The following is a 121,896-nucleotide window of genomic DNA, read 5'->3' on the forward strand; positions in this document are numbered from 1 at the left end:
TTCAGCCGTCCAATAAATACCTGCCAATGCGATAATGAAATAGGCATAATGTTTGTTTCATGGTACATCTACAACAGGATCCATGGTTTGGACGATTTAAAAGAAGTGGGTTATTGTGTATCATCCATTACCCTCATTCCGAGTACAATTGTTTTTCCCTTACGTGAAATTGCACCTTTGAGTCTATCCATCGCAGACTGCTTGCACACCGTTCGGAAGCTAGGTGGGGCCTGTCATGATGTTTGTCAGAAATCCATCCCGTCCATCCATTTTTCCACCATATTTTAGCTCATGAGACAAAAAATGAGTCAAATTCAAAACTCAACTAGGCCACACAATAGGCACCGTAGGGAGGGAAATGCCTATAGTTGAAATTTCTAATTTCTAATTTTGAGTGACTTCTAATTTTTCGGAGGAGATGAAAGCATCCAAACAGTATACATATAAGGAACCAGAATTATTATAGAGCTATCATTGTTTTATTCAGGTGGCATATGTGTCTACCAACCAGTTCTTAAGCTGAGTAATAACGGGGTGTTTCTTTAGTTCTTTGGATGGCACATATATATAAAAAAATTACATTTATTAGACTTTCTTATCTGTGACTGTCAAGAAGAGGGTATGGCTTGTGGAATGCACGCCAAGAAAAAGAGGTAGGCTAGCCAATGGGTTAGGCTTAAGTTAGCAAATGAAATATTTTGATTAGGCACGGCCCCAACAGTTGAAAGTCTGAGCCTATGAGAGGAGCAACCCATAATAGGAACATTGATGGGCAGTACATATGTACTGTTTATGGTGTTGTGGCCCACTTGCGTTTTAGACATGCTTCGTTTTGACTGATTTCCTCAGACGATCAGGCACAGAGATGGATGGATTGGACATTGCACTAACATTATGGACCCGACGTGCTTGGCCTCTGTGGTGAGAGTTGGCGCAGAGAAGAATCTCAGCTACACTCCAAATTAATTAAAAGAAAAGATTGCCCATGGTTGAAAGACAACACACGGAAAAAAAAAAAAAAAAACTTACTAGAGCTACCATTGAAATGCTACTCACTGTTTATTAAGGCATTCTTATTTGAGGCTCAATTGATTTATTACCAAATCAGGAGGTTCCCATCATGGTTTTAAGACTCAGCCAAGTATGATGCAACTGATTTGAATTGATTCAGACTAATGACTCATCCAGTTTGATACCGTGAGTCACCTTGGACACTTTTTTTTTTTTGGGTTAGCTTGTTGTGTACACACTCCATGTTAGCCACCCCCACTAGGGATCGATACCAAGACCTCAAGTGTTGAAACGAGGTATCTCCACTCATTCTGCCAGTTGAGCTATGGATCTGGATGTGAGTAGCATTGATTCAACCTCTACTCCACTCAGGCCAAACAAGTAGGTCTGAGTTGCCGCCGAGTCTTTTAAACATGATTCTTACAGGCTAAAATGAATGGATTTTAAATAGGAAACTATATATTTCTTTCCAAAATGATGACACAAAACATGGAAACGCATCTTACCTGTCTCAATAAAACGCATGTGGCATGGAGGACCACTACCCCATGTCAATGGAGTCGGCTTGGGTAGTGACCCCTTCACTTCAACACCGAGGTCTCGGTGGTTGGAAAAGCTCTTTAGGCCCCACCATGATGTATGCAACTTATCCATGCTGCCCATCAATTTCGCCAACTCATTTTAGGGCATGAGTGAAGCAATACAAATCTCAAGTGAACCACACCATCAAATCCTTACCATTAAAAACTTCCTAGAACCCACTAGAATGTTTATTTGCCATACAACCTGTTGATTAGGCCAGGCAAACTTAGATAAAAGTAAAACATAAATATCACCTTGATCCAAAACTTCCCTAGCCTATAAAGAGTTTTTAATGATGGGTTTTCAATCACTACTATTTTTATAGTGTAGTTAACCTAATGGCCCATTTGGGAGTGTGGATTTGGAATCCCTAGATTTGAAATCCTCTTACTATGTTTGGCACCAAGGATTCAAAATCAACTTTAATACAAAAGTAGCTATACATGGTATACTTATAGGGGTTTGAATTTTATCGCTAAATCAACATTAACATATCTAATCAGTAAACGTATGTAATGTTTGACACAATGATTGTAATAAGCTTGCTGAAATATATACTTTGCCCGAAAACGATGGAATTCTAAGTCTCAGATGGGCCACAAGCACAAGATCACGTCTGAGTAACTAACCAACAATTTTGAACTGTTGATTTACATGAACAATGTTTGGATGACGTTAATAATCATATTAAAGTAATTATGGTGATGCAATTGATAATCTTATTATTTTAGGATATCATTAGTGGGCTATGTGTCCAATAGATTAATAGTCTGGTGACACATGTTACACATGCAACTCTTGGAAAGATTTTAAATGTAACCTAAGGCTTGTTTGGGAGCATGGATTTGAAACCCTTTTGGATTTGGAACCCCCGGGATTTTAAACCCCCTAGATTTGAAATCCTCTTGTTGTGTTCGGCACCTTAGATTGAGAATCAACTTTAATCCAAAAGTAATTATTCATAGTATATTTGAAGGGGTTTGAATTTAATTACTAAATCAACTTTAATATCTCTAATTAGTGAACTTATGTAATTTTTGACACAACGGTTGTAATAAGCCTGTTGAAATATATACTTTGCCAAAAATTGATGAAATTCTAAGTCCCGGTTGGGCAACAAACACAAGATCATGTCTGAGTGACTAACCAACAATTTTTAACCGTTGATTTACATGGACAACGTTTGGATGGCGCTGATTATAGTATTAAAGTAATTATAGTGATGCAATTGATAATCTAATTATTTTAGGATATCATTAGTGGGTCATGTGTCCAATAGATTAATAGTCTAGTGATACACATGTTACACATGCAATTATGAGAATGATTTTAGATGTAATTCAAGGTCCCACCCTAGATTTGAAATCCAAGGTTACTTTATGGTGCCAAACAACAAAAGGAACTTCCATTTACTTTATCACACCAAAACAACTAAGAGATTTGAAACCTCAAAAATCTCCTCAAATCCTCACAAATCCATGGTGCAAAATGCCCCTAAGATTTAGATTTGCCTCATTTTTGGGCCTGCGCGATGCACAAAATAATCTTTTAAAAAATGGACAAAATATATAAAATAAATATGTCATTGTCTGAGTTCCGACTGAGGTTTTTCAAGAACCACGAGTACAAGTAGGGTCCTGGGTAGGTCATTATTGAAATATTCTTATTCCATGTCTATCAGGTGGTGGGTCCACTAACGTGCAAGTGGAGTATTGGATTCAGTGGTGACCCCTCCCCCACTGATACTACTCGGTGCTAGAAAAGCTCTGCGGGCTCCACCACGGTGTATGTGTTTTATCCATCCAGCCCATCCATTTTAGATCACTATCGCAGTGCATGTGCCCAAAATGAGGTAGATCCAAAACTCAGGTAGACCACACCATAGGAAAGTAGCAGTGATTGAACACCCAAAATTAAAAAGTTCTTAGGACCCACTGTAATATTTATTTACCATCCAACCTGGTGATTAGGTCACACCCACCACGAGGAATGGATAACACAAATATCATCTTGAACCAAAACTTATTTAGCACCAGGAAGTTTTTAATGGTGAGTGTTCAATCACCACTATTTTCTTATGGTGTGGTCCACCTGAGATTTAGATCTGCCTCATTTTTTAAGTAACACCCTAAAAAGGGTTCTAAAAATAAATGGACAACATGGATAAAATATATACATCATTGTGGGGCCTACAACATTTGACCAGTACTGACCCCTATTAGAGGGATCCAAAGTCATAGGTGGTGGGCTCCGCAGGGACATTTCCGTACCACTGGCTGCACGGGACAAGGGCACGGATTGGCTACTCCCCCTGACACCAGCCAATGGCTGGTGGTTGGTGCTCTGTGGGCCCCACCATGATGTATGTGTTTCATCCATGCCGTCCATCTATTTTTCTAGATCATTTTATGGTATGAGACAAAAAATGAGTATATCCCAATTTCAAGTGGACCACAGTGTATGAACCGAATGGATGAAACACATACACCATGGTGGGGTCCACAGAGCACCGACCATCAGCACCGGGCTGGTGGCAGGGGGAGTAGCCAATCCATTTCCATTTCTTTCCATTTGCAGAGCATGTCTCCAGCCAGTCAATCCAAGAAAATGCCAGGTGTGGGACCATGTAGCCCTTTATATCTCCAGCCTACCTACCGCAAATCCACTAAACAAATGATGAAAAGCAAGCGAGCAGGCCACTGTTAGACCGCAGGATATGCACATTCCACCGGGCTTCTCAGATTCCATGGTTCCATCATCCAGACGGTGCGGTGGGTCTGTTTGTCGTCGCCAGGGATGGACCACTCATTACAATAGAGTCTGCTTCTGTTGTAACCCCTCTACTACTGAGGTCTCGGTGCTCGAAAAAGCTTTATTGCCCCATCATGATGCACGTCTTGTCTACATCATCTTAAATCTAAATCTTAAGATGTAAGAACCTGTAATTTTCAATATTCAGATATTTTCATGTAATCTAATTTAAGATAAATATAAAATTAATTTATTTAAACATTCACCTTCATTTAATTCTAACTTTGACTATTGACGGTAATCCAAGACGGAGATTTAGGACGATTTGAGGGAATTTTAAATTCCTCATCAGTTTGGCATCATTAAGTAATTGGAGGTTTCAAATCCAAGTAATTTAAAAACCCCACATAAAGAGGGTTTGAAATCCAATGTAGAAGCTTAAGGTTACATCATAAAATTGTCTCATGGCTGGCATGTGTGACATGTGTATCACTAGGCTATTAATCAATTGGGCACCTGTGGCTCACTAATGATATTTGAAAACAATCTTATTAGCAACTTCAACCATAAAATTACTTCAATAAAATGATTTGTACCCTCCAAACATTAGATGGGAACCTATGCTTGTAGCCCATTCAAGACTTGGAATTTCATCATTTTCGACCATAGTATATATTCAAATGGACTTATTATAATCATTGTATCAAGCATTACATATGTACACTAATTCAGAATATCAAAGTTAAATTAATAATCAAATTTAAACCCTTATAAATGTACTATGCATGGCTACTTTGTATTACATGAAACTCAATTTAAGGCACCAAACATAATAAGAGGACTCCAAATCTAAGTATTTCAAAATCAAGGCTTTTCAAATCTATGGTGCCAACCAAGGCCCTATGGTATGGTCCACCTTAGATTTAGATCAGTTTCATTTTTGAGCTCATGTGCGAAAATGAGCTGGCACAACACATGGACAAGATGAATATACAATACATACATCGAGGTGCGTGGTACAGTTAAGCCCACACATAATCCGCACCGTCTCTTTTCAACCATTAATTTTTAGGCTTTGGATTGTAAGGCTAAAATTGTCATGCCAATGATATTTTCACCCATTTTTAAGAAAATCTCAAAAATATAAATAAATTTTCAAAGCAAACTTTATTTTTATACAGATGAAGAAAAATCACCACACGTGAGAAAAATAATTTCATATCCACTTTCAGAAATGAGGACTCGCCCAATCCAATAATGCTCTTTGGTTTCTATCACTCGGTGGAACACGCGTGAGTAAGGCGGACACGTGGAAATTACCCCCAACTTGAATAAAGTTTGGAGCGTCGCAGGAGTTCCCACAAGCGAGACGACTCTGCTAAGAACATGACAGGCTCGTAACAAACGGTGCCCATTTCTCCCTTGTGTTAGATCATCTGCAACGCAAGGTCCACCTTATGAATGGATCAGATCACATGCAAATGCACGTTCGAGCATTTGCCGCGCGTAAAAAATATACCAGGAAACACGTGAAACCGGTAGCTCGATTTGTTAAGAACCGTATAAGCAGTGCGCGCTGTGTGCACCGACTCAATTCCCTGGACTTGTGTCCCACGATGGCCATCAATCTCGCTAGCACTTCAAAATAGACTTCTTTCAAAGGCCCATTTCAAATGCGTCTTATGTGGCGGCGCGCCCAATAATAAAATGGTGAGAAACGGGCTCGCTTTGGTGGATCCCCGGATCCACTCAAGTGGGTAAGATCCCTGACCGTGGGGCCCACCATGATATGTGTGCCTTATATCCGAGCCGTCCATCCGTTTTGAAAACTCATTTTACAGAATGAATAAAAAAATGAAGCAGCTCCAAATCTCAGGTGTACCATGATACAGGAAATAGTGGTAATCGACCGTTTAAAACTTTCCGTGGACTACAAAGGTTTTACATCAAGATGATATTTGTGTGGTCTCTTCATCCAGGTCATTTTGACCTTATCAATAGTTTTGATGGAAAATAAATATTCCGGTGGCCCCCATGAAGTTTTTAATGGTGGGGATTCAACCATGGCTGTTTCCTGTGGTATGGTCCACCTAAGAGTTGGATCTATTTCATTTTTTGGATCATGCCCTAAAATGATCTTATACAATGGATGGACAGTGTGGATGTAAGAGACATGCATCACAGTGGGTCCCACATTCAGGGATCCACCTACCTCGGATCCGGGATCCACCAAAACTGCGCCCGTGAGAAACATGTGGGAATTGGAGTCGGTGCGCATTGTGCGTACATACCTTTTTCCTCGTACGCATGCCGCACCGCACTCAGGTGTAATGACACAACCATCATAAATAACCACATTAGCGCGTGCTCATTTGGGACCTTAGGATTTGTGGGGTCCCTGTGGGGAAGGTACACAGCAAGAAATAAAAATAATTAGATGATCTTAACCATCTGATTTTGCATGTTGATTAGGACGATAATCATTTCCTTTGAGCAGTCCATTTGGTGGTCACCAGTTGGATGGTTAGGACCATCTGACCATGTCGAATTTTGGGTTCTAATCCATCGACGATGGGGCCCACGATTTTAACGGTCCAGATTACATTGAATGTGAGCCACGTGCGCCTGATAACGCTCTGGACATTCATGGTATAAACCTTGCCTCATTCTACCTTTACCACAGATTAAAGGAGAAAAATCACATCAGGTCACTCGCGTGTAACTTTTCACATTCTGGCTCAGTCAATATAAACTTTCACATGTACCGATTCAGGCGGGTGGCCCACACGTGTCGTCAAGTAAGACCATCAACTGTCCGTTGATCTCAAAAGCGTGTCCCGCTCGATGAATAGACAGGTCTGATTTTCACCCTAGTTAATCTTCATGGTGTGGTCCATCTTTTGCCCGGATCCGATGTTCCATACAAGGGCCTCGCATTCGGCAGTGACCCTCCATTGCCGAGGTCTCAGTACTGGTCGGTGCTGTGGGCCTACCATCATGTGTGGTTTTATCCATGCCGTCCATTCATTTTTTCCAGCTCATTTTACGCACGAACCAAAAAGTGAGGCAGATCCAAATCTCAGAAACAGTGTTGATTGAACGCCTACACTTAAACCTTTTTAGGGTCCGTTACAACGTTTATTTACCATCTAACCCGTTGATTAGCTCACAAAGACCTGGATGAAGGACAAATACAAATATCAGCTTAAATTATGGCTCCTAAGAAGTTTTTAATAGTGGCTGTTTAATCACAAGTGTTTCATGTGATGTGGTCCACCTGAGATTTGGATACGCTTCATTTTTTTTAATTAATGCCCTAGAATGAGCCGGCAAAATGAGTGGAGGGCACAGATAAAAGTACACATTATTGTAATGCCCACAGCAGCAACCAGTACCGTCCTCCGTACTGGAGGGGTAACTGCCGAATCCAAGTGATGTGCAGGAGACGTGGACGTGCAAAAGTTGGAAACGGATTGGGTACTCCCCGTCACCAGCCCCGTGGCTGATGGTCGGTGATCTGTGGGTCCCACCATGGTGTATGTGTTTCATCAATTCTGTTAATCCATTTTTATAGATCATTTTAGGGCTTAATCCCAAAAATAAGAGGGATATAAATCTCAGGTGGACCACACCACATGAAAACAATAGTTATTGGATATCCATCATTAAAATCCTCCTAAGGCCCAATGTGCTGTTTATTTGACATCCAATCGGTTGATTATGCCATAGAGTCCCAGATGAAGGGAAAAAACAAAGATCAGCTTGATCCAAAGCTTTAATGCCCCAAAATTTTTTTAATGGTCAAGGCTCATTCAACGCTTTTTCCTATAATGTGATCAAAATGAGATTTGGATATATCTCATTTTTTATCTCATACCATAAAATGATCTGTAAATGGACAGCATGGATGAAACACATACATCATGGTAGGGCCCACAGAGCACCGACCAGCAGCCATTGGCTGGTGGCAGGGGGAGTAGCCAATCCGTTTCCGCAAAAGTTCACACACAGTTCCTGCACGAGATCATTCTTTTTTATTAAAGAATATTATTCTTAATTAAAAACAAAAAGTTACAAAACCTCATCAATGTAAATTTCACATACACCCTTTAAGGCCCGTCCACTTATTAGGTTGGCCACACCAGTTCCTCAAGTAAGTCCATCAGCTGGGTCCAGCTCCATGGTTCAGTTGTAGACAGAGACTATTTCAACACTGAGTATATTAGATCGGGCGCCCATGTGGTGTGGGTGTGGATGCGTGTTCAACTAAAAAGATAAAAAGAAAAAAGAGTAAGTCCATCAGTTGTCTGTTGATCTTATCAGTGTGCTCATCACGATGAGCGGACGAGCTTGATTTTCATCCCAGCTGATCTTCATGGCGTCACTGATCTTTTGTACGGATCCGATTTTCTATATAATGACAGATTGACCGGAAAGGGACGTGGACGTGGACGTATGCAAAAGTTCCATACAGTAACTGCACATTTTCATTTTTCAGATTAAAGAAACATTCCTTCTTAATTCAAAATAAAAAAGCTAAAAGCTCGTACATTCAAGGGGAAGTGAGAATGTGGATTGCGTGGTGTGCCATACACCACCGACCTCTGTGGTGACGTGGCAAAATGCTGTGGGCCCAACATGTTGTATGTGTTATATCCACACCGTCCATCCATTTTATAAGACCATTTGTGTTCTTGAACCCAAAAATAAGGCAGAGTCAAAGCTCAAGTGAACCACACCACAGAGAGTAGTGGGAATAATGACGCCCACCATTGAAACCTTCTTAGGGTCCACCATCTGTTCACGACGTCTCACAGACAAGGATGAAGGAAAATACAAATATCAGCTCTCTGGCCCCCAAGAAGTTTTCAATGGTAGACTTCATTGTCCCATTACTTTTTGTGGTGTGGTCCACTTGTGATATGGAATGCCTCATTTTATTTTTCATGCTTTAACATGATATAAAAAAATGGATTGACGGTGTGGATATAGCATATATATTATTGTCGGGCCCACATTAGTCTGCCACGTCAACAGCCGGTGGCGTGTGGCACACCACGCAATCCGCTTCCGCGGAAAAGCTGTAATTTCTCATTTTCATTCGCTATCTGTCTTTTAGATGGGCAGTTTTAAAATATTGATTTTGATGTAAAATTCATTTTGATAAATGAGAAATGTTCACATACAACTTGGTGCAACGCTTTGTGCAGTCTAAATCGGCATTTTTGTAGAAAATCCGACCCATGCAAAAAGTGGGCCGCACCATGACAGGAGATAAAAGGAAAAATAGGATGGTCCATTCGTTAGGTAGGCTACATCGTCAAAATCAAAGGATAACCGATGGTTTGACTCATTGTACATTTGCACCCCACTTTATTAGTGGATCAGACCCATTTTCATTCAAACTTCTTAGTTACGGTGTGGCCCACTTTTTGCACGGATTTGATCTTCTGTACAAGTATCACGTTGGCAGATAGAAAGCGTTGTACGTGTTGTATACGAACATTTCTCTTTTAAATAGAGAGAAATTCTAACAGTGGGATCAAAAAAGCAACGCGTGATAATCCCTGCGATGACAAACCTTTCTGCAGCGCGAGTTGCAGATGAATGCAACAGCCACTAATAAAAAGAAAATGAGCACTATGCCTTTGGACTCGCCTCTCAACGGATGAGATGCTTTTTCTCCCATTCAGGAGCGTTCGTTCATGATCACCTGTGTGGGGCCACAGAAGATTCTGGTTAAATAATTCCACTCGCAACATGTGATGGACAGGAATTTCGTACAGCACTTGTTGTAAGATACCGTGCAACAAAATGGAAAAAAGGATGGAAAAAAATGCTCTGCGGGGCCCAACGTGATGTATGTGTGACATCCGCTCCGTACATTGGTTGCGCCGCACCACTGAAACAGCAGGGATAGGGACACCAACCACGGAAACCTTCTTGGGTTGGATGATATATATATGCATCACGGTGGACCACAGGAAGGATTCGATGGTGGGCGTCCCATCACCATTGTTTACTGTTGTGTTGCTCACTTGATTACTGGATCTGCCTTTCCTTTTTTTGGGGATCACATTATCATGAGCTCGCGCAGCTGATGGACGGAGTGGATACGTGGGTCCCACATCTTTTTTATGATCCAGGCTGTTCATTTAGAAGGTCCTACGGTAGATGGGCCACGATATATTTCTCTCCGATCTCTGCCAATGCAAAAGAAAAACAAGAACCCAGATTTAAACACGTATTTGAATGATGAAGGCTGTTGATCAGTAGGATTTGTTCTACGTGGCCCATCTTCGTGGGACCTTCTAGATGAATGGCCTTGATCTTCACGTGGTAGACTTTCAACCGTGTGAATCGACTGACTCGTCAGAACGAACTCTAGCCTCTAAGAGCAACGGCTAAGGTGATTCACGCGGGAATTCATTGGAGTGGAGATTGACGGCACACGTGTTAACTCTTATACAAGTGGTATAGGCAATTCGTCAGGTGGGGCCCACTGGACATCCCTGGCCAAAAAGTCCACTCATCCGTTAAGTAGCACGTGTGTTTTGCAACTCTCTCTCTCTCTAACCGTGTGTGGCCCACTGAGATAGAGAAAAGAAAAGAAAATACTCTGGCCTGGCGTGATGGACGACAGGCAGTCATATAAGAAATTGCATCCTTCGAATATAGATAAATCAAATTCAAGTGTCAGAATTGTGGGCCGTAGATATATCATGACCCAAAAACTACAATTATTTCTTTTACTAATTATCCTACTGGTGGACATTTTTTGGACGGTTGAAAATAAAAATATCCAACGGTCTTATTACAACAAAAAAAAAAAAAAAAAGTGTCCGTTAATCAGAAGTTAGGATTATTTGACTAATCTGATTTTAGGACTGTCACTTTGCAACAGTGAGTTCTATAATTCAGTCAGTTTACTGTGAGTGCCTGTGTATCAAATGTCTAAGTGCCTGTGTATCAAATGTCACATGCAGTTGGAGTAACAAATAACTCCATTTTTGAGAAATGCTGAGGTGAGTCAGCATATATGAATGCTAAGTGGGCCTAGGCATATTCATGGTGGGCCCTTTTACATGAATGCCCAGATGTCATGCACACATATGCCAGGCTGGCTTCTGTCCCACTACTTCCTTGCCTCAAATGACGCCATGTGGAATCTAATCAAGGATCTGCGATTGACATTGAGTCAGCCTCGTTATTTACATGCCACCATTAAAAGATGGTGCATTTTACATGGATATTCGGGTGGAAAATATCCTATGATTGTGAACTTGTAGATGGTGCCGATGAAGTGAAAGTGGAGCATGATGGTCTAGCCATATTAGTGATTTGGCCACCACACGACCCAGATCCAGGAGACCGACTACTGGTTTATTTAAATATTAGAAATTGGGTCCAGTCAAATGAAGACTTACTCAAGTCTTCAAGTCAAACCGACACGGCAAGAGAGGAGGAGAATGATGGATGATGCGCAGGCTCTTACAATGGAGGCATCAACTGAGATTATGCTTGTCTGGGGCCGTTGGGAGCCACCCCCTGAGATTTTTATGCTTAAACATTATTTTGAGCCATACAACAGTTCTTGTCATGCTTGTTACTTGTTAGAGTGGGAATGGGGATTTTGGTAGATTAGTTAATCAAGGTAGATTAGTGCTGATGTTGAGATCTAATTGTTCCTGCTAGTCTGTTGTGTACCTGCAAAATCAAGTGGGATTGGGGATTTTGGTTGTAGCCAGGGACCCTCTCCAATGCCTAATTTAGAATAATCACACAATAGATCTAATCAATTTAGGGCCCGTTTGGCCGGGTGGATTGGAAGGGATTGAATGGTATTAGGGTGGATGGCATGGATTTCAGGGTAATGATGGTGTTGCCGAGTGGATTGTCTTAAGATCCATGGGATTGCTATATCCCGGGATTGCTATATCAAGTCTGTTTGGCATGCCAGGCCAATCCTGGGATTAAACCTTCCCATCCCTTCCAATCCCTCAAACCAAACACGTCCTAGGCAAATTTGAACGGATTAGGGTGGATTGGATGGGATTTAAAGGTAATGATGGTGTTGTCAGTGGATTGTCTTAAGATCCGTGGGATTGCTGTATCTCGGGATCAGGTCACCCAGTCTGTTTGGCACGCCCCGCCAATCCCGGGATTTAACTTCCGATCCCATCTAATACCATCCAATCCCTTCCAATCCGCCAGGCCAAACGGGCCCTTAGGGTAATAGTGCATACCTACTTCTATAGGTTAGGGCCTTTGGTCAAGGCCAAGTTGGCATTCATAATCGTCCATCGGTTCGGACAGTGAGATGTCAACTAGGTGACCGAGGTCACCGCTCATAGTTGGTGCTCGGAGTGGTCACGGAGGTCATGTTCGGCTTTTGAGGCTGCGCTCTTACCCAATCTCTCATCCAAACTATTTGCCTTGGTTGTTTCCATCTCATTCCAGTTGTTTTGTCAATCCAGTTTTACCCATAATAATTAGGATATTTCTTTTTACCCATAATAATTAGGTCTTATATGTCTCTCTCAAATTCTTAAGTTATTCTATATATTCCTGTTATTCTAGAGAAATAAACAGAACTCTCCCACTTGACTGAATAGAAGCTAGAGTGCTTACTCTCCAAAAATCAAACAGATTGGTTTTCATCAAGTGGACCAACAAGGGGAGCAAAAAAATCCTTTTTTGTTGAAATCTCCATTTGCAATAATTGCATCCAAACAGGCCCTTGATTACATAAACCATCAGTTTGGCCAACATTTACTCGGCAAAATGATAATATCCAATGATCCTTTTTCACAAACAAAGTGTTCACGAATCACAAGTTAGGAAACATGATAATGGACGCCAACTATAGGTTTGTGTGGGAGGCCACCATAGCCTTTATTTTTCATCAAATCCATTCATTAGGTGTGACCATCCAGATGAAGGGAATATTGATCTTCTGTATATACGGTGAACATAAGGGTTATTAAACAGAGTTGAATTTAAGCCAGGGCCCACATAAAAGCCCATGAAATCCTATACTGGCTGGGCTCGGACTGAGCTGATGGGCTCTTAAAGAAAGCTCAAACCTGGCCTGGTTATTAAAAAGAGTTATATTAAGGCCCGAGCCCGACCTAAAATCCGGACGGGCTGGTCCTAAGGTGGACAACATGTGTGTTCTAAGTGGACCAGGTCATGTTCATGGTGGGGCCTTCCATATGAATGCCCAAAGATCAAGAACACATGTGCCAGGCTGGCTTCTGTGCCTCAAATGACGCCATGTGAAATCTAATCATGGATTTACGATTGACATTGGGTCAGCCTCGTTATTTACGTGGTGCATTTTACATGGATAGTCCAGTGGAAAATCTCTTTATGGTTGTGAACTTGTAGATGGTGCCGATGAAATGAAAGTGGAGTATGATGATCGAGCCATATTAGTGATTTGACCACCCACCATACGTCTAAAGACCACTGGTTTGTTTAATTATTAGAAATTTGGTCAAGTCAAATGAAGACTTCTTCAAGTAAGTAAACCTGACACGGCTAGAGAGGAGGAAAAACTTTCATGCTCTGGAAAAGCGTGATGGATGATGCGCAGGCTCTTAGAAGTTACTCATCAATTTCATACGTGGCATACAAGTAATTCAAATTAAACTTGAAAATTATTGGTCCCAGCTTAGATGCATGATCAACCAACGATTACGCTTATTTGGAGCTGTTGTGACGCATCCTCAAATGTAGCTTTTGATGCCTAAACACTAATTTGAGCTATGATTGTTAGAGTATGTTAGGATAGATTTGGATAATCAGTCCAAAGCGGCCCATGATTCTGTAACCAGCTGTTTGGCCGACATTTATTGAGCAAAATGAAAATATCCAATGATCCTTCCATGAATCCAACGGTAAGTTTATGTGGGGGCCACCATAGCGTGTATCTTTCATCAAATCCATTCATTAGGTGTGACCGTCCAGATGAAGGGAATATACAAAAATAAGCCCTTGTCCGTAGCTCACGCATGCCAGACAACTCATAAGTTTCAGGTTCAATTTAGGTCGTTCCTAGCTGTACGGTATGACCCATAGGAGGTAGGTTTTTCTTTTCTCGGGGAAGTCACCTGATGGAGGAAGTGGATTTCACATATAAAACATGGTTGGCCACACAGCTGTGTAATGAACTAAAAGAGGTCATTGCTGATGTGATGTGGCCCTTAACCTCATTGCCATGTCCGGATGTCAATCTATTGCTCTTTATTGCAATTGAACTGTCCCGAGATCACACCAACGGATCAACGCTGACCATTTGATCCGGGGCCTTAAAAAGAATGGTGAAAATTATTAACAGAACAATCACATTTGATGACATTAATTTCTATTAGATGGTCAAGATTACCCAGTTGATGTATTTTTGTATGATGGCAATCCACCATGTAAGCAAACCGGATAGATGCTCATCCTTGGACGATCACGTCATCAATTAGTAGGCCCCACCTGAAATTGCACTGGTCGCATGTTACTGTTACTCGTGCTCTACCAACCGTCCTTTTTCACGCAAAGAGAACCCAGTTTCCTCACAAATTAGCCATTGGAGAACCAATCTGAAGGTCAATAGATGGATTGATCAGAGCCATCAAAAGCAGGGTCCTGGTGTTCGGTAGTATGGGCACATTGTCCTTGTTTTGATTTCCTGGTTCATTTCTCCTAAAGACTACCAAGGGATTCCCTATACATAGTAGGCTCATCAGATGAACGGTCTCAATCACAAAAAATTGGGCCCATTTCATGAAATCTGTCCCAAAAGGCTGTATACATAAAAAAGCAATAGCCTTACTAGACATAAATCCTTTGAGAGGCTCAGGTGGACTCCACCCACCGACATGTTGTGGCCCCACCGTGTATCGCATCTGATTTGACCCCAAAATCATCTTGGTTGGACGATCAATGCCATCCAACTGAGAGCTCAAAAAACATGTGATTAGCCTGTTTTTCCTCTTGCCGTCTATTTTGCAAGCCCTTCATCAAGTGGGGGCTTTGAGCAACCAATGGTAGTGATTTTGGGACCAAGTGCAATCTACAGCAAACCACTCAGACCCAGCAGTCTTTCATGATCATGGGAGGGCCCACCTGTCCAGCTGGATTATGGCTTTTGTCATTCACCCAATAACAAATACCTTGGAGAGAGCAATTTCATTGTTTCACATTTCATTTGTGTAAGTTGCAACTCCACTTAAATTACAAACCTTGAAAGCTTGGCTCTGATGATTCATTATAAATTTCATGTAACACGGCAAAACATATCTATAGAGAGAGAGAGAGAGAGAGAGAGAGAGTAGTAAGAAAATCAAGCTACAACCAAACCGATGTCAACATCCCAGCCATTGGATGACATCATATAAAGAATATATAAGAACAACAAAATTTAATGAATCAAGAACCTACAGCGCCATTAAATTAAAAGGATCCTAAAAACTCACAGATTTTCGGGATGGGGAAGCTGTGGCCCGGCCCATCCAACGAAGAAGGCTTCCCATCTTCTCTTCTTGAAGTTCTGAAGATGTTCAGCCATGCCAGTTTTCTATAAGAAACTCTTAGACGTTCCATTTTCTTCAGCTTTTCATCATAGGCTCTGCTTCTTAGCGTACCAAAGCTTCTTCTGGCAGATCAAAATCTTCTCCTTCTGCGTCTCATATTCAGTGTTTTGTTTCTGGCAATTCCACCTCAACCCTTTGGCAGTGGTAGATATGGCATTCATAAAATAGCTAGACTCACGGATAATGGCATACCCATTGGGACGTAGGATACGATCCATCTCAAGGAGCACGTATTTCATGTCACACCTGCAGGACAAATCATTTATATAAAGCATATCAGTGACTCTGCATATGGCCCTCGAGACTATGACACAATGCATATTTGTATTTCTTGCAAATCCAGCCACCCTCCTCACATTTGAACTAGGAGTAAAGAGGAATTATAGGAAACTTTGCAAGAGCATATGCTCAGGTTTCCAGTTCAAACGAGGGGGCTCCATGGTTAGGAAATCCAGACCATGGCCATGTTACACAAGCCATGGATAGATCATGCCCCAAAAGATTTCTGCAATAGGACAAACATAGCCATTCGATTTTTAGCCACAAGCAGACAGGAGTCCCAAAGATGGCCAATTAGGATTTTCAATCTGGGATACTTTTGGGGTGTGATTGCATCCACAGCGGGACTCAACAGATTGCATTACCAAATCAAGGGCCTGACCTCATCACAGATAACTAGATGATGAGAAACCTCTGCTTAAGGATCCCATGAGTGCTCAGGTATAGATAGTAGGTGTCACAATGGCCTGGCATGGCTGAATTGTGTAGGAATTAAGCTCGGTTTATTGGGCTGCGGCTGGGTCCAGGCCTTAAAACTCATCCCCAAGAAATTATCCAGGCTGACCCTGGCCAATATTGGGCCCCGAACATTGGCCCATTACGACCTGGCTAATGTAAACATTGATAAGCCACTACATTGTGGATTCATGCTGAGTCTATAGGACAACAGGGTGGGTCCTTAAAATCTGGTCAACCTGCAGTGTTCCGCCAAAAGAAATAAATAAACATAACGTAAAAAAAAAAAAAAAAGAAGAAAGATTTTAAGAGCTTTACCTTTGACTTTCAGAAGTAAAGAGGCCATCAAGATGCAAAAGATCATATGTCCTAGGATACGTTGAGAATGGCTCACACCTACAAGAGTGCAATGGATAAAGGACCACCAAACATCAGATTAAAAGATAATGGCAGCCAGACATTATGTATTTTGTGAAATTAAAAAACTGTATAGATTGCATTTAAAACCTATACATAAAAGATCGTGACCATGCATAACCTCATCCATGCTTGGATGTGCACTGTGCTATAAGTAACCTACAAAGAAGCGTGTACCATGGTTTTTAACATTGGCTAGACCAAGTTGAATTAGCCAAGTTGATACAGCATCAATGGAGACAAAACCATGTAGGCCCTACTGAAAGATGCATGGCTAATCAAGTCGGAATAGCTCTGACTGAGCCAGAATGAGTGGTACTGGTTTCTGTCTCCAGGCAAGTCCCACTCTGAACCAATGTTTATAACCATGGAATGCATGCACAATACATCGAGTTCCCATATGCATTCACATACCAATCATGGTAAGTTCCGATCAATCCCCGGTCATAGACCACAGCCAGCGAATTCGCACCATAGGAAGAGACCACATTCATGACCCATAGAGGATCATCAATAAGCGCAGCAGCTAAACCTCCATAAGCTGTATTCATGTCCATGACATTTCTTATCTCATCAGTTCCAAGCGCAGGCAACAAGGTCTTGTAATGCTTCACCCTCGCCTTCCATTTACTGTTATCATGCTTGAATGCGTTGGGGTTCCCACCAGGAACTGTCGAAATGCGCTCAGGAGTGACATGTAACCGCTCGGGCCAGTTTGGAATAGAACCCACTCCCGATTTTTTGAGATTCGGGTTTGGAACAACCAGGCAAGAGCGGAGTGGCGTGTACCATGCTGCATCAGGTTCTGTGCTGTCATCACAATTTGGTGGGTAGACATCAGGCGGGCCACGCTGATCATAACAGCTGCTGTCTGAAGATTTTTGCCACACGGCTATGTCATCCTTTTGATCGTATAATTTGAAGCACATGCTTGTTAGCAGCATCTGTAACTTGTCATAATCTGACTTCTGCTCTTCAATAGTCGTGTCCCATCCTTTCCAGCGGCGCTGGTAGTTCACTGGCGGACCGGAGAGGACCCAGAAGCCACCTGGCCGAAGTATGCGTTGTATCTCCATGAGATAAATTCCACCTGAAACAAAGTGGTTCTACCTGTGAGTGCCGAACATGCATACAATATGAAACTAAGAGACTACAGGTCAGACATCTCTCTTATCTGTCCATGAAACGATTGAACTGAGGGAGCATTTATCACATCAGCCATTTGCATTTTGCTGGATGCATCAAATCTCTCCAGTTCTGCACAATGCATAATCCAACACCAATATAGTTCCATTCTCACCCAAACAGACCACATCCTTTCAAATGCATTTGAGAATCTTTCAATTTATATTCTGCAACGCATGTATCCTAAGACCTCATTGAAGAATCAAAATAGGTAGAGTTTCCACATCATTAAACATGTCAAGAGAGAAGTGAATTACCAAATTCTGTCCATGGTATAAGGCATCTAGAGCAGTGGGCCATATCAAACGAATTGGAGGAGAAAGGAAGGCGCTGCGTAGAAATGATTCCCAAGATTGCTGGAATCCCACGTTCAAGTGCAAATTGAACTTGAGCCTCGTGATTGTCTCTCGGCGCAAGAGAAATAGTTAAAATTCCACGGTCTAATAAATCACCTCCCCAACTTGCAACCTACACAGTAGATGCATATGCACATAAATGAAATGAAAAAAAAAAAAAGATAAACAGTTCAGACAATAGAAAAGATAGTTTATTTTTATCAAGATGATATTTTTTGTGATATTTACCCCTTATTCACCCTGCATTTGACTGCACTGAATATCGTAAATTTTTTAATGATATTTCATGGTTAATCAGTCTAATTTGGTGCAAAATATCATGAATTTATCTTTCTTTCTTTTTTTCCTTTTGGGAAAGATGAAGAATTTTATTCAGCAAAGCCAAGAGAAAACAAAGCACAAGAAAGAAAGAGAAAAATAAAAACACAACAAATGAAAGGGAAAAGAAAGGAACTAACAAAAAATACAACACACCAGCCCCACGGCTGGAAGGAACCCCTAACAACATCAAGGCACCCATGAATTTCGTGATTACTTGGTGCAACCAAATGCATCCTCAAGGACAATGTTTTTTTTATCATTTTCCCTACGGTGGAGGAAAATAGATATGCTAGATATGCAATGAAGAAGAAGCATTGAGGTGTTTCAAGGAGCCTGGATGAAAGTGACTAATTAACCCCTTAGAATCTTAAAGCCCGTTTGGATACTGTTAAAAGAGAGAAAAAGAAAAAAGAACAGAAAATTGTAATGATTATTCAATGATAATTTCCAAGATTTCCATCAGCACCATTGGAAAATGGATAGCAAGCGGAAATCCCATATTTGTGAGACAAAGTCACCTTGTGAGTGAGTATTTAACTATGGAGGGTAATCATTGCCATGTGTAATCTACTATTTCCTTTGCCTATCCAAACATAGTGAAACGTCCATGGGAAAAAAAGTCATTATCTCCTCTCTTTTTTTCCTTTCTTTTAACACTATCAAAACAGAGACTTAGGTACAATTGTTCGAGTCAAGTTACAAAATACCAAAGAAAACAGACATTATCCAACAAGAGTAACCTCGCCCTCCACACCAACACCAACAGCTCAACATAAGGCATCAGCCTTGACACAAGAAACTTCGCTAAAATACAAACATCTACCTACAGATACCCGTGCTTGATCCAACTAATGACCTAGCAACAAGGTACACAATCCATCACTAGAGCCATATTTAGATAATCCCATATGATGGCCATAGAAAGCCAAATTCATCAAGACATAGTTTGTCTAAACTTCCCTAAACATGCTCCCACATGCATGGTATGATGTACATGGACTATGAGATTCATTAATGACATAGTGGTAACCAGTGTTCGAAATATCGATACTATCAGCCAATACATAGGCCGATATTATCATTATCGCACCCCTGCGAGACGATACACTCGCAATAACCCCCGGAAGATACCAAAAAACCCAAAATCTAGATATCGGCCGATATATCGTCGATATCGCACGACATTTTGACAATATCGCACAATTTCCTCTCCATTATTGTCAAACATCGACATCATCATTCGAAAAAATCAGAAAAAAAAAATTAGAGGGTGGATTTCGATACCTGTAGAAGAGATCGCCATGATCGGAAGCTCCCATTTGGTGGGCCATTCGAATTGAAGCGTCATTCCTAGGTTACCACAAATAAAATCTCCAATTTTGGAGAGAAATCCGGAGACATCCTCACTGATACGATGAAATTTGGGAGAAATTTTAGGGTTCCGGCTTCCGGAACCCTCTCTGCTTAAAAAAAGGTCGTTCGAGCCTTTTATTTGGACGCGGATTAGCTACTGACAGTTTGAGTAGCGAGATCGCTACTGAAGTGACGTCACCAAGTTACGTGGGTCCCACCATGATGAATTGTTACGGTCCATCCATTTGGAGATATCATTTTAGGACATGAGTCAAATAACGAGGCAGACAAAAATCTGTAATGGACCCCACTACAGAAGACAGTGGAGAAAGTGACATCCACTGTTGAAACCTTCCTAAGGTCCACCGTGATGTTTATTTGAGATCCAACCCGTTAATAAGTTGAAAAAGACATTATAAAAGGGAAAAATATATATATATCAGCTTAATTGAAAACTTTTGTGGCCCTCAGAAGTTTTTAATGGTGGGCGTCACTCTCTCCACTGCTTTCTGTGGTGGGGTCCATTGGACCTTTGAATCTTAGTCATTCTTAGGCTCATAGCATAAAATGTTCTCTCCAAATGGATGGATGGTGTGGATACAAAACATACATCATGGTGGGGCCCATGGAACTTGGTGACCTCAATTCAGTAGCAAGTCTCGCTACTCAACCTGTCAGTAGCTAATCTGCGCCCCTTTTTTAATCGAAATCGAGTACCGGTGTGTTGACGTCACCAAGTTCTGTGGGTCCCATCATGAGGTATGTGTTATATCCAGACCATTCGTCCATTTGGCGAGCTCTTTGTAAGGCTTGAGCCGAAAAATACGACAAATCCAAAGATCAACTGGACCACACTGCAAACAGCAGTGGTACATTGAACATCCACCATTGAAACCCTTTTGGGGGTCACGGAAGTTTTGGATCAATATGATATTTATTTTTCCTCTTCATCCAGGTCTGTGTGACCTAATTAACAGATTGGATGGAAAATAAACATTATGGTGGGCCCTACGAATGTATTAATGGTGAGAATCAGTCCCCCACTACTATTTGTGGTGTGGTCCACTTGAGCTTTGGATATCACTCATTTTTGGGTTCATGATCTAAAATGATCTCTCCAAATGCATGAACGGTGTAGATATAATAAATACATTATTGTGGGGCCATGTAACTTTGAAATGTTTGTACAACTTGAGCCCGAGGAGCATCAGCGCCGTATTAGGATTTCCTGCCAAAGCCTTCCGCAGGAAGTTCCTGCGCTTGAAACCTTAGTGGGGCCTACCATGATGTTTGTGAGGAATCCACTCCGTCCATCCGTTTTGTGAGATCATTTTAGGACATTGAATAAAAAATGAGTAGGATCTAATACTCAAGTGTGCCAAAAATGTGAGAATTGAACATCCACACTTGAAATATTCGTGGGGCCACATAAGTTTTGAATCAAACTAATATTTGTATTTTCAATTCATCCGTGTAGGAATAACGTTATGAACGGTATGGATGGCATGTTAACATCATTGTCGACCCAAGGAGGTTTCAACGGTAGGAATTTTCCTACCCACCTTTTCCTTTAGTGCGGCCCACTTTAGTCTTGGATCCTGCTCATTTTTGCTCTCAAGTGCTAAAATGATCTCAAAAAACGAATGGACGAGGTGGATTTCTTACAAACATCACAGTGGGCCCCACCTAGGTTTTGAGCAAAGGAACTTGGTAGGAAATCTGCGTACAATCAGCGCCCCACCCCCAGTGTGGTGGGAAGTGGATCCCCTAGTGAGCAGTGTACTTTGTAAACTTTATGGGCCCACTATAATTCATGTATTTTATCCACTCCATCCATCCATTTTACCAGATAAATTTATGGTTTGAATGAAGAGAAAAAACTATTATTAGCTTGATCCAAAACTTTTGTGGCCCACTAATGGTCAATCACCATTGTTTCCTATGGTATGGTCTACTACCTAATTATTGGATCTGTTTTATTTTTATTTTTTGGATTATGTCCTGAAATGATATGGAAAAACGGATGGATGGGGTTGATACTGAATATAGTTATCTTAGTTCAATCGGACAGCGCATAGCTTAGGACCCTATACAAAGGAAATCTATTATGTACACTTCTTTTTTGAAACTTTATGATTTAAAAGTGTGTATTAAGGGCCTTTTAACAATCCCCAAAGTTCCATTAAAAAATTCAACAATTTTCCCAATGTTTCCCCATGTTTCCCAAAAAGTGCAATAAACTATGCGATACAAACGATATATCCCATGCGATAACCGATACGTATCTGTATCCCAAGGGTGCGATACTGATATTTCAAACGCTGGTGGTAACAACATGATACTCTTCCATATTAAGGTGAAGAATAAGGAAAGCCACCAAAGAAAAAGGAAAAGACAAAGTATTGTTTTCTAGGATTGTGATCTCCACGACCATCTGATATGTGTGTCAAACACAATCTTGAACGTGCCAATTGTCACACCAACACATTCAGGCATGCATATCATGTGCACACTCACGCATGCACAGGTACGACTCAACTGACACATGAACACAAGTATGACTCAATTACTACATAAACGCAAGATGACAAGGCACTCACCCCACATCCTGTGTCGATGGCAGTTCGGATGGACCCATCTTTCATGCCAGGAATCAAATCTTGCATCAAATCAACATACGCACTGACGCCTTTAGGAAACATGGTACCTCCACCAGGAAAGAGGAACTTCTCCCCTGATTTCCGCAGCCAGTTTTGGTTGGATTTCTGGCTGTTAATCCAATCATACGGAACATTTCTGAAATCAAATACAAACATAAAAAGAAAAAAAAAATGAATTAATCATGACACCAACAAATTGAGGAATCTCAAGACTAGCTAATCATGAGTTCAAGAGATGAGAGCTGTCCATGGAATCGGAACTTCTTCCGTAGAAGCCACAAGGAAATGAAGATCAAGTATAGACTAGATTACCTATACCAACATTCGTTTTTGCTAGTTGGCCATCTGATTGGTGACTTGTACCCATCAGGCGGGGGAACTAAGCATTCTTTCCTTTCAAAGATTGGAGGGCAGTGGCGTTCCAAAAAACTAAGCCTGTGACGCTGATACTTCTTCCATCTCTGCAATCAAATATAAGGGTTATGAGATCAATTACGCAATGCGTGTTGTTGGCCCAGCTTAAGCACGGAAACATAATAAAAAGTGAATACCAATGATACATGGCAAGTATCTAAACACAGACATATGCATGTGCAATAAAACTTATGTACAAGCAACACATGTGCCAGCATGGCACGATAAGTTTGAGAGCCAATCCAGCCATCAGAAAGCAACCACTATACGGATGCCCTAGCCCAAGAATTGGGTTGATCCACTGGAGAAGTGGGCCACAGTTCGCAAAACAAGTGGATGACTCTGAAAAACTTGTCTGAAGTTTTCTAACCCATCCGCCTGTTTCCAATATTGGGGCTGACAAGTTGAGTGGACCAGATTTATTTTGGAAAAACATGTAGAAAGTTGGAGCAACCTAATGGATGGATTGGATCTCGCACCTATGTGCCATGCTAGCACATGTGTCATGTGTACATCTGCTTTATTGCGCACACATGTGCGCTTAGCAAAGCTCCTAAACATATATTAAACTTCTTACACCATTATGGTTGAATGATCTAGGCAAGCAGATAAAAGCTTCAAATGATAAGCAAGAAAACATGATCTATACCATATAATAAAGTACATGTCATCTGAAACCGGAACCAGCAATCTCATACCTGTGGGTCCGTGCATGGTGTGTAGTCTTGATAGTCACTGCCACACTCAGGAAAAGCAACGGGTTGAACATGAAGTGAAACAGTTGTGACCTCCTTTGGAGTTTGGACTGGCCGCCTAGCATCATTCATGTGGAGTATGTTCCTCTCATTGCAGAAAATGCCACCGAGATAGAATGAAAATCCACATAACACTATAAACAGTATACTCATTGGGACAAGCCTTGAACTTTTGTCAGGATGATCTGGCCTGTGATCTTTACTCTTCATCTTTTTCTAATATTTAAATACCTGCTAGGGAAGTAATAAAAATTGTTATATGCATGCATGTGGAAGTAATAAGCAAGTATTCAGTCAAAATGAGTAGACTCTGCATCAGAGTATTTCCAATCGTAGCATATGAAAGAAATTGAAAAATCACTACCAAGGCAGGAAACATTATTAATCAAAGTATAACCGAGTTAGATGTATAGCTTACAAAGCAAAAGGTGTTTCGAAGAGCGATATACTGAAGTATTAGAAAACCAAACAAGTTAACAGAGACACATCCTAACAAAATTTCGGAAGATTCATGAACCAAATCAAGCACAAGATAACTTCCAGAGAATTTCTTCACACCCGTAAAGGTTTAAAGAGACTAGATGCATCTAACTGAATTTTATAAAATTAGCCTAACTAACAAAATGCATTTTTTCCGACCTAAACTTCTATGAATACAAGCTGCAAGGATCTACACTACACCAATCTTATTTATCTCCTAAAATCTACAATTATGGTTGAAAGAGAAACATTTCCCATTTTAGGAAATGGAAAATGGCTGATCAGTAATTTTTTCGTGAAAGTGTTTTATGGCCTCATCCTCGTAAATATTTCATTAACAAATAGAATTCCGTTTTTCAGCCGTTAAAGAGACCAGATCTATGTCTGCGTGATTCTAAGGAAGAATCTGTTAATAATCATGGATTAACATGAAATACCAATTAGCAAAAAAAAAAATTTAATTAAACAAATGAGGACGTAGATTTGCCATGTTCCTACTTCAATTTGCATTCCTGAGTAAATGGAAACAACAGTTATTAACCCAGATCTAATCATCAAAGCCGATAATCAAAGGAGAAAATAACTTTATTTAATTTCAATACATTCCATAACAATGACCCCAAATCTATTTCATTTCCTATCTTTCCCTTTTCAAATAAACAATGAGCAAGGCACATGATTCAGCAGCCAACCTTGAGGTGCCTTCACAACCACTGCTCTCCTCTCATTTTCACCTGGGCCAAGCATTCCATACTCATGGGAAACGCCCTCCACCGATCCAGACCATTCCTCCAGCGAGCGGCACTGTTGATGGGCGATAGACTAAAAAATCTCCTCCACAGAACAATCCCAGCATCTGATTAATGGACATTGTGCCATTTACATTCATGGTACCATGCCGAATTTTATTTGCAACCGTCCATTTGAGGCTGCATTTTCGAATAGCTAGGATTGCCTGATGGAGAAGTTTCACGCAACAGCACCTATCCATGATGGAACTCACCAGTTGAATGGTGGAGATCACTGGAACATGGACCCACCTACCCGAAAGGCCAACCCGAGCAGGAAAAAAAACCAGATTTTATGCAAACCTATGATTTCCACCTCCACAAAACCTAATCAAGAAACCGTCACACAAAAAGATTATAAAAAAAAATTAAAATTAAAATTGAGAGAGAAAGAAAACGGCGCATTTGAATTGTTTTGGGGAGCGAAGCGGATATCCAAAATAATAAAAAGAAAAGAAAAAAATCCAACAAGTTAGAAAAAAAATTCAAAAGAAATCAAGAAAATGAAAATGCATAACAAATAATCCAACATATGCAATCCAGATATTAAAATTCCAACATTAAACTGCACATCTCTACATTCTCTGCAAACAGAAACAAAAGAAAAGTTCTGTTATAAAAAAAACATTTTTTTTAAAAATTAACAAAAGGAAATGCTGATGATCCAAAACACACTTCAGAGAAAAAAAAACGATTTGGGAAAACCAGGCTACAAAGCAGGCAAAGATCGGATGCAGTTCCGACAGAAAAAGGAAAGCACCATCCAAGAAAAGAAAAGAAAAGAAAAATGCAAGATTTCGTACCTCCTCTGGACTGGGGTTTCTTCCTAAATGAGAAAGAGATCTAACCCTCCCTTGGGACGGGATTTCTAGGTCTCGTAAACGCCGATTTCGTCTGGAAAAGAGATCTCAAAAAAGGCCCTTTAAATAACGCAGATTTCTAACCCGCCATCTCTCTCTCTCTCTTATTTCCCCTCGTCTCTGTTTTTTTACCGCTCGCATTTGAGGTGCAGAGGGGATTAAGCTGAGTGAAATCAGCACGCTTAAAATATGGGAGGTTTGCGAGACTACATCCCGTATTCATTGTTGCAGGATATATCTCGCTATTATAATCTAAATCTGGGGTCTTTTTTTAATGATCCAAACTGTTTATATGATGGGCCTGACTTTGGATGGGGGATAGAACAAATAAAAGTTATTTTTCAAACCGATTTATCAAACGCATCTTTTCCTTTAAATATGGACGGTCTACCTCTCCTTTGAATAATCAAATGGTTACAAATCTAAAGCTGAAGTTTTTCGTTTTTTTCCTTTTTTATGGGGTGTGGCCAATCATATAAATGGTTTGCATCATTTCGAAAAGAACCAAGACCCATCTTATCTTCTAAGGTATCGGTCGCATACAATTGCAGTACATCGAGATGTATGCCAGCAAACCTCATTCTTTTTTTATTTTTCCGCCTTGACTTTTCTGATCATCTACGAAAGTAACCTGATGTCATGGGTATGGTCATGGCAAGAGTCCTTACGTGAGTTCGGCACTTTTTTAAATGGTGGTGGCCCTTGAAGACCGTACACGTGGCATGCTTCCCGGAAATCAAAACTGCACGCGGTTCCACGTTGGAGTAGGATGAGCCACCACTATTTTTCTCTCAACGGTGAAAAAAGAAAAAGTATTTTCGTTATGGCAATGCCGAAAACATAACACTTCTGTCGGTGATACTTGTGGGAAGAGTTCGTTTTGCCTCAGTCGCGGCCTACAATCAAGCGTATGTCGCCACTCACTGGGGTTCACACGATGAGCTTTTCCGATAATCGAAACCGTCCATTTTATGGAAGATGTACTGTAGAGGCCATTTTAAGATAATGAATCAGAAGGGATAACTTTTACCATCACCGTCTGTATATCAACTGAGGACATTATGAAAAATGTTTCAATGGATGGAATTGAATTAACAAAATCAAAGTTTAGAATCATATAAAAAGTGTGATTGTGACGTAATGGCTTGCTCATACTCACCGTGTGGCCCAGTGGGTAGCGACAAATGGTGGTTGTTAAGTCGCGACAGAGGCAAAACTGACACTAAAGAGGTCCTGCTGAAATACGTCCCGACTGATTGTCGTGGGACGAGTGGGGACTATGGCCGTTGGATCGGGTGTTTTGTTTCAATTATCCAGACCGTTTGTACGAGTAACCCCACCGCTGATGGGGCATACCAAAGAAAAGAGAGAAAAAAAGCTCTCGGGTTGCAATATTAAAATCCTGACCTCATTGACCGTTGTATTTTATGGCCATTGATCGCATGTTTAATATCTTTTTAATCGTGATGAATTTCAGAGTATCTACCACGTGTGGTGAGACCCATCATTTAAACGGTCTGGATCGTTAAAACGTGATTCGAGATCTAGCGAAAATTGCCAGAAGTATCCGCAAGTATAAGGCCTGTTTAGGAGCGTGGATTTGTAGCCCCCTGGATTCGAAACCCCGTCTGAAGTAACCGCAAGTATAAGGGCCTGTCTGAGAGGGTGGATTTGTAATCCCCTGGATTGGAAACCCCCTGTGTTAGAAACCCTTGGATTTGCAATCCTCTCGGTGTATTTGGCACCCTAAAGTATGAATCAACTTTAATTCAAAAGTACCTAACCGTAGCTACAGGAAATTAAATTTAATTACTAATTCAACTTTAATATCTCTAATTAGTGAGATATGTAATTTTTGATATAATGGTTGTGATAAGCCAGCTGAAATATATGCTTTGCCCGAAAATGAAAAAATTTCAGGTCTCGGATGGGCCACAAGCACAAGATCATGTCTGAGTGACTAACTAACAATTTTTAATCGTTGATTGACATGGATAATGCTTGGACGGTGCTCATCATCATTAGTGGACCATGTGCCTAATAAAATGATAGTGTATAGTCACACATGTTACACCTGTAACTATTAAAATGATTTTATGTGTAATTCAAGATCTAATTGTGGATTGCAAACCCCTCAAAGAGGGGATTGAAAACCCCGGATTTGCATCCCCCAGTTACTTTATGCTGTCAAACAACCAGGGGAGTGGAAATCTCCTCCCATCCACGGTGCCAAACAACTCCTAAGTGGACATATTGGAGTAAACTTCTTTTTAGAAAATCCAGCCTCTACCTTTCAATGCGAACGCTATGTTTAGGCCTATGTTTAGAGCCCCTCAAGCACCGACACATGTGTAGAAATTTTAGATGATAAGAGGTTATGATTCACTGTGTTGCAGGTTTGGCTAGTGAACACATTACTAGCTAGCTAGTTAGCATAAAAGCTCCATGGGCCTACCATAATGTATGTGTCTTAACAACTCTGTCCACTCATCTTACCATCTTATTTTAGACGATGAACTAAAAAATGAAGCACACTTTAATATATATTTCCTCGCACAGGCTTAAATGAAGGGAAAACACATATATCAGCTTGATCCAAAACTTATGCAGACATAGAAATTGTCAATCTTCATTGTTCCGATGGTGTGCTTCACTTGAGATTTGCATCCGTTTCATTTTAAAGTTCATCTCTTAAAATGATCTAAAAAATGGATGGACAGTGTGGATAAAAAACATACATTGTACTTAGGTCTCACAGGTGCTGGCTAGTGTTTGGGTATGCAGCGAAAGCGCTTCCGTTTGAACCTTATCTTTCGATAAAAGCTTTGATGCTCTAGCAGTGCATGTTGGATGATACGCAGGCACTTAAAATACCATTCGTGAGATATTTCGAATTAAACTTTTTAAAAGTATGGGTTTTAGTTCTGATTTATCAGAGCAACTACACTTATCGGATAATCTGACTATCGGATGGTGGACAATTATTGGATGGTAAAAATGAAAATATCCACTGGTCCTCTTTCAATTCAAAAAAGCGTCGGCACATCTGACGTTACGATTGTTCAAACAATCTGATTTTAGGACTCTGACTTAGCGTATGCCACGTGTGTAATTTGTGAGTACTGTGCATCAAGCATAGTACGCTATGGGAGTAAGAATAATTCCCTATAATTTTTTCGTGAGAAAATTATTACTGTAAACACCACCCCTTATCCAGAGTCTTTTATAAGTAGTGCAAAAACTTGCCTTCCCAACTTAGACCTTGTACGTACGGACAGAGCATTTAAGGACGAAAATATCCCTGTCCGTACATGCAACGCTAGTGAAAAGCCTGAATATTTTCGTCCTGAAATGCTCTGTCCGTACGTGGAAGGTCTAAGTTGGGAAGGTAAGTTTTGGACTCTCGCTGGATATAAGGTAGCATTACAGTGGTAATTTTCTAGTTTGGTGTTACCGAGTAGTAGAGGTGGGCAATTTGGGTCCGATCCGGTGGATCCGACCCGACCAAACCCGACTCGGTACCGTTCCGAACAGAACCGACGGTCTGATCGGTCCTGATCGATTCTGATCGGTCAGATCCGATTTAATTTCGGATTAGGTTCGGATAGCACTGTACCCGAACAGATCCGGTCCGAATACCCGGACCGAATGGGTCCGACCCGACCCGAACAGACCCGACCCGGAGGGGTATACCTATAAATACCCTGTTTTTTAACCCAAAACCTAACCTAAATGTTATTTTTTCATATCTTTACGTCAATCTAGACCATCCAAATTATTGACCCAGTTGTGAATTAAGATATGGTTATACCACATTTTTGGACTCATACTGTAAAATGATCTCTACAAATAGATGGACGGCATGGATGAAACACATGTGTGATGGTGGGGCCCATAGCTCCGACGATGTCAGCGGTGTAGCCCGTCCGTTTTCCACCCACCATGATGGCTGTCTGACAACCTGCAGCTGGCGCGGGTACGTGTCGTGCGAAGTCGAGCACTGACGCTCCTCAAGCTCCGAGTTGTACGAAGGGTTCAAAAAATATCAACGTTACATGAGCCCCACCATGATGTATTTACTATATCTACACCGTTCATGTATTTTTAAAGATCATTATAGAGCACTATCCAAAAAATAAATAATATCCAAAAATCATCTGGACCACACCACAAATAGTAGCAGAGAATAATTTTCACTATTAAACGATTCGTGTGGTCCACATGGTAGTTAGATCTATCTTATTTTTCGTCTCAAGACTTAAGACGAGGTCACCAAATGGATGGACGGTTTGGATATAACACATATCCCATGATCACACCCCTATAGCTTGTTAACGTCAAACGAAGAAAGTCCCTGTGCATGAAAACTGAAAGGACGGCGTGCAGTGCACGTCAACAACATAACACATTAACACCGCTAGTGTACTTGTATATATGCTCTTTCAGATGCATATGGGGCCCACCTTGATGTATATGTTTTATCCAAACCGCTCATTAATTTTGACATATTATTTTAGACGTTGAGAAAAAAAATGTGTTATATTAAAAACTGAAGTAAACCACACCAAATGAAATAATTGGATTAAATTCCAACTGTCCGAATCTTACCCAACCTGGTCCGAAATGGGCAGGATGACCGAGTCTGACTCGGTTCGGGTCAAGTTAGCCACGTATTGGATCTGTCCGAGTCAGGCGACCCGGACTCGGCCCCCGGATCTGATCGAGTACGGATTAAGCTACTGGGACGTCGAATCTAATCGGATTAGGTAAGATCCGGTCCGACCCGGACCGTTGCCCAGCTCTACCGAGTAGCAGTAGCAGCAAATGCGAGCTTCGGTTCATTGCCAGTCACATAATGTGCACGACCGTCATATGCCAACGTGGCATATGGGCGTTGAAGCCATGCCTTAAATTAGGTGGAGCCTACTTTCTAGATGCCCAGGCCCGAGAACCAGACGTATCCATTCATCACGTGGGTCACAATAACAAAAATAGGTGGTTGGTTAGAAATATTTGTCAATGTTTATCATATCCATCCATTAGTTTTATAAAGTGTGGCCAACAAGATCAATGACTACCCTGATCTCTTTAACAATGAAATTTAAGCTATTGGGAAGCACCTAATGGACAGCTTGGATCTCCTGATTAAATTCTCGTGCACCGAGTATGCAATAAGTGGGTGCGCGAGTCACAGAAGCTTACCGTATGGATTCGCCTCCCCATTTTTGTACGTAATTCCTGTGAAGCGACTACCGGACATGTCACGTTCCTGACGGATGAAACCACATGGTCGCCGGGAACGGATTGGCTACTTCCCCTGAAGCCAGCGCCGTGGCTGGTGGTCGGTGCTCTCTGGGCCCCACCATGATGTATGTGTTTCATCCAATCCGTTCATCCATTTGTAAAGATCATACTAAAAATTAGAGGTATATAAATCTGTGGATCACACCACATGAAAACAATAGTGATTGGATATCCACCATTAAAATCCTCCTAAGGCCCACTGTATTCTTTATTTGACATCCAATCTGTTGATTAGGTCATACAGGCCCAGATAAAGGGAAAAAACGAAAATCAGATTGATCCAAAACTTTTATAGCCCCCAAAATATTTTTAATAGTCGAGGCTCATTCAACACTGTTTCCTGTAATGTGGTCCAGTTGAGATTGTGATATACCTCATTTTTGGTCTCATACTGTAAAGTGATATGTAAAAAAAACGATTGACAGCATGGATGAAACATATACATCAGGGTGAGCCCCACAGAGCACCAAACATCAGCCATTGGCTGGTGTCAGGGGTAGTAGCATTGTAGCAATCCGTTTCCATGGTCGCCTTCCCTGTTTATTGATGGGAATTTATATTTTGGAAGACTACGACGCTCCCTACGCAGTTACTCAGACCTTGTACACGTACCACGCGTCAACTAAAACGTCTAAATTATGAGTTTGGATCTTCTGTTCGCGTCAAAGCATAAAAATCTTGATTGTTTTCATCTAATTGGACCATATTGTTATGCACTGTATTTAATGATGCATTGCTGACGGCCACACATATAAATAGGTAAGAAAGTCATGCTTGACGGAAAGAAGGGTGCGGATTAGCTACTGACAGGTTGAGTAGCCAGACTCTGCTATTGAAGTCTGGCTACTGAAGTGAGGCCACCGAGTTCTGCAGGGGCCACAATAATGCATGTGTTGTCTCCACGCATTACATATATTTGGAGAGATCATTTTAGGGCATGATCAAAATAATGAGGCAAATTCAAGTCTCAAGTGGACCCACCACAAAAAATAGAGGAAAGAGTGATCCCTACTGTTGAAAACTTCCTAAGGTGTACCATGGTGTTTATTTGAGATCCAAACTGTTTATATATCAACGCACACATGAAAGGAGGGAAAACACAAATATCAAGTTGACCGAATATTTTTGTTGCCCTTGGAAATTTTTAATAGTGGGCATCACTCTTCGGTCCACTCGAGTTTTGGATCTGATTCATTCTTTAGATCATGACCTAATATGATCTCTCCAAATGAAAGAACCGTATGGATACAAAACATACACTATGGTGGGGCACAAAGAGCTTAGTAACGTCACTTCGGTAGCGAGTCTCGCTGCTCAACTTGTCAGTTGGTAATCCGCGTCCCAAAGAGAGGATCCGAGTCAGACTCGTCGAGTGGTCCTGAACATAGATTCATGGACACTTGTTCGTGAGTTCCTGATGTGGGAAGCTAGGTGATGTTCGCAAGAAATTCACCCGGCCACTCAAGTGGACCACACGACAAGAAACGGTGGGATCCAACGCCAACCGTTGAAACATCCTTGGGGCTACAAATTTTGGATTTTTGGATCATGTCATTTATTTTAGTCTATCTTAGCGGGAATAACCTTTTTAACGATTTAAATGATATATAAATATCACCGTCGATTCTATAAAAGTTTCAACGGTAGGCATTTCCCTTCTCACATTTTCCCATTGTGTGGCCTACTGAATTTTGGATCTGCCTCATTTTTGTCATTTCGCATTAACATGAGATGGAAAACCGGATGGACGGGATGGATTTCTCACACAAATCACAGTCGCCCCATCTTGTTTGTTGAATAGCACCATTGGATACTTTTTTGTGTTGTACCATCGAATTAATGTCCACCGACCCGACAGTCGGTAATAAAATACACCTGTTTTCTATTTCATGACACATCTGAGCTAGGACCGCTAGATTCTTTCATGTAAGCAATTTCTAGTTCCCTGCGTATCATTTATCGTTGCTGCCAGAGCATCAAAGTTTTTTTCTTTTTATTTTGTAGTTCACGATACTTTTAATTTTGTACCGTCCAATTAATCTCCTCGTTCATAGGTGGAATACATGCATCCTCATTCAAATGAAACGACCGTACTATTAGTCGTTGTGATCTTCTAATCTGGTTGGATACAGCCTATCAGTGGTCTAGATTATCAATCCACAGGAGCTACTTTGCACACTGATAGCCCCACCACACTATCGAAACCCACCGTCCACCAGATGGATGATCCAGATCGTTCATCCATGGAAGCGATGGACCTCGCGACTGACCAGAGTAGGCAAAAAGTCATTGATTCTTTCCTTCAGCTATCATCTTTGCCATCTATCTGCTTTCTGAAAAGAGATGATCGCGACAAAACGGTCACCCTCATTTTCTCATGCACCCACATGTCTTGTACGGGTGTGTAACAACGTATCTGGTCCACTCATCAGCTGGGCCGCAGATGCACGGAAAAGAAAGAAAGGCCTCAAAAGGAAAGAGAGGCGGTCTTATACTACATGCTGGGCCATATACCTTGTGCACGGATCAGAAGCCTCTTGCATGTCGCAAGTTGGCACGCGTGGGTTACTGTACAGACGTGTGGGCACGAGCTTGCAAGCTTATCAGACGAATTGAGAAAGAGGAGAAAAGAAAAACCATTGATATTCTGACAGAGTGCGATGCATGATACAACAGGCACTCTTAAGTTACATAGAATTGAATACAACTAACTCAAATTAAACCATCTAAAATTGTGGGTCCTAGTAAAGATGCATCGCCAACCAAAAATTACACTTATTTGATTAGCGGGCTATATCGTGGATCAAAGTTAACAGTCAAAATATCCAACCATCTACTTTTAAAAAACAAGTGTCACTATAAAGAGGCTATGAGTTGTTTACACTCATTTTGGGTGCCCTAATTTTGTAAAGTAGAAAACTATCATATGATGACACTGTGCTTGGCACATGTTTTCACTCACACATAAAGAAATCTTCAATTTCACATCTTAAGAGATCTTTGGTTGATCTTAGTTTCACATTATGTATTTTGTTATTAATGCAATGGCATAAATCTTTACGCATGCTATTAAGGGGATGAATAGTTGCATGCTATGTGATCACGATACATGTGTCTATTTATAAGGTAATGTACCTGACAGATTATAAAAGACTTGTCAAGAGACGGATGTAATCACAAATCTAATGATAATATTCTCAGTGAGATTGTCTTTTGCAGTCTTAGCAAAATATATAAGATATCTTCTTAGAGACGTTTGAAGAACGAACATCGTTTGAGAAGGTTCATTAGAAAATCAGACCATTGTTCAAACTAATTCAACCTTAGTTCGGACCTAAGTGTGGAAAGACAGATACATTGGCTCGACCGGGTTGCTCTACATCTATTGACTAGGAAAAGAAAAAAGAAAAAAAGTGGTATAGATCAAAGATCTCGATGAGGAGCCGCAATTTGATTGGGATCAATAGTTTGAGAGATCGGGATGTAGTGGATTGTGTCCACCTATCTCTTCTAGCACTTCAAACTATCCTGTAGTGAATGGTGAAAAGGTAGGAGGTGATTTGACCTAGACCGTCCAATACCTTGATGTTAACAAGGTGGCCATCAACAAAAATGTTAAACGGTTGTGATTGATCTGGGTCCAACCCTTAGCCTAGTTGTCTTAATCAAAAGAATTTTGACATTACAAGGCATGATCTTTAGTGGGTTACAAATATCTAAGAAAATTTCAAGATTTTTCAAATATATATATATATATATATAAAACCTTTTTAATCCAACAAAAACTACATATGTGAGATTGACGACTGATATCTAGCTCAAACTGAAAATGAGCAAATACATAGGTTGGCATTTTTATTTATGGAACGTACAATTCACAATGATTACTGATGGCCACCAAGGTAGAAATCATATATACAACTGTGTAAAAAAGGTGGGCCATATACTATAATTATCACTGATAAAATTGAGTCCAATCCCACTATCAGCAAAAAAACAACACCAAAATCAATGACCATCTGATGGCATAAATTATTGTAATGGATTTGGCCTCCCACCAAGTGGGCTAGCCTGATTTTCATACCAAGTGACTTACTCTTTGGCCCACCATTATCAGATTTTCTACTGATTGGACATCATCATCCAAGCCCCATCTTAACTATTAGCATCATATGCATCAATACTTTTCAATGTTAGTTGTAAAGACAAGAACTTTGATTAGACCACAGGTTATGAGGCCTTTTCTTCCTATTTTCACCAATGTTCTTTAAGCATTTGCTTTTATTTTCAAATTATATTCAACTTATAGAAACTGGTAATTTAATTAATCCTTAACCTCTATAAGATGTGAATTGATTTATCAAGGGCAACAGGAAGTCTCTATTGGTAAGAGGAATCTGGTTCTTCTGATGTTGTGAAAAATTCAATGTCCATCAATTTTCCCAACTCACTCTAGGGTATAAATCCAAAAGTGAAGCAGATCCAAACAGTGAGATTTAAAATGCCCACCGTTGAAACTTCTTTGAGCCCAACACCATTTTCAAAGGTGGGAGTGGAATCGTAACTGTTTCCTATAGTAGCATCCCTTGAGTTTTGGATCCGTTGCATGGATGAGTAGATTTTTCACATATGGGAGTCGGAGGCAATTCTAGTTCGTCGCCATTGCATATGACTATTGAGTTTACTTTCCTGGTATAGTTGGTTACCGGTTTTACTGTTTAATTCCTCAAGTGCATTTATTTTACAGGTGTATAACTTCTGATACATCCCGTCGTACCATCAAAGATTCCGTGCCTTTTCTTCTTTGGAGGGGGTTTTTCATGTCACTTTATCCTATTTTGACTCGTTGCAGGACAAACGAGAGACCCGCCCTCTAGAGAAATGGCCAAACAACCTCAGAGATCAGGGACATTCATTCATCTGGTAATATTTACTATGAACATCCCATGTACGACAAATCAGAGCAGTGCGTTTGCTGCATTGAATATAGATATTTTCCGTAAACGGGTTGGCTACTCCCCCTGGTCGGTGCTCTGTTAACCCCAACATGATGTATGTGTCTCATCCATGCCGTCCATCCTTTTTTCCACATAATTTTATGTATGAACTCAAAAATAAGGTATATCAAAATCTCAAGTAAGCCACACAGTATTGATTGAACTCTCACTTTTAAAAACTTTTTGGGATTACAAAAGTTTTGGATCAAGGTGATGTTTGTTTTTTTTGCCCTTATGCAAGTCTTTATGATCTAATATACAGGTTGGATGTCAAATAAACATTACAGTGGGATCTGGTAGGTTTTTAATGATAGACATTCAATTACTACTGTTTTCCCATGGTGTGGTTCACTTGAGATTTTTATTTACCTCAGCTTTGGGGTCGTACTATAAAATTATCTTGAAAAATGGATGAAAGGCATGGATGAGACACATACATTATGTTGGGGTCCCGTATGTAGTTGCGTGTTCTGGCCGCTCACGTGTGGGAACATTGAATTACGACTTTTGAGAACTGTCGGGCAACCGGTACACAAGGTTTCTCTATCCAAAGGATAAGGGAAATGAAATCCAATTATTTCACGTGGCATGTGGATCGGTCGCGACTTACCTGTTTGCCGGACGCGGATTTCCTGGATAGCCCTTTGCTGGAAATCCGTGCGTTGGGATGGAGGGTGGGGTCCACGGGAATGTTTATGATAAATCAAACCCGTCCATTCATTTTTAGAGCTCATTTTAGCACAAGTGACAAAAAATAAGGAGTATCAAAAACTCAAAAGGGACACAAGATAAAATAGTGGGGAAAGAAATTCCTACAGTTGAAACCTTCCTACACTCCACCTTAATGTTTATATGCCATCCAAGCCGTTTATAAGGCCAAAACACCAAAAACTTAAGACTGATACAAAACTTTTGTGGCCATATAAATACTTCAATGATGGTCACTAAATCCCCACTGCTTCCTCTTGTGTGGCGCATCTAAGTTTTAGATACATTTTACTTTTTGTTATATCTCCTGAAATGAGCTCTAAAATCTTAGGGAATGGTTGGATTTCTCACAAACATCCAAGTAGGTGTAGGAATTTCCTGCTAAAGGCTTTCAAAATTCGCAACCCTTCTGTCGGTTTGTCAAGCTCACAATTGGACACAAGTCGAAAAATAGGCATAGCCAAAAATCAGGTGGGCCACACCAAAAAAATAACAGTGAAAATGAAAATATCTACCGTTGAAATGTTCCTCGAGCTTACCATGTGTTTACATGGCATCCAAACTGTTCATAAAGTTATTATCAACTGGGATAAAACGCTGATAGACAGAGCGGATTATTGATGGGAATTTCTGTCGGCCTCACCGTCGATTGCAGCCCGGTACCACCGCAAGCACCCCCTCTTTAAAAATGGTGGAGACTCTCTAACCGTACAAATAGCTTAATTGTACGGTAATCTTACCCCCGCCCATATGGTAATCCGTCTGGGCAAGGTTCTGTGGGGCCCATTGTGATGTAAGTGTTTTATCCATGCCGTTCATCATTTTTCTTGGATCATTTTAAATTATGATTCAAAAAAATGTGGGAGGTTCAAGTCTTAATTGAACCACAAAGTGGGGATTGAACTTCCACCATTAAAAGTTCTTGGGAGCTGGAGAAGTTTCGGATCAAGCTTATATTTGTGTTTTCACTTCATCAACGTCCACATGACCTTATTAATAAGCTAGATGGTAAAAAAAAACATCACAGTGGCCCTCTTAAAGGTTTCACCGGTGGGTGTCATTATCACTGCAGCTTCCTCCATTGTGGTCCACTGGAGCTGTGGACCTGCCTCGTTATTTGGGTCATAAGTTAAAATGGTCTAATAAAAGCAATTAACAGCATGTATAAAACACTTACATCAGTGTGGGCCCCATATAGCCCTGCCTGGACGGATTACCCCCTGGGTGGGGGTAGGACGCAATCCGCATCCTTTAGAGATATGCTCCATCTACAATGGGACCCACCGTTTAAATGCTATAGATAGCTTAATATGTGGGCCACATGCAAAGAGGATCAGTTAAGACCGGAATAATCCACAATAGCTGCACGAAACACCTAAGCTTTATAGGGCCCACCATGTTGTTTGTGAAAATCCACTCCGTTGATCAGGTGGAAAACCTTATTTGATGTAGACATCCAAAATATCGGACTGAAAAAAAATCACATGGGGGCACACTAATTAAAACAATGTAAAATTACTACCAAAACCTTTTAGTTCATGTCGTTGGTCAGCACACTAACAAATATATATATATATATATAAAATTTAAAATATTTTTAATCAAATATTTTCCAAAACAGTGATATGGTGGACCCTTATACTAAAGGTGCAAAAGTTTTAAAAACCACAACATAGGTTCATATTGTTGAGGAAAAACACCCATACATGATCGATACGGGACAAACCACCTAAAAAACAAATGTGGTCCCTCTCTTCTCTCCCTTGCTTTGTTTCTATAGAAAGGTTCTCACGTGGTTGAATCCTAATTTACTTATGCTTTGGCATATTCATTGGAATTGTAAGTAGAGATAGGTATTCCATATTAAAAATAATGTGCTGAAAATAGTATATAATATTTAAAAAAATAAAAAAATAAGACAAAGTAAGAAAATATGACTTATTTGTTTAAGTTAAGATGTAATTGAGTCACTTGGCTTGAAACCAAATCTGCCCTTCTTGGACCATGTCTCAAGTGCAACAGGAATCTTAAACAATTGACCTCCATGATATAATGACTATGATCTGGTCTCAAGCATGCAGAACTTAAACCCAATGTGAATTGATATGATGATGAACTCAGTTGTAAAACACTAAACCGAATACTTATTTTAAAGAACCAGAGAGAAATCGTTAGTTTTTAACAATAAATTGAGAAAACGAACGAATCTATATATAGATCATGATTAGGTGCTTTAAACATCGTTTTAAATGGATTATATTTGTTGGGTTTAAACATGTCCTCACATGAACATAAACATAGACCCAACCTGACTTAACTCAATGTGCACGTGTGGTCAATGACATATGTTCAGGTTAATAGCATAACCCTCCAGTGGACCAAATTAACAACCTCCCTGAGAATGGGCTCACGCCGCGTGCAAAACTCTTTTTTTATATATTTGAATTTTTCTTTGGTTCGATGTGGGGGTAAGAAATACACTAAAAACAAAACACTTTTTTAAATAAAAAACAATGAAATTTTTTAAAATTTTGAAACACTTTATTTTAAAATACAATATTCCATTCATCATTCTTCCAATTATTTGGTGGGTGTTTGTTTTTTCATTTATACATGTAATTACATGTTAATAAGCAATGATTATTTACTCATATAATTATAGCATTAGTCTCGAAGTTTGCTAAGTTGGCAATGAGGTTGTTTGCAAAGCTTTTTATTTTAGAGAATTGAATTCATATATTTTCACATGTAAAATTTGTGGAGCCCACCATAATGTTTGTATCTTATCCACAATGTCCACTTGTTCCATGAACCTGTTTTTGGGCATGAGCGTGAAAATGATGCAAATTTGAAACTTAAGTGGACTATAGGAAATGGTGGGAATTGAACACCTAACATTGAAAGCCTTTAGGAGCTCATAGAAGTTTTTAGATCAAGTTGATATTTGTGAATACCCTCCCTAGATGGTAGTATGATCTTATGAACAGGTTGGATGATAGACATACATCCCATGGACCCTGTGGAGCTTTCAATTTTGAATAGTAGATGTCAATAGCCTCCATGTTTCTCGTGGTGTAGTCCATTTTAGCTTCCAATCTGCCTCATTTTTGAGCTCATGCCCTATAATGAAATAGTAAGAACAAATGACCGAAGTGGCTCACACACATATCGCTGTAGGACCCACCAATTTTGACCTTAACAAAACTCTCTTAGATTTTCATCCATTTGGACACTGTTTTCAAGATATCATTACGTGGGTATTTGCCTCTCAAATAAACACCCTTCAAAAGTCATTAATAACTATTTACCGTTATTTACTTATGTAATTGAAAAAATAAACACTCATAAAAAAAAAAGAAAAAAAAAAAGTGAGAGATGGGTGAGTTTTGTATTTCATTTATCTTATTTTAATGAAGAAGAAGGCAACCAAATAAATATATACTTTCGGTCTTTTTTATGCCTTTTATTTTATTTTTTCCTTAGTTTATTGGGTACGCTTGGCTCTTTTCTTTTGTAACTTGGTCTTGCAGTGGCTGCGTGTGGATGCTTTTCCATAATACATATACCATACATTTGTAAGTGAAGCCACAATGCCATTTGCCTTATACATACTAACCTGTCCATCCATTTTGGATCATTATTTCAAGATATACAACAAACAAATCCCAAAGTCATCGCACAATAGTAAAGTGTGGTGATTGAATGCCCACCGTTAAAAACCTCTTATAATGAACCCTAGGAAGTTTTAGCCGAGGACGTTTGATCACTACTGCTTTCTAGTGGTGTGGTCCACCTGATCATCCCGACCTCATCATTCTCATCCTGACAACCATTAAATACATTAATCCAAACAACTTCAGAATTCGGAAGTGTGATGTGTGACGGTAGTAACGTGAGGACCACCATTCTCTATGCTCTCGATACCCGTTTGACTCTTCATTGGGCGGCGCTTAGAACAGTTCTTAAGGCATACGTTAAATCGGAAACGGATTGGCTACTCCCCCTGCCACCAGCCAATGGCTGAGTGTGGGTGCTCTGTGGCCCCACCATGATGTATGGGTTTCATCCGTTTCGTCCATCTGATTTTATAAATTATTTTATGGTATGGGGCCAAAAATGAAGTATATCCGAACCTCAAGTGGACCACATTACAGGAAACAGTGTTGATTGAACGTCGACCATTAAAAACTTTTTGGAGGACAAAAAAGTTTTGGATCAAGCTGATCTTTGTTTCTTCCCTTCATCTCACTATTCGGTAAAGGCCGGAGCTAACACATGCATACAGATTCCAGGTGTAATTTGAATGATTTGTACGGCGCGCATGTAATTTGTGGAAGTAGTTTACGTGAGACCCCGGCCTCACGCAAGACCGTGTGGCCCTTACCCTGGGGTTACGGTGAGTCCCACCTTGATGTATGTATTATGTATCCACATTGGCCATCTGTTTTTCCAGTTCATTTTAGGAAATTATACAAAAAATAAAGTAGATTCAATTATCAGGTGGACCATACCATAGGAAATAGTGTTGATTGACCATTAATAGGACACAGAAGTTCTGGATCAAGCTAATAATTTTTTTTCCACTTCATCCAAGATTATATGACCTTATCAAATAGAATGGATGATAAATAAACACTAAGGAAACATTAAAGAGCGCCCTATGAAGTTTTTAACAGTAGGGCGGTCAATCACTACTTTTTCTTATGGTATGGTACACATAATAATGCCTAAAATAATCTGGAAAAATGGATGAACGGCGTTAATATATAATATATACATCAAGGTGAGCCCCAGGGTAACCACACGGTAAGGGCAGCACCATCTTACTTGCGTGCAATCCATCACACCATCAGAGCGGTCCTTTTCCATCGGGCAGCGGTGGTAGGCGGACGCGGTACCAGCCAGCTAGCTGGTGTCAAAGCTATGTAAGCTCCGCTGTAATGTATGTGTTTTATCTAAGCTGTTCATCCATTTTTCTATCTTAATTTTTTATTTAAAAAAAAGAAAAAGAAAAAAAGAGCCGAATCCAAATCATGGTGGCCCACACAGGAAAATAGTATTGACTGAACCTTCACCACTAAAAACCTACTAATGTCCACCATAATGTTTATTTGCCATCCAACCTGTTAATAAGGTCACACAGACAGGGACAATGGTAAAATATAAATATAAGCCTGACCCAAAATTTCTATGGCCCCCAAATTTTTTTAAAAGGTAAGTGTTCAGTCACCACTGTTTCCTATGGTGTGGTCCACCCGAGATTTGGACGTGCCTAATTTTTTAATTCGTGTCTAATATGATCTGAAAAAATGGATGGACGGCCTGGATAAATCATATACCTCATGGTTGGGCTCACAGTGCTTTGACTCCAACTAGCTGGCTGGCGTTAGGTCCCTAGTCAAACCGCGTCGGTGGTGGGCCTGAAACCACTGCTACCATGTGACTTTTGCCCGTTTGTACTAAATTATGATGTTCAGTACAGTAGGCTTGACTTTAGAGGAGGTAATCGTTCAACGTGCTGTATCGCGAAGGAGAGTTCGTCATCCAAGATCTGACTTGTATTATCACTCAATCCATTCCGTAGATCTAGTGGAATTTTGTAATCGTATAATTTAAACGATTGATCAATTAAAACTGATGATGTTCTAGTAGAAACTGATGGACCTATTCGAAAACCATCCAAGAACCTCCAAAAGAAATCGTGGCCCACTTGGATGGATGACATGATAATTGGATTGACTTATTTTTGGGGCTTCCAACTTTAAAGGGTGACACTTATGGACAGGCTGGATGTCGTACACACAAACCAGTGGGCCCAATGGACAGGGCTTGTAGAGCAGTCGGTCCTTCAAACAATCCTAGAGGCACCGGCCTCAGTTAATTATTCTAACATGGGTTTTGTAGACAATCAATTATAATATAACACAGTAGGGCTGAAAGTTGAACGGGTTGAATCTACCGGGGCGACCTGTGATAGACCGACATTGGGTTGGGCCCGGGCAGAATATATCGGGTTCAATCTCAAGCTTGGGCTATACAAACACCAATCCGATAAGACTTGGGTTGGGCTCGGGTTGATGTCTCGAGTTGCCCAACCTAACACGAACCCGATCAATATATAAGTTACTTATAAATTATAATTGAGTGTGGATCGTTTGTTTCGAAGGCACACTAGTGATGTCAGGTGTTGTCCACGACATTTCCAATGACTCAAGCTAACAAGATATGCTAGATTTCTCTCTCCCAAATAGATTGCGTGCTATGCTACATGACTTTTAAAGGAATAGTTGTCCTATATTTTAGCTTTTTTTAAAGAAAAAAATGAAGTTCTTTATGATGAATAATGACATATATAATTAATAAAATTATAGATACAAAAAATAAGTCCTATATTGAAATATAATAAACTAATGTAATAACAAAAATATTAGCACGTACATACCCGACCAACCCGATCAACCTGACCGAGCCTACTTGGGTTGGGCTTGGGTTGAGAATTCCCAACTCGAGATTGGGTTGGGTTGGGTTAGGGTTTAGGTATAGGAACGTTGGGTTGGGTTAGGGTTGAGCACCAACCCGATCCAACCTGCCCGACTTTTAGCCCTCTAACACAGTGTAATAAACATGAAAAATTAATGGACTGTAAATATTTTAGGTTCCATTATTGTGGACTGTTTAATTTGAGTATATATACTCGATTTATAAAATTGTAATGGCCGGAGTATCATCATCAGCTAGGAAGTGAGATGGAGAAATGGGGAAGAGAGATTTGGAAGAGAAGAAGGGATGAAATTTTTTTTCACTGAATTACACATGAATGAAAGTAATGATGACTTATTTATAAAAAATGAAAAATCAAACACTCCCTTAACCATTCATTAGATGGAGACGAATTAGGAAATCGGATCGGGTACTGAGTTACTCAGCACGCTATCATCATACTGATTAAGCTCAGTTGGGCCCACATTGAATGTATGTAATCTATCCATCCCATCCATCCATTTTTTCATCTAATTTAAGGGGTTGATTCCAAAATGAAGCATATGCAAAGATCAAGTGGATCATACCGTGGGAAACAGCGGGGATAATGGTTTCCACCGTTGAAACCTTTCTAGGCCCTACAATGATGTTCATTTGTCATCAAACCTGTTTATAAGATCATCTAGACATTGATGAAGGGAAAAAACAAATATAAGCTTGATCTAAAACTTCTGTGGACCCCAAGAATTTTTCAACAGTAGATGTTCAATTCTGCTGTTTCCTGTTTTGTGGTCCACTTGAGCATTGTATTTGCTTCATTTTTTGTCTCAAGATCTAAAACTATCATTTAAAATGGATTGATAGAGCAGATAAAATACATAAATGATGGTGGATGTCACGGAGTTTACTCGTAACGTTAAGGGGGTGTTTGGAGTATGGGATTAGATGGGTTTAAGAAGGATGGAATTACCAAAATGTAATGATTACACTCTGTCAGGAATTGTCCTCTAATCCCATGGCTTGGAGGCCATCTCACTTCATGTTTGGGATACAGATTGGCTACTCATCTCACCACTACTGGTTGGTGCTCTGTGGGCCCTACCATGATGTATGTGTTTCATTCATGCCGTCCACCCATTCTTCCATGTCAATTTATGGTAGGAGCCTAAAAATGAGTTTGATCCAAATCTCAAGTGGATTGCACAATTGGCCTTAGGAGGTTTTTAATGGTGTAATTCAATCACTACTGTTTCCCATGGTGTGGTCCACTTGAGATTTATATCTACCTCATTTTTGAGATCAAGCCCTAAAATTATATTTCAAAATGAATGGACGGCAGTGATAAAACACATATATCAAGGTGGGGTCCGCGTAACACCAATCACTAGCCACACGAAACCCAAAGTAGGATTGTAGAAACCCTTGCCCCGGCGCTGATTCCAAGAAAGGGCTTCATAACCCATACTAAACACCCCCTAAAGTAGTGAGTTACTCACTGCGCTATCCGCTTCCACCGATTGGATGTTTATGATTTTATAGAAATCGGATTGGATACTAAGTTACTCGGTTTGCTCGTATTTTTACTAAGTAAACTCAATTGGACCTACCTTGAATGTATGTGATCTATCCACGCTGTCCATCCTTTTTTCCATCTAATTGAATGGGTTAATCCCAAAATTGAAGTATATATAAAAAAAATCAATTGGATCATACCACATGAAACAGTGGGGATAATGATTTCCATCATTGAAACCTTGCTATGCCACTACATTGATGTTAATTTGTTATCCAACCTGTTCATGAGATAATATAGACATGGATGAAGGGAAAACACAAAAATAAGCTTGATCCAAAATTTATGTAAACCCCACGAAATTTTCTAAGGTGGATGTTCAATTCAACTAATTCTTGTAGTGTGGTCCATTTGATCATTGTATGTGATTTATTTTTGAGCCCAAGACCTAAAATTATCAAGTAAAATAGATGGACGATAAAATACATAAATCATGGTGGGCCTCGTAGGGTTTACTCAGTACGCCAAGCGGAGTGAGTTACTGCGCAATCCGCTTCCGATTTTTTAGTGTGATTTTAGAGATGTGCTCCACCTTCTACGATGTGTCGCCATAATTTTGAATGGTATGGATGGCTGTGCATTGAGTACTGCACTGAGGGTGAGCAACACCACTTTTTAAGTGGTGGTGAACTCGCATATGAGCTACGAGTTTAATACTAATCCTCAGTCGAGAGTTTGTACAGTACGCTCGTGTTTGCCGACGCACCCAAAATCTCCGGTATTTGAAGATCGTAGCTACAGACTCTGCCTTTTCTTTGTTGAACGTGGACTGCTGCTGTTTAGATATAATTTTTGCTGTATGGGCCTCTGGCAGTGGTCGAGCACGCAAGATCAACGGCATGGATCAATGAACAGTGGGCCTTACTTGTACAGACCAAAAGCCTGAATGCTCACGTGCAAACAGTCGGCCCGAAACCGTGTGATGCCTCATTATTAAATATTAAACAAAGGGATTGCGCGTGTTCTTGTCGTGGGCACATGCATGTGTTATGAGGTACGTCGCGACGCACTCCCATGATGAATCGACCGGCAGATTTGCTTTTTGGAAATGCCGGGTGGAATCCACTTCGTTGCTATTTCTAGGAATTGTTGATAAGGTTGGTTCCTCTACAACGTTTGTAGAATAAGGTTATTCTACAACGATATGTGTGGGGCGCACCGTGTCGTGTATATGACATCTACTCCACCCATCAGGTGCACCTCTTCAGGTTACGCCACGTGTCGCAAGATTAGCAAAATTCAAGTGGGTCTTCCATATAAATTCATTCCTAAAACATTAGAAATCATACGGCTTGGCCAATGTGGCTTCTGGATTGTCCAGATCTTGGTGTAGACGGTCATCCTAGCGGGGCACATCTGATGAACGGATAGGAAGACATATACATCAAACGATGGGTCCCACACAATCTGGAAAGTTTTAATGGTAGGCGTCGCATCCCAGCTAGTCTGTGTGGTGTGACCCACCTGTGTTCCAGATCAGTATGATTTTAAAAATACACAATGAAGTTGAAGGGACAAACCAGATGGGCGGAGTAGATATTGTCCCTGCCTAAAAGTGGGCCCCACTCACAACGTCTAAGTTTATTCTACAAACGTTGCAGAGGAACCCACCCTCTCTCGCCCTGATGATGATGATGGGAGATAGTAAAAGGGGATTACGCGACCTTAATCCATTACATATCTAAAAGGGTAACTGTTCCTTTCACCGACATATCTAAAAGCAATGCATGAGACAGAAGAGCACAAGATCCAAACCGTCCATCGTCAGGTGGCACCTATAGTGGACGGTTCAACGGTGTTGTTCACACCAATCGGATGAGTTGACCCGCCAATTAGAACGCCTTTTCTCACTCAATGTGAACCCGTGACTTATAGCCCCTGAAGGGAACGGCTAAGGTTGTTGGGCAAAGTTCCATACCCGAGATGGACGTGTCTACCATGACCCCTCATCCATTGCCATCCATGCAATGGCTGCCACGGGGCATCCGTGGACTACTTCATAACTAGTGTAGAGAGGGACGCAGATAGTCACGTGCCCCAGATGGATCAAAAAAGGCCCGGTTCACGATAGAAGTGATCCAGACTATCGGATCTTAAATCAGGAGTATCTCGCAGTTTGAAATGAGTTATTGAGTGTAAAATATATGATTTTGGGTAGAATGAGCTACTTTAGCTAACTAATCCTGCTACAGCGGGTTGCGCAAGTTGAACTTGTCAAATACTGCTAGATTGACGGTTGTTTTTTTATTTTAATTCTGTTTTTACTATAAAATAGTAAATTTTAATTTGATTATAAAAAAATTAAGAGAATAACTTAGTGAAGCCTATTAGGACACTTACTATTTTTGGCCGCAAACACATTATGCCTATTTGTAAATAGTAAGTTTACTATTTATAGTAAGTCACAAATTTTAAGAGTTTTAGTCATAGTTTGATTTTGATTTCTCTCGCGTATCCCTATTTAAAGTGATGTAAACTGTTCAACAATCAATTTCAAATTTATTACAACTTATTTTTATTTTCTTACTTTCTTTCTTACTTTCTTTTCTCATGGATTTAAAAAGTCTACAGTGAGGCGTCTAGATAAGATCCATGGATTGGGAATAGTGTTGAGGAAGACGGTGCTCAACCTCAAATCCTTCTTGCGTCAATAACCACTCATTTGACAAGTCAAATAGTGAATAAACCGTTCTCCAAAAATCCACATTTTCTGAATAATCCCAGTCCCTTGATAGGGTCACATACAATGGACACTGCAGTACAAAAGTCAGCAACGGCTCAGATTTAGTGAGAGAGTGTCCATTCATTAAATGCTTGGGATGGCGGACTATCAGTGAAAGCCTGTTTCGGATAGACATACGCATACACCGTGTATTGTAAACACACAGCCTTGCTAGGTATACAAGCGTGGACAAGACAACTGATGCGCACGGTAGCACATGTGCCAGCATGACAGAAAGGAGAAATATATAAGCCATCCATCTGGGGGACCTCACCGTGGTGCAAGATAAAGGTGGTCCATTCAGTAGGTGAGCCATGATATTAGAAATAAGCAGACAGTTTAGAAAACTACAGCTGAAATTTTCACAACCGTTCATTTGTTCAGTCGATTGTGGTCAACCTGACAATTTGACTGAACTGATTATTACGACTGGGAATCCATGTACTAGTGCCCTTCTGATGAATGGCTTGGATATTTCACCTGTCCCCCACGCTGGTATTTGAAATGGCCTGTGCATTAGTTTACTTATACGCACACGGTTAGAAAATTTAAATCAAATTCTCAGAAATATAGATTTGTTTTGCAAAGTGTGGCTCATCAGAACAGTGGATATATCTGATTCTTGGAATAGTGAAGTGATAGAGTGGTGTTGTTCAGATGGATTGGATTGGATATTGGAGATATAGTGCCATGCTCGCACATGTGTGGCATGAACGTGAGCTTTACAGCACAGGCGTTTTGGCTTAGGAAAACTCGTCATGCATAAGAAGTAATAGTCACGTTTGCATGTGTAGAGACGATGGGAAAGGGAAACGGGGAAAGAGATATTACTCTCAGAGGGCGAGGAAAGAAAAGTAAAAAAGAAAAAAAGAAAATAGAAAATAGAAAATCCGAATGAATGTAGCTACACAGAAAAAGTCACGAACGGTGGCGATCCATCCTCACATTCTCTTGTTATGTGGCCCGTTGGAGTTTTAGATCTATCTCGTCTGGCTGACATCATAAAGTGAGATCGTGCAAAAAAGAGAAAAGTACGATGGAAATTTTACAGTCATCATGATCAACTCTGCATAGCCTTTTGGCGGATTAATCGTTCATGTACGGGCTATATGCAAACGCAAAGAGAGGTGAGAGTGGGCTACTCATGTAGGAACGGTGAAGAGCAGATACAATTCAAAACGTCCTTAAAACATATCAAATCCAAACCGTCCATTTATAAGCAAGCGGACCTTCAAATTTTTAAAAATGCCAATGATCTAAATATAAAATCCCATATAATTACTTGAGAATAGTGGAGGAAATGGGCCGGGCCGGGCTTCACGCAAGAAATAGGGCAACGGTTTAAGGACTTAGCAACTTGACCCGACTTGTTTGGCTTTGGGTCGAGTCACGACTCGCCCAAGTTGGGCCTGAATTGGCCTGACTTGTCCAAGTCGGGGTTGACTCAGGGTATGGAACCAGATCAGGTCCATCTGAGTCGCACTCGACTCGGATTACTTGCATCAGAATCATCCAAGTCTTAAACGATGGTGATTGGGCCTTAAACGATGGGCTAAAGCCAATATTAAAAGCCCAAGACCGACAGGAATTGTGTTGAACCCATGACCCAAAATCTGCCCAGCACAGCCTCAAATCAGCTTGTGCTGGATCTCAATAAAAGAGCTGCCAAAGATAAGCTTCAAGCTCATTGCATTTTGGGCCACTATTTGGTGAGGGGCCAGGCCCAGACTGCATAAACCAGAACGGCCTCTCAATGGGTACCCTTAGATTATTTATTATTATTATTATTATTATTTTATTCTAACGTAAATATTGGGTTGACACCACACGCCCTCTAGGACAAGCTAGATGCCGCAGCAATCGTATCGAAAATCTGATGGACGGTCATTATGCTGGGCCTAGCATGTTAAGGTCCTGGGCCTCATGAAACAATTGGTTGATGTGCATATTTTTATTTTTTGGGGGTTGATGGTCCATGATCAAATGTTAGGACCTGCTTGAACATTTCTATAACCCTGAGCTACATTGCATGATAATTTCAACCGTTGGATTGGCATATCAACAATTCAACGACTCAAAACACAGGACTAAGCCTTGATTACACCACCAATTATCAAAGTCCTAATCCTACCATCGGCTCAGATCATGTAATACAAGAACATGTTGACTGGTGCATGTATGGTCATGTCCAATGATCCAGAACGTTCATCCACTGGGCCCACCATGGATGAGCCACGGGCACTTATGATGATCATAATCCAACAATCCAAACTCTACGAATGGATGGTTAAAACAAAAATTGAGGAACAAACTTCATTGAAAACAGTAAAATTCCCATTCATAATTCATCTAGTGTTTGGGATTTTACGGGCTGGGTGTACAAGTGCCACTTTAGTAGCCTATCTATACTGGGCCCACCATATGAATAGTTTGGCCATGCACTAAGGAGATTGGGAGGAAATGGACTTCATACAGCAAGTAGGGCTGTCAATCGGTTGGCCCCGGGCGAACCGTACTTCAGGACCCGCCAGCCTAACAGCCAAGCACCATGGCTAATGATGGTGTTAAAAACTGGCAGTGAAAATAGCCTGAGCTTGGACCGTAGATAGGGGAGTGCCCAGACTAGCTTCGGCCTGAGCTTGGACCCATTAGCTTGGCCCATGGCCCGGGCTGGGTTTAGTGTTAAATCATTTTAGCTTGACCTGGCCTAACCAAGCCAGCCCGACTCGACTTCATGTGTACATGTGTTCTATACTCCGTGCATGCAGGAATTAACCAATATTATCATGCATTTTGTTTTTTCTAAATGTTTACTTATTTGTGTATGTGGGCCCACCTGAATGAGGAATGGATTAGGAACGTTCCTACTGGGAGATAGGGATTTGATTAATTTTCGAGGGCCTGGTTGGGCCAAGGCCTAACCATTTTTGGGGCTTGGGCCAAATGATCTAGGTCCATGGTGAGCCAGAGCCTTGGACCTTACAGCCTTCGGTTCGGGCCTTATTGCCACCCAATCCATGGCCCGTGAAATCAGTGTCTAATGACTTATGTTCACGAATCACGATCCAACCTTAGATCAAGGAACGCTAACCGCAGCCCGCTCCCATAAGGTGAAAGAAGTGGTTTCACGGTACAGCTGCGGGACACGTGTGCCAGATCCAGGCCACTCATCAGATCGCGCCACTGCCATCACGCACTTCTTTACGAATCAGCCCAGCGCACTCACCAGGTAGGCCACACAAGTATGTTTGAATATGGACCGTTGATTCGTTAGACCACGTTATGTAGATGTGTGCCCCACCTGATCTCACGCATGTAGAGTCATTCATCTATCGTCATTTCTCCGTATTTTCATTCCAAGAAAACCATAATATATATTACATGTTACTACGATATAAACCGGAAATACAAGGACCGTATCCGTTAAAACGGTGGCCGTTGGCTAAGATCGTTTGACGGGATCGAAGTTAGCGACTGCTATAACGGCTCCGACGAGGACCGCGAGAACGACCCCACCGGCGACAATACTCAGCAGGTAATTCTTCAGTGACGGCGAGATCCCTGGCTGGGCAGCCTCTGCGATGTCTGGCACGACCATTGCTGCCGTTAAAGCTAACGCCGTTAGGCCCGACACTGACAGCTCTTGCCCGAGGGGCTTGCCCGAGGAGGGCGGGGAGGCGAGCTTGGGCAGCGTGGGAAGACCGGATCTTGCGAGCAGTGGCCTGAAGGAGGAACTCTTGGCGTGGGAATGCTTGTGAGAGGCCGTGACGGGCAGCACCACGGGCAGAACGGTGGTAGAGGCCATGTCTTTCGGGCAGAGAGGAGGGGGAGAGGCACGGGTTGGTGAGATGGGGCAACGGTCAAGAGACTTGAACGTCATTAATTAAGGATAGAGGGGATAGGCGATCTTAACTGACACGTCAGATTCACATCCACTTGTAGCTTTCCCATTGGTGCCTCTTAGCTTCGTTATCCAGAAGCGGAATCCCTGGTGGCAGGCACTGTGGGACCCACCGTGATGTATTTGTTTTATCCACGCCGTCCATCCGTTTCCTCGCCTCATTTTAGGGCATGGGATAGAAAATGAAGCAGATATAAAGCGTAAGTGAACCACACTACAATAAACAATGGGGATAATGACACCTACGGTTGAAACCTACTTAGGGCCCACCTAATGTTTATTTTCCATCCAACCTGTTGAAAAGTTCAGACAGAACTGGATGAAGGGAAAACACAAATATCAGCTTGATCCAAAACTGGCTCTCGATAAGTTTTTAATAGTGAGCATTCAATCAACACTGTTTCCGGTGGTGTGGTCCACTCAAGATTTGGATCTACTTCATTTTTTAATTCTACTGTAAAATGATGTGGAAAAACAGATGAACGGCGTGGATGAAATACTTACATCACGGTGGATCCCTTTTCCCTGCTCCTGCCATAAAACAAATGAAAATTTAAGTTTTTGTACTTAGATTCCGCGTTCATTCTGTGATAATTTCTCACATGATATTAACGTGATAATTTAAAAAATTCTCCCCATTATCTGTTACGGTGGGCCACATGTCCCATCACTCGAATGTTCAAAATGTCTTATTTAGCGTAGGTTTGGATTGGAGGAATCTGGAGCGGATTAAGTACCACTCTCACCCAACACGTTGTGGCCCTGACCGTGGGGCCCACCCTGATATATGTATTTTATATCCAAGCCGTCCATCGGTTTTTCCATCTCATTTTAAGGTATGAGAATAAAAATGAAGCAGATATACAAGTCTAAGTGGACCATAGCATAGGAAACAACAGTGATTGAACGACAACTATTAAAAACTAATGTTGATTTGCCATCCAACCTGTTGATAATGTCACACAGACCTGATCGAATTGGGAAAAAAAAACAGCTTGATTAAAAAAATAAATAAAAATTGGCCCATAACAAGTTTTAAATGATCATTCACTACCGTTTCCTGTGGTGTAGTCCACCTGAGATTTGGATCTGTTTATTTTTTATGCATCATGCCCTAAAATGATGTGTAAAATAGATGAACAGTGTGGATATACAGTACATATATCAAGGTGCGATCCACCGTGTTGGGCGAGCCTGGGGCGCACCCAATCCGCTCCCTGGAAGATTCCAGATGAATATGACAGCTTGATATGTTTGAATTATATAATGTCATAAAAAGGGTCCACTCAATTATAGTTTACATTATTATCAGGTGATGGAATTTAGCCCTCCTTGAGTGGTTTCCACGTTCAACAAGGAAATCAAAATATAACTTACAAAAGGAATCCGTAACTATGTAAAGAATCCTTTGTCATCCATGTTTTTATTTTTGTCATGGAAATTCTCCCATCCACATGCCTTGAGAAAGGGCCGACGGTCCAGTTTACCTGGTTTGTGGCCAGAACCGGCAATATTAGCCTGGCATGTTTTGTTATGATTGATTTTTCAGCTGGGCTTGGGTTAAGTCATTTTAGCCTGACTTGTCCCGCCTTGGTATGTATGTGTGGTCTATTCTATGCATATGATATTCCATCGTTGGTTAGGTAATTGAAACACCCCACTTTAAATAAAATTGGAATTCGCCTGTCAGCTACAGTTGAGCCCCATCAAAGGCACATGTATGGTTAAAATTATACTTTGAAGATAGCCATGAGATCAAATTGACTGACATCGGATCCTAGGGCCTGTTTGGATTTGCGTATAATATTGTATTATATTGTATTTGGGTATTGTTCACGTATACATTAGACGGTTTTCAGAATACATCCAAATCAATCAAATACTAATCAATGTTTGGATATGAGGTATTGTTTAGCATAGCATACAATACGTTATACAAACTAATGTTTGGATAAGACATATTATGTCTGCGTATTGTATAATCTTAATTAGGTTGGGTGGCCTGTTTGATGTACGGAACTTTCTGATTTCTAGTCCAGATGATTTTCACGTTAAAATGTACTAAATGAACAGTCCCGATCTTACATTGCATGGGTACCAAATATCTTGTAATCGTATAAATTTCAAACTTTCATCCGCTGCCGAATATAGCGTAATGAATACGAAGTATTGACAGTAACAGAACCCACTGACAATACTCTACCGTCGGTTCGAAAATTTGGCTGGAGTTTATATTCGCACGCATGGGATTCAACTCCTATTCACTCTAATCCAAACAAGATAAACGTCAAATCATAACTTCTAATATGATACAATACATCCCAAAACACGTATCTAAACAGGCCCTAGGTGGCAAGACAATAAGGGAGTATAAGCCCAAAGACAATAATAGAGCACCCTTGAATTACAGAAAATGTGTTGGGCTTATTTGGAGTGTTGTGTAATCCGTTTTCATGAAAACGGTGTGGAGGCACTGTATTTGCACAAATAGATCCCCTGCCAGAACTGTTTTAGGTCAAACTGCCTTACCCACCAATCAGAGGCTGCCCTACCCTCTCCCAAGCCTAATGCATCTTCAAAAGGGTCTTAGTACAGCTAGCTTGAGCCAAGCTGTTAAGGCTATGTGCCTCTCCTTGCTTCCTTATTTAAGGCATCCCATTCGCACAGAAGAGGGGATGAAGGAGGCAGAGTGGTGAGAGGAAGATAGAGAGAAAAAAAGGTTGGGGGAGATTGCAGAGGCTTTGAGATGCTGAAAGTGTTGACATTGTAGAATATCTACTTCGTCAATCCTTTGAAGTTGTTCCCGACTGCAAGTCATTTTCCTTTTTTCAGAGCTGCACTTATCTAAATTCATTTAGTGCCCTTTGCCATCTCTGAATAGTACTCTCCATTGACTGCTTTATCAAATCAGAAGTCAAAAGTTAAAGAGATTGAATTCAACAGTAAGGTTGGAATTTAGAACATCCAGCCATTCCTTTGGATAAAAAAGAATGTGATTTTTTATTTTTATTTTTTCCTTCTCACATATTGAATCTAACCGCAGTCCACTCTATACATTCCCTATACATTTACAATTTTACACCCATTCATGCTTTTATTATACTTTCATTTCTTTAATATTTTGCCAACCCAGGCTCTAAAAACCTTGGGCTTAACCCTATGTGGTTCCTTTACTTCATTGCTGCCTTAAGTGCTCTTATATTTTATCTACCTGGGCCTTAAAAAGTCTGTGAAGTATGGCTTGATTTATGCAATATTGAAAATTATTTTGTATATCTTAAAAAAATCATAAAGTTCCTTGAAGTAAAGACCATTCACAGGTGAAAATGATGCCTAATCTCTTCTTCTTTTATAACCAAGGCCTTTACCCAGAATCTATTGCACAGACCGGCAACAAGAGTCACTCGAATTGTTGGAATCTTATGGTTCCTTGATCCATAAGAGTTTCTACGATTTTTAGTAGGGCGTGGATTTTGAAACTTTATTTAGCTAGTGATGACTTTTGAGTTGAAGGCATTTTTACCTCTGAATCAACCCCATAATCAATTAAATTAAACTAGAACCAACGGACAAACAAAAACAAAAGGAGGGTATTTGTGCCACCGCTGTCTTCGCCAGTGAGAGAGCGTGCACAGTAATAAATGCATCTGGTCCTTTCATTAATTTTTAACCCATGTTCATATACAGTACTTAACAACATTGCAGAGTCACGTTTGTCACCAATCAACCAATGACTTGTAGACAAGTACTTATATATATATATAGCATAATATGATGCATGGCTCATACCTATGTTAAAATGTACTAGGTTTTTACCTTTGACTGATGAGGCAATGGTTCATAATTAAAATCAAGCCCAGCCACCAAAGTAAAACATGGGCCTGATCTTGACTTGGACCCGTGAAAGGCCAAACCAAATTGGCTTAAGCCTTAGCCATGATGATCAGGCATCGCCAAGCGTGAGTCCAGCCCAAGACCAAGCCCAGCCATACACTTTTGTGCCCATCTAGGCTGTTCATTAAGGGGCCATTTGGACACCATCAAATAAGTTACTTTTTTTTTTTTTTTTTATAACTTACAACAATATTTGATAAGTAACTTATTTGACATAAGTAAGTTTGGTTTATGATCAATTATAAGTGACTTTTTTTAATTTAAAATTACTTAATCACTTCAGTTAACTAGGTGGAAATCTAGATAACTTACTTAAGGCATAAATATCTTGAGTAACTTACCATGCAAACGCCCCCTAAATGTGCCCCATCATGCATATATGACAAATATGCCCTTGAAATCCTATAAGGTTTGGGTTGATGGGCTCTTAAACCAATTGTCGGCTCGGCCCCAGTCCTCAGGCCCTAGTAGTCCAGCCCATGCCTGGTGCGAAAGTCCAGTGCGCCAGCCCGACCCATTGACACTGCTATCCAAAAAATCCTTTACAGGACAGTCTTAACCACGAAATTTGCCTGTTCAGTGGTAGCAACTTATTTAGTTTGTTCCTCAGTTCTCCAATCTGTGGATCAAGTTTTCCTAGTTTGATGGACTATTATAATACTCTCTTTTGACATAATATCATCTAATTCATGTAGTTTACAAGATTAATCAACTATTTCAAAATGAGCAATCATGAAATATCAAAGAATGTACTTGAATTTGCCAAGATCTTACTTTGACAGATATTTAATAGAACGGGCACAAATTCTCAAATGATAATGAATTGATAGTGAACCATCATAAACAAGTTGATTTAGTTTAATCAAGAGAAGGAATCACAGATTATTAAACTGCATTTTTGTTCATCCAATCCCCGTTGGATGATGGATATTTTGGTTCCGGGAGCCATACATGTCCATTGTCACAATGTGACATGTGTAGGAGTTTTGAGCTTTCCATCAGGTGAGCTACACTCTGTAGATCTTCTAGCATAAAAATCGGTCCATTTCACACCTTAAATGGGCAACAATTTATCAAAACAAATGTATATCTAGCGAAAGATTAACCATCAATTTAATTTCCATATTCTGGTATCTCTAGAACAAGATTTTAACCATCAATTTAATTTCCATATCGCGGTCCACCTCAAGAGTAAAATTATTTAAATTTTTACGCGTAAGTTTAGGGCATGTTTGGATACATAAATTTCAGGGAAAACGAATGGAAAAAGGTAATGATTTCCATAGGCATCGCTAAAGCATTGATTTCCATTTTACAGCTTTTTTAAATGGTAAATGAAAATTTCATATTGCTCTTATAATTGTCAACTAATTTTTTGTATCAAAATAAGTTTTGTAATGATTGCTTTTTAAAATTCATTTCTTTCTTTGTTATAGAAGCAATGATTTTTTTTCTTTTTGTTTTTCTTTTACTTTTTTTAAAAATATAGTTTGGCTTGGAATCCATGCTATATAAATATAGCCTTATGCATCATTTATATCTTCACCGAAAGCTTCTATCTCATACACTTTATATATCTGCAAGTGTGTCTGTCTGTGGATGTGCATGCATGTGCAATTTGCAAACCTTATAGTGGGAATGGAAAAATGATGTACAATGTGCAAAGATGAAGGCCACATGTCTAATAGTTCTAGGTTAGCAAATTAGCCAATTGAATATTAATCTAATGTCGACTGTCGCATCTAACTTGTTTGAGTTGCCTTGAGTCACCACCAAGTCGGCTTGGCTAAGTAGTCAGACCTTACTAGGCCAACACTATAAGCTAACGGAGCATTTTGACAGTAGTTTTAACTCATTGGGCTGCTAACGGAAGATGTTTTTCTCCATGACTTAACCGATGGGTAGAAGTGGCCTAATCACTGATTGATCTTGATGTAGCGGTGATGATGTACAGATCCCAATATTCTTACAAAATCATATTTTAGTAAGAGGGGAGGTTTTTGTATTAAAGTCCAATGTCATCGGTTTTTGCAGGACCAACCTTAATACATGACATGACCTACTATTTTTATTTGTTTGACTTCAAAGAAAAATAGTTTAAGAAAGATGAGGAACATGTTAGAGTAATGTTATGGAAAATCAATGTGAATTCTATTCATCAATGATGTAAATGTGCTATTTATGATCTTAACAATAATGGCAATGGGTCTTTAAAATGTATGTAGACATGAGTTAAAATGGGAGAATTTTTTCTATTTGCCCTTGGGAATTAGAATTAGAAAAAAAATTAATAATCATCCATATCTCATTAGAAAATAGTTGTGATGGGATTTACACCTTTAGTATTTAGTAGGGTCTATTGTGGTGTTTATATACCATCCATCCATCCATCTGATGAGCCTCATCCGAATGAAACATTTACCCAGAAATCACAGCATTGAAAAACTAGGGCGGCCCATACCACATTAATTTAGTGATTTATAGGCATAATTTAATGGGATGGCCTACTTGAGTGTTGAATCAACCATATTTTTGGGTGAAGGATAAACAAGCAATGATGCGTCTGATGGACGGACTGGATTTCATGCACTTTAAATCCTCTTCCCTTAGAGACAGCTACCCCTTTTTTATGCCTACACGGGCTACCCAAGAGTTTCCATTTCTACAATGGTGAGAAATAGGGTGTGAATGGGCCGGGATGGGGACTGCAAAATCAGAATTTTGATTAATGCCAGCCCAAAGGGTGGGTCGGAACAGTCCAAAATTCAGGCCAAAGGCCCAAAGCTAACCTCAGGCCCGGCCCATTGACAGCCCTTTTGTTTGTTTTTTCTTTGGGTTAGCTTGTTAGTACACACCCATGTCAGTACACACACTCCATGTTAGCCACCCCGCTAGGATCGATACAGGACCTCAAGTGTTGAAACGAGGTATCTCCGGTCACTCTGCCAGTTGAGCTACCCTAGTGGTCAACCAAAATTAGAGTCTATCAATAATATATTATTGTATTCTTCCGGTGGGTGATGGTACGGTACAGCTGCATGAACAGGAAAATGGTAGAGCCATCTCATTCTCATCAGGTTATAAGTAGCATTATCACATAGCATTCCTCACCACCGATCCAATTCCCCTTTACATCGATGGTAAATGGTTGAGAAACGCACATTGATTTGATTAATATAGCCATCAAATAGTTGATATTCAAATCAACAGTACGAAAATAAAATAAAATAAAGTAATAGTTATAACTCTTCATTAGGTATGATTTTCAAGTTATAGCCTTTCATGATGGGTCCCATTATATGGACGGTGACGATTCATATATCAATCTGTCCTGTCTGCTTTGGAGAGATGGTTCTACCATACTCCGGTTCTACTACTCTCCCATTAATATCCCTACATTATCAAGAACTTCGGACAGTACAGCACGCAACTCACGCCACTAAGAGTTCGTTTTGTGTATGTCGCGATACTGGTTCCAGCGTGTGTCGCCACTCGCTGGGGCATACGTGCTGCGTGGTCTGGCGATTGGAACGGTCCACGCAGTGGATTCTATGATATAAGAGCTAAATAAAACCGAACTGATAGACGGTAAGCATCGATATCAGCAGATGAATATGGAATATTGACTATTAAATTTTCAGTGGCTTGCATTCAACACCAAAAATCAAAGGTCGAGATCATCAGAAAAGGCGATCGTTGATAAATAGCTTATATATGTTGTTAAATAGAACATGGACGGTTCAAATAATCGAGTCATCTCTGAATGTGGGCCCAGTGGGTGGTGACACATGATGATCACCGAGTCGCGACGGAGGCAAAACGAGCTTCGCGTCTCCGCCACGTGGCTCATGCCTTCCTTCTCAGCAACCAATCATGCATCTCCAACGTCAAACCCGGGCTTACATCTTTTTCTGCTTCAACGGTCAGGATCTTCTTTCCGCAGTCCTCACGACAGCCACGTTCCTCTGCGGCAAGTAGGAGCCAATTTAAAAGTCAATAATTATCCACCTACTCATACCTTCTCCACTTTACAATCCGACGGCTGGGAATGATTCAAAAATAGCCGCGCTAGCGTACCTCTCTCACCGGCAGTGCGTGGGTGGATTTGGCGATCGTGGGGATAACATGGAAGGAAACGGATTGGCTACTCCCTGCCACCAGCCAATGGCTGATGGTCGGTGCTATGTGGGCCCACCATGATGTATGTGTTTCATCCATGCCGTCCATCTATTTTTTCAGATCATTTAATGGTATCAAACTAAAAATTAAGTATATCCCTGTCTCAAGTGGACCACATTACAGGAAACAGTGTTGAATGAGCATTGACCATTAAAAGCTTTTCGGGGCCATAAAATTTTTGGATCAATCTGATCTTTGTTTTTTCCCTTCATCTGGGCCTGTATGACCTAATCAACAGATTGGATGTCAAATAAACAGTACAGTGGCTCTTAGGAGCATTTTAATGGTGAATATCTAATTAATATTATTTTCTTGTGGTGTGGTCTACATAAGATTTATATACCTCTCATTTTTTGGATAAAGCCAAAAATAATCTTTAAAGATGGGCGGACGGAATGGATGAAACACATATATCATGGTGGGGCCCAAAGAGCACTGATGACCAGCCACCAATAGGTGGCAAGGAGAGCAGCCAATCCATTTCCAACAAAGTTTCGTCATCTAAAATGAGATATGGAAATATGGATGGACGGTGTGGATAAAACTCATAAATCACAGTGGCCCCTTATTGGCCCTTGGAGTCTCTGCGTATCTTGAGTTCGAAATAAGCAGGGGTAGTACCCAATCCACGCCCTCGAATGCCCACCATTAAGGGCATGTTTGATTTTCAGTGGTTGTGTAGATACCTGCGAAGTGAGTAATTATTACCATTTCACCGATTTGAAAATCCACCCTACTTCTTACATTGGAAATGTTTAAAAGAGTTATTTAAAATTTTTGGATCCCAAGGTGATCTATATAATAAATTCCTTCTACCCAGTCATTTTAACACAATATTTTAAGGCATGACAGATTAAACACTCAAATGGCCCACACTAAGAGAAACAGTAGGCTGAGAGATTTTTAATGGTAAGTGTTTGATTTTCTTTTTTTAGTGGCGGGATTCACTTGAGCTTTCGATATGCTTTGTTTTTTAGCTTATGGCATAAATTTATCGGGCATAATAGATTAACGGTATACATGAGCAATGCGCATCACGGTGGGACTCACAAATATATTGTAGCGTTATCGATTTTTGTGTTAAAATGCATTTAGTCAAGCCAAACATCAGAAAATGTGAGGTAAATACAGGGAAAATAATTATTACATGTTTTCACGGTAACTGCGTGTGGATTAAAAAACCAAACAAGCCCTAAAAGCTTCCTGGGACGGATGGTAATGTTTATTTGTGATAATAGATCCAAAACGTTGTGACCGGGGCAACCGGTTACCATTTGCCGGGAATTAGAAAAGGATCGAAGCGGGCGGAGATCTCGTGTTCTCCACACGTCTAGAGGTTGGAATTTCCGGCGATAGAGGAATTTTGCAGAGGATTTCTTCTAGAAGCTTCTTTTCCAGGTATTTTCTTCACATTAGCTTTGATTCGTTTTCATTTTCTCTCGAAATTGGGCGATTTTTCTCTCCATTTCTTCGATTTTCAGCTGAAATGAGATAATCTGAAATCCGTTCACGAAAATTCGACTGTTGGAGGATTTAGCTCCGTTTTGAGATGCTGATTAAGGAATTAGCACTCGATTTCGGTGTAGATTTTACAGGGAATTGAATTTTTAGGGTTTCTGTGGAGTTTTCCTGCTTTTCAGGATTTCAACTCCTTTGGATCTGACATCCGAAATTTGTTTGGTTATGTGTGTTATTTTTTTGGTTCCTGTATTGTAATTGGAGTGTTTTTGTGTTGATTCTGCATATGGGTTTTGATTGTTAGCATTTTCTGAAGATTGTGGATGTGGGTTCATTGGCTCTTGCAGGGGTTCATATGGGCTTGTGCATGGGTGTTATGATTTTCAGAGCATTAGGCAAGATTTTGCATGAGATTATTTTTAAATGGTTGCAGTGTTGCCTGCAGATTCTGCGTGTAGTAGGTTTTGATTTTGAGCATTTGGTGAAGATTATGCATTACACGTTGTTTCTGGTTCTTCAGGGTGCGTTTGGATGCAATTTTAAATTGGATTGCGATTCTGTTGTGTAATAAAGTGGAGGTAAATAGATTGTAGTCTCCTTCCGTAGGGTTGGGCTCCAAATTGCAGTCCTGTTCCTCTCAAGTTGGACTCAAATGAAATATGACTGCAAGTTGAGGGCTTCTTTCCCCTTATGAATACTAGAAAACATCATTAGTTTTTCTCTTTTCTTCTTGATTAAACTAAATATTTGCTGCAATTCAATTCACTTGATTTTTTATTTTTATTTTTTTGTTGATTCTGGATAAAGGTTTTGGTTTTTGAAGTTTTCGTGCCATTGTTCGTGCATATTGTATTTGATTAATTCCACCTCGTTATGACTCGATTGCCTTGATGGGTTTTGGTTTTGCGGCATTTGGCATGGATTCTCCTTGGTGAATTTTGATTCTATTGTGTTTGTTTTTTTTTTTTTTTTTGTTCATAAATAGTCTGGAGTATCTCCTCATTCATTGTGAGTTTGATTCAGCAATATGAGTTGGTTCTTGTGGCTCTCAATTGTTAAGAGAAGGAAACTTCTTTGGTGGCCCGCCATGTGGGCTGTTGTGTGGTTGATTTGGAAGGAACAAAATCTTAGGACCTTCAATAACAGATCTGATAAAAAGGTCACTGTTTTTCTTAGGGCCAAAGGAGAGTCATTTCTTGGGCGTTGGCACTGAACCTCTTTATGGGTGACCATAGGGTAGATCTTTCACGGGACTTGGTAAATGCATTGTAAATTCTAGGTACAATGGGTTTGAGGGATGGCCCCACACCATCCTTCTCTTTGCTGTGTGCTTGTCTGTGGTTGTATCTTTTGCTTGTTTTAATAAATTTTCTATGTTACTTTTCAAAAAAGAAAAAAAGAAAAGAAAAAAGAAAACAGAAAGAAAGAAAGAAAAAATCTTTTGGGTTCTTATAGTGGTCTTGAATCTGCAATTGGTTTTGATTTTTGGTGTGTTTTCATTGCAGACAGAGAGAGAGATTCCAGAGAGGGAGATTGCGTTTCTCCCTCTTCCCATCTTTTTGAAAATCCAACCGTTGAGCTTGTAAGTGGCTTACAGGGAAGTGACTTCTCACCCCCATCGCCCTACAGTTTTTTGGTAGATTTGCCTGTAAGTGACTTACAGGTTGTAAGATACTTACAGGTGAATTTTCTCCCCCAAACACCACCTGTAAGTGACTTCCCTGTAAGTCACTTCCCACTTACCTAACTTACAGGCATCCGAACAGGCCCTTAGGGTTTAATTGAGATTTTCAGCGAAAGATTCGCTCGTATATTTGATGATGATGTTCGATTTCTAGGGTTTGCTTTTGATTTGAATTCTAGTGTGGTCTATCATAGTACCAGAAATGTCGAATTCTAGAAATTCGTGGAATTGCCGATTGTAATCTTTAGCTGGCGATTTCGCAGTTAATTTCAATCTAGATTTGCCAGAACTCTCTCTCTCTCTCTCTCTCTCTCTCTCTCTCTCTCTCTCTCTCTCTCTCTCTGGTGTATTTAATCATGAGGATTGTTTTGAATCAGATGTCTAAAATATGAGAACTTGTTTGAGTTGGGGGACGGGGTGAGGAACATTTTCACAGTAAAACTCAGGGATTCAATTTTGGATGGTCGGCTGAATGAATTCCAATAACTCAATTTGACAAAGTAGAAATGACCAGATTTGCGGAGCTTGACTCTGCTCATTATGAGGGATTATCCTCCAAATCCCAATATAGATCATCAAATTTGAATTATGGTTTGCCATTATTTCAACTCTATTTTGTCTCCAAATGCTCCTTATGTTGGTATTAGGGGTCGTTTGACACCATGGGTTTGAGGGGATTTCAAATCCCTTAGTATGTTTGGCACCATAAAGTAACCGGGGTTTCAAATCCAGTGGGTTTCAAATGCCCTCAGAGAGGGGGTTTGAAATCCAAGGTGAAAGCTTGGATTACATCTAAAATCCTTCCAAGAGGTGCATGTGTAACATGTGTATCACTAGACTATTAATCTATTGGCCACTTGGCCCTCTGTGATATTCTAAATCAATTAGATTAGCAATTGCATTACTATAATTACTTTAATAGGATGATATGTGCCGTTCAAACATTCTCCATGTAAATCAAATGTTAAAAATCGTTGGTTAGTCACGCGGATGTGATCTTGTGCTTGTGGGTTGTGGCCCATCCGAGACTTGGAATTTCATCATTTTCGGGCAAAGTATATATTTGAATGGGCTTATTACAACCATTGTGTCAAACATTACTTACGTACACTAATTAGAGATATTAAAGTCGATTTAGTAATTAAATTCAAACCCTTGTAAATATACTATGCATAGCTACTTTTGGATTACAGGGGATTCTGAATCCAGGGTGCCAAACATAACAAGAGGATTTCAAATCCAGGGGGTTTCGAATCCACGCTCCCAAACAGGCCCTTACATTTTACAATGTTCACTTTCTCTTTTGCCTTGTAATGTATTTGCATTTCAATATGTTTATCTTTAATGGCCAAATCCCTCGCATAACTTGTCTTTTCTCACCATCGCAAAGATGCTCGTGTTTTACCCATTCCATCTCTGTGCAGACAAAGTTGCTCAGCAACCAATGGAGCTTTTCTTCAGAGGTTTCAATGAGGATCCATCGGCATTTGACCGGTCCTTTGCTCATCGGGACATCCAAAGATGCCCTTTCTTGAGGAACATCAATGAGCCCACCAGCTTTTCATTCTCCTCACCCATGAATTTCCCCATGCCTGTGAGTTATCCCCCGTCCATGCGTGTCTTTTTGGAAAGTGCTTTTTTTTTTGTTGCTTATATTTTCATTTCTTATGTATGCTTGTGCTGTGGGATTATTTTATTTTATTTTATTTTTGTTGATCCTGACAATTCTCTCATTGCCATCCTAGAAATTGAGGTAGTGTTTGGGTGCATCTCCAAATCATGGTTGGTGGGGCTTCCCATGTGTACTTAGTACCCTTGGTGTCTAAGATGGAGTACAGAAAATGGGACCAGCACTGAACTGGTTGCCATTGTCCCACTCATTCTGCCCCTAATCGCATGTGGATTCGGAATAGGAAGTTCCCTGTTGCTATCTCAACTCAACCATGATTTGGCAGTACCGTATCCTTTCAGTGTTGGAAAGCAGGAAAACCCAAATAAACCCTCATCCTTACCGCTGCGTTGCTGAAATCCCCTTTTCTTTTACCTAGGTGCGGGGAGCCAAGGGTCCAATTTTCGAGGATGGGCCTAATTTTGACATGGCATTCAAACTTTTCCATGGACGGGATGGAGTGGTTCCCCTCTCAGGAAGATCATTTTCACCTATTGAGAGTTTGCAGCCAGAACCTGCACCTCAGTTTAATCCCTTAGCAGCAAAGGCAGCTACTATAAGTCTCTCAGCCTTTGGACCAGGAGGACCATTTAGTTTTGATTCTTTCTCTGAGAAGTGGAAGAAACAGAAAAAGAAGTCCCCTAAGGAAGATTCTTCTTCAAAGGTAATGCCTCTACAATACAATTATAAATACCCTGACATTGTTCTTAATTTCTTATTTTAATACATCAACTTGAATTTTGAACCTTTTCTATTGTGTAATTTAAACATTTATAAACTACCCAAATGCTTGCAATCCGATGATGTTTTCGCATGAACTTTCTCTTAAGAGTGTGTTTTGTTTTTTGATTGGCAATTGAAAGTTTTATTGGATCAAAGGCCAGAAGGCCAAAGCACTACAAAAACATTACAACAAAAGCTCCAACCAATGGAGAGAAACACCCCCAGGAGAGGAAAGAATAGAAAATCCTGAGGCCTCCAACCAAGAGCAAACAAGACATTTATTAACTCAGTATAAACCAGCTGAAGTCGGAAACACTTGTCCTGGGATGGATGTGTTTGGCTGCATCAAATTTCATGAAATATCATAAAAATTTGCACCAAATTAGACTGAATAATCGTGAAATTTCATGATATTTAGTGCAATCAAACGCATTCTTATGTATTATATTCTTCTTCAAATATTCCCTATTTGCTTCAGCCCATACAAGATTTCTGGATGGTTAACTTTGCCCCTTCCATGTTCATATGATTTCCTTTGTTTTTTCCACCCTTTCTTCTGATCAACATTATAGGGTTTATCCTAAGAAAACCCTTGATTATTCCCTTCCTCAAGGCTTCTTGCTTTTTCTTCAAAGTAAAACGATTTCCATCGTGATTTATGCATATCAGGCTACATTTGAAATTGTAACATACCTGTTTTTGACCCCTGCATCTTGAACAGCTTGGATTTTGGCCTGGTAAAACCCAGATTTGTTGCTGGGGTTACTTTGTTAGTCTCCCTTGGAGGTTAATCTTCCTATGTCTTCACCTTCGTTTTCTAGAAATTTTATTTGCAAAGAGATTGAACTATTCTACTTGTTTCCTTCACGTTGATCTGTTCTCTTTCAGGGAGGGGATTCCTCGCATGAGGCTATGAGTAATGAGTGGCTTGAAACTGGGAACTGCCCCATCGCCAAATCCTACCGGGCAGTGAGCCAGGTCCTGCCTCTGGTTGCAAAGGCTCTGCAGCCCCCACCAGGAATGAAGTTCAAGTGCCCACCAGCTGTGGTCGCTGCAAGAGCAGCCCTAGCCCGAACTGCTCTTGTGAAGACCCTCCGCCCGCAGCCCCTGTCGTCAAAGATGTTGGTGATTGGTGTTCTGGGGATGGCAGCCAATGTTCCTTTGGGGATATGGAGGGAGCACACCAAGAAGTTCTCGCCCTCCTGGTTTGCTGCCGTGCACGCGGCTGTCCCCTTCATTGCGATGCTTAGGAAATCTGTCTTGATGCCCAAGACGGCAATGGCGTTCACGATTGCTGCCTCAGTCCTGGGCCAGGTCATTGGCTCTAGAGCTGAGCGGCTTCGTTTAAAAGCGGTAGCTGCGGCAGCAGCTCAAGCAGAGACTACAGCAGTTGGCAATCCCAGTCTTGGTCAGGCTGCTGTTGGTCTTAAAAGTGGACATTGTGGTGAGGTGACCATTTGGGAGCCCCTTCCACTCAAGGCAACTGGGTCTTCTTCATCTCCAGATGTGTGTTTCTGATGGTTGGTGCATGAGAGCATGCTATTCTTATTCAAGTGTTTGTTTTTGAAAGACTGCTGGAACTCCAATCCCTCTGCTGGGTGAGATTTAGAGGCAGGTACTATAGGGAGTGAGAATAAGAAAAATAAAAGCGTTTTCATCTGATATCATCCTAATTTACTTTGTGCTTCTCAAGGTTCATTTAGATTGGATTTTTGAAACCTCTTCCTTTCTGTTATGGGCCATCTAGGAAAATGGAAACAGCGTTGGGTGAGATTCTGTTTTCCTGCTGTTTTTGATCCCAACTGGATTTGGTCAGATCTCACCTCCTAGCTGTTGCTACATCTGCATACTGTGGGAGATGATACCATAAAGAACCAGGATATGGTAAAGCCCTCTCTCCACAGGATACATACGTGGGATGGTGATTGATCGATTGGTCTGCCTGTATACCCATTGTACTTGCACCACTGGGATAGATGCCTTATGTTTTAAAAATAAAGCCCATGAGATAATCCTATCCATTACTTTTTCTACAGTTTGATGATTAACAGTTGTTGTTCTCCACTGTCACTTTGATGGCCACATATCAGATGGATGAAATCGGATTGCGTACTGAGTTACTCAGTACGCTCTTATCGTACTGAGTAAACTCAGTTGGGCCCACTGCGAATGCATGTGGTTTATCCACACCGTCCATTCGTTTTTCCAGATCATTTTATGAGTTCAACCCAAAATTGATGCATATACAAAGCCCAAGTGGGCCATACCACTGGAAAAAGTGGAAGTATTGATTTCAACCGTTGAAAAAATTTCTAAGGGCCCCAGTGATGTTTATTTGTCATCCAACCTGTTCATAAGATCAGAAGGACATGGATGAAAGGAAAACACAAATATCAGCTTGATCTAAAACCTCTGTTATCCCCAAGAATTTCTCAACGGTAGATGTTCAATTCACACAGTTTCCAGTGGTGTGGTCCATTGGAGGATTTGATGTACCCCCTTTTTGGAATAAAGCCATAAAATTATGTGTTAAAAGAGATGGACGGAGTGGATACAATGCATGAATGACACAGGGGCCCACGGAGTTTACTCAGTACGCTTACGGTACTGAGTTACTCAGTACGCAATCCGCTTCCATGATGGATAGGGATGTCTAATGGGTGTGATTTTTTATCAATACCACAGCACTGCATACCAGCAGATTTGCAGATCATCCGGCCATGTGTGCTGTTGTTAGATGTCTCTACCATATTAAGGTCCTTCCGGCTCCACCATATGTATCATCTCCCATGCACGATGGTGGCCAGACTGGCGACAGATTGGTTACTTGAGTTCTCTTGCTGCTGATTCTATCTGAATTTTGGCTAATGTATTTGCAACCTGTGGAATGGCCATTGTTCTTAGTTAACTCTCTTTGGCACATTCAGAGCACTTGGCATTCAAAACTGGTGGTCTGCACTCTGCAATTTTGCCGGCATGATGCCCACATCTACATGCACCTTATGCAAGGTTTATAGTATCAAGAGAAATTGGTATGTAACCATGGATAGCCAAACTGACTCTTTCAATCCCAACTTGGCATATCAAACATCAAACAGGTGGGTAAGGTGGCTATTGCCGTGAAGATGACCATACACAGAGATCAGGCCGGTCCACTTAAATAAGGAAGGCTGCACGTTGGCATGTCGAATAGTGGAAGTGGTCCGTGAGAAATCTTTGAACCATTCATTCCTTTCGTACCATTATTGTATATATAGTTCAGAAGGAAATAAGGAGAGCCAAACCATGATTGCTACAACTGAGCAGAAATAACGAGAGATTCAGTTGCAGAATTGCCTTCATGAATGCAGTAGACAATTTTCCAGCCCTCAAAACTTGTGAGGATGTCCCTGCAACTTATTTTCCGGCTCTCAAAACTAGTGAGAGTGTCTTTGCAACTTTTGAAGTGGACAATCCACAAGCATGGCAAAATCACCTTCTCATCTTTTTTTCTTTAAAAAATAAAAAATAAAAAATATTAACGACTGAGAGGGAATCACCTTCAATATCTAGATATCTCATCTGAATATTCTTGATAACCATAAAATATGAGATAAAATATAAAAATCCGCCTTAAGTAGAGAACCATATGTGCAAATCACACTATGCAACCAAGAATCCACCATTTCTTGCCTACTTTAGGAGTCGGGTGATTTCCAATAGAGGAGCCCATCAAAATTCAAATTTACCCAACTAGGACAAAGAACCATTTCACAAGGTTCCATAAATTCTCCTTATGGATAATTTCACAGTAGTTCCAAAGATATAAATTTTCCATTAGTTTTCGGGTGACATTGATTAGCATGTTCCTGAATAGCCACCGGGACGATTGAGCAACAAGAACCTTCTAGTTGATTTCAAAGTTGTTGAAGTTGCGTGCATTCCTAGCTTTCCAAATCTATCTTCTTTCCATAAAAAACTCCGCGGGTCATTTTCCTTGCTTGCAAGTAATCTGTCTTCTTTCCCATTTTAAACTCCACAGGTCATTTTCCTTGCCAGCCTGCCTGATGACCGGGCCGGCTTCATTTTAATACCAAGTGCTCTACGCTGTGGAGCCCACCATTTGCACGGCTTACATGTCTTACAGAAATGACACATTTGGCAAGAAAGAGCATCAGGAGAACCAAGTCCAAGCAGTTGGACTATAAGTTACTGTCCACCTAACAGATAACTTCCAACCTTTCATGGGCATGCGACATCCAACCCGTCCATTAGGTTGTCCTTATAACAAGGATCACCTTGTGTAAAAAATTGGTTGCCCCATCCACTCATTCAGTGGACCACACCATAGAAAACAATGTATAGCCATTGACAAATGACAAAATACAAGTGTGGTCAAGTCGACATAGCCCCAACTTTTGCACAAGGTGATCCTCATGGTGTGGGGCCAACATATTTGGACCGGTTGGATGTTGTATGCTCATTGCATTTTCAAAGCTATCCATTGGGTGGATGGTAAGTTAATTGTCCAACTGGTTGGATGTAAGCATTTCTCCTCAAGGGAAGAATTTGGCAACGTTGGTGAGAAAAACAGAATCGTCATAGATTTTTTTTTTTTTTTATATTGTAGTAATTGCAGGGAGAACTCCATCCAGACTGAAAATGTTCATTTGTAGACAGAACCACACCTCACCAAATAAAATATATTCATTTGAAGGGTTAGGATCTTCCAATCTGTGATATTTTTGGAGGCATCAGTGGCGGGCCTACAGATTAAATTAACGGTTTGGATCACAAAAACATAGACCATATACACATGAAATGTGGAATGATATGGTGCAGATTGCCTCCGGTCAGGGACTGCAGAACTTCGTGAGGCCACCCTGATGTATATGTTATATCCACTCCCTCTATTTGCTTCCCCAGCTCATTTTAGGACATGAGCCTAAACATAAGGTAGACCAAAACTTTAAGCAATCAACATGCATGAAACTGTGGGGATAAAGAGGCATAAGGTTGAAACCTTTTTTGGGCCCAATGATGTTTATATGCCATCCAACTCATTCATAAGGCGATTCCAATATAGACGAAGAGAAAACACAAATATCAGCTGGATCTAAAACTGGTGTGGCCTGCGAAAAGTTTTTAAACCGTGGTGGTATGTATCTCCACTTTTTCACGTGGTGTGGTCCGCATGTTAGGGCCATGTCCTAAAATGATTAGGGAAAACGGATGGACAGAGTGAATATAACACATACATCATGGTGGACCCTGTACAGCTCAGGGCTACAGAGGACCCTTTGTTCTTGTATTTGGTAATGTAGTGCCAATGGGCGGTGCTGACTTGAATTGCAGGAGCATTTTGTCTATGTGGAGCAAGACAGTGGACCCATGTTCCACTCACAAGTTTTTACGGTGGACGGGACCCTCTCCAATGTCCTATGTTATATGTAAAATCGAACTGACCAAACACCTGGAATAAAATGGGAAAGATTGGGGGAAACACTCCAACGTAAAGGGTCGGATATCAGCTCGACCTTAGGTGTCAACTACAACTTCAGCGACCAGTCCAAGTAGTGGCTATGAATATCAAGCTAAAACTTCACTGTCTTGACCAACGACTTTGGAGGTCGGCTTCGTGTGGCGATCCCGAGGGGTGGTCTCAACCATCAGCCTCGAAGACTAGCTTCTACCAAGGACCCTAACCTCAGAGGTCGGCCTCGGCCTCGACCATCAACCATTAGGCTCGGCCTCAGATACCGACCACTACCTCGGAATAAAAGAAATGATCCTCTTTGTATACGGGCGTGATTACATTCCGAGATCTCTGCCATGATTACGCCGAGAAAGGCGTGATATATACAAGAACATATTCAGTCAGTGATATGCATCTATCTAGCAAATTCACCACTACATGCATAAGTGGTCTCAAGTAGTTATAAATAGAGATCCTGAAAAGAAGAAAGGTATGCACAATTACCTTAACTCATCTACACCTATTGCGTGCCTACATTGACTTAGGCATCGGAGGGCCCCTGACTACAACTGGCGCCCTCAGTGTCTCTTTATTTTGCAGGTATGTGGCGGGCTGGCGGGGATGGCAGCATCAACATCCTCCATGGTTTTGTTTATTGTGGCCCACCTTGTTGTATTTTAAAAGTTTTTTTTAAAATTATTATTTTAATAAAGTGTGTTTCAAATTTCTTTTCCCCTTTATCAGCGCCCCTTCTCTTGGATCTGACTAGTTACACCTCCTAAGGATCAACAAGCGAGACCGACCTTAAAACCTGTTGACTTAGTTGGATTTGGATACTAGTCGGGTGGCATATGGATCAAGATCTCAAGGTCGGATTAATATTAGATCATTAGCCGGGTGGTCCTTGACCTGGCCAATTTACAGCTAACAATGACAGTTTCTCCCAATTGTTCACTTGTGTTCGTGAGGGTGGCCCGTACGATGATCCAACTAGCCAGCATGAGAATCACCTATGTTGGCTTTCAGTTTAGTTTGATCATGTGTGACCTGTGTGGGCGTGCTAGAATTGATTGCGTGGCTCAATCCAAACCGAACAATTTGACCCCAAATTCCTAAATAAGCATATATATCAAACATGAGGGTATATGACTGAGACCAAAGAAGATTGATTGCTATTCAACCACTTGTGATATGAATGTAAGATAATCATGCAATTGTCGGAGGGTGGAGTTCTTCCTCTGAAGATGAGTTACACTTTGTTTTCCATGCGAAAGAACTTTTATAAATAGAAACAGTAAAAAAAAAAAAGAAAAAAAAATATTTATGGTCAATTGCAAGTAGTAAAAATAAGTTGCATTTTTAAAAGATGAAGTGGTTGTATTGATACCAAAAACTATTTAGTGCAAAAGCATAAACTTGGATTGCAGGTAAAGATTATTGCTAATAGATTATAACTAAGGATTGCCACTACTCTTAAGATAGAGTTAAGATATGATAAGAAAAGATAATTAGATTTGTTTATTAAATTAGTATAAGATGTTGTACTTTGTTAAACTTCTTGTTATTTATAGATTTTTATTGTATCTTCTCTTTAGGCATTATTCTTCTTTATTTCAATGGTTATATGTTTTTCATATCATTTTCTTTTTGTGTCCTTTTAACCATTCTTTTTCACTTGATTGCTTTCAACGGAGTTCGTTGTTGAGTTAACTCACTCCGGTCTCCATTCTGTATGCTAGTTCAAGCTCATATACAAGTGTATTGTTAGGACTAGATCATAAACGTTGTATGCTGGAGGCCAATTGTTCAAAATTCCTATTACACTTGTAATGCGATCCTAGGAAGGCAAATTTGATTTTAAGTCAGGTGACTCGATTACACCTCGACTCGATCACATATCTGCCATTTTTTTTCTTTATCATTATTTTTTGATTATTTTACTTAGTTATGGGTGGGCCCCTCACTACGTTCAAAAGCACAATATGATTCTCCGAATCGAGTGTGCTTTTGTTTGGGTTAGAAGTAGCTTTTAGTACAGCGGCTGTAGAGAAGTTAGGAATATTGGGGTTGTTGGGGGGCAAGTACAAGTGACGTAAAAGCCATGTGTGGATTCGTTAGGTGGGAACAGTTGTTGGGTGTACGTTCGATGATAAATGCGCACTCGACACACACGTGGAAAAGAGTCGCACGTGTTACGTTCGTCCCTCTCATCAGGTGATTCCCACAGCTGATCAGATCATCGTACGGGCCACCCTCGTAGAAAAACAGTTGAACAATTGGGAGAAATTGACGGTGTCGGCTGTAAAAGGTCTTGATCCAGATGTCACCCGTCGGGTCCAGACCCGTATCCTAATCCAACTAGGTCAACTGGTTTTAAGGTCGGTCCAGCTTGTTGATGCACGAGAGGTGTAAGTAGAGTCAGATCCAGGCGAACGAAAGCCGACACGGATCGGATCCAATCACACTCTCAAAACTCACTGGAGCTGACCTGGGCCCGAACGGACCGTAACCGGTCTAAGTTGATGAACCCGATTAGACCCATTTTTTAAAAACGGATCGGAAAAAAGTGAGAGGGAAACCCGACCCCAACACACCAGAGTTGCACGCCTACATTCAGATCCATGGATTTTATAGGAGTAGTGGGCCATTAGGTAGCTCTGCTTGAAAGGACGAATTCGGGTTGGGCCCCACCCATGGACAGTGGATTAACCAAGCAAGGATCCACCTGTACGGACCGGACATCGTGGCTATAAACCGTTATTACTGTTTGTATGATATGGGCCCACTTGATGATTGGACTATGCCAGTGTGTCCAATGATCCCATCTAAGAGGGTTCGAATTTAAACCGTTCGCTCAGATGCAGTTTGGTGGTACTGGGCCCCACCATGCTGTTGGTGTTTTATGTAGTCATACATTTTTGCCAACTAATTTTAGGCATGAGCCAAAAAAATGAGGTAATCTGAAACTTAAGTGGAACATGCAACTACTGGGGATTGAATGCTTACATCTTGGGGTGGAGCACCAAGGTGTTGTATCAAGCTAATATTTGTGTTTTCCCTTCATCCAGATTTGTGCGGACGCTAAGAAGACTTCAATGGTGGACATAATTCTCCCCTGTAGTGTGGTCCACTTGAGCTTTGGATCTATCTCATTTTTTGGCTCATGCCCTAAAATCAGCTGGCAAAATGGAAAGGAAGGCATGGGTAAAACACATACATCCTGGTAGGGCTCACCGAGCTTTGACATCAGCTAGCTGGCTGGTGTTGGGGTCACCAGCCAAACCGCATCCCATTCACTCTTGCTATACAATTAAGGCCCACCTGATGATTTGACCGAGCCAATGGGCTGGCTTAGCCTGGATGCAAGATCTAAATTTCAATATTGGGCCCTTCACGGGCCAAGTTTAGAGGCCCATCAGGCCCATTTCCACCCTAGAAATTAACAAGGTGAGTGTGGGAAATGTAATGAGCATTTTGAATCGACAAGCTAAACACCAAGATCACTGTTTCTACACATAAGATGAAAAATCTCTACTTGATTTCTTCCAGTGTTCGGGTTTCATTGGTCCACATTGTTTTTGATTACTCGAGTTAACAAAATATGATACATCTCTCTCTCACAAACAGATTAGGTGCTACAAAATATGACTTTTAAAAGAGTAGTTGTCTTATATTTTAGCTTGTTTGTTTAGAAAAAATAAAATTCTTTATGCTAAATATCTACATATATAATTAATAAAATCATAGGTTTTATATATATATATATATATATATATATATATATATATATATATATATATAAAGATGTGTGTTGAAAATATAATAGAATAATGTATTAACGAAAATATCAGCATGTATAAACCCGACTAACCTGACCAAGCCTGCTTGGGTTGAGAATTCCTAACCTGAGGGTTGGGTTGGGTTGGGGTTGAGATATAGGAACCTTGGGTTGGGCACGAACCCAACCCAACCCAACCCGCCCAACTTTCAGCCCTACAAAAGATGGAGCCCAGTCCGTCTGGGACCCCAAACCATCCTTAACACTAGAGTAGGTTCATATTCAGTTTTGTCATTCCCCTTAAAACAATCTATATAGGAAAGGCTTCCTCCATCCACTCATAATCTAACGAGATGTTTCGAATAATTAAAACATGACCCTAGATTCCATAAATATTGTTAAACTAAAAATGTATGTTGAAGGGAAATAGCTAGCAGTTGGCTTTTCTTTCTGTCTGTATAATCAGGGCCCACTTGATGATTGGACTGTGACAGCATGTCACATGATTTCATTTAAGAATTTTCTGAGCATCCTCCGTCCACAATGAGTTCCATCATATGAAGGGTTCTGAGACATCCTCATCCATTTGAGCATTGGATCTACTTTATTTTTGGTCTCATACCTTAAAATGACCTAAGAAAAGGGATGGGCAGTGTGGATAAACATATACAATGGAGACCCACCTGATGATTGAAGAGCCAATGGGATGGCTTTAGCCTGGTCACGAGGCCAATGGGATGGCATTTTGAATCAAAAAGCAAAACATCAAGAAAATTGTTTCTGCACAGAAGACGAAAAATCTCTACTTTTCTTCTAGAGTCTCTAATTTCATAAACACGCTCATATATGTCTCAAGAGAAGCTTATTTAAACTCAAATTAAAATACTTCTAATTCAAATAACGGCTATAAGAAATGTGAGGCTTCACTTTGGGGACCTTCTTCCTCTTCAAACTCAAAACTCAAATTAAAATACTTCTAATTCAAAAAAGGCTGTAAGAACTGTTAGGTTTCATGACTCTGGGGATTGCATCTGCTTTCTTCCTCGCCGCCTCGAGTTCCTTCCCCAACGTATTAATCTACAAGCAAAAAAGTAGAGATCAGTATCATAACAAGTGATCATGAACACCCATGTCGCATTTGGATGCACAGGTGAATTGAATTGCAAATGTCAATTTGGTAATTATAATCACTTACAAAACAAGAGTTGCAATTCAATTACGTGGTGCATCCAAACATGCCATACACTGGATCCACCGCAAAGCTTTGTAGGTCAAATTTAATTTACAATGCCATGTGTGGGGCACACCGCTGTGATATGTGATCCCAAATATCAGGCCAATCCAAAACTCAAGTAGGCCACACCACAGGAAACAGTGGGGATGGGGAAACCTGCCATTAAAAAACCTTCCATGTTGTCCATTCAGAAGATGAGCCACAACATAGATCATAAGATCAGGCCTCTCCTGTAAAAATGTCATTAGAAAATCACGAAATACAAGAATAGAAATAGACGAATACCTGGTTCTGGTAATCCTCCATGTCGGCCTTAAGACGAGCCACCTCGGCTTGATGGTCGTCCTTCTCACGTTTCATTTCTAAATCAAGCTGTAACAGCCTACCTTTCAAGACATCAGCTTCAACCCTCCAACAGTCATCGTGCTGTGGCAGAAAATATGGCGAGGCTGAGAGCGGTGGTGGTACATAATACGGGAGGCCATACATTTCGTTCAAAAGCTCCTTGCAGCTCTGACTCTGCTGCGGTTGGTAAGGTTTTGAAAACTGAGATTGCAGTGCTGAATTGGGATATGATGGTAGATGAATTTGAGCATGGAACTGATCGTGTGGTTTTGATATTTTGTGCTTGGTGCTTTTACTAGAGCTGCTTGGAAGATTTTCTGTTGTTGGAATTGGGTGTAGTTGGAAGGGAGAGTGCTGATCATTCCCGCAACTAGCATCAAGATATTCCTGAAAATCTGCTGTTGGGGAAGATGGGCGTGGGCCTAAGGGAGCACTTCCAAATACTGTCGTAGTAAAATCGTCGTCGGCTGCTGTTAAATACAGCTTAGGTTCTCCTATGATGTCGTGATTGTTGGCCACAATCTCAATGGTGCTCAAGATAATCGTCCTGATCAGAGCAAATGGATAAAGAACCCAATTAGTTTAAAAATCAAGGGTGAAAAATTCGTATATTTTTTCGTAAATGTGATAGGAGAAATTGAAATAATCAATCACACATGCCCCATTGTGTTAGATGGCCTCATCCAAGAATCAGTCACCTGAAATGCCAATAATCAAAATCTCAGTGTAGTGAGTTGAAGGACCTGATTCTTGAACCAGATCATCTATGGACTGGGACCCCACCTGATGCATGGTTTCGATGCCTGCACGGAAAGAGATTTCTAACAATCTTCAATTCAACCTTGATATTTCTAAAAACCAATTTTCAGCATATCCTCATATTCAAAAAATGTACAGAATCTCTTAAACTTACTTCTGTTTGGCAATTGAAGTGAAGTTGTAACTGACCAAACGAAAGATCGTTCCGTTCTGCAACTTCGCGGGCTTTATGAAAATTAAAGAATGTGGATGGATAAATGCGAGCCGCATATGAGATCCATCTGAAATGAACATTCGGCAGTTCTTGGTAATCGAATCGAACGGGTCTATGACCTGAAGAATAGGCTTTTCGGGTCTGTTTTCATTCTCAAGCAAAGGCACAACTCCACTACTCAGACAAATGAGTCCGGTGGTCACATCATTGGCTGATGGCCCACCAACCTTCACAGTTTGATCAGAGCGCGTCGGCAACACATGAGCACTTCCACTTCCATTGAGATCAATGGACTCATTTACTGCATTATCAACATGACGTGCATCTGCATCCTTCAAAACTTGTAAATGATCACGTGACTGAGGATATCTGCGAATTACAGTTTGTCGTGGATAAAAACCGTCAAACGAGTAACTTAAAGATCGCAGATTTCCTGAGGCTGTTGCTTGCGCATTTGCAGGAGGTGATTGTCCGGGAATTCTTTCATGTTCTACGACAGTGACGGTTCCAAAATTGGCGTTGTTGTCTCGAGCCACAACAGGAATAATATCACTCCTCTCTGCTATTATTTCGAGGTCGATCACAGCAATTAGCCTGATTGCAGTGAATGAGATGAGAAGTTAGCAAACCAAAGAAAGAAAGAAAAAAAAAAAAAACGACATTGCATGATGCTCCACTGAAAGAAATATCTTGCTTTATCTGTGCAAGATAAAGGGTGGGCCATATGGGAGATGGCCCAAGCTCGCCCAAAATGTTTGGGCTGTTATATCCTGGCCCAGATCTATCTTATAAGCCTGAGAAGGCATGTCGAAACCGAGCCCAAATACCTGCCTGTGCAAAAGCCCACGGAAAAGGTGGCCGGGTGCGGACTGTCTGTGTTGAAAGCACAGGAAATTCCAGTGCTTTCTCTAACGGATAGATTGTGTGCTACAACATAGTGTAACTTCTCCGAACCCATCATGATTTTTGTGTTAGATCTACACCGTTCATCAAAAATTTCAGATAATTTTAGAACATGAGCCTAAAAAAGATATACATTTAAAGCTCAAGCAGACCACACCATAGAATTGAACAAACTACCGACTTCATGGGCCTGTGAGAATGAGAATTATTTCCCATCTAACCTGTTCATAAGGTTACCCACACCTGGGTGAAGTTAAAACACAAATATCAGCTTGATAGATCCTTCTGCAGTCTCAAAAAGTTTTCAACGGTGGTATCAACTTCTATTGTTGACTGTGGTGTGGTCCACTTGAGCTTTGGAGAGAAGAAAACCCAAAGTGTTGATATATGTAACTTTCGTGGGCCCATCATGATGTGTATTAAACACAAACCGTCCATCCATTTTTCCATATAAAAAGCAATAAAAATCCAAGGGACAAGTGGGCCACACTAAGTAGCTGTGAGAATTGAACTCCCACCATTGAAAACTTTTTAGGATCACAAAAGGCTACGGTTATTCTGATATTTGTGTTTTCCTTTGGTCTAAGTATATAGGACTTCTACGAAGAGGTTGGATGGCAAACAAATCTCAAAACTCTGAGAAGGTTTTAATATTGGTCAATTAATTCGCATGTGACAACTGGACTCGTCCAATTGGTTCAGACCAAACTTGACCTGAACCAAATGGGTGAGTCATCCAAACTGAGTAGGCTTCGACCAATATGAACTCAAATTGAGTCGAGTATGATTTACCCAGTAACTCGACTTGAAACTTGCTCCGGTCAAACTCGACTCGATATAAAACTAATGCAACTCGGATTCAGGTATATATATAATAAAAAACCATAATTTCCAAATATCTGTAACTATATGCCACCCAACCTCAACCCTGGCCCAATTCCAAACTCTCTCTCCCTCCTCCATCCTCATCCTCCTCTTCGAAGCTCGGTGGCCACCCACCACCATCACAACCCTCCTTTCTCTCTCTCTCTCCTCTCCAGTCCCTCCCTCTCTTCTTCCAAATCCGGCATCCACCCACCACCATCACCACAGTCCTCCTCTCTCCCCACACCCTTCCTCCCTCATCTCTTGATCCGAATCGGTGCCAACTTAAAACTAATCGGTACTTTTAATCGGATCAGACTCAATCCGGATTAGTCCCTGATAGATCCATACTTAGATCAATTTAGGCGTGCTGGACTTGGTACCGATTCAAGTCGAGTTTGATTGTCTAACATGCAATAAATTTGTGAGAGAGAAAATCGACCTATTTTATGAGCTGACGTCATTGGCTATGATGACCAATAAGAACCCACGGCAATGAATTTTCATGTGCATTCAACGCACAGGCGCTAGATTACTTGTTAGTTTTGTACCACAAGAAAAATGGTAATGACTCTTCATCTGCACACATGGCATAGCTGTGACAATGAAAACCGTCCAAATTTCTGAGAAGATAATATATTACCTTTGAATTTGGACCGTTCATTCTCTTATAGTTAATAATATATTTTGCAGCCATCAATTGGATGATTAAAATAAAGCGATATTTTCAGATCAAGCCGATATTTGTGTTTCCCTTTCATAAGGGGTTGGATATCAAATAAACACTGTTGTCACTAGGAGTCTTTCAACAGTGGGTGTTACTATCACCGCTATTTCCTGTGGTGTGTTTCAGTTGATTTTCAGATCTACTTCATTATTTTACTCATGCACTAAATTAAACTGGGCAAAACGGATATCATATAAAACACATGCATGATAGTGGGCCCACAACACCCAACACCACGTACCTAGGTGGTGTTGGGGTCATCATCCAATCCGCTCCATGGGTTTATATGAGTTAAACATGGGAAACGGATTGGCTACTCTGGTGGTCGGTGCTCTGTGGGCCCTACCATGATGTATGCGTTTCATCCATGCCGTCCATCTATTTTTCCATATCATTTTATGCTATGAGACCAAAAATGAGGTATATCCTAATCTCAAGTGGACCACATTACATGAAACAGTGCTGAATGAGCATCGACCATTAAAAACCTATTGGAGACCATAAAAGTTTTGGATCAAGCTGATTTTTGTTTTTTCTCTTCATCTGGGCTGTATGACCTAATCAACCGATTGGATGTCGAATAAACAGCACAGTGGGCCTTAGGAGGATTTTAATTGTGGATATCCAATAACTATTGTTTTTCTGTGGTGTGGTCCACCTGAGATTTATCTCTCTCATTTTTAGGATAAAGCCTTAAAATGATAATGATACGTAAAAATGGATGAAACAAATACATCATGGTGGGGCCCACAGAGCACCGACCACCAGCCACCGGGCTGGTGGCAGGCGAAGTGGCCAATCCGCCGCGTATCAAAGCTTCATGCGTATATGACATCTCAGGTAACAAAAAACGAGCAGAGCAAGAAAAAGGTTGGAGAACTGACTCGCGCTTCTGAATGGTAGTGCAGACGAACTCGGTCAATCGAATGATGGAACCTCTGCAGAGTCGACACGAGCGAACGATTGCATTCATCTGAGTCGGAATCGTCGCCTCCTGAAGCTGCGATCCATCGGAGAGCGTCAATCGATATCGTACGGTGTTGGATCGACCGTAGCTGATACTCCTCACGTGATACACCTGAAGAACGGGCTTTATATCCCCGTCTTCGTAATTACGAGCTCCGTCCATTATCATAGCGACAGCGCCTTTTGTTAGATTCACCACCATTTTAGCTCCTCTTCTTTTACAAAGTGAAGTTTGCCACAGGGAAAATAAAAATAGGGTAGAGATATAAAATAAAGGAGAGGAAAAGATATATACATGAAAGGGGAGGGAGAGAGATGGAGTTGGCCGGGGATTTATGCAAATCTCGTTAAATTAGGAGAACCTTTTATCATCTACAACCTCAGCGCGTAAAATCTGCAAGTTCTGTGGGGTCCACCATGCTGTTAGTTTGATATCAGCTCCGTCCATCTGGTCTGATCCTCAATTATGTATCGTGGGGAGAAATATCAACCAGAGTCCGCACCTCGTGTGGGCCACCACCCCAGGAATGATGGGATGAGATGTCAACCATAGGTTTGTGTCTCGGGCTAATGGCGTGTATCTTTCATCGAACCCGTCAATCAGGTATAAATCAACAGGATGAAGTAAAGATAGAAAATCCGGTCTGATATAATACTCAGTGGGCCACATCACATGAAATTAGAGGTTTGTAATAGAAATTTTACATTGTTCCTATTGGTGTGATGTATCTTAGTTTTCCACGTAGCTGATATTTTTCATTTATAGTTTAAATTAAGTGAATGATCTGATGAACGGAGTGGATTTACAAATAAAGTATAATGGCCCTAGCGTGGGTGTTGCAGATGATTTCGGTCCAAATCCATTTGTTTGTGGGATTTGAGTTTGGCGAGGATTCCTGCGGAGAAATTTCACATCCTCTGGTTATATGATCAGTTACGATACATGCTAAGGATATGTAGAATATCCTATCCGTATAAAAGGTCTTCTGCACCATGATGATCGTAGTGATGTGAAATTCATGATCATCCACTAATACTACGACTTTGTGTACTGGTCTGGCCCACCTAATCGGGGGATAGGTTGATTTTCATGATTGAATACTTACTATACTATAAATGTTGTGGTTCCATTTCAAATTTTGGTATCAGACTATTTGATTTACTAAAGTTTTTGATGTTTTCCGAATTCTAACAATTGTTATAACTGTTTTAGTATTACTGGCCTTATAGGACCCTCCTAAACATGCCATCTATCATCGACTCTACTGCATTCCACTTGACTGGTTGATTGACTTTGTGAATGACTCTCTGCTTCTTAGTTTACTTTTAAATTCCTTTCAATTGTTCTTTGTCTTGTCATCCTGTAAGCATTTGAAACATCCTTGAATATCTTTAGCATGTCATATATTTCTCTTGCTATAAGTGTCATTTTTAATTGTGTTTCTCAAAAACAGTCAAGAATAGAATACAACATTGCCCCCACATCATTTCGCCTTTCAAAAAAAGTAACTACAATGTTAATTTATTGTTTAGCACAATAAATATGATTGCTCGGCCATGTAAAAAACATAAATTTCGACCATCTTGATTGAACTTAACTATCTTAATCGTAAAACATTAAAGTCGGCCAAGAGTGGGCCATGTTGGTTAAAAACGGAAAATTCGACCTTCTTGGTCAAACAAAGGTAAATTCAACCATTTTGGTCAACCCATCTGGAATAGAGCTTATGGTTTACCGAGGTGTTAATACGAGAACTTGGTTTGTTACTTCGTAAACTATTTGAATAATTTAGTCACGATTCAAATAGCATGATTTGGCCATTGAAGGTGATTCAAGGCCTATTTGATTTTGTGATACATGATATAGTGGATCCCCCCATCATAATTTTCTTCTTTATGAATAAAATTCTTAACATTCTGCTCTAGTTGTTGAACTTAATGGGTTGCAAAGCATTCCGCCCATCTTAGATCGGAACAGGAAGGGTATTCCGTTGTATGGGTGGTATTAATGGTAGTTGAACCATGTTATCAATAGAACTTCATTCAACATTATACTATGTCATTGTAAGTGTTCTTTCGGTGATAATGTTTGGATAGCCATCCATCTATTTACAATCTCAATTTGAACACAAATTGCTCGGCTTGGGCCTGTACAAACTCTGCCTAAGCTCTCTCATATTTCTAAACGTGTTGAATACTCCTTTGCACATTCCGAAGTCCAACTGTTATCTCTTCAAAAGATGCGGTCCAAGACGTCATTGCCCTCTCCTGGTTAACGGGACTGAGTGTTGGACTATTGTTTAGATTCAATGATTCGAGGACCGCTTGAACCAACACATCCTTCGTTGGAGGTGGTGTGGCTGGTGTCAAGGATTCAATCCTAGCAATTCGATTGTTTCTTTTATTCATATTTTCGATTAATCAAATTATAATGTCATACCATTAAGTAAATCAAAGCGAGGATATGACCATGCATGTCAAACTCATGTCTGGGTTAAATTTCAAATTTGATCATGGGGAGTTCCTGCGTTGTGCCATAAACTTAAGTGATGTTTGTGAGAAATCCACCCTGCACATTCATTCTGTGAGCTTATTTTACGACCTGAGATAAAATAAATAAATAAATAAATAAAATGAGCAGAATCTTAAACTCAAGTGATCTGCTAAAAGGAAAAGCAGGCAATGAAATCGGATTGCGTACTGAGTTACTCAGTACTAGTAAACTCAGTTGGGCCCACCTTATATGTATGTGGTCTATCCTCGACGTCCATCCGTTCTTCCATCTAATTCAAGTGGTTGAGCCGAAAATTGAAGCATATCCAAATATCAAGTGGATCATACGACTTGAAACAGTGTGGATAATGATTTCCACCGTTGAAATCTTTCTCGGCTCCACAGTGATGTTTATTTGTCATCTAAACCATTCATAAGATCATACAGCCATGATGAAAGGAAAATAAAAATATAAGCTTGATCCAAAACTTCTGTGGCCCCCAAGAAATTTTCAATGATAGATGTTCAATTCATCTGTTTCCTGTGGTGTGGTCCATTTGAACATTGGATATGCTTCATCTTTGGGCTAAAGTACTAAAATTATCTGGTAAAATGGATGGACGGAGCGGATAAAATACTTAAATCATGGTGGACCTCATGGAGTTTACTCAGTATGCTAAACGCAGTGAGTAACTCACTACCTAATACGCTTCCATTGAAATTCATACAGTTGAAACCTCTCTGGATCAGACAATGATGTTTACATGCTATCCATATCTTTAGTGACGTCATTCCTACTGGATCCGGCTTATTTTTTAGCCTATGTCCTAAAATGAGCTCACAGAATCGATGGACGGAGTGTATTTCTCACAAACTTCACGGTGGGCCCCACTTATGTTCCCATCGCAGTAAGTTGCTGTGAAAGGCTTTCGCAGGAAATCCGCGTCCCCTCAAACTGTAGCGCGCGGATCTCGTGCGAGTAAAATTAGGCGAGTTGCGGTGGACGCGGTGAGCCCCAGCATGGTGTGTGTTTTCTATCCACGCAGTCCATCCAATTTTTTTTTTCAGCAACAAAATTGAGGTCGATCATATCTCAGGTGGACCACACCACAGGAAATAGTGATGATTGAACGCCCACCATTAAAAGCTTCTTGGGACAGCAAAAGTTTTGGATCAAGCTATATATATATATATATATTTCCCTTTATCTACTTATGTGTGACCTAATCAACAGGTTGGATTTCTAATAAGTGGGCCCTAGAAGTTTTTAATGGGGGCAATCAATCACCACTGTTTTCGTACGGTGTAGTCCATTTGAGATTTGGATCTGGCATATTTTAGATCACATGTCCTAACCAGATCTGAAAAATTGGATGGACGGGTTGGATTTCTCATAAACATTATAAACAATATGGTGGGGTCTACCAGCGGCTAAAATTCCTTCTAAAGACTTTGACAGGCAACTCACAAAGATGGCGGTAGCCTTCACCTAGCCTACTGCATGGAGTTCCTTTGAAAGGCTTTAACAGACAATCCGCGTCCTACTTTGAAAGGAAAACGGACTGCGTGGTGTGCCCACACCACCGACCTTTGTGTTTACGTCACCAAGTTCTGTGAGCCTCACCGTAATCTGTGTTATATCAAAACCCTTCATTCAATTGGCCAGAGCCCAACAAAGGCGTAGATCCAAAGCTCGAGTGGACCCACCACAAAAAGCAGTGGGGACAACGGTTGATATCTTTTTAGGCTCACCAGTATGTTTATTTGCCATCCAACCTAACCTCCACGCAAAATACAAATATCAGCTTGATACAGAACTTTTGTGGCCCTTTGGAAGTTTTCAATGGTAGACATTCAATCCCCATTGCTTTCTATGGTGTGGTCATTTTTGGTCAAATGTCTAAAATGATCTAGCCAAATGAATGGACGGTTCAAATATAGCATATAAATTATGGTGGGATCCACATAACTTTGTGATGTCAAGGAGCTGGTGGTGTTTGGCACACCATGTAATTGTTTTATGCACGATGCAAGGACCTGCGCTAAAAATTGAATTCGAATCCTTTTGTTTTAATTTTTGAATGTTTTGATCTTTTAACAACATACTCCTTTTATTTGAATATGATAGCGCTTTAATTGTCTGCATATTCATTAGCAGTTTCATGGTACCAGAAAACAGTTATGTTATGGTCATAACAATAACGGCCATTATATAATGGTAGCAACTCTTATACAGTACAGGCTATAACACTTATTTAAAAAATATATAAATAACAGGCCTGTAACGATCATTACCAGCCTAATGGCGGGGATGCAACTGCTGTTACAAGGTAGAATGCTGCCATGGCCTCTATTACCATTATGGAATACTTGAATATCATGCATCTTATCATATCAACTGTTTGAATCCCAAGGGTTATTTCCAACAATCCAGTCTTCTAAGTGTATGGAACACAGTTATTTTTTGACAGGGTGGTGTCCACATTAACTATCTTGGCCGTCCATTGGATCCAGTGCACTAAACCATTTAGTTGTCTGCATCGAATGTATGTAGAAGATTGGCTCAGTCATGGAAGCTTACAACCATATGATTGTTGGGTTTTGAGAACTATCTGATTTTTATTTGTATTTTTCATTTGCAATGAGCCCTACTTGGACCATCCTAAAATGTCGACCAAAAAAAAAAACATCTATATATATTTATTGCGGCCTATTCCAAATCCCTGCAGAATAAGCTCATTCAATCCTACCCAACCATTAAAATTTGACACCCCATAGAGTAGGCCAATCCAACCCTCATGTGGGCTTCCATGCCAGTTTGGAAGTTTTGGTGGGATTTTTCATTGTTTTTTAATATGTGACCACCTAATGATTGTATAACACTAATTTCTGAGACATGCTGGGGATCATGTAATGTAATCTTTGGATGGCTCTGCTGTAAAATAAAAATAAAAAAATTTAAAAAGAAAAAAAAAAAAAAAAAACAACGGTCAACCATCTAAAACCTTTAAATCCACATGATAGCTCATTTGAAGGTTGGATCAATCTGATTTCTTAAGTGACGAGAATATGTCATGAACATGTTTGGTGGCATACATACTCTGTGATGATCTAATCCCAGCCACATTTTCATGTTAGAAGAAGGGAGTAGGATCTCTAGCTATTCATGAGTGAAATCGGCTCCAGACATCCGTTAGCCCATCAGTCAAGGCCACTTAAAAGGTGACCATTGATCTCACACGGGCATCACAATTGTGTGTGTGCCCATAGGATTGCTAACATGTAGTTCTTGGATTTGTTGGCAGAATCCAACCTCTCCATAAGACATGGAAAACCCCACAGCACAGTGAACATATTGAAAGGGAAACCTTTGAACTTCAAGCTGTTTTGCGACTCAGGTGAACCCCTTCAAAATTCCAAGGGTTGGCGTTCCCTATCAGTTCATTCCCTTTACTGTGGCGCAAATTAGTTTTAGATTAGGCTGAATTTTGTTCCTGTAGGACTTGGAAGTATGTAATATCCGAATTGGATATTGGATACAATACGGGTTTGGATATTATCCAACAAAAAGTCATTATAAGTTGTATATGGATATTATCCAAATAAGTTGGATATAAATCAGATAGTCAGGTGATCGAATATCATACTAAGACATAATTAATTTTTTTGAAAAGTGAGTTAAATACCTGATAAAATTAACAAAATACCTTCTCTTCTTTTTTTTTTAGATCTATAACATAATTAGCCAATATCAAACTACTAACCTACTTAAAAAATTTAAATAAATATCATCCCCATCATCCATATCAATCTCAAATTTAACACTAGAGAATCTAATATCACATATCTTAGTATTTTAATATTTTAGTTAAAAGTATTATTATTTGAGTAAATTATGGAAAATGCCCTTCAACAACCAGGTAAACAGATACAGATCCCACTTAGAAGTTGAGATAATCAGGCAGAATTTTTAAAACCGAGAAAAAATGCCATGTATCAGAATTGGACTTTGTCGCGTCAGATATGTTAAGCAGAGTTCATAGCCAACACTAGTTCTGGGGGTTTTCTGAGGTGATGCATCTAATAGACAGGTTGGGTCGTCTAACAAGCGTCGAACAAATAGTCCATAACTAACAGTTAGAATTTGATGTGGGGAGTTTTTAATCACTAAAAAAGTTACGTTGTACAAGGCAATCAAGATCACGATCCCATTTCCAGCTATTTCGGCAATGACAATGTAAAAGAAAGACTTTGGAAAAAGCCTTACCCGGCTTACTATTTCCTGCCAGCTAATATATCTCATCATCAGGAATTTCTGGCGTCAAGAATTTCCTCGGATCTTTACTTATCTCCTCGTAATTCAGTTTGGGTTTTACTTTCTCCGGCACAGGCATGAGAGGGATGATGGAATCCTGATCGATAACTCCGTCAATGATGCCATACTCAACAGCTTCAATCGGAGACATGTAACGGTCTCTGTCGATATCCTTCTGGACTTGTTCAAACGGTCGGCCAGTGAAACTAGAGATGATTCTAGTGACGTTATTCTTGTTGTGCATGATCTCTCTGGCCTGAATTTCCACATCTATTGCTTGCCCACTGGCACCTCCAAGAGGTTGATGAAGCATTATCCTAGTGTTGGGCATTGCAAGCCGTTTACCTTTGGTGCCGCTGCCAAGGATGATAGAAGATGTAGATGCTGCAATCCCAAGAGCAACGGTGGAAACATCCGCCCTCACAAGCTGAACCACATCATAAATAGCCATAGTGGCACTGAAAAAATATCCATAAGAAAGGTGGTAACATTCAGCCAAAATAAATAAATTACAATCATGAAAAATAAATAAATAGACAATGTCAAAACATATGTAAATGATGAGAGAGAGAGAGAGAGAGAGAGAGAGAGATGCTATAGGCATTTGTAGGAAAGGAGTTTCCAATAGCCATTACCGTAAATTTCCATTGCACGTAGTTAATACATGTGCTGAATCAACTAATGGATTGACGAGCACAAGTTTTTTGGCTGTTGGTGTTGTTGTTGTTGTTATGACCTCAAATAATGCTTTTATCTTATAACCTTTACTTTTTTGGCAACAAATTTTATTCCAAAAGAGAAAGGAAAGGACACACGCATCAATTAAGATAATGGATATGCATTTCCAGGTGGGCCTGTTTGCCTAGACACTCCACCCTTGGCAAGCCGATCCACTGACGAATTCACTATACCAGATAGAGCAATGCTAGCAAGCAGAGTCACTATGGAATCAGAAGCCAGAGCGTGCGCACTTCGAATCACCTTCCATGATCAAGGAACCTCTAAACGACTCCTGGATCAGCTTAAGAACTGTTTTTTTTTTTTTTTTGAAAGATGATAATATTATTAAGCTAAACCGGCAAAAACAAAACAAAGACAAAAGCAACATTAAAAAAAGGAAGCTAAAACGAAAGAGAAGAGACCCAAAGAAAGAAGATAAAAGGTAGCAGAAACAAAGCCCCAACTGTTAAAAAGCAGACATGGTGTGGGGGGACTCTCAGAATGCCAGACCAAACTATCCGGGAGAACAAGCAGTGGATGAGGAGGTGGTCCACTGATTCTTCCACGCTTAGGCAAAGAGGGCAGCTGTTAGGGATGATGAATGATCTCTTTCAGAGGCTGTTGATGGTGAGGATTCTGTTTCTACCAGCTAACCAGGCAAACACCACCACCTTAAGGACTGTTTTTATTGCCTGCAGTTCAGCCCAATTTGAGTCGCCACTACCAAGTGGGATGGAAAACATACGTTTAATTCTTCCACTGTCACCATGCACTGCGCCTCCAGTGCCGGAGGGAGCGGGATTACCCAATGAGCATCTACCCAAGCATCAAGCATGTTTGGTGCCTTGCAATTATCCCAAATGGCATCAACAGCTTCTCAAAGTTTCCGTTGGATCTTAGTCTATGAGAGTCGGGCTCATAAGAAGCTTGACCTTGTATTTTATCTGGGCCACAAAAAGCAAGGTGCCATCAAATATACACCCATTCCGCTCTTTCCAAATCCGCACATGGTAGTGACCAAACCACCACTACATCTTCCATGATTCTGGGGAGCACTAGGGAAATCTCAAATAATCGGAGGAAGAAAGAGCCAATTCCCAAGCAAACTTGCAATGGAGGAAAGGATGGTCAACTGTTTCCTCCTCTTTCCAACAAAGAAAGAAAAAACTAGGAACAACAATGTACCTTTTTTAAGGCCATCAAGTGTCGGATCATGCAGTAAAGGCTGTCCAACAAAAAGCTTCAACACAAGGAGGGGCCAAGGTGGCCCACACTTCAGCACAAGCTGGCTCAGAAAGAGATGTCATACAAAGCACCTTTAAGAATGCCTTAGCCAAAAAGTACCAACAGAAGAGGGAATCCAAATCCACTCATTAACTTCACTAGAGGGGAGAAAAGACCCCTTTGAGCACCCCGAGAAGAATCGCCAACACATCATTATTTCAAGGCTCCTCCTAAACTTCAACCTCTACGCCACTTTGGCCCCATGAATTCAAAGCACTCCTTGACGAGGGCACTTCTAGCTGAAAGAGTGTACAACCTAGGGAACCTAACCCATATGCCTTCCAAAAAGACTTTATCACACATATCCTCCCTCCCTCTCCACACGCCACCGATGATCCAACCACTTTTCTTCTCATCGTATTAGCAAGCGACGGCATTCCTTCATGAAGCCCCTCATTATTTACCATAACCACCCACCACTTAGAAGCAACCAATTCTTCTCCCTAATTCTACCAATCCCAATAACCCCTTGGCTTTTCAGCTTTTGGATTTCCTCCTCTTCCATAGAAAGTCCGAACCATGGCTGGATCTTAAAGAACAAAGAATAAGACATTTGGAAATTGGGAAGCATTCATTTAATAAGGGTGATACGAGCACCAAGATAAAGATAAGGACTCTCCGAAGCTGCAATTCTTTTATTGAGCTTCTCATAACTGGGTCCCGCACGAAGAGAGCACAGGATTGGCTCTAAGCAGTAGGTAGAGATATCTCATTGGAAAATATGCCAACTAGCACCCCAAAACCGGCGTTGACTGTTGGACCCATTGCAACCCATACAATACAACTTATGGATTCATCCTTGGCTATAAAACCACCTCAAAACATTAATTGTTACATTTTATAATCTTAACTAGGGGGTGATTGGCATTGCAGAACATTAAAATGGCATATGCAAACTTCAAGCTAGGTCTAGCACTACCTGCATGACCCATATTGAAACATTTTAGAACTCAAGGAGCTTGTGAGAGCTTGCTTTGAGCCCTTGATCGAACGGAAAAGCTTTATGGGCTTCAATATGTATTGTCTAGTATTCCAAGGAACAACGTGCTTATAGATAGTTATGGCAACCCAAAAGGAATCCTCCTTCGGATTGGTTGATTGATCAATAGTCAAATCGGAGGAAATTCAAGTAAAACCAAAAGATTGGCTGGTGGATAACCCAATTGAAGTGATTAAAGGTTTAATAGATATGCACGATCCGATGGTCGAAGAGATGGATACTTTCACAATTACCATAATGCCATCTCAATTTCAATCAAGGCTCACAGATAGAAAGCTAACTGTGATGAAGCGGTGGCTACAATTGACGTTTAGAATGAGGAGGACCAACAAGAAGCAAAAGAAAAGATGTTGTGTGTTTCAACTTTCAACACCATATTATGCACAAGTTACCTGTCAGGCATGTAGGTCTCCACCATCAACTGCGAGCGAAGCCAAAGAAACAATACAAATGAGGATCTTCACAATAGATTATGACTACCAATTTAAACTCGATGACGAGTTTCTTTTCGAAGCCAGGTGGAATTGATGCAACCAAATGGCCACCGATTGATCAAGATTTGAAGAAAAGGCCCACATCTCATGTGTGCACACTTCACATGTATACATGAAAAGGACCAGTTTTCCTTTTTAGCCCATTACTACTTTCCGTTTCTTTCAAATCTCTAGATTAGGAAATTTCCTTTCATATCTATATATTAGGGAAGGAGTAATTTTAGATTTTTTTTTCTTATTCCGGTATTTTCTAATTTTGGTAGTTTCATATTTTTCTCATATATTGGCTAGCTAGGAATTCTATCTTTAGATTCTATAGCTTTTATGGCACATTGTAAAGACTGATTATAAATAAGGCCTACGGCCTATGGAATGAGACAAGTTGGATGATATTCCTTTTTATGAAATTCTCTTATTTTCTCTATGGTAGTTGTTGAAGGGAGGAAGTGATCTATAGTTCATAACTAGAGGACTGTTGACCTTGCTCACAGTCTTGCATTCGTGATCTCTAGCATTCGGCTAGAGGATTGTTAGGTCTTTCCTGCAATCCCTTTCTTTTCTTATTAATCTATTTGCTTCCCCTTTTGGGGTTTGCATTAAATCTTGATCAATCGGTGGCCATTTGGTTCTGTGAACGCTGGGAAATCGGCGCTCACGCTGGTTTTGGCGATTTTTGTCCGATTTTGTTGTTTGACAAGGGATGATTGAACTGAACATGATTGTTAATGTGATGTCTTGGAGTCACCACTAGCCACTTAATCCAAAATCCCGCAGTCAGCTAAAACCCGCAGAATATGCAAAGCCAGAGAATCCGAAGACTCCTGCTTTAAATTGACTCCTGGTCTACAATCCGGGATTCTGAGTAAATGACCTCGGTTACAAAGAGTGAAGGTGTTAGGCACCCTCTCTGTCTGTACAAATGTACGATCTCTACTCCGTGTGGTAAAATAATCTTAAGGGATGGGATAATATGATCGAAATGGGACTAGGCAAATTTAGATTTCTGATGTAACAAGATCCGGGATTCCGGCAAGCTGCAGAACATGCGTTTAAGGAATGTCTAGAAAAGCGAATGTGATGATGCTAATGTAGTAAAAAGGGGACTAGACTACCATGAGTTTCTGATGTGACAGGATCCGATATTCGGCAAGTCACAGAGCATGCATTCAATGGTGATCTAGAGGAGCAAGGGGGTTGAGAAAGGAAATAATGATATGATGAATGCTTTATGGAAGATAGTATGATCTTTGGCTTGCACTTGAAATAGCTAGAACATGGAGTGCATTATGAACAACCCGGATGAAATTGTAGGAGTTGAGAATAGCTTGGAGGAGGCTAGAGGAGGGCTAAAGGATGGTGTCTGAAAACTCAAGAGCTCTCTTTCACTCTCACTCACTTGCTCTTCCTCTCTCTCTTACTCTCCCCTTAGAAAATTTTGAGAATTTTAATCTCTTGGGTAGAAGTGTTGTGTGAAATGAAAAGAGATAAAGGCTATTTATAGCCTTTTGGGATGTCATTTTGGTAATTCCAGGGTTTATGGAGGGTAAATGTTGATATGGCGGCTTGTGATTGGTTGAGGGGAGATAAATGTCATGTAGCATGTCTTATAAGCTCTTGGGTTTGGTAGGATGGTAAATAGAATGAATGTTGAGGGTAGTTTTATAAAAGAGTTGACTTTTGATTTGGTAGGATGGTAAATATAGTAGATGTTGGGGGTAATTTTATAAAAGAGTTGACTTTTGGAGGGGGGCTTGGTAGGATGGTAAATAGAGTGAACGTTGGGGGTAATTCTGTAGGAGAGTTGACTTTGGGAGGGGAGACAGTTGTGTGCTCAGAGGAGACACCTGTTCTGTAGACACCCCACCCAGGCTAGCAACTTGATAGGGCATGGATAATCCCTAATAACTGAACCTAAACCTCACACCCTACCCAAAACCACAGCCATTTTTCAAACCTGATCCAAACCCTAACCAAACCTGAGCCATTATGAGTCATCATTCAAGCCAGAGCGTGCCCAAAAATCGATCCATTTCTTGAACCATTTCCAAGCTATTTCCAAGCCAATATCGAGCCATTTCTGAGCCTAAATATCCAAAACAGGCTTCAAGCCGCTCTCAGGGCCCGAAATAGGCCCACCGGCCAAACCACAGAAGCAATTGTAATCAGACTACCGCCCCCTATTCGACGGGTGTCTCCTCTTAGCACACAGTTGTCTCCCCTCCCAAAGTCAACTCTCCTACAGAATTACCCCCAGCATTCACTCTATTTACCATCCTACCAAGCCCCCTCCAAAAGTCAACTCCTTTATAAAACTACCCCAACATTCACTCTATTTACCATCCTACCAAACCAAAAGTCAACTCTTTTATAAACTTACCCCCAACATTCACTCTATCTACCATCCTATCAAACCAAAAGTCAACTCTTTTATAAACCTACCCGCAACATTCACTCTATTTGTCATCCTACCAAACCCAAGAGCTTATAAGAGCATGCCACATGGCACTTCTCTCCCCTCAACCAATCACAAGCCGTTATGTCAGCATTTACCCTCCATAAACCCTGGAATTACCAAAATGACATCCCAAAAGGCTATAAATAGCCTTCACCTCTCTTCATTTCACACAACATTTCTACCCAAGAGATTAAAATTCTCAAAATTTTCTAAAGAGAGATTAGGAGAGAGGAAGAGCAAGTGAGTGAGTAAAAGGGAACTTTTGAGTCTTCAAGCTTCATCCTTTAGCCTTCCTCTAGCCTCCTCCAAGCTATCCTCAACTCATACAATCTCATCCGGGTTAATCATAGTGCACTCCATGTCCTAGCTACTTCAAGTGCAAGCCAAAGATCATAATATCTTCTATCAAGCATTCATCATATCATTATTTCCCTTCTCAACCCCTTTGCTCCTCTAGATCACCATTGAATGCATGTTCTGTGACTTGCCGAATATCGGATCCTGTCACATCAAAAACTCATGGTAGTCTAATCCCTTTTTTACTACATTAGCATCATCACATCTGCTTTTCTAGACATTCCTTGAACGTATACTCTACAGCTTGCCGGAATCTTGTATCTTGCTACATCAGAAATCTAAGTTTGCTTAGTCTCACTTCGATCATATCATCCCATCCTTTAAGATTATTTTACCACACGGAATAGAGACTGTACATTTGTACAGACAAAGGGAGTGCCTAACACCTTCCCTCTTTGTAACTGAGATCCCTTACTAATAATCCCGGATCGCAGACCAGGAGTCAATTTAAAGCAGGATAGTCTTCGGATTATCTGGCTTTGCATATTCTGCAGGTTCTAGCCAACTGTGGGATTTTAGATTAAGTGGCTAGTGGCGACTCCAAGACATCACATTAACAATCACATCAGTCCAATCATCCCCTTTCACACAACAAAACCCGACAAAAATCGCCAAAACCAGCGTGGGCACCAATTTCCTAGCGTTCACATGTTCCATCAAAGACTTTAAAAAATGATTGCAAATAGAAAATGGGAAACAGTATTGCCCTACTTTAAAATTGAAAAAGCCTCTTGGAGAGCGATTGAAGAAATCTGAGAAATAATCCATATAAACCTCAATCTACTTAGCCCATTTTCTATCAAAACCCATCTTCTTTAAGCGATAAAGAAGAGCAATTGACGTGATCATGCACTTCTTCCATACTAACTTTACAAAGGTTACCTAGAGTTCCTATTCTTGCCATTAGTCAACACAATCAGTTTGAAAACCATTAACAACATTCGGAATTGCAAAAGAATAAGCCCGATAACTTCTTTAAGCCAATTTATAGGACCTTGGCTGCTATCTTGAATATGCAACTGACTGAATTGATTTGGCTTGATGTCCAACAACTCATGCTCTTCCTTCCTTTCTTCTCATGTAAGCCATCCAATGCGAAAGGGGATATTTTTGTCGCCAGCCTTGAGCCAAATGGCTCTCAGCGCTTAGTACCAAGAATGTCTTCACACTTACGAATTTGAAAATTTTCAGCCCCAAGAATTTCTTCACAATTAAGAATTCCAAAAAATCCTTCCTTGAGATTTGAACTCTTCACCTAGAGATCACTCAGCATTGGACCCAACTTCTCTTGGGGGTTGATAATTGCAATCTCGCCCCAAACCTCTGCTTTCTGACCTCCAGATGTCCAAACACATTCATGTTCTACTCTTTGATGTTAGACTTTACATGAAAGAACCTTTTTATGAAACTCATAACCAGCCCAACCTTGCATCTCACATTCTACCACCACTGCTCAACCAAATTGACAAAGCACAGCACCTCAAGACACATTTTTCAAAACAAAATGGGTAGGGACCCAAGGAAATACAAGAGTCAAATAAAGGGGGATGGTTATCTACCTCCTTGTGAAGGATGATCAATACGATTGCTGCCAGCAGAAAATCTGAAAATATTCCCAAAGTTGTAGTAGTTCTAAGTTATAACCTAAGAACTTTTTCGATCCACCTTTACATTTCCCATGAACACAAATTTAACCATTTAATTCTAGGAGAGTCCTGCACCGGACAAGGACAAATATGTAAATTGAAACCAGTAAACAAGATAAAATTATGCTAGTGAGGATCTCCAACCCCACCCGCATGCATATGTCAGTATTCATGAAGCTGGAAGAACTAGTGTAGAGGTCTTGTACGTAACAAATCATCATCTAAGACCTATGCCAACTAACTGGGGTCGGCTATACGAATCCTATTCGCGATTCCACTCTAAAAAGGACCATATCCTCAGTCAAACCGCAGGTCATCAAATCTTTTGTTGTTACCTCCATCCACGTCCTTTTGGGCTTCCCCTTGCCCATTTAGAGCCTTACTCCTGTCCAGTTAAACCATAGGTCATCATTTTTTTGCTGACAACCTACATCCACATCCTTTGTCATACCAATGCAAATAAAATAAGCCAAGGAGCTTAGCCAGTGCTGGAACCACAGGTGGTATTTTGCATCCATGTCATTGCTGCACACATTTGCGTGCATGGACAAGATTGGAACCGTTCATTCAGTAGATTCAATAGTGAATGGTCCACAGACAAAAATCAGCAAAGACTTACTTTCAATGACAAGAAGTTCATTTATTGGATGGTTAGGATACTCCCTCATCAAGGTAATTTTTTGTTAGCACCCAATCAATGGAAGAGCCCATGGGAGGCATGGCTAGGATCATCATACATGCGCCATGTGCGCGGTCCCATGCCTCCTCAACCCCATCCCATAGTGCAAAGAGACACTGGCTAGCAAAATAAACTGCCCAAAGGCCAACCACTGATTATTTCCAGTGATGCTAGAGGTTGTGCAACAGTCTCCAACTTTCTGTGGTGGTTATACTATCATTTCGACATGTGAAATGCTCAAGCTGAAACTGGCAAAGATACTAATTTGAAGAAACAAATCAACAGTTCTTTATTACTATGATGCATATCACATGAAGCAAGCCAAACAAACCCCTAAAACTCAAACCTTTCTACCAATCAACAACTCGTACTCGTTTCAGTCCCTGGTTCATTGATCAGGTGGGAGAACTGAAGATAGTTTCCATCCAAACAAACCGACAGTAACAGAAAACCCTAACATTGCATTTGGATAGATTCTTGAATTGAATTGAGCCAAAATACGGGTCAAAGAGCCCAGCCTAAGCCAGGCCAAGATCTGTCCAAGCCGAGGTAACCCATTTTGTGCAAGATCAGGGTTATTCATTAGGCGTGCCCCACTGTGCATGTACTATGGCCCAAACTACGCCAATAGGATCACAAGTTCTGCTACACATTTAATAACCAAATGAAATATGTCAAGCATATCCTATGTATTAAGAATGCGATTTATTATGAAAATGCTCTTCAAAACCCTGAACGGTGCAGGACAGGCTCAGGCAGGACCAAAGTCTTTTAAACACAGCCCAAACTTGGTCCAATTAACAAACGGGCTTCAAATTTAGGCCTAAGCCTAGCCCTCAGGACTGATATGCCAGATGAAGCCCACCCAAAAAGGGCCATGACCAATAGCCCGATAAGCTGGCCTGGAGCATTGGGAACCCTCAGCAGAAGTGACTTATTTTTTTATTTTTATTTTTTTAGTGGGTAACGAAATTTTCATTAAGCGAAAAGCTGTTGCACAGGCAGGATAATACCAATAGCAAGACAGGCAAGAGCAACAGAGCCATGACCCAAGATCTTTGGTTAAACAAAAACTCCCTCAATACACAGGCATTAGCCCCCACAACTACACCATTCCTTCCATAATGCATAACTCAGCCATCCAATCCATTCCAGAGGGAGAGACACCCAATCCAGGATAGAACCTTTGACTTTGTCACATAGGGCATCAATGGAGATCCTGGAATCCTTGAAAATTCTATTGTTCCTTTCTTTCCACATTTCCCAACAGACTGAATGGTACTAGCTCCCATCTCTGCATTCATTTTCCCCTAACCGGCCAACTTCTCCAGGTCAAAAACTCTTCTTCCAAAGAGGCGCCTCCAACATAAGATATCCCAAACTCCGTAAGGAGGGAACTCCACATTTCTGATGCTATCTGGAAGTGGAGAAGATGAGCACTGCTTTCTTCTTCCTTTTACACATAATGCATCTGTTTGGGATCCTATCCCCCGGCTTTCCAATTTATCCAGCCGTAAGGATCTTCTTGTTGATCGCTAACCGCATGAAAGCTGTAACACTCGGGGGAGCTGCTAACTTCCACAAGATTTTAGCAGACCACATTTCTTCTTTGATTGATGATTGGTGAAGAAAGGATTTAGCCGTGAACATTCCAGAATTCTCCCAAATCCATATTCCAGCTTGCAAAGGGGATAGATGGACCTCCTGTGAGAAGGATAACAGGGACTGCAACTCTACCATTTCCTCATCTCTTAGGTTTCTTGTCAAGACGACGTTCCGCACAATGATATCACCACTAACTTCTGCATGGTCTCTAACTGACAGATTTCTTTCCTGAACCAATCAATAAAGCAGTGGGAATCAGGATGCGAAAGGACAGCTTCCCACCCAGACATCTTCCCAAAATAGGGCAGACTCACAGTTTTTTACAGAAAATCTGAACGCATCCCCAATTCTACAATCTCGTCATTGTAGAGGCCACCCCCCCCCCCCCCCCCGAAAAAAAAAAAAACCTTGCCGATGCCCAATCTGCCAGCTGCTTTTGCTTTGCAAACATTCTACCATTTAACCAGATGAAATTCTTCTTATTCGCTGAAGATCCCCATCAAAACTGCCGCTGAATCTTTTTTATTTTCACCACCAGATGCTGGAATCTATAGTGATAAGAAATACATGGGGAGATTGGCCAACATCAATTTAATTAGCATAATTCTACCTCCCAGCGATAGGTAGCCTCACTTCCATGTTGTCAATCTCTTCTCTATTCTTTTGGTGCCCGGACTCCATATGCCAACTAATGCACCCATAGCCCCTAACAGCAAGCTGAGGTATGTGATCGGGAATTAGAGATTTCTGCAACTTATTGGATTGGCGAAATGATTGAGGCAATGCGCACACACACACACACATATAAAAACCAGTGCATCACCCCTTTCACCCTGTTAGCCAGGACTTTTGCCAATACTTTGTACACACGGCTGACCAGGCTGATGGGTCTGAAATCCTCAGCTCCTCTCCCATCTTCTTAAGGATTTAACTGATTAAAGTAGCATTCTCTTTCATAGAACTCCTTGAACATATCCATCAAATCTCGCTTAACCATCTCCCAACATTTTTTTTAAAAAAGGTAACATTACCAGGGATTGAACCCTGGATCACTCACACACACTACATTGTCTCTACCAGCTCATCTGACAAGCAAGAGACTCTCCCAACAACATTTAGAGAATCCCGTCGTAAAATTGTCAGCCCTTGGAGGCTTATACTTTTTTTTTAAAAAAAAGATAACTTGTATTAAAAGGAGGAGAAGGAAACAAAAAAGAGGACTGCTGAGACAGCAGACCCTCAAGATAAAAGAAAAGATAGGTCTACATTGGTCCCCTCCCTAGAGGACACCCATTCAGCAATAAAGCATTTGACATTAGAGGACACTACATTGGAGGCTTATACTTTCCATATCCATGGTACCCCTTCGATCTCCTCTTCCTCAAAAGGGCTTTCCGAGCTGGGAGCCACTTCTCCGGGCAAGGATTTGAAAGGGGCACCTTACAGTATATGTCTGCGGAGATTCTCTTTGGAATACAGGTTCCCACAGAACCTCAAAACTGCCTCCTGAATCTCCTCTCTCCTGTCACTGATCTTAAGGCCCTTAATTGCATTCTTTCTTCTTCTATCATTAGCCATGCTGTGGAAAAATGATGTATTCCACTCTCCCTCTTTTAGCCATAGAGCTCTAGACTATTGCTTCCATGCAGTCTCTCTTCCTGGGGGGGAGTAACTTCCATTCTGTTCTAAGTTCCAACCTTTTTGCTCTCTCATGATCCTACCACCTTGAGCTTCTTGGATATCCAATTCCTCAATGCAATGAAGGATAAAATCTGATTTAGCCGCCTCCATGGCCTTCAGCTTCATGGCCCAATATTTCAACTTAGCTTTGCCAGCCTCCAGCTTCTTGCAAAATTTAACCAGCCCAGCCCACTGCTTTAATACTTAACCACCATTCCTTCACCATTGAGTTACAATCTGGGACTTGGAGCCATTTATTCTCGAATCCGGTGGTTGAGGCCCCCAGTAGATGTCACTGGCATCCAACATTATTGGATTTTGATCCAAGGTTGGAAACTTGGAATGATGATTTGTAAAGCATTGGGGATTAACCTTTTCCTCTCTACCAGCAAAAAGCAGTCCAGCCTATGCATCACTGGATTGTCCTAATGGTTAGACCAAGTTAAAGGGCCCCCAGCGAAGGAAGATCTAATAATTCTTGATTTGAAACAAAACCCCCAAAATCTTTCATACCTTTTGAAGGCTTCGAGTTACCTTTTTCTCGTAAGTGAATTTGATGATATTGAAATCTCCACCCATGCACCAAGGCCCTGTCCAGCATCTTCTAATCGCTTCCAATTCCCACCACAAGAGATCTTTGTAGGCTTGAGGACTGTAGTTGTTGATATAACCAACTCCACACCCACTCGATCGATGCATAAGATGGACCAACAAAGAATCCACTCCAATGATCGATTATCTGGAATGAGCCACTATCCCCCTGCAGAGCCTGGTGCTACTATAGCTATCCACCACCTATTATCACCCCATAATCTCCTCAGAGCCGCAATATCAACCACCTGATGCTTCGACACTTGAATACGCAGAACATCAACTTTCCTCATATTAACTAGCCTGCATACCACTCTACTTTTGTCTGCATAACCCAGAAATCTGATGTTTCATAAGAGAATCTTCACTACGCACCCATTTTAAAAAATTTCCCTTTCTAAGTTACTATCTTGCAATTCCTTATCATTAGCAAAGCTTTGTCATCATAATTCACCATCAAGACCAGTCTTTGTGCTTCTCTGTTTGATTTCTCAATCCCTCTTTTGCCTCTGATCTTTGATGTTTCACTCCATCTTCTCTATTGTTCGGAACCTTGAACACCTTTGAAAGGTTGTGTCCCGGATCAGCTGTGGTCAGTCCCAGCTCCTTTACTTTCTCCATCATCTCTGCATAAAATGTTACTGTTGCAAGGTCATCTCCCTTGATGGAACTGATAACTCACAATTTAACTTAATCATACATCCTGTTGCCCCCTATCTAACATAACCTGTATAAGGACAGGACTCCAGTGGTAGTTCATTTTCAAAGCAGCAGTGAGGCCTCCTCCTTATTTATGGCACACATATACAGCTCTCCAGACATCCAAATTGTGGGGCACATTGAGAATGTAGTGTATAGCTAAAAAATCACACAGATGAAACAATTCAAATGTATGTTAAAAGTAAAATAGTGAGTGGTCCAAAATCCACAATCAAAACCAGATGGTTACTATCGTCTGCTCAGTTTGGATTCTGGGTGATGCTCAGCCATTAAGATTATCCAGATTTCCTTACAACTCCGCCATGTGTCTGGTGGAGTCAACACCATTTTCAAAGTGGTACGAACCATCATAGGAGTCCACGCCCCTCGTACTGTTACATATAAAACCAATTTCTACTCATATACACTTCAAAATTACAACAACGAAGCAAGAACCCGAATCAAAAAGAGATAGAGAAACACCACACATTTTAGTTGAAACTACAGATGCAAAAATAAAAATATAAAATATAAAAAAATTCCTGTGACGCTTGAAATCCAACTTTTTTTTTCCTTTTTTTTGAAGGAAAGGAAATCTCACCTCAGTGACCCGCCAGGCGAATTGATGAAGAGCCTGATGTCCTTGGTGGGGTCCTGAGCATCCAAAAGCAGCAGCTGGCTTATAATCGCGTCCGCGACGAAATCGTCAATGCTGCTTCCCAAGAACACAATCCGCTCCCTCAGCAACAGCCCCATGACATCGGATTCCGCGCCTCTCGCGGCAGTCGATGGCGCCGGAGGAGCGGAGTACGAAGGCGAGTAGAACGAAGGGCAGGGATCGAGCTCAAACCCTAACCCTAGATTCCCAGCATCGATCAGGGATTTTGGGAGGGAGTCGCGTGACCTCGTGGTGGAGGACAACGAGATATAGGCTTGGATTGGGAGACGAGGGGATTTATGGAGAGAGGTGCGCAGTTTAAGGGGTGTGGGAGCTGTTGACGATAGCAGAGAGCGGGGTGTGAAAGGAGTTGAAATGGAGAGCGAGTTCATGGTGTCGGGTCTCTGCAAATCGCAGCGATGGAGAGTATGCTTCAAGCCTCTTTTATCTCCTCTCGACTAACCCTGCGTTCCTACTGGACGGCTAGGATTGCAAGAGGAGGGAAACGTCTTCTTTTTGCCTCCGTTGCGAATAAGAAACCAGCGTCTTTCGCCGTCTACTGGGGAAACGGATTGGCTACCCCCCCCTGCCACTAGACCGGTGGCTGATGGTCGGTGCTCTGTGGGCCCCACCATAATGTATGTGTTTCATCCCTGCCGTTCATCCAATTTTAAAGATCATTTTATTGTTTGATCACAAAAATGAGAGGGATATAAATCTCAGGTGAACCATACCACAGGAAAACAATAGTGATTGGATATCCACCATTAAAACCCTCTTAAGGCCCACTGTACTGTTTATTTGACATCCAATCTGTTGATTAGATCATACAGACCTTCGAGAGAAAAAAAAAATAGCCAAAGAACATCTTAACCCAAAACTTTTATGGCCCCAAAACGTTTTTAATGGTCCACGTTCATTCAATACTTTTTTCCTATAACGTGGTACATTTGAGATGGGATATACCTCATTTTTTGTCTCATTCCTTAGAATGACCTAGAAAAATATATGGACGGCATGAATGATACATATTCATCATGGTTGGCCCACAGAGCATCGACCATCAGCCATTGGCCGGTGGCAGGGGGAGTAGGCAATCCGTTTTCAGTAGCTATCTCACTGTTGAAGTAGCGTCACTAAGTTACGTGGGCACGACCATAGTATATGTAACAACCCTAAATTTTGGTACATTATTAAAAAACTAAATTAAATATTTAAAGATTTTATTTTTAAATAAAAAATAAAAACAAGTCAATAGTTGAGTTGGTAGTGAAATTCTTAATTGAGAAAGAGGTTTAAGGATCGATTCTTGAAATGGTAATAATAAGTTTTTTATTAAATATCATAAAAAAATTCAAATTCAAGATAAGGGAGGATGTGCTCATCCTATCTTATGAGAATTTTCTTTAAAAGGGATACGGAAGAGGAAATTCTAAGAAGGCTTGATCGGGTAAGTTTTAATTGTTAGATCTTTTTAACTTTTTATTATGTTGTTAATTTCTTCTTGATCTATACAATGGATGGCGTGGATCATCCACACCATCATTGTATAGGTGTGTATAGGCAATTTTAATAAAGTGATGTTTTTATGATTTTGGTCTAACTAGTAATATTTTAGGAATAAATTAAATGGATGGAATCTAATTGTGCTAAGATAGATCTGTACGGATCATATGATCCTTAAGGTCAAAATATACAAGGACCATAATTTTTAGATCAATCTAACAATCAGATAGGCCACATTAGTCAGATCTAAAAGTGTTTAGTAAAGAAATCTTAGATTTTTTGCGCAAGTGTTGGTATCACTTGGCGTAGAAGGTCGAGATGGGTCATCGGTGTATGTATGGTTCGATCCAAACCATCCATCTAATGTGTAGAGACAAAACATGATAATACCTCAAGAATCTGAATGATCTGACCATCCGATGGACCACCCCGATCAAGTAATTATCATTCAATTTTATAATCTTAAAAAGGAGAAAAAAATAGAATAGAAATTTTAATTATTTGATTATTTTGAATCTGGCCACCTAGGATGTTAATCAGAGGTGGGCCCCACCATGTAATAAAAACATATGAATAATAATGTTGTTGATATAACTGATAAGATTTCTGAATTCAAACCAACATAATTACCTCATAAAGTCTATACTACCAGACTCAGGTGAGTAACCCAACTTGTCTCATAATTCATTAAAATTAAAATAAATCATTGTGATTGTTTGATTGATTTACTGGTTTGAATATTTTGATATGATAATTGTACGATAAATTTATATGTGAATATTTTAATCGAGACAACTATGCCAAATATGAAAAATATGCATTTACATATCATCCTTCATTCATTGCATTGCATAATGCATGGTCGATCCTAGGGGCCCTCCCTGGAAGAAATGTCGATCCTGGTAGAGCGTTACCAGATGCGGGCTATGCTCAAGCCTACCGAAAGGTGAAAGCCTACCCAATGGGTGGATGCGGGTTGACGACCTCCAACCCAAGCAGATGGACGATCATCCCATCTGTTACATTCATATATCATTTTACATTCATATCATTGTACATGTATTTATGTATTATTTTAATTGCTATGATTATGAACTATGCTGGGTTATATCACTAAGCCTGGCCAGCTTACATTTTTATTGATGGAAAAACCGTACAGAGGAGCCATTAACAGATGATGTGACGCAAGAACCGGAAGGATCTACTGTACAACCTGCCTGAAACATGGCCATACCTATTCAAGGATGAAGTGGCGGCATTAGAAAATTTTTAATTATATGTTTTATTTTGTTAGCACAGTTTAATTAACGAATAATGCATACTGACATTTATTTTGAGACTTTAAGCAATTATTTAGATTTATTTCTTTGTAATAATGTTAGCATGGAATAAATATCATTATATTATAATGGTATAATAAATGAATGATTTTAAGGTTCATTTTATTTTAAGAGTCGTCAAGATTTATATATGTTTAGTTGATTGGTGCTAAGTATTATGCATGTGTGATTGAGATTATGATGGACCTTATATTGAATATAATTATCATCTCTGATTAAACTGATTAATGAATTAAATTAGTACACTTTGTGTACGAGTTACGAACTGAAACTCGGGTCTGAGGGTGCACACTCTGTGCCCGGATTTCGGGGCGTGACAGAATGGCATCAGAGCGAGGTCTTTTCTAAAACTTGGAGTGACCTGTAGGTTATGTACCCCATTAAATTTCATAAATTTTAGACCCTTTAAATTAGAAACATCTCATTAAGATATCCCTCTTGATTGATGTATGGGTTGACGAACTTGAAATTCAAAACTAAGTTCCTATTAATTTTTGTTAAATGTAGAAATAAGAATTTAGATTCCTCATACTCTTATTTGAATATAATTTAGATTAAGATGGATTAACATAATGAAAATGAATTTTAAAGATATTTTAATTCACAAAATTCTGCTGAACAGCAATGGGCAGCAAGAATTATCCAACTTGTAAAATTCATAACTATAAAAGTACTATTCCGATTGAGGCGATTCAAAAGCTTGATCGAAGATAAACAAGTCTAAATTAAGATAAAAATAATAATAAAATTTGGGTCTCATAGTAACTATACTGTTCTAGTGAATTAGTATACGCTGGTCATAAATCATCAAATTCTAGATAGGTCTGACTGCAGGAATTTTAAAAAATTTTATAATTGAAATTTTTAGATAAGATTTTACAAAGACATAGTAAACTTATAATAAGATATCCAGAAAAAAAATTGAATCTAATCTGAAAATTTTAAACTATAATAAAATATGATATAAACAACAATCATCAAACCGAAATTCAATCTGCCCATACTGACTTTATATAGATTTAATTAACAGAAATTTTCATTTTGATAATTACCTTTGGTTAAATAAATATTTTTATTTGAAGTATTTTATTTAAAGAAAAAAATATATATTAAGTAGAAAATAAAATAACCATAATCTCTACTAAATTTTAAAAATTCCTTCTTATAGGATCATAAGTCCATATTTGGTGGAAAAAAAAAAATTTAAGAAAAAAAAAGAAAAAAATAAATAATTAATTATCAAACTCACTAGAATATTTTTCAAGTATAGGACAATGTCTTCCCTAAATTTTAAGGTATGGTTAAATTATTTCTAATTTTCTAATAAATTTCAACATTATAGAGTGAAAATCTAGACCAATTTAGTATCTCTGATCAAACTAGATAAAATTATCGTTCAAAATAATTCCTGAATATATTATTTTTTTAGTCATATAAATACCCATAGACAACTCCATAAAATTTTATGATAATTCGAATTGTAAAGAAATTATAAACATTTAAACATTAGACTGTAAATAATAGAAACGACTGTTGGACAACATAATTTTTCATCCTTAGCGGCGATAAAAACCCTAGTAAAAGTAATAATTTTAATTTGATTTTTTTTTCTTTTTTTATCATATAGTTAATGACATTTTTTTCAAATTTCAAGTCATTTTAACTTTTGATTCGAATGTTAAAATTCTGTAAATAACATTGTGTCTGTGAGTCCAAATTTAAAATATTCTGTTGGTTATTTTGAGTGATGCAATACATAAGATCATTGATTGTTATGATATTTGAAACTTAAAAACCCAACTTAAGACCCCATAATATTTAAAAGAAAAAAATTTACTCATTATATTTTGTTAAATAATGAAAATCACCTAATTTGAGAAACTCATAACTAATTAAGTACGAGTCCAATTAAGGTAATTCAAAGGCTACATCGTAGATTAATAAATCGAGTTCAAAAGAAAATAATTAAGAAAATAAAATTTTAATTTAAAAAAAAAAATAAATTTTATTTTTAACTGGAAAAAAATGTTTATTTCTAGACAACCTTCACTGTATGAATTTTTGAATTTTCTATAAACCATAGTTTTTGACAAAATTTTACATATTTATAAATTCACCATTACAAAAACTAAAAGACCAATCCAGTGTATAAAACCATCCATAATATAAGTGTGACCAATGCCACTAAAAACAAAAAGAAAAAAAAAAATAAAAATTGAAATGTTAGTTTCTAAATCTCGACGACGAGATTTTATTTTAAGGGGGGTAGAATGTAACAACCCTAAATTTTGGTACATTATTAAAAAACTAGATTAAATATTTAAAGATTTTATTTTTAAATAAAAAATAAAAACAAGTCAATAGTTGAGTTGGTAGTGAAATTCTTAGTTGAGAGAGAGGTTTAGGGATCAATTCTTGAAATGGTAATAATAAATTTTTTATTAAATATCATAAAAAAAAATTCAAGTAAAAGGAAGAGGAAATTCTAAGAAGGCTCGATCGGGTAAGTTTTAATCGTTAGATCTTCTTAACTTTTTATTATGTTGTTAATTTCTTCTTGATCTATACAATGAATGGCGTGGATCATCCACACCATCATTGTATAGGTGCGTATAGGCAATTTTAATAAAGTGATGTTTTTATGATTTTGGTCTAACTAGTAATATTTTAGGAATAAATTAAATGGATGGAATCTGATTGTGCTAAGATAGATCTGTACGGATCATATGATCCTTAAGGTCAAAATATACAAGTGCCATAATTTTTAGATCAATCTAACAATCAGATAGGCCACATTAGTCAGATCTAAAAGTGTTTAATAAAGGAATCTTAGATTTTTTGCGCAAGTGTTGGTATCACTTGGCGTAGAAGGTCGAGATGGGTCATCGGTGTATGTATGGTTCGATCCAAACCATCCATCTAATGTGTAGAGACAAAACATGATAATACCTCAAGAATCTGAATGACCTGACCATCCGATGGACCACCCCGATCAAGTAATTATCATTCAATTTTATAATCTTAAAAAGGAGAAAAAAATAAAATAGAAATTTTAATTATTTGATTATTTTGAATCTGGCCACCTAGGATGTTAATCAGAGGTGGGCCCCACCATGTAATAAAAATATATGAATAATAATGTTGTTGATATAACTGATAGGATTTCTGAATTCAAACTAACATAATTACCCTGTGGATTCTACACTACTAGACTCAGGTGAGTAACCCAACTTGTCTCATAATTCATTAAAATTAAAATAAATCATTGTGATTGTTTGATTGATTTACTGGTTTGAATATTTTGATATGATAATTGTACGATAAATTTATATGTGAATATTTTAATCGAGACAACTATGTCAAATATGAAAAATATGCATTTACATATCATCCTTCATTCATTGCATTGCATAATGCATGGTCGATCCTAGGGGCCCTCCCTGGAAGAAATGTCGATCCTGGTAGAGCGTTACCAGATGCGGGCTATGCTCAAGCCTACCGAAAGGTGAAAGCCTACCCAATGGGTGGATGCGGGTTGACGACCTCCAACCCAAGCAGATGGACGATCATCCCATCTGTTACATTCATATATCATTTTACATTCATATCATTGTACATGTATTTATATATTATTTTAATTGCTATGATTATGAACCATGCTGGGTTATATCACTAAGCCTGGCCAGCTTACATTTTTATTGATAGAAAAACCGTACAGAGGAGCCATTAACAGATGATGTGACGCAAGAACCGGAAGGATCTACTGTACCTGAACACGACCTGCCTGAAACATGGCCATACCTATTCAAGGATGAAGTGGCGACATTAGAAATTTTTTAATTATATGTTTTATTTTGTTAGCACAGTTTAATTAACGAATAATGCATACTGACATTTATTTTGAGACTTTAAGCAATTATTTAGATTTATTTCTTTGTAATAATGTTAGCATGGAATAAATATCATTATATTATAATGGTATAATAAATGAATGATTTTAAGGTTCATTTTATTTTAAGAGTCGTCAAGATTTATATATGTTTAGTTGATTGGTGCTAAGTATTATGCATGTGTGATTGAGATTATGATGGACCTTATATTGAATATAATTATCATCTCTGATTAAACTGATTAATGAATTAAATTAGTACACTTTGTGTACGAGTTACGAACTGAAACTCGGGTCTGAGGGTGCACAGTCTGTACCCGGATTTCGGGGCGTGACAGTATATGCGTTGTATCCATACTGGCCATCCATTTGGAGACTTCATTTTAAGGCATGAGCCAAACAATGAAGCAATTCAAAGCTCAAGTAGACCCCACCATGGAAAACCGTGGGGATTAAATGCCTACCATTAAAAACTCCCTGGGGCCCACAGAAGTTTTCAAGTGTTTTCCCTTCCTTCGAACTCATGAACAGACAAACATCATGGTGCGCTTTAAAATGATCTCGCCGAATACATGATCTACGTGGATACAGCATATGCATCATCATGATGGGCCCACATAACTTGGTGACGTCACTTCAGCATTAGTAGCTAATCTGAAGCTGTCATTAGCCAATCCGCTCCGAACAGGTGGGCCGCTGATTGGGTAGTAGTCCGCCGGGACCTAGCTAGAGACAAACGGTCCTGTTAGGGCCTCTGTGGGGCTCTCCATGAAATATGTGTTTTATTCAAGCTGTCCGTTCATTTTCAAATATCATTTTAAAGCATGAGCCTCAAAAGTAAGCAGATGAAAGGTTTGAGTGGACCACATCATAGGAAGCAGTAGTGGCAATGATCTCCACCGTTGAAATCTTCTTAAGGGCCCGCCGCGATGTTTAGTAACCGTCCTCCACCATGATTAAGGTGTGCAAAATGGGCCCGATCCGGCGAATCCAACCCGATCCGACCCAATCCACCCCGATTCGAACAGAACCGGTGAACTGGTTCGGGTACAGCTGGGCAAATCCGAACAGCATTTAGATTGGATTCGGGTAAGCAGCAAATCCGACCGAACCGAACGAAATCCGATCTGTTTGGATCCAATCCGATTCGATTCGGACCGGACCGACTGTGGTGACTATTTAATTACAAGTTTGCCCCTATATATATATATATATATATATATATATATATATATATATCATTTACCTCTTTCTTTTTTAACCCTACTTATCGCCGCTCTCTACCTGCACCCAAACCCTAAAATCCCTCAAACCCCTCTCATCAGTCATCCCTACCCGAACGCCAACGACTCGCAATCCTCATTCGGCCATTCACAATCGTTCATCAGGTAGGTGGACCCACTCGGCCACTATTTATTTATTTTGTTATTTTTGTAAGAGATGGCTCGCTCGTCGGCCAGCCATGGCTGCTGCCCGTTGGTGGTCCAGCCACCCAGGATCGTCGGCCAGCCATGGCCGTTGCCCGGTGGTGGTCCGGCCACCCATGATCGTCATCTGTAATATTCATATTTGAAGAAATCAGATGAAAACAGTACTTCAGATGTGGCCTTGAGAAGTTTTCAACAGTGAGCGTTCATTCCCCCTAGTACATGAGCATCAGATGAGCCTCCTTTTATGTATCATCCCTAAAATGGTACGGAAAAATGGATAGATGTTGTGGATCTAATACATATACTATGATACGTCCCACAAAAGTTCTACATATCAACACCTTCTTCCAGTTTCTCTTCTCTGACCTGGGAATGTGATTCACTAGGGAGGGGATTAGGTTAGGCCTCGGCCTCACCCAAGATGGTACGGCCCTTGCCATGGTGCCCACCTTGATGTATATATTCAGTATTCACTCTATTTATCCGTTTTTTTCGGATCATGTTAGGATATTAGGGGAAAAAATGAAGCTGGTCCAATTATGAGGTGGGCCATAACATAAGAAACAGTGGTGATTGATCATTAATAGCCACAAGTTTTGGATCAAGATGATATTTGTTTTTTTTCCCTTCACTCAGACTTATGTGAACTTATCAACATATTGGATGGTGAATAAAATCTAAGGAAACGTTAAGGTGCCTTCTAAGAAGTTTTTAATGGTAGTGTTCAATCACCACTGTTACTTAGAGTATAGTCTACCCAATAACTGAATCATCTTAATTTATGGCATAATGCTTTAAAATTATCTGAAAAAACGGATGGACGGAGTGGATACAAACTATACACGTCAAGATGGCCCCTAGGGCTGCAACATCTTTGGAAGCTGATTGTGTACATATTGTGTAAACTTTGTGGGTCCCATAGTCATTAATACATTTTATCCACTGTCCATACATTTTAACAGATAAGTTTAGGTCGTTAGACAAAAAATGAAGCATATCCAATACATTTTATCCACTGTCCATACATTTTTTTTTTTTTTTTAATGTTGATAAATGAAACTATTCCTTTCTGAATTTAGTAATGAGAAACTGGTACATTTGTAATTTTTAAATATAATATATTCATTGAAAAATTCTCAGCTGCCACTTGTTTGAGTTGACACAACGAATTGTGTTTATGAGAAAGCATTATAGTGGGGTGAGGGTGAGATTCTACTAAAAAATTACAATACAGCATATGCATGTAATAATCATCCAAAACCAAAGTAAGGCACATATTCTACAACCATTAACAATATCTGTAATTTTTCTTTGTCATCTCAAAAATTACATCCCCCCCACCCAAAAAAAAAAAAGGGGTGCTGACTGATGGTGTTTTGAGAGAGATCCATTGATTTGAAATTGGTTTGTGCGTGGTTAGAGAGTGAGCCCATGAAATTCATAAAAAAAAAGTAAAAAATACAAGTGAATTTGAATGTGTAAAGGAAACTGTGATTCTAGTCATATCCATGAATGTAAGAACAAAGGAGAAAAGTGGCCCAGCGGCGCATTATATATAGACGCAATCGTTGCTCCTTCACTAACCGAGAGCACCTCCTGCTAATGCTTGATCCATTCCCTACGTTGGGAGATCAACTGACAAATGTCATTCCCTACGTTGGACCCCACCATTATAACACTTTCGTCCAACTAGTTGTGTGTGAAACGTCACAGATGCACACATGTACAAGGATGTTCACCTGGAACTATTTGGACAACAAGTTATCCTCTAACTAGCATATAATTTACAAGTAGTTGGTTTTTTCCCCTTCACAGAATTTGTTTTTTATTTTTAAATATCTGTTTCCTTCTTTACTTAATTTATATAGAAATACCATTTGGGATTGTCATTCTTATGTGTTTGTCTATTTTTCCCATAAAAAAACATATTTGGTATTGAAATGTTTTATATACGTTTCTTTTCTGATGTGGGGTTAAGGGTTATATGCTTGACATTGCTTTCTTTTAATCATTTGTTCCAATATATTAATCTTTACTTATTTATGTTCCTTTCTCAGATTGAAGCAGAGGAACAACCTGAGATTTCGGAGTTGTATTTGGTTTCAGCAGTCCCCTATTTCACCTTTTGTAAGGTCAGTTATTTTTATTTTTGGCCTCTCTTTATTTCTTGTCTTGATGCAAGCACAAGTGATATAAGATTTGGAGTCCTGATTTTGCCTGAAATTTCATGATTAATCAGTCTAATTAGGTACAAAATGTCATGATATTTCATGAAATTTGTGCAACCAAACATGCGCTAAGATAAAAAAGAATCACATTCACTTAATTCCTTTTCTTGTTTATATTTTCATGGCAGTTCTTTTTAATTTTTGTTATACAGCAGTGTATCTGGGGAATTATTGAAATCTTGTTTAATCTTACAATGTTATAACTATAATATAAGTAGAGCATGTTTCATAGATGAACCGAAAGCTATGTGCCTTTGAGTCTCTTATTGTGTTCAGCCCAGAAAGCCTCATCTGTCAATAGTTTGGCTCATCTAAAGATTACCTAGGGGCATAGTAGATTTTGAGATCCTCTATGAGAAAGGACTTGCATCTGAGATAAATTGATTTACAATGCAGATTACAAGTTGATTTAACAACCCATAGATTGATTACTGGCTATGTACTCTAGTCTTAATATGTACATTGCTTTCTTTGCTTAGATTATCTCATTATTGTTTTCTTTGCTTAGATTATTATTGTGACTTGTGAGTTGTGATTGTAATTTTTAAGTTAGATAATTAGTTACCCGTTTGAGGATTTCTATGTGGCAATACATAGATATGGTATGTTTTTGGTGGCATAGAAATCGCTCAAATTGTCCCATTTTGGACAGTTCAAGGTTAGACGGATAGTATGCTTTAATATAATCTATTTAAATGTTCATGTCTGATCTGCGGTCCATCTCCTCATTTCTCTCTGGATATGTTTCTTCCGTTTTGTATCCAATGCTAAATATCTTCACATTGCTTTAGATATTTGGTATTAGAATGTAACGTAAGATGAACTTATCCGGAGAGGCATGGGGAGATGCTGCCGGATTTTCGACGTGAATATTTAAATGGAAATATGAAAGTATTACAATTTATCCAACCTTTGATGGGTAACTAATTTAAGATTTAATTGTTACTTGCAAGTTAGATAATTAATTATCCGTTTAAGAATTTCTATGTGGTCATACATAGATATGGTGTATTTTTGGTGGCATAGAAATTGCTTAAATTGTCCAATTTTAAGCCTCATCTGCCAATAGTTTGGCTCATCTAAAGATTACCTAGGGGCATAGTAGATTTTGAGATCCTCTCTGAGAAAGGACTTGCATCTGAGATAAATTGATTTACAATGCAGATTACAAGTTGATTTAACAACCCATAGATTGATTACTGGCTATGTACTCTAGTCTTAATATGTACATTGCTTTCTTTGCTTAGATTATCTCATTATTGCTTTCTTTGCTTAGATTATTATTGTGACTTGTGACTTGTGATTGTAATTTTTAAGTTAGATAATTAGTTACCCGTTTGAGGATTTCTATGTAACAATACATAGATATGGTATGTTTTTGGTGGCATAGAAATCGCTCAAATTGTCCCATTTTGGACAGTTCAAGGTTAGACGGATATTATGCTTTAATATAATCTATTTAAATGTTCATGTCTGATCTGCGGTTCATCTCCTCATTTCTCTCTGGATATGTTTCTTCTATTTTGTATCCAATGCTAAATATCTTCACATTACTTTAGATATTTGGTATTGGAATGTAACGTAAGATGAACTTATCCGGAGAGGCATGGGGAGATGCTGCCGGATTTTCGACGTGAATATTTAAATGGAAATATGAAAGTATTACAATTTATCCAACCTTTGATGGGTAACTAATTTAAGATTTAATTGTTACTTGCAAGTTAGATAATTAATTATCCGTTTAAGAATTTCTATGTGGTCATACATAGATATGGTGTATTTTTGGTGGCATAGAAATTGCTTAAATTGTCCAATTTTAAGCCTCATCTGCCAATAGTTTGGCTCATCTAAAGATTACCTAGGGGCATAGTAGATTTTGAGATCCTCTCTGAGAAAGGACTTGCATCTGAGATAAATTGATTTACAATGCAGATTACAAGTTGATTTAACAACCCATAGATTGATTACTGGCTATGTACTCTAGTCTTAATATGTACATTGCTTTCTTTGCTTAGATTATCTCATTATTGTTTTCTTTGCTTAGATTATTATTGTGACTTGTGACTTGTGATTGTAATTTTTAAGTTAGATAATTAGTTACCCGTTTGAGGATTTCTATGTAACAATACATAGATATGGTATGTTTTTGGTGGCATAGAAATCGCTCAAATTGTCCCATTTTGGACAGTTCAAGGTTAGACGGATATTATGCTTTAATATAATCTATTTAAATGTTCATGTCTGATCTGCGGTTCATCTCCTCATTTCTCTCTGGATATGTTTCTTCTATTTTGTATCCAATGCTAAATATCTTCACATTACTTTAGATATTTGGTATTGGAATGTAACGTAAGATGAACTTATCCGGAGAGGCATGGGGAGATGCTGCCGGATTTTCGACGTGAATATTTAAATGGAAATATGAAAGTATTACAATTTATCCAACCTTTGATGGGTAACTAATTTAAGATTTAATTGTTACTTGCAAGTTAGATAATTAATTATCCGTTTAAGAATTTCTATGTGGTCATACATAGATATGGTGTATTTTTGGTGGCATAGAAATTGCTTAAATTGTCCAATTTTAAGCCTCATCTGCCAATAGTTTGGCTCATCTAAAGATTACCTAGGGGCATAGTAGATTTTGAGATCCTCTCTGAGAAAGGACTTGCATCTGAGATAAATTGATTTACAATGCAGATTACAAGTTGATTTAACAACCCATAGATTGATTACTGGCTATGTACTCTAGTCTTAATATGTACATTGCTTTCTTTGCTTAGATTATCTCATTATTGCTTTCTTTGCTTAGATTATTATTGTGACTTGTGACTTGTGATTGTAATTTTTAAGTTAGATAATTAGTTACCCGTTTGAGGATTTCTATGTAACAACACAAAAAAAAAAAAAAAAAAAAAAAAAAAAAAAAAAAAAAAAAAAAAAAAAAAAAAAAAAAAAAAAAAAAAAAAAAAAAAAAAAAAAAAAAAAAAAAAAAAAAAAAAAAAAAAAAAAAAAAAAAAAAAAAAAAAATTTTTTTTTTTTTTTTTTTTTTTTTTTTTTTTTTTGGGTTTTTGTTGGTTTGTTTTTTTTTTTGGTTTTTTTGTTTGGTTTTTTTTTTATTTTTTTTTTATTTTAATTTTTCTTGTTTTTTTATTTGTTTTTTTTTAAATTTTTTTTTTTAATTTTTTTTTTTTTTTTTTTTTTTTTTAGATTATCTCATTATTGCTTTCTTTGCTTAGATTATTATTGTGACTTGTGACTTGTGATTGTAATTTTTAAGTTAGATAATTAGTTACCCGTTTGAGGATTTCTATGTAACAATACATAGATATGGTATGTTTTTGGTGGCATAGAAATCGCTCAAATTGTCCCATTTTGGACAGTTCAAGGTTAGACGGATATTATGCTTTAATATAATCTATTTAAATGTTCATGTCTGATCTGCGGTTCATCTCCTCATTTCTCTCTGGATATGTTTCTTCTATTTTGTATCCAATGCTAAATATCTTCACATTACTTTAGATATTTGGTATTGGAATGTAACGTAAGATGAACTTATCCGGAGAGGCATGGGGAGATGCTGCCGGATTTTCGACGTGAATATTTAAATGGAAATATGAAAGTATTACAATTTATCCAACCTTTGATGGGTAACTAATTTAAGATTTAATTGTTACTTGCAAGTTAGATAATTAATTATCCGTTTAAGAATTTCTATGTGGTCATACATAGATATGGTGTATTTTTGGTGGCATAGAAATTGCTTAAATTGTCCCATTTTGGATAGTTGAAGGTTAGATGAATAATATGCTTTCATATAGTCTATTTAAATGTTCATGCTTGATCCGCGGTCCATCTTCTCATTTATCTCTGGATATGTTTCTTCCGTTTCGTATCCAATGCCAAATATCTTCACATTGCTTTAGATATTTTGCATCGGAATGTAACGTAAGATGAATTTATCCGGAGAGGCATGGGGAGATGCTGCCGGATTTTCGGCGTGGACGTTTAAATGGGAATATGAAAGTATTACAATATATCCAACATTGGATGGGTAACTAATTTAGGATTTAATTGTTACTTGTAAGTTAGATAATTAGTTATCCGTTTGAGGATTTCTATGTGGTCATACATATATATGGTATGTTTTTGGTGGCATAGAAATCGTTCAAATTGTCTCATTTTGAACAGTTCAAGGTTAGATGGATAGTATGCTTTCATATAGTCTATTTAAATGTTTATGCCTGATCCGCGATCCATCTCCTCATTTTTCTCTGGATATGTTTCTTCCGTTTCGTATCCAATACCAAATATTTTCACATTGTTTTAGATATTTGGCATCGAAATGTAACGTAAGATGAACTTATCTGGAGAGGCATGGGGAAATGCTGCCGGATTTTCGGTGTGGAGTTTAAATGGGAATATGAAAGTATTACAATTTATCCAATCTTAAATGGGTAACTAATTTAAGATTTAATTGTTACTTGTAAGTTAGATAATTAGTTATCCGTTTGAAGATTTCTATTTGACCATACATAGATATGGTGTATTTTTGGTACCATAGAAATCGTTCAAATTGTCCCATTTTGGACAGTTCAAGGTTAGATGGATAATATGCTTTCATATAATCGATTTAAATGTTCATGCCTGATCCATGGTTCATCACCTCATTTCTCTCTGGATATGTTTCTTCCGTTTTGTATCAAATGTCAAATATCTTCATATTGCTTTAGATTTTTGACATCGGAATGTAACGTAAGATGAACTTATCTGGAGAGGCATGGGGAGATGTTGCCGGATTTTGGGCATGAATATTTAAATAAGAATATGAAAGTATTACAATTTATCTAATCTTAGATGGATAACTAATTTAGGATTTAGTATAACTCTATTAGCATTAGATTGCTAATGCTAATATGATATAGTATATTTCAAATATCAGATGGAAAGTGGGGGTCTTTCCAATACCCATCCCCGGCCCCGGGTGGTCGATCAATTACATCACCGATAATCCTTGAAGATGAAAGATTAGGTCTTGAACATGAAGAGGTGCCCGTCGATGTTGATACTAGTACTGCACAATCGCATGTTGTGGAAAAAATGAAAAAGAGGTCGGTAGTGTGGGACGATTTTGAAGAAGTAACCGTGAAGAATGGCCAAGTGAAGATGCAATGTAAGCACTGTAAGAGTCAGTACGCTAAGCAATCAGATGGGTCGACCACAATATTGAAGAAACATATTGAAAATTGTCATAAAAAAGTGAGAAGTGCGCAACGCAACAAACACTTTCATTTTCGTAATCTGTAATGGGTCCGTCGGTGTCCATCTATAAGTATGACAAGGAGCTGGTGAATGAGTTGACGGTCAAGTTAATTATTACAGATGAAAGACCATTTCAGATGATAGAGAGTTCTGCTTTTGTTGGATTAGCCAGATGCCTTAACCCCAGATACGAGAATGTCTCTCGTACAACAATCAAGAGGGTATGTATGAAGATATATGAAGGCGAGAAGGTTAAGTTGAAAGGAGATTTGGGAACATAAGTAATTTTTCGAATTAGCCTTTCGTTATCTGGCGCGTCCGTTGAGAATTCCTAACCCAAGGTTGGGTTGGGTTGGGTTGGGTTAGGGTTGAGGTATAGGAACCTTGGGTGGCTAGGGTTGAGTACCAACCCAACCCAACTTGCCCGACTTTCAGCCCTACACATGACAGCCAAAAACTGGGCTATATTTGAGATGGGCCTCGGCTTGCAGTAGCTGGGCTGGGCCCACGCGTTTATTTCTCAGGTCTGATAATAGGACTAAAGTGTAGAAACTGGGCATTTTCCACCATCCATTTCAAGGTCAAGAATTGGGTGGATGGGATTTCCATTTGACTAGTTTTCTACTATGAGCAAACCAGAGCTGGTCGCACATATGGATTGTTTTGGTTCACTAGCGTGCCACCACCATCTGATCTTCCCACATATAAAAGGAATGGAGATTTACACCCCACCCTATTTATAGTTACACCTTTTTCTTTACCCATCGGTAGTGCAATGATGCATTCGTACTACTTTGGTGCTATTGTATTAGCAGAAGTAAAATTAAATGGGTGTATCCAACAAAATGGTGGTGTAAATATGCCTCCCTACTTTCTTCAGTTTTGGGTTGAGGGTTTTAATGTTTTCCCAACCGTATGACATTTTGGGTAGTATACCCATGTGAGAAAAGCTGGCATGCTCCTCAAATTAGAACCACTCAAATAGTGGGACCCGCTCTAAATGAATTATAAGCTAAAAGTTTCTTTGAAAGAAATATCCTAACCGGTCGATTGGTGGACATCAATGGATTGTAAATTTGAAGAGTAGTTAACGGACCAAATCCTAGAAAAAAGGTTAGTAATCAGTGATCAGGATTGATCTGATTTTATGTACATGACGTCCCACTAGCTGGGTATTTCGCATTTGAGGCATTTGCCACGTGTGCGATTAGGGAGCCCGGAAGTCAGGGATATGTTATTGGGCGAGAATATAATGTAATGACTTATTGCTGCAGCAGGACAAGCCATCCACGGACGCGGATTATGTGTTTTGTATCTACACCGTTCGTGTATTTTACGTGTTAGATTTTAGGTTATGAGCTTAAAAATAATCAGATCTAAATCTCAAGGGACCAAACTTTCTAAGGCCCACACTAATGTTCAATTGCCATCCAACTTGTCGATAAGGTCACACAGACCTGGATGAAGGGAAAACACAACTATTAAAATACATGACGTGGGCCCCAAAGTCACAGATCCACCGGCCATGTGTATGGGATAATATTCTGATGGTAGGGCATTTATGAATTTGACACTACCCATGCGAGACTGGAAACGGATTGGCTACTGACCCTGCCACTAGCCAATGGCTAGTGGTCGGTGCTCTGTGGGCCCCACCATGATGTATATGTTTCATCCATGTCATCCACCCATTCTTCCAGATCATTTTTTAGTATGAGCCCAAAAATGAGGTTGATCCAAACCTCAAGTGGACAGCACAGTATTGATTGAACGCCCACTGTTAAAAAATTCTAGGGGCCACAAAAGTTTCAGATCAAGCTGATATATATTTTACCCTTCATCCAAGTCTGTATGACCTAATCAATAGGTTAGATGTCAAATAACCATTAGAGTAGGCCTTAGGAGGCTTTTAATGGTGGACATTCAATTTCTACTATTTTCCCATAGTGTGGTCCACCTGAGATTTAGATCTACCTCATTTTTTGTATTAAGCACTAAAATTATCTTTCTAAATGGATGGGGCGCATGGATAAAAAACATATATCATGGTGGGGTCGACATAGAACCGACCACTAGCCACCTGGCTGGTGGCAGCGTCACTAGCCAAAACGCGTCCGGCGAGACTAGCCACATCACCAATAATACGGTCAGACTTGTCAGGTCACCACTAAAAAGATGCGCTTTGGTCGGTGCCATACAAACTGGGCCCAGGCAATGACAGCCACACTGTACAGCACCAACAAACAACCCAATGCTTAATTTAACATCAGATCATTAAATAGCGCCCCGGAGCTCAGGTTAGCAGAGACGAGTATGGCGTCAGGCCTTAGAGAGCTCTGACTGTAACGTAAATCCTTCAACGTTGCAAATCCATCAATTAGCTAAGATGCGCCACTGGGTATCATTTAACAACCTTTGTCATGGGGGTGAAAACACAAAACGTCCGCCTAGCCCATGGCCCACATCAGATCTTCTCACCACCAAAATAAAAAATTGTAATGAAATCTCATAAATCAAACATCATAAAATAAAAAGGCATGAAAATGTTACCGTGTAAACGTCATCATGAAATTCCATGACATCCCACTTAATGGTTATGTTCGCATTTGGGTCCATCGGATCATACCCAACTACAATAACCAAAATTCAAAATTAAAAATGAAAAAACATAAATAATAATACTATTATATATTTTATTAATTGAAGGATTTTAACTTTAGAAAGCAAAAAAAAAAAAAAAAAAAAGAAGAAAAAAAATGCAACCTTACAACTAACCCGTTGTAGAAAACTCCATTAAAAGGAAGCTTAAAACTAAGAGAAAACCCCAAAGCTTAAACAAAACATGTCTTTCTTTTCGCTTCTTCTCACGCTTGTAAGGGGGGGGGGGGGGGGGTTATTCGTCTTTTTCTTCTACTATGCAATAGAAAGAAGGAAATGATCTTCTGTTCATATTTTTGCCATCTCTTTAATCGAAATCCGTGGCTTAAGAGAAAATCTTCTCATGTCTTAATGACTGGTACTAGATTTGATTAGTATAAATACCCATCAGGTATAGATTGGATCTTTGGACATTAGTTTCAAGTTGGGTCAAGACCAAACAAGGGTTGTTGGCACTTGAATTATTTTCTGTCACGTGTGGTGTGTGTGGTCATGTCAAAATAGATATAGCGGCTCGATTTAAACCAATTAACTTTGTACTCAAACGTCGAAATAAGCAGATACATCCAATATGAACGTACATGATCTGAATCTGAGAATGTCAATTGCTTACTCATCCACTTATAGAATTTTGTAATGGTTATGCAATAACCATATGGTGGGTTTTTCCTCCAAAATGGGGTTGAGTTTTGCCTTTTATAAAAAATTATTTTTTAGTATACTAGTGCAATTAAACAAAAGAAAAAACTCACAATTAGTCACTAAAAGCGACTGCCAAGAAGCATATCTTGAAATAACAACTTTATACTGGATAAGGATCAAGTCTAATATATGAGCATAGACCTGAATTACAACAATGAATTATATATAATGAATTATCAATACTGGTATAAAAATTGTTAGATTTGATTTAGTTTGATTGTTGTGGGATAGCCTTTTCTATTGATTCACTTGTTATTTATAAATCTCTGTTGTTGTTGTCCTTCATACGTTTCTCTTCTTTATTGTGACATTTATGGTAACTAAAGTGTCACCATCTAGATCATTCCCTCAGTGTGTTTTCTTATTGGCCGTTCCTCTTCTCTCAAACTCGGCTGCGACTTGCTTCCAAATTCTCCACCGCCTCTCATGTTCTGCGTCTTGGACTTCTCGGCCGTATTTCTCTCTCCTTTTGACCATGTTCCACATCTGGATTCTCGGCCGTAATCAGCTTCCGGATATCCCAGCGACACTCCAAATGTACCACCGAACTCCCTGAAAAATATAGCACACGGTATATCTTTTATGCAATGGCATGTTTCCTTCCCTGATCGACTCTGCCAGAATTACCCTATAGCAAGGGCACTTACGTGATCGAGACCACCCATTGGATGGGTTAGACTGCATGGTCTCTAAGACTCTAAATAGGCTATCTTCAATTCAGGCGGCTTACCTCACTCAATCCTCAGATTATTTAATATACTTAATATGGAATATAGTAATAAAATTAATTGGACTGACTTGGTCCCCACCATAATTGATTGAAATCGGGTTCCCATTGAGGACCCTAAGTGCCTATATACACGACTCAAAAAGAGGATTCTCAGGGTTTGGGCTATGTACTGCTTGTTTCAAGCAGCGGGAGATCAAACAAAGGCTTGCAAACGTACAAACAACTGTTTGGCTTGCCAATTGTCTTACAAGTGATCATCCGGCTCACCATCTAGAAGCCATCCATTACACTCCATGCAGACTGAGGAAATCGATGGTCAGACATCGTAGGAAAAAAGAAGATTTGCACCAGCCGGGAATCGAACCCGGGTCTGTACCGTGGCAGGGTACTATTCTACCACTAGACCACTGGTGCTTTGTTGATTGAATTTTTCTGTAATTTTTAATAAGCATGATGAATAGCTGCAAAAATGCAGGTAGAACTGTGGATGGCCATCCACATTCAATACGCAATGGACAAAGGTCATCTCTCTGGATGTTTAGGACTATTGAAACATGACCAATGAACGTTGGGTCTATATGAATTCTTTCAACTGCAATGCAAGTTAGTCTAAAGCTGATCGAATGCAAAATCATCAGCTTATGGGTCTGAAATTTCTGAGATGACTCATGAAGAGGGGTTG

General features: G+C 39.7%; 5 protein-coding genes and 1 non-coding gene across 10 annotated transcripts; 1 reads left to right on the forward strand and 5 right to left on the reverse strand.

The window, feature by feature from the left end:
* Positions 1-15,671: 15,671 nt before the first annotated feature.
* LOC131234039 (probable methyltransferase PMT21) lies at positions 15,672-26,420 on the reverse strand. The gene is made up of 8 exons (XM_058231002.1): positions 26,200-26,420; positions 24,072-24,359; positions 23,272-23,420; positions 22,900-23,095; positions 18,527-18,737; positions 17,499-18,174; positions 16,986-17,063; positions 15,672-16,178 (listed from the first exon to the last, which is right to left on the reverse strand). Exons 2-8 carry the CDS (start codon positions 24,336-24,338, stop codon positions 15,959-15,961), a joined length of 1,797 nt encoding a protein of 598 aa, XP_058086985.1. The 5' UTR covers positions 24,339-24,359; positions 26,200-26,420; the 3' UTR covers positions 15,672-15,958.
* A 24,950-nt stretch (positions 26,421-51,370) lies between these two features.
* On the reverse strand, positions 51,371-51,935 carry LOC131233699 (uncharacterized). The gene has a single exon (XM_058230487.1). The coding sequence runs from the start codon at positions 51,918-51,920 to the stop codon at positions 51,483-51,485; it is 438 nt and encodes a 145-aa protein (XP_058086470.1). The 5' UTR covers positions 51,921-51,935; the 3' UTR covers positions 51,371-51,482.
* A 9,318-nt stretch (positions 51,936-61,253) lies between these two features.
* Positions 61,254-67,210, forward strand: LOC131232530 (uncharacterized). The gene is made up of 4 exons (XM_058228829.1): positions 61,254-61,412; positions 64,581-64,750; positions 65,205-65,489; positions 66,437-67,210. The coding sequence occupies exons 2-4, from the start codon at positions 64,601-64,603 to the stop codon at positions 67,064-67,066; spliced, it is 1,065 nt and encodes a 354-aa protein (XP_058084812.1). The 5' UTR covers positions 61,254-61,412; positions 64,581-64,600; the 3' UTR covers positions 67,067-67,210.
* Positions 67,211-75,498: 8,288 nt separating this feature from the next.
* On the reverse strand, positions 75,499-78,005 carry LOC131232987 (uncharacterized). Of its 5 annotated transcripts, XR_009165018.1 has the most exons (3): positions 77,274-78,005; positions 77,104-77,163; positions 75,499-76,907 (listed from the first exon to the last, which is right to left on the reverse strand). XR_009165018.1 is itself a non-coding variant. In XM_058229531.1 (2 exons), exons 1-2 carry the CDS (start codon positions 77,411-77,413, stop codon positions 76,268-76,270), a joined length of 780 nt encoding a protein of 259 aa, XP_058085514.1. In that variant the 5' UTR covers positions 77,414-77,994; the 3' UTR covers positions 75,499-76,267. The 5 variants fall into 5 exon arrangements, 1 of the variants encoding a protein (XP_058085514.1); XR_009165017.1 differs by having other exon boundaries at positions 75,499-77,163; XR_009165015.1 differs by having other exon boundaries at positions 77,104-78,005.
* A 9,412-nt stretch (positions 78,006-87,417) lies between these two features.
* LOC131232518 (ATP-dependent Clp protease proteolytic subunit 4, chloroplastic) lies at positions 87,418-101,993 on the reverse strand. Its single transcript, XM_058228803.1, has 2 exons — positions 101,413-101,993; positions 87,418-88,059 (listed from the first exon to the last, which is right to left on the reverse strand). Exons 1-2 carry the CDS (start codon positions 101,859-101,861, stop codon positions 87,576-87,578), a joined length of 933 nt encoding a protein of 310 aa, XP_058084786.1. The 5' UTR covers positions 101,862-101,993; the 3' UTR covers positions 87,418-87,575.
* A 19,564-nt stretch (positions 101,994-121,557) lies between these two features.
* TRNAG-GCC (transfer RNA glycine (anticodon GCC)) lies at positions 121,558-121,628 on the reverse strand. Its single transcript has one exon. It is a non-coding gene; the product is annotated as a tRNA-Gly (tRNA).
* Between the last annotated feature and the right edge of the window lie 268 nt (positions 121,629-121,896).

Source organism: Magnolia sinica, chromosome 18, assembly GCF_029962835.1.
Source record: "Magnolia sinica isolate HGM2019 chromosome 18, MsV1, whole genome shotgun sequence".
Classification (NCBI taxonomy): domain Eukaryota; kingdom Viridiplantae; phylum Streptophyta; class Magnoliopsida; order Magnoliales; family Magnoliaceae; genus Magnolia; species Magnolia sinica.

Excerpts from the sequence above, each read along its gene's own strand:
- LOC131234039 (XM_058231002.1), bottom strand. The coding sequence starts at position 24,338 with ATGAAGAGTAAAGATCACAGGCCAGATCATCCTGACAAAAGTTCAAGG. Across the intron at positions 23,096-23,271 it reads AAAAACGAATGTTGGTATAG|AAATGTTCCGTATGATTGGA; the intron begins GTAATCTAGTCT and ends ATTTGATTTCAG. Across the intron at positions 16,179-16,985 it reads TTTACTTCTGAAAGTCAAAG|GTGTGACATGAAATACGTGC; the intron begins GTAAAGCTCTTA and ends TTTGTCCTGCAG.
- LOC131232530 (XM_058228829.1), top strand. The coding sequence starts at position 64,601 with ATGGAGCTTTTCTTCAGAGGTTTCAATGAGGATCCATCGGCATTTGAC. Across the intron at positions 64,751-65,204 it reads CCATGAATTTCCCCATGCCT|GTGCGGGGAGCCAAGGGTCC; the intron begins GTGAGTTATCCC and ends TCTTTTACCTAG. Across the intron at positions 65,490-66,436 it reads AGGAAGATTCTTCTTCAAAG|GGAGGGGATTCCTCGCATGA; the intron begins GTAATGCCTCTA and ends GTTCTCTTTCAG.
- LOC131233699 (XM_058230487.1), bottom strand. The coding sequence starts at position 51,920 with ATGACGTTCAAGTCTCTTGACCGTTGCCCCATCTCACCAACCCGTGCC.
- LOC131232987 (XM_058229531.1), bottom strand. The coding sequence starts at position 77,413 with ATGTTCATTTCAGATGGATCTCATATGCGGCTCGCATTTATCCATCCA. Across the intron at positions 76,908-77,273 it reads ACTTCAATTGCCAAACAGAA|GACGATTATCTTGAGCACCA; the intron begins GTAAGTTTAAGA and ends TGCTCTGATCAG.
- LOC131232518 (XM_058228803.1), bottom strand. The coding sequence starts at position 101,861 with ATGAACTCGCTCTCCATTTCAACTCCTTTCACACCCCGCTCTCTGCTA. Across the intron at positions 88,060-101,412 it reads TCGCCTGGCGGGTCACTGAG|TGCCACTATGGCTATTTATG; the intron begins GTGAGATTTCCT and ends ATATTTTTTCAG.